Source organism: Osmerus eperlanus, chromosome 5, assembly GCF_963692335.1.
Source record: "Osmerus eperlanus chromosome 5, fOsmEpe2.1, whole genome shotgun sequence".
Taxonomy (NCBI): Eukaryota; Metazoa; Chordata; class Actinopteri; order Osmeriformes; family Osmeridae; genus Osmerus; species Osmerus eperlanus.
The window spans coordinates 5,058,829-5,184,325 of NC_085022.1; the positions used below are offsets into that span (position 1 = coordinate 5,058,829).

At 45.6% G+C, this 125,497-nt stretch overlaps 7 protein-coding genes, 1 long non-coding RNA gene and 1 pseudogene across 13 annotated transcripts; 4 read left to right on the plus strand and 5 right to left on the minus strand.

Annotated features, from left to right (window-relative positions):
- Positions 1-6,634: 6,634 nt before the first annotated feature.
- On the minus strand, positions 6,635-20,312 carry si:dkey-106n21.1 (solute carrier family 23 member 2). Its single transcript, XM_062462869.1, has 12 exons — positions 20,166-20,312; positions 17,548-17,706; positions 16,085-16,242; positions 14,885-15,062; positions 14,484-14,665; positions 12,890-13,007; positions 11,852-12,008; positions 10,245-10,498; positions 9,823-9,987; positions 8,825-8,933; positions 7,537-7,632; positions 6,635-7,407 (listed from the first exon to the last, which is right to left on the minus strand). The coding sequence occupies exons 1-12, from the start codon at positions 20,235-20,237 to the stop codon at positions 7,211-7,213; spliced, it is 1,845 nt and encodes a 614-aa protein (XP_062318853.1). The 5' UTR covers positions 20,238-20,312; the 3' UTR covers positions 6,635-7,210.
- A 2,013-nt stretch (positions 20,313-22,325) lies between these two features.
- rlig1 (RNA 5'-phosphate and 3'-OH ligase 1) lies at positions 22,326-28,079 on the minus strand. The gene is made up of 7 exons (XM_062461333.1): positions 27,818-28,079; positions 26,836-26,953; positions 26,617-26,712; positions 25,309-25,425; positions 25,008-25,205; positions 22,814-22,983; positions 22,326-22,677 (listed from the first exon to the last, which is right to left on the minus strand). Exons 1-7 carry the CDS (start codon positions 27,905-27,907, stop codon positions 22,489-22,491), a joined length of 978 nt encoding a protein of 325 aa, XP_062317317.1. The 5' UTR covers positions 27,908-28,079; the 3' UTR covers positions 22,326-22,488.
- A 575-nt stretch (positions 28,080-28,654) lies between these two features.
- LOC134020616 (alpha-1,3-mannosyl-glycoprotein 4-beta-N-acetylglucosaminyltransferase C-like) lies at positions 28,655-29,493 on the minus strand (annotated as a pseudogene).
- A 1,856-nt stretch (positions 29,494-31,349) lies between these two features.
- Positions 31,350-36,396, minus strand: LOC134020953 (dickkopf-related protein 3-like). The gene is made up of 7 exons (XM_062461334.1): positions 36,131-36,396; positions 35,575-35,691; positions 35,368-35,436; positions 33,978-34,067; positions 33,621-33,765; positions 32,937-33,087; positions 31,350-32,123 (listed from the first exon to the last, which is right to left on the minus strand). Exons 1-7 carry the CDS (start codon positions 36,314-36,316, stop codon positions 32,099-32,101), a joined length of 783 nt encoding a protein of 260 aa, XP_062317318.1. The 5' UTR covers positions 36,317-36,396; the 3' UTR covers positions 31,350-32,098.
- Positions 36,397-39,846: 3,450 nt separating this feature from the next.
- Positions 39,847-75,480, plus strand: mical2b (microtubule associated monooxygenase, calponin and LIM domain containing 2b). 4 transcript variants are annotated; one of them, XM_062461335.1, is made up of 30 exons: positions 39,847-40,049; positions 46,932-47,253; positions 49,633-49,840; positions 50,146-50,262; positions 50,783-50,887; positions 51,615-51,770; positions 52,947-53,047; positions 54,178-54,435; positions 54,616-54,731; positions 55,048-55,174; positions 55,893-55,983; positions 57,085-57,232; positions 58,101-58,300; positions 58,730-58,833; positions 59,018-59,089; positions 59,333-59,470; positions 63,634-63,823; positions 64,062-64,135; positions 64,296-64,347; positions 67,665-67,776; positions 67,945-68,006; positions 68,875-68,928; positions 70,982-71,088; positions 71,327-72,062; positions 72,268-72,338; positions 72,509-72,598; positions 72,736-72,832; positions 74,128-74,227; positions 74,381-74,454; positions 74,647-75,480. In XM_062461335.1, the coding sequence occupies exons 2-30, from the start codon at positions 46,990-46,992 to the stop codon at positions 74,835-74,837; spliced, it is 4,215 nt and encodes a 1,404-aa protein (XP_062317319.1). In that variant the 5' UTR covers positions 39,847-40,049; positions 46,932-46,989; the 3' UTR covers positions 74,838-75,480. The 4 variants fall into 4 exon arrangements, 3 of the variants coding, with proteins under 3 accessions (XP_062317319.1, XP_062317321.1, XP_062317320.1); XM_062461337.1 differs by having other exon boundaries at positions 70,982-71,076; XM_062461336.1 differs by lacking the exon at positions 39,847-40,049 and adding an exon at positions 41,935-42,054.
- A 369-nt stretch (positions 75,481-75,849) lies between these two features.
- Positions 75,850-76,604, minus strand: LOC134020958 (uncharacterized). Its single transcript, XR_009930463.1, has 2 exons — positions 76,236-76,604; positions 75,850-75,979 (listed from the first exon to the last, which is right to left on the minus strand). It is a non-coding gene; the product is annotated as an uncharacterized LOC134020958 (long non-coding RNA).
- LOC134020957 (alpha-parvin-like) lies at positions 75,871-85,249 on the plus strand. The gene is made up of 13 exons (XM_062461341.1): positions 75,871-76,009; positions 79,005-79,094; positions 79,427-79,497; positions 79,673-79,775; positions 80,260-80,400; positions 81,101-81,216; positions 81,463-81,521; positions 82,399-82,418; positions 82,533-82,594; positions 82,857-82,925; positions 83,082-83,183; positions 84,294-84,366; positions 84,531-85,249. Exons 1-13 carry the CDS (start codon positions 75,871-75,873, stop codon positions 84,605-84,607), a joined length of 1,122 nt encoding a protein of 373 aa, XP_062317325.1. The 3' UTR covers positions 84,608-85,249.
- A 2,559-nt stretch (positions 85,250-87,808) lies between these two features.
- On the plus strand, positions 87,809-117,011 carry LOC134020955 (transcriptional enhancer factor TEF-1-like). Of its 3 annotated transcripts, none has more exons than XM_062461340.1 (13): positions 87,809-88,040; positions 88,456-88,562; positions 98,798-99,316; positions 106,815-106,879; positions 107,431-107,493; positions 109,151-109,285; positions 109,948-109,994; positions 110,364-110,425; positions 110,991-111,115; positions 111,860-112,024; positions 113,154-113,294; positions 113,540-113,692; positions 114,202-117,011. In XM_062461340.1, the coding sequence occupies exons 3-13, from the start codon at positions 99,112-99,114 to the stop codon at positions 114,313-114,315; spliced, it is 1,275 nt and encodes a 424-aa protein (XP_062317324.1). In that variant the 5' UTR covers positions 87,809-88,040; positions 88,456-88,562; positions 98,798-99,111; the 3' UTR covers positions 114,316-117,011. The 3 variants fall into 3 exon arrangements, with proteins under 3 accessions (XP_062317324.1, XP_062317323.1, XP_062317322.1); XM_062461339.1 differs by having other exon boundaries at positions 87,811-88,040; positions 88,437-88,562; positions 107,431-107,505; XM_062461338.1 differs by having other exon boundaries at positions 87,811-88,040; positions 107,431-107,505.
- Positions 117,012-118,111: 1,100 nt separating this feature from the next.
- Positions 118,112-120,181, plus strand: LOC134020959 (ras association domain-containing protein 10-like). The gene has a single exon (XM_062461343.1). It carries the CDS (start codon positions 118,371-118,373, stop codon positions 119,766-119,768), a length of 1,398 nt encoding a protein of 465 aa, XP_062317327.1. The 5' UTR covers positions 118,112-118,370; the 3' UTR covers positions 119,769-120,181.
- Positions 120,182-125,497: the final 5,316 nt, after the last annotated feature.

The following is a 125,497-nucleotide window of genomic DNA, read 5'->3' on the forward strand; positions in this document are numbered from 1 at the left end:
ATTTGACCTGTGACCTGTTAAAGGATTTGGTATAACTCTCTCTTCACATCATTTACAAAAATACCCACTTGTTTGAAAAACGGAAGGAAAAGAACTGTGTCACCTTCAAAGCACATGGACCAGCATAAGGGTTGAATTGAGGATGTCAGATGGAATTGATTTTCAAGTGTTTACTATAGCAAACACTCCATTTTTGTCATCCCGCCAAATGTTCAGGCTAATGCACTTTGAAATTATAAGCAGTACCATGTGAGTAGAGGGAAACAAGTGGCCATAAATGATAAACTTGTTTAGGCTTAGAAGTGTCAACAGGTCTTTAGGAATACTGGAGGCAATTGAAAATGCTTGTGACAAGGCAGATATACATGTAAGTGGCAGGATCTGACTTGGTGATGATATGATGTACAGTGCACACAATCCCTGCTGCTTAGGGGATTACAGTTCGTCAGGAGACGTAAACTCACTGGCTTGAATTTGGATGGTTTCCAAAAAAGAGACAAATTGTTCCTGATTGCCTCAAAGCAAATCACTTTTTGTGTGAAGAGAGATCCATGCCAGACCACCATCCAAAAGGGCTCCTGGCCCCTGGCCACTGCACTTGACTTGAGTATGGCTTGTCAATTCTCACAGACATACAGAGGAAAAGTGCAGATAAGAGACAAACACTTAAACATTTGCAAAAATCGCAAACGGAGCACGATGAGTCAGGACAAAACTGTCTGTTTGAAGATGATTAATAATGTTGATCAATGTAACACATCAACTGTGGTTTGTCACATTGCACACTTATTACCTCAAAGTTGTGTTTACGTGTCTGTGAGAAAATCTTGAACTTAGCTTGCCCTCTGACCTACAACAGGTACACTTCAGTCAGCTTGTAGTCTCAAAGTCGGGCGTGATGATATCCAAACTTGGGAGATGTCCCTTTAGTAGCTTCATGAGAGCCACAACATTCTCAAGCACTTCAGCCAGCAAGAGAGGCAAACCATGTGTTGTGGTTGAAGAGACTTTCCCCCATGCAAAACTTTGATTGCTAAATGTTGTTTTAGGAGCCCAGATCAAATGTGACTATAATGCTTGAACTTGAGAGAATACATACCCTCTTAAAGCACAGATGGCCTGTTTGACCGACGCACACACGGACAACTTGATGGTGAAAGTAAATTTCGTCTTGCAAAAAAGTAATCTCACATCATCATGTGACATAAACCACTGCCCAGTTTTGTATTGCTCTTTTATTGCCAGGGACGTTCAGCTGCATGTGCACAAACAACTTGAAGTATTACAACAGCATCACTTTAGAGTGATAGTCTATCAACCCCTGCACTGCTATATCCAATTCTGCACGACTTTCACAAGTCAACTGAACTTACGTTGATTTAAGCCATGCCAGAAGCATCACAACCCAATTCAGTACCAAAATAACAGCTGCCATCCTCCTGGCCCAAAGACTAATTGAGTACGATGTACCTTAAGGTAAAGCTGTAGAAAGAAGCTTAAGATGGCTCAAGAGATGGGCACTGGACACTAGATCAGAATCAGAATCCTGAAGCTTACGTATCTGCAGCAAATTCGGAATTGTGTTCAATCTGATTCTCAAACCACACAGTAGGGAAATGTACAAAGAAACTGTCTTGATTTTTCTGTTTGGAACAGTATATCCCAGTATATCTGTTGACCCCATCACACAATCTGGGTGGGTGTGGTGAACAAAATGCTTGCCATTTTCAATTTCAGGCATACAGCATGAGATTGCATTGACAGAATGGAGAATGCCGCTGTACTAAGTTTTAGGTGTTATACATCGCCTTCCATCCATCGTCAACCACTTATCTAGAGTCGGGTCGCGGGGGGGAGCAGGTCCAGCAGGGGGCCCCAACCTTCTCTATCCCAAGCCACATTGATGAGAGAGAAAACACTGATTTTGAGAGTAGCAATTATGTGACGGATCTTAGAACATATTTAATTGTATGATTCTTAAAGATCCTGTAAAGTGGAATTGGAAACGAGTTTTGAGTTCACCACACCACAGAAGAATGTGTTGTTAACTACCCATCCAAATTCGAATGAAAAAAAAAACACGACAAGTGTTAAATTGGGTTTTGAAATTGTGAGAAAATCAGCAATTTTCTCTGCTTGAGACTGGGGGGGCGTGTCACCTGAAGGAGCTGAACCTCCGCCCCTCGCTGGAAGGCGCCGCCTCTCTCAAGAAGGCTACCTACGACCCAGATAATGGACGCTACGTCAAGCCGAACAAAACAGTATAGAATTAGAATTTATTTGTTCAATGAGTGAAACATACAGATGCATATCAATGAAATGTTCCCCTGAGCTGTAACACAGGAGTAAAAACGGACACCAGAGACAGCAGACAGCTCTCCAACTACTTCTAGCACATTAGCTACCATTTCACCAAAATACCATCATTCTACCCCGAGTAGCCTAATATCAAGTTAGCGGTTTGCACTAACTCATAGCAGAGATACCTCTGGAAAAGTTATCTAGTATAATTATAACAAGCACACAGAACTGAGTGATCAACTGCTGGCGGAGCATCGCCCTCCTGGCTGTTCCTCCTCCGGTTGCACCTGGACCGTAGGAGGAACAGCCGGGAGGGGCGATGCTCGGTACGGCTCCGCGCTGCAAGAGAAGCCGTGTGTTGGTGAACCCCGTCTGTCTCTGGTCCATGTTAAAACTGTCCGCCGTGAAATGGTCAGTGCAGAGGCGGCTGTTGGAGTTTGAAGCTTTCGATGAGCGTGGCTCTTCACAAAATCTATCCACCTATTTTTCCTTTCAACGCAGTTGGAGTTCTTGCATCCAGGGAAGATGCAGTTGCGGGTGGAGGGAGACATCCTGAAGCTAGATAGCTAGCTGATGTAGGCTACAACAACAGTACAGCAGGAGGAGCCATTCAGTGATCTGACGTAGATGGGTCGAAATGACGTAGATAGGTATTTTTTGGCTCCGCCCATTAAAACCTGATCTTAAAATGGAAGAGAAACTGTTCTACGGTCCAACTCCACATTTCAGTGCGACAAAGTTTTAGCGCTTTGCACATTGCTTTCAGGAACTCATTTCACACGTATATAATGTACTTAGAAGCAAAACATGGATTTTGCTTTACAGGATCTTTAAGATTTTTTACAACACTGGCAACACTGGTTAAGCTCTTTTATCTGATCCTGCATGTTACTGCATACCAAAGGAACTTGTAGGGTAACCTGAATCCTAATTATTTGTCCTGGTTATTTGTTTTAGTTCATTCAAACCTGTAGACAACAATGTTGAATGCCTTAACGGTAGATCACAAATAATCTCAGGGATGAAGACTGTAAATATGTCATAGTATAAAGTGGAATAAGAAAGCCAAACAATTAAGATAAGCTTTTTGGACTTGGCTCCAGAAGAATCTTCAAAGCATGTCTAAGGAGTCAGCGAGTATATACCCTTTACACACACTTACACACTCAGAACACACACACACACACACACAATCACCTACAGAGTTATGGTCCTTTTGATGTCTCTGAATGGAGAATCCTAAAACAGCCAGGTATTTACAGGAGCTATAGATAGGGAGATGCCTGTGGTCTGGGAGCAGGGGTTTAGGTTTAACCTCTTAACCCTTGTGCTGCCTTCGGGTCACATGATCCAAAGGTTCATAACGAACCATCGTTGTGTTTAGCCAAATTTACCCAATACAAAAACAAATAAAAATAATTTTCTTTTAACCTTCGCAATGTGGGGGGTCTGAGACAGCCCAACGGTTACAAGAAAATTCTTCACTTTGTTTTTGTATGCGGTAAAGTTGTTGCAATACGACGGTGGGTCACAACAACTGATGGGTCAGAATGACCCGAAGATAACACAAGGGTTAAGAAAAGCTCTGATGGACATTCTTCACATGGGCAGTCTCCAGATCTACAAGAGATTGTCCTACGTGACAAAACAGATATTGTGTATCACTTTGGAGAACAATATCCGCAAGTATTTCATTATACTTGCTTTCTCATCTTTTTTTTCTTTTTTTTACCTATGACAGTGATAATTACGTGATTTTTTGGTACTGTGTACCAGACTGGTGAGATTGGACCTGGCACAGTAAAGACAAGACCTGTAATGATGTAGGGCACAGAGTTGGATGTAATGCAAAGGTTATTTTGTAGTAGTGAAGGCTCAGACAATGGTTTGGAGGAGGCAAAAGGTCAAAACGCGAAACATAGCTGGAGCAGACAACAGACAGGGTGAAAGCCCTGTGATGGCCATCAGTGGGTTCGTTCCACGAGGTAGAGCGTTCGCTCAGCTTGGCGTGAACCAGCTGGAGGAGATGGAAACGGACTGACTCAGGGACATGAGTCCTGGAAGGAGGACTGGAGGCAGGGGAAGGGTCTGACAACTGAGACTGTTATATGGTGTCTTTAGTGGCCCATCTGACAGGTGCCACAAGGCAGGCGTGTGGTAGAATGTGTTCCTCAGTGGTTGAAGACATTGGAGCTACAAACTGGTGGAAGAGGGTGTCTGCTTTGGTGTTCTTCCTTCCTGGTTGATTCTTACTTCAATGTCTTCAGTAACTTATGGCCTCGATATACTCCAGTTTTGTAAGTGGACGCATGTGCAAACACAAGTTCTAGGCAAGCGGCCTTCCTGGGAGACCTGTGTCTGGGCAGAGTCTTCCCGCAGAACCTACTGCCTCCCTACCAGACTAAACCCCTCACCACAACTACGTTTCAATGTTGTTTGCTCAATGCTCAATACTTGTAATTATAACAACTATGGTAACCCATGGTGTGAACTTGTAGCACAAAGATTTTATTATAATTGGTTTAGTATGAAGGGATTTCTCATAACAATTCAATGTATATTTTTGTAAAATAAACACTGACTGTGAAACATTGACTGTCAACAGCTTTTAATTATAAAGGCTGAACATAAATACAGTACCAGTTCTGGGAAAATGTGTCCAAACTTTTGACTGGTACTGTAGGTTACCAAAACGTTTTCAAATAAACAATTTAGAATGTAAAGAAAATACATCTAGGGGGATTTCAGAAGTTCAGATCAATTCAGAAAATTTCAGCATTATATATAGCTAAATACTGAGCCAAAAAATAACATTTAATAATAACGTCAAGTTATAATTTAAAATATCCACAAAGAGTAAAGTATAATGTTCCAAAAGTTATAATGGGCTACAAACATTATTTGCCACTGCTCTACAAATTGTACTGCCCTGACCAATGATGATAAGATACCAATCAAGACTAAAATGTACCCTGTTATATTTCCACAAGTATTACAATTAATTTAACATACAAAACTTTAAAGGGGTTATTGATTGCAGAACCGAATTTACCTTGTCAAAGTTGAATAACCACAGTTCAGTGGGTAAAATGGACATACAGTGAATCCCAAAGTCCATTGACACCTCTTTCCTATGCAAATCTCACAATTAAAAAATGTAGCTGTAAAACGGTATGTTTTGATAAAGTCACCAAACTGACGTCAGTTCGGTGGCTCCACCTTTTTTGGCTCTGTTCTGTACCTTTGTCACGCCCCAAAATTTGCAGCGCGCTGTTCTGTGTACTTCCACAGAATTACAAAGAAGAACGTTTTTCTAGCATATTGAAAATGGACTACGGTGGTAAATGCAGTGTTCCAGGCTGTACAGGGAATGCTGACACTTTTCAGAGTCTTCCTAAGGAACCAAACACTTGACGGGCTGTGATGTTTGTCTATGAGAAGAACCCTGTGCAGTTCGACCCTCAATTACACATTTCCTCTAACTATTTCACAGAGGACAGTTTTGAAAATCTGGGACAATGTAAAGCATGATTTGCTATGAAGCTGTTGCTGAAAAAAGGTCCTGTTCCGACCTTATGTTCATCACAACCGCAAGCTGTAGTATTATGTTGTCGCTAACAGTTATTACCAATGCTAACTTATCCTGCATGTATCTAGCATCGGTACAATGTGTGATGATTTGGTTTATTGGCAATGGGGCTAACGTTATTTCATGTTCCTGACTGTGTTTCATTCAAATAAATAACCTGTGTTGTCATGTAGGGGGGGGTGGGTGTACGTGCTGGTTGAGGGGGTACATCATGCGTCTGGATAGCAGCAAGATAGCTACAGCTAACTGAAGCTAAGTTGAATCACGATAGTTTGTTTGCTAAGCTGTAGCGCTAACGTTACCCACCTAAGTCGATCCTGCTTGCTTAGACAACAGAAGTGGAAACAATTAACGTAATCATTTCAAATGATATCTAGTCAATCTGTTAAAACAGTGTTGTGTAGACACAATAGATTTATTTATACGTTTTTATTTCAAGTGTCCACCTTCTTGTTTCAGTGCTGTTGGCAGTGTCTTGTCTTTACTCCGCAGCTTCACTCGTTGTAAACCAACCAATCAGCACGCAGCTCATCTTTATATTCATGAGCATACCATAAAAGGAGAAAACCTAGCGTTTTTTCGACGGGACAAATTCACTGGAAGCATCAGGGGGCATAGAACAGCACCCTGGCCATTTTCAGCCCAACCAATGTTACATACCCTATTCGGAGACCTTAAGGAAGAGTGTGAAATACCCCCCAAAAAACAGTCAATCACCCCTTTAAAAAAAGAATAACTGCAACATAACTTAAAAATGTTTTTATCTATACATTTTTTGTTTACAAAGTTTGTAAAACAAACACAAAATAATTATAATTTGTTTGTTTATAAGAAGATTAGCAAAAGTTAGCAACACTATTTCCATAAATCTGTAGATGCCATATATTTTCATTCCTTTGATACCTGGAAATATTGCTGACTGTCTTAAACAGTTCCCCTGGAGATGACTCCAGTGTAAAATAACAGTGTTATTTATGATGGAGCCTACATTCTAACACACATTCTAACGCATGAAATACATCTACCAGTTTGGCCCCATGCATGTGAGATTTTAAGTTTACTATTGTTTCTTGAATGAAAGGTAGGCCATGTAACTATTGCATTGTTTTTCTTTTTCTTTCTGTAAAAGGGAAGAAGCTCAGATTGGACCCTCTCCTTGTTCCCATGTGTCACAGTCATGGTGCCCTGGTCATAACTTCACAAGACCTTTCACTTCGATTTAACATGTACAGGTAAACACGTAAAGCAATGTGGCAGATTGACTGATTGTTTAATGGAGGGTTTAAAAGATGATGATTGGTGCTGGTAACAGTAGATGAGTTACTCTGGGATTATTGGCATTGTCTGTTCTGGACAATTATAAGATGGAAGAAAAGGTAGATAGTGAAAGAATTTGAATCGCTTTAGAAAGCCTTGGCAGAATGGAATATCGTAGCATGACTCGTCCATTGTTTGAGTGCTACTGCCTTCCTCTACCTTGTTCCGCCAACTCTTAATGCCCCTCTCTTTTTCTGTTCCTATGGGGACAGGAAGAAAAAGCTGCATGAGAAAAATCTGACCAGAAAAATATTTTGTGATTTGATGAGCACATTCAACAAAATATTTTAAAATACTATAATTGTGCCAGTAGGAAAACAGTTGCATACCTGGAATTGTGTTGTCTAGCACAAATCCAAAGAATCCTCCAATGAACATATGCGTAGTAAAGAGAACAACAATCACCTGATCCAGTTCTTGTGATCCTGTGAGGTGAAGTAAGAAATCATCCAGTAAATCTACTATGAACACAGGCCCCATTTGCACAGTATAATGTACCAGTTCATTTAGGAGCTAATTGATGCTTGCTTTCATAGCTTCCTTCCCAAAAGTAGATTAGGGAAGTTGCTTAAAGTGTAATTAAAGCCTAAACAAAACCTGATCTTAAAACGGGTGAGAAACTGTCTAACTCCACATTTCAGAGAGTTTTAGAGCTTTGCACATGCTTTCAGCAACTCATTTCACACGTATATAATGTACTGAGAAGCAAATCATGGAATTTGCTTTACAGCACCTTTAAGGTGTGGTCACAATCCTGGCATTGTTATAGTACATCAAGGAACAACCACATCAATCTGTATGAGACTCAATGCAGAATAAGCTACACCCCTCATCTACCCAATCCCCAACCCCGTCACAACGGTCAGGAGTTCAAGCAACAGTTAAGCTTTTTAATTCCCATGAGTTGTACTTTGTATGTTTAACTGGATTCAGGATGACGATCACTTTGTTTATCAATGCTACAGACAGGCTACTTTGTTGTAGGAGAAGCACAACCTAAGAAATCAGGGGACGTGGAGGGATCGGGGCAAAGGTGAGAAGCACAGGGCTGAAGATAGGGCAAGGCTTGTTAAAGATAGACGGGGGGCACTTGAGCCAAGCCGAGTCTTACAGCCACATTAGAGCCAGTGACAATGAGACGAGCCAAGAGGATTGGAGAAGTAAGCAGCCTAGACCTAAGGAAGCCAGACAAGTCTTCATCTCCTGGTAACCTCTCCTCTACCCCGTAAGATTACACCTTCTCTTGGATGGTGTCCATATCACATGACTTATCAAGCAGGATCAGGCTGGGAGAGGTTTATGCAATGTTTTAAATTTTTGGATCCTTAGTTTTTTTTTTCAGCTATAGTTATGACTGGTGGAATAATGAGCCATGGATAAATTGATGACCTAATTATTCAACGAAGCATTCAACCTGTTTAACTAAGAAGGAAACAATGAGAATTAGTGCAATTGCTTAGACTTTGGGAGTATTAAAGAAGGCTCTTTTCGACCTCCTAATTGGATATAGAGTGTGTGTGTGAGTGTGTGCGTGCATGTACAAGTGTGCGTGTGTGTACGCACATCTGTGCATGTGCTTGCGTCTGGGTAGAATATATTTCCGCATGTGACAATCACCTGTGTCAATTATGCCTGGGTTGGAGTGAAACCAGGTTGGAAGGACGAGACCACTGAATGTTGAGAAGCCCAAAATGAGCAGGTTCCTTGAGGAGTTGAGATCCACATACTGCGAGAGGTCAGAGAGGAACAGATGATAGAGATGTCAGTCAGGGTGAGCTTCCTCATTCAGCAACTATATGACAATACTTGTAGTGGACAACAATACAGGAATACAAAGGAATCGTCATACACCAACAGTATGGGTTTTGTAACTTATACTGTCAAACCCTAATACCATGTAATTATACATGTGGGCCTTATTATGTAAGGCCCACACTGTGCAGTTACATAGTAAATAATGTGCATAGCACAATGCACACAATTTGCATTACTTTACATACATTTGAGAAAATATAAATCATGTGCCAAAACAGCATACTTTTCTTATTGGTGGCACATTAACTAAGGAACCTTGCTATTAGCCTATGTGGTAAAAGGACACAAAAAAGCTCTTATGGAGAGCAAAAAAACATGGGAATCTAATTTTTTAGTTCTGTGTTCTTAAGACTGAGATGATAATGCTTCAGTTCAGTGGTTGACAGCCTTTCTCAATTGAGGCTTATGTACTATACTGTGACTCATGTTTGCAACACCTTACAAAGAATACATCACCAACACACTTTAAGCCTGTACATGCCTAAAGCATTTCTCTTTGAAAATTCATCTGTGAACCATATTTGGCTCTCAATTGCTCTGGGACCGTATGGAATACATAATAGGCCAAATGATAGCCAGTCATCAAGGGTCTGTTGAAGCAGAAAGATTAATAGTTTGAAGGTCGGGTCCAAAGACAATATCAAATGGCTGCCACATTTGTCTGAACATAAACCAGAACCCATAGGGATCCATTGGAAATCGGGTGTCTTGTTTGCTAGACCATGACATTGGTTAACTTTGAACTTGTAATAGAAATATATGGCTGAGCACAAGGTAAACTGTCAGTTTAGTTTTGTTACCTGAAGGTTGGATATTCCAACAGCTGCAATCATTCCAAACATTACAAGGAACATGCCTCCTATGACTGGGTCTGGGATGGTGATGAAAACAGAGCCAAACTTTCCAAAGAGCCCCAAGAAGATCATCAAGAGTCCTGCTGTTTGGAGTACCAGTCTACTGCCAACCTGCCAGGGTCAAAGCAGAAACACAAGGACACTATTTATCTATAACATTTGGGTGAAGGTTTTATCTTGAGTTGGACTTTTGGGGCTGTAAAACATGACTGTAAACAGTGTTAGTAGGACCAGGTTAGGAGCACTGAGGTCGAAGATCAGCTTGAGAACAGCTCTGATGCTAAATGTTTCGTTAATTGCATCTCGTTTTTGAAAGTAAGTCAGGGAAACTACTAGGGTAACAAGTGAACATTTTATACAATGCGTACTTTGGTAATCCCCAGTGCTGCGATATTCTGGCTGTAGGAGGTAGTACCATTTCCACTACCCCAGAGTGCAGCCAGGATGCAGCCAATGCCCTCCACAGCAATGCCCCTGTTGATGGCATGGGTGGGTGGTGGAGGAGCCCCTGACAGACGAGCACAGGCATAGTAGTCCCCAATGGACTCCATAGTGGAGGCCAACACGCCCGCCATCATGCCCAACACTGATGACACACTCACAGTGGGCACTCCCCACTGGCCTGGGGAAACACAATTATACACAGTATACATTTTTGTTTTATACTGACAGACACACATTCAGCAAATTGCACATCCCCAAAACTGTTGGTATGGTCCAACCTGTGACTAACTATTTAGGACAGGTACAAAATTCCCATAGTGAACTTATGCTTTCCGAGGAAAGAATTTAAGGTTGCCAATATCTTTGTAAGAAATAAGGTCAATTTTTCTTTCACAATTTCCTGCACTGTTTATAATTCAACAAAGGATCTGTTGACAGAGTAATGTTTAGTTTTTTCTCTGCAAAACATTATTATGTTGGAAAGGATACCACGGCATGTGAACTTTGTTAACTTGTTTTTTGGCTCAGAAAAGATAAAAGGAATACCTCCACAAATGAATGACATTCTGAAAACAGCAGCTGATTGATTGCTGCCCACAGATTGTGGCTATGATGATTGAAGAAGCATTAGCCAACCAGGTGCTGAGTGGGCTTTTTAAAGCCAAAAACATCCTATCTGAAATACTGACATGAGACAAGAATATCAATAATGGCAATAACAATTACACGCCAATTATCCTGATACATGCTTTGTGTTCGCTGAAATTTTAATTTTATTGCACTGGCCTGTTTACACTAGCCTGGCTCTGCCCTCCTACGTACTTCCGCTCAATTTTGATTTTGCTTCTGTACTAGGTCTGGGAATTCGGCACATAAGTCGGTTTTCTCAAATCAATTTTTTGCAGGGCCAATCAGCGAACAGCGAGGGAGTGGCTGAGAACGATGACGTTGATGTCGTGTGCTAGTTTGAGTTGTAGTTCAGTAATGGCAGCGGAGAAAGATGCAAGCGAAGCCATTCATTCGGTCAGTTGTGGCAACGCTGCCGAATATCCAAAAGTTAAATCCGGAGCAAAAACAATCTTTGCTAAGTTTTGTTGGTGGCCATGATGTTGTGGCCTTCCTCCCCACGTGGTTCTGGAAAAGTTAGATTTTCCGGCACCTAGCTCCGTTACAGTGGTGGTGAAGGAGTTGGCTAAGGCGAACGCTAGCGATTGGTTATGGCAGATGAGTCTCTGGGCAGATCCAATAGTTTCAACAGAGTACCCGCCTTCAAGGAAGTTAACGCTTGTCAATGGAGCGAACCCAGACCCTCTGTACAAATTAAATGTACTAAGGTCTGGTTAGGACCAGGCTATGTTTACACATCCAATCAACTTTATTTATATAGCACATTAAAAAAAAACACAGGGGAAACCAAAGTGCTTTACATTGAGACATAAAATAAATAAATATATTTATCCAACCAAGTTTGAAATTAAACAAAAGTAAGTGTCAGTGCAAATGACTACTAGGGTTGTGTTCTGTCTTTCACCTGGATATGGAAATTGAAACCAGGGAGCCGTGGACACGGCCTCCAGGTTAATGTTGGTTCTGGCTGTGTAGCCGTACTCGTCCGGCTTAGATGGCAAGGCGTCAAAGACAGTCAGCAAGAAACAGATCAACCAAGCTCCACACATCCCAAACAAAGCCTGTGAGGGAGATATCAAGAAGTACATGTGACAATCATTTTTTTAGAACATGCTCATATAATTGTATTATGCGTAGGACTTCTGGGAACCTCACCTCCCGTGGCTAAGCAAATCCTATGGAGGTTATTTGTTGAATCCTAGCACATGCTTATTTGGCTCCTACTCCCTCCCCCACACTAACATGAAACTTCAACAAAGGGCTTTGACTCTTGGGAATAAAACAGTCTGATTCTGATACTTCTGTAGCTGCCAGGTCTTTCCCTGAACCTCTTTGTGCCTCTGCTGGCAATACACCATGTTCTGGACAAGACAGAAAATGTTCTCAACATGTAGAAGTGTAACACTGCGGTGGAAGTAAACAAGACCACCTCCTCCCTAATTTGTTTAATATGTGAAGAACTGGTCGTCAGTTAATCCCATCTTCTTTCCATACAAAAACTCGCAAGACAGTCCCAACTTCTGTAAAAAATTGTCCCCACCCTACATCAAAATATGTTTACGGTTGTCTCTACCTTACACTATCTACCTTTCTTCCCCATTTCTCTCCCTCACATTTCTTGTATCTCTTTACTGTATCCGTCCCCGTGAACAGATGTTTTTACTATCCACCTCTATCTCTAAATGTTCTGAGAAGCAACAAAATACATTATTCCGTGGAGATCCTTAGGTTCTCTTTTTTCACAATCGTGAGACACAATGAAATGTCTATGGAACCGATTTAATTTGATTTCATACGGCTTCTAGCCACCTTCAGCCTGTATATCTCTAAACAATACTTTGAACAATTTGTAACAGATGTCCAGCAATCAATCTCTAATGCTCATATGAAAAGTATTAGATTGAAAGTATTATCTGAACTTTTTCCATGCAACAGTACTCACTGAGAAGAGCTTGAAGAGAGGGTATTGAAAAACCTTCCATTTCTTGTCCTGGTATGTAATCAAAGGTACGTTGACTTTGCTCAGGTACTGGGAGAATAGCAAGATGAGACACACCGTCCTGTAGGCAAAAATTCAATAAAAACTACATAAAACACTCATACACTGTTTATTAATGTTGCAGTACTAGCCCGTTTTAGTTGATTTTGTTTTGGGATCCTCAAATAAACCCCATCTTAAAGTGAATTAGCTCAAGTAGAAACATTTTTCTGATATATCAACACAGCACCAACCTTTACTCAAGGTTTTAAGAGAATTTTAAGAGAATTATATTAAGTATGTGGCAACAGGAATCAGAATGCACATCAAACATAAGTGTTCAGCTGGGTTTTCAGGGTGACGTGTGAAAATGAATGGAAAATTCTGCATATTAGACCTCCCCCTTAAATAACCACAGATGTTCCATGTTAAATATAACTTTTGTGAAGGGTTTTAAAACAAAGTAGAACAATTCTATGTCAGAGTTAGTCAATGAAAACAAGGAAGCAGATGTTCTGACACTTGTGTTTGTATTGTTGTGACAAACCTTAAAATCGGTCTAAGTGGAGTTTTCTTTAATAGTAAGAAACCCCTGGTAGGTGTGATCACAGGTCCTACCTTCTGGCTTCCAGAAACATGTAACTTTAACAATGACATCTACATTCTCACAGAATCAATCATCTGTTTTTGTAGAGCTCCAGTGTTTGACAGGGGGAATGCTAGAGGGCGTACGCTATGGGCTAAGAGGACGCATTAATAAAGTAGGTACACAGTGTACACAGTATTGTTCTTGATGAACAAATAAACAGATGAACAGGCCAAAAACACAAACGCTGTTAAAAGAACATCATGTTTGAAGTAAAGGATAAAAAAACGTTGAGGACTGACTGTTAAGAAAAGTCTGGAGCCAATTCCATCTTCCAAAGCTTTACAAAAAGCAATTAAATCCAGCCTTCCTTTTGTAAAGCTCTTAAAATCTGACTTCCCTTCTTTGAAAGCTATCAAAATGTCTACATTTCTACCTTCTGATCTGAGCCATTTATAATAGTAGATCAGACACTGGATCAAGGAAGAGAAGGAAGGATGCAACAACTGGTTGTTTTTGCTGTGCTTTCCATCAGATTACAATGGGCAAGCCCGCTGTATAATTTAAATGTATTGTTACACTGTGACCAGTCTTTTCAGAGTAGCCTAAATGTAATTATTATGTTAGGTTGTAAGACCTGCTGTATGGCAGTGGCGGAAAAATTCACAGTAAGATACTAGTGCTCACTCCATACTAAACTACATCTGCTTCATTGGACATTTGAAAACAGTTGAATATTTACAGTACGATAGGAACACTTTTATCAGTGAAGTTTACTTTCATGTTATTCATGTACAATTGAAAGGGTATGGGAGGAACAAGGCAGTATCTTAAAATGGGTAATGAATTCAAACACATCTTTAACTTAAAGCTATTGCAAAGGGACTTAAGACATGATTTTAACTTGACCCTAAAATACTTGAGACTTGACTTGAACTTACAAAAATGACTCGTGAACTCTGTTAAACTCACAATGCTGCTATTCCCCAGTGTGCTCCAGACTTCTTTCCAGCTTCTATGAAGAGTGAGAGGCCAATGAGGTTGATGGTGGGGGCTATGGCCAGTGGGCCAATAAACTTAAGCACCAAGCCCACCATACCCGACAAGCCCAGAACTAGCTGGAGCAGGGAAGACACCAGGATAGCTCCTTGAATCTGTATCAGAAAGGTTTAGTGGGTCTATCATCAGCTATAACCATTACTATAACCACTACTTTGCATAGTTGCGGTAAAACTGTTTACAAAAACACCCTGTCCACCTTTCAATACAGGTATAAAGAACTGATATGTGTGCCAAATGTTGTGTTTTCACAACATAGAGTAATAAAACAACTGTCTTAAAACAACGAAATAAGAAAATGGGGTTAAACATACCTCACGCATCCGGGACTTCCAAACCTCATCAGGGTCCCCCTGCAGGAAGTCAGTAGCATTTTGGAGCTCCATGGACACTGATGGGGCCCCTGGTGCAGGACACTTCCATTTAGGCAGAGCAAGGATCGCCAGAGTGGGGGTGATTAAACTAAAGGTGCCCCCTTGGAGGATTGGAAGCCTGTAAAAAAAAAAAAACTCATTTAAAAAAAAATCTGATCCACAAAAATCTAGTAATCTTTAGATTCCTACAATCTTATAAATATACAGCCCCTAGACATTATCCAATTTCTACACTTTATTTCATTAACTTGACTGAATAGCTCAAACAATGCAACTGCATAGCAACACTTTCCTAAAACCTTAGTGGAGATCTACAATAAATGTGTGTATTGCCAATAATTTATGACTGGGGTGTGAGATACCATGGATTTGTCCAGAGTGATATACTGACTCATCAATGACTAAACAAACTAATCCTGCACCTGGTTTCACTGCTGTAACTCATGTGGGGCTTTTGACTGGAAGCATTTTTAAGCTGTGGTAGGCCCTAACTCTGTGCTTGCAATATGTTGGGGTTTTATCTTAAAACTGTCTGACGCCAGGGCTGGACTGGGACAAAAAAATGGCCCTGGCATTTTTGCTCAGACCGGCCCACCACAATCCGTCGGACACCACTGGAGCCTGTTATGAGATGTGATTGGGCCAGCCCAGTGTCAGTATGGCAAACGAACCAATCGGCCGCTGTCCCTGTTTTATGGGCCAGTCGTTGGCCAATTTTAAGTTTATATAAAAAAAAAATATATATATATGTTAAATATCATATCGGCCCCAAGTGCGTCGGCCCACCGGGTATTTGCCTGGTATGCCAGATTACCAGTCCAGGCCTGTCTGACGCCATCACTTTGAAAGGTGAACACACGGCTCGTCTACATCCATAAACAGGAATCATATTTCCTCCTGGAGGATTAGTGAGGAGGATGCTGGTAGGTGTGTTTGGGTTCAGATGTGAGCATGATTGCACACTTGTCCGTCCGTGCCTGTCTGTATGTGTGTGTGTTTGAGTACTGCAATTGTACATGGTACTGTACACAATATCTTAGGTATACATCTGCACATCGATATCCTGATTTTCTATATTTTTTATCGGGTATTTAACCTTATTTGTAAATGCTTTTCTGTTTGGAAAGACAAAAGGACTACCTGGTTCCAACTGTTGTCTGGAGCAGTGTACACAACCCAGACACAAAGAAGATGGTGGAGATCAACTTGCTCTTGGCTGCATTATTGTCTCCGATGCAGAGAGGCTCCGCCAGGATAAGAGGAATTGCGATGATGCCACCAAATGCCAATATGTAATGCTGCAGAGACAGGGGTGTGGGTGAAACCAACAACATGTCAATAAAACCATACATGCCTGCTAGGATCACCTGACTCTCTAGAACCAAGAGTCCCATGCCACTTTAAACAAGACCAGTCCACCGTTCCATAGGATACTAGGGTCAATCCTTAGTACAATCTGAAAATCTATCTTTTTTTGTGTAATTCACTGTAACAGAAGTTCACTGTACAATTCACTGTACTTTGAAGTACCCTACATTACACTTTACATAAATCACTAGATTAACTATTGAACAACCCGATGATAATGACTTTTTACTTGTGTAAGTGGCACTAGAGGATAAACTGTTAATATTGGTCCCACATGCTGGGCTGACTGGTGAGTGCGAACAGTTGATCCCTGAGTCTGGTTGTAGTCCTGTGCTAGGAATGGGTCTGGGTCGGATTTGACAAGGAAAGATGTTACATGTTCCAGCTGTCAACTGAGAGTATGCAAATAAATATGGACCATTGTCTTTGGATGAGAGAGAGGCCAGGTTTGAGGCTCCAAACTTTTAAAGACTTCTAGGCTGAAAGATGAACAAAATTCAAGACAGATGTTGGCAGTCCACTGTGGATTTATGGCTGTATTTTTCAAAACTACAACTCCCCTAAATCAATGGATAACAGCCTGAGCTGGGGTCAGGGCAGTAACATAGGATGTTGTGAGGATACCTAAGGTACCCAGAATAGCTTCAGTCAGCTGGATACCCATTTCTTTGCATATTTGGCTACATATCGTCAGTTTGCCAGATTTGATCCCAAGTGTACGACAGCTGACAAGTATTCAAGTCACTCATGTGAGACGCTCATTACCTCTAAACCAAAATTATACAGTGCATTCATTCATTGCAAGGCTCTCCCGAGATGACTTGGGGAGTGACGTCACTTCTAATGACATGTTTTGACAGTAATGTGATACAGGAAATAAGTTTATAGTTTAACCGCAAAACCCCTGGTGTTACCATCTAGCCATACTGTGGTCTCTGTATGTATGTAATTTGTTTTATCAAATAAGATCAATCATACAATAAATCTATTCCTCTGACTGGAATACTCAATCAATGCTGTTATTGGTTTAGAGGGCGGTGAGGCACTCTTCCTTCTCTCTTAAACTAGGGCCATGCATTGTTTGAAATGTCGCCTACATTTTCTCCTAATGTGACTAAAAACTGAGTTAACGCTCAATCATTGAGGTCGGATGTCAAAACAGGTCAAAGAAATTAAGCTAATGGAAAAGAATACAATAGAAAACACACAAGGGGCACAATCTGTTTGGTCCTTACTTGGAAACCGAGTAGGATGCAGAGGTACCAGGGAGGCTTGTCGTTAAGGGAGTAGACCAGATCCAAGCCTTTTATCTTGGAGCCAAGTTCTTCTTCCTTGCTCTCTTTATGTGGCCCATCAATGTCAATCCTGTCTGCTCCTCTGTTGCTGTCGGAAGCCTGCAAAGAGAAGCAGCAGTACACTTCTGTTACATGTATAGCTAATTGTACCTGTGTACCGAAGGACTATGATAGATTGTGTTGAAGACAATAATGTGATACAATGGTTGAAGTCTGTCTGTTATTGCTATATGAGAGGGCTTTACTTTGTCACAAATAACAGAAAGAAGAAAAAAACTACAAAAAAAAACGATTTCCTGGCAACACATACGTACATATAAATCAGTCTCAGAATGTACCATTACATATTTTGGAGGACAGTGAGTTTATTGCTTAATGTGTAGCAATTCTGACCATTACATAGTTGTTACCTAGTTCAAAATGTCTAAGAATTCTTTTTTTTTACTGCAATAACTAGGTGTTGGTTTCATTCATAACACAAGAAAAGTATGTAAGAAACAAACTTTGCCTCAAGAGAGAAGTTCTGAAATGTGACAGTACTTCTACTTTCAATAGAATCCTGGTTCTTAACTTGCAATTGTCAAGTCTAATATATGTTAATACTAGTAGACATAAGCCTGCCATCATCATCCATACCTACAAGCAAAACAGTGTCATTAAATGGACTCCAAGTTGTTATTCTAACAGTTTCTAGAACTGGTCACGTTTACCTGATTACAGGGGAAAATAATTGCGTCTAAATGTTACCAATATTGGTACAAATTAAAATAAAATAAAATAGACCTTGAGAATTGACTTGCACTGCCACCATGCAGAAAGAAGATCCTGGTTTTGATTCCCACCTATCGGTGCTCGGGTGGGATATCTCCCTGGCCTTAATGTGTGGAGTTTGCATGTTTTCCCTGTGCTCACATGGGTTCCCTCCACAAAGAACCCCAATATAAAAAACATGCAGAACAGATCACTCTCCAGGTCAGGACATGGGTGAGCGCCTAGACTTGGCCCCCAGGTGCTGTTGATGTGGCTGCTCACTGTTCCTGGCTGCCCAGGGAGGAAGAACAGCAGGGTGGAGAGACTAATGGTGGACGCTTAATCACCACTATTCATTCCACGTAAATTTAAACTCTCAGCACTTACTTGTAAGCATCCTTAACATTATCCTCATAAGTTTAAGACAGCAGTACAAAACTGTGACAATTCTTGTTCAGGAGTAATTTGATGAAGTTAAATGATCACATTGTATATGTATGTATATATTTATATACAAGATTGTACTGTTGGAAAACATTCTGGCAAAAAGAGGAACGTAGATTCAGGAATGAACAGGTAATCAGATCAAGTAAATTATTTCATGTCTGGCTACAGTTAGTCAACTCATTTGCTGCCATCTTCTGGCTTTGTATCTACATAGCATGAATTATGGTAACCAACACACCAGCCTTGTAACAGACATAGGGCCTAGTATAAATACTCTAAAAAGTGCTATTCTGCCCACTCTTCTAAGGAGTTATCTATTGACAACACTAATGAAAGCCAGTGCACTTCTGCCAGACCAGTGTAGGCATTTCACCTGACTTTCCAGATGGTTTGTTACACATAACCGGATAAAGTATGTCTCTGTTAAGACAGCTGTTGTTTTGTGTTTATCTGTTCATGTTCTTTTGTCCAAAACAAAACCTCAGTACAGCTGTGTACACTATAGGGCCCCATCCAATAAAACCTGACATGTCAGAAACCATACTTATCCAGCAGATTCAAAGAAAACTGAAAATGAGCCGAGCAGTACAGCTCTCATACTGACAGGACTGTGAACAGTCATCTGTCAGTTGCATGACCTCAAAATCAAGTAACTTTTCTTGTCTAATTTCTGTTAATGTAGTCGAGTTAATTTCACAAATTTACATTGACCTTTTATTCGTCTTGCTGACACCTTATTCCAAAGCGACATATAACTAAAAAGTGCATACACAAAGTACAGCAGAAAATCAAGGATCATTAGTACATACTCTGAAAATTTTTCAGAAGTTAGTCAAGAAATGGTCTGTATTTTACCAAGCGCAGTGCATAATTACATCACAGCTATCAGTCCTATGCAAATGTTGGTGCAGTCTCTTACAAGACAGTGGAACAGCAGGATATCAAATACAATATGCAGGGAAAGCACAAAAATGCACAAGATGTTATGTGCTGCAATCAATCGATACAATAACTTCCATTCAGCTACCCAGTCTACTGTAGGCCATGCTGCAGGAAAATAACATTCCAGAGTGGGTTACATACAGCTCTAATTTCAGAGGCGATTAGCTGTTTTCTTCGAGCGTAGAAAAGGGGAAAATACCTCAAGGGTCCATTGATACACAAACTACCATAACCAGAAATAAAAAATTCACACCAGGCAGTATACCCAGGATTAAAAGTCAACACACTAACCACCGACAGAGATCTGCCATTTTGCAAGTCCAACCAAATAAATAAAATACAAAAACCACATAATTTTAAGTTGGGGCAAAGCAGTATTAGTCAGCAGTCTTGTTTTCATGTAACAGGATGACACTTACCCCAAAGGCAAGGTTGACCGTGCCTTGTTCTCTGAGTCCTATCTCTACCTTTGGATCTGAAGGGAGATGCATGATGGTGTATGTAGATGTGGAGATGGTTTCGGACAGCCACAGTGTCTCCTGGGGACCTCTTCACTAACACACACACTTACTACAGAAGTTAGATTCACGGTGGGGGGATGACAGGGTGAGAAAGGGAGGGAGAAGGGTAGCGGGGGTTACGTTGTCAGGGAAACAAGAGCTTACTCAGTGATAGCTAACAGTTGTTTACTAAGCTCTCTCCAACCTTTCAAAAAAGAGTTCCGCTTTTATCACCTGACTTACCATCATGTGTCTGCTGTGTTACAATAAGGTATGAATAAGCTGCCTTTGCTGACGGGTGTAATACATTAACTTTACAGTGACATACTGTTGTTTCTCTTAAACAAGAGTCATAGTCAACTTAAATTAAACGTACATTTTGGAAGAGGTTCCATTACTTATGTGAAAATGATTAACCATAAATTTGTCTCCATCTCTGATGTTTTGGAACAGAAGATAGTGATCCTTCCTCATCTACAGATATTTGGGCATCGTGCTTGGCAACTTCAATCACTTTTTGAAATCTATTCGAGAAATAAGGTATCTTGACCTGCAGACCTCAATGTAGCATTCAGTGTATGCCTTTAGAATTTCTCTTCAAGTTTGTATTCTTCAGGTTCTCATTGGTCTAAAAACACACTTTCCCACATGCTCCTGTAACGCATGATCAAGAATCAGATACAGTTTAAGACACAAGACAAAGGTTTTTTTAAACATTAACTTTAGTATGTTCCACATACCAAATGTGAACCCGGTTAATTATAAGCAGGACGTGAAATCAATTTACGAGATGTCTCCATAGATGGGGACTTGCCATGAGAGCAGTGGTCATTGACAAACAGCACTTTAGAGAATTGGAGAGCAGAGATGTCATGTTTTACGTAGCTTAGTGTTGGAAAATGGACATTACATATAGAGGATCATCAAGTTCACATGTTGTGGCTTCTCAGATGTACATAGATAATGTGCAACTAAGCATTGGGAAAACATTTCATGACGAAATAATTAAAGTATTGAACTGAATTGGCCTATTGTGTGCATTGGATCCACTCAAGATAAAAGTATAACAGTATACAGGATAAATAAATATAATACAGGACCCAATAGTGAGGAATATTACATTTGTAAAATATGTACCTCATATTTTAACAAAACAATCACTGTACACTTTAGTTCTTACAAATGAAACCTATTCAACAAAATGTCTGTCATAGATGTAACTTTTACATCTATGATAAAAGCCAGGAACATGTGGAACCAGTTTCAAAAGATGTGGACGGAGCCAAGAAGGAGCCAACTGAAATGCCCTTTTGGTTTGTTTTTCTATTTACTTTATATGTTGCAGACGAATGTGGATATCTGTTTGCCAAACATTGTGTGGAAGTTCCTACTTTAGTATCAGGCAATAGCATCTCCTGGATAAGGATTGGCAAAAGCAGTGAATTGAGACTGCAGATCTGTGACGATACATTTGTTCAATTTGTACTGTGTTTAAACTGCCACATAATTAAATATTTTCAAGCTGTGTTTGAACAGCTATTTGATGGTACTTCAGAATGATCTAACAGGCCACATATCCTCCTAATAGTTATATGTTGCATTTAGTCATTAACTTTTTCCAGTTCAACATACAAACGTATTCATTTATTGTGCCTTTAAGTTTCACTTATGTTTAGTAATATGCACGGTTTTGAGATGGCGAACTCTGAACCTACAAACATCTAACTTCAGAGTGCAACAGTATTTGCAGTCATGGTGTGAGAAGTTGAGGTAAAATTACTCCATGCAAAATGTCTGTTTTGCATAAAGAATGCGTAGAAAAAAAAACTGCCTTCGGGCCATGTATTGTTCACCTTACACATTTAATGTGGCATCATATTTACAATGTTTATGCAATAAGGCTGATGGGTCAGTCAATGCACATTTCTGCAGTTCCCACAAACTCCGGTGACCACCAATCTTGATTGATTAAAATGTTCTATCAAAAATTAGTCACTTTAGTTATCTTCATTAACATGCAAGATTCATCAATAAGATTAGTGCTATTAAATATGAATGTTTGTATTCATATATAAAAAAAAGAATATTAATGGCAACAATAACATTAGCAATGTTATACCGTAGCATTGGTGAAAGTGTCATCTTTATGTAAACAAGATATTGAATTTAAATTTACATTAACTACCATACCCTTTCCAAAGTGTATGAAGAGGCATGTGTCTAGATCACAGCCTGGGTTGATTTAAGAGTCAATCTGAATGTCTTGAAGCCTCTTAAAGCCATGTCCATTTATCTTTCCAAGAGCTATGAACAAGTCCTTCCTTGTGATGTCATACTCCTTCACAGTCCCCTCCACATTCACAACCACAGGCCTGGTGTTAAGAAAGGTCTCTCCATCTGGCCACCTCAGCCCCAGGTGGTGACGATGAAGCTATTGGACAAGAAAACACACAAGCCATCAACAAGAAACTTCCGGTGGAAAGTAAAGTCAAGATGTTCCTTCAAGGGCAAAAGTTCGCATCTCAGGTATTTGCATACCTGAGATTATTGTTCAACATTTAGCATACCTTCACCAGAGTGCCATTGTTACAGTGCCAGACGATGCCCTCCACTCCACCTTCCGGGCTGTCCTGGAACCAGGAACAGAGCTGCTGGTAGCCCACAGGGGGAGGGTTCCGGAAGCGCAGGCTTCCATGTGCCACCAACACGTGGACAGGTTGCTTTTTACTTCCCATCCCTATTATAAACGGTTGCGAAAATGTCAGCACAAAACACAGCCATTACCAACAACGATAAACCTGAAATCACACTTTCTGCTCCCTCATCCTGTATTTCTTGTTTGGACACGTGAGCATATACACCTCATCGTGTAATAAACATAAGTCCACGAAGCAAGAATACCTTAATAACAATAATTAATGTAAGAACTCTGGGTAACACTTTAGAATAATGGTCCGTTGTTAACGAGTAGCTATGCAGGAAGTAATAGGTAGTACTACATTAACACCGAACTTGTTATTCACTTTGAAATAATGGTCCACATCAGTAGTTCCTGTGGGATGACAAGGTAACGTTTGAGTAATTAGTGAGGAGTTAACATGTTTTTCACAAGTAATATATTAAGTCATTTAATTTTATATTTGACACATACTGTACAAACATACATTTCTGTGAGGCACTAGTAATATTATAACAAACATTGTAATCTGGAAGATGTGGTTTTGCGCTTATTGCAAAATAAATGCAGCCAATGTCTTCATTAAGGATGAAAATTGTTTTTGACAAGAGAACATCAATGTGTATATTCATATCCTAAAGAGAAGTCCTCCTCAGGCGGCTACTGTAACATAAAGGTAGGTCTTTGGAGTCTGAGACATATTGAACTGACACTCAATAGATATCATAATAGTTAACTAATCCAATCATGAGTGTGTCGGCATCACTTCCTAATTATTTAGAATTGTAAACAATTTATCATTATTTGTATTATTCTATGTTCAAGTTTGAAATAAACAGAGAACATACGTCCATCCTTTGGTAAGAGTAGTAGTCACAATCTCAACCTGTAGCTAATGTATTTGGGGGGATTAATATTCATAAACTGGTTTCCACAAAGAACCCATTTGAGGCACAAGCTTTTGAAATGTTATGACCATGTAAAGAGTAAAAAACACCACAATTGTTCATTTTTAGACATGTTACTTTAGTGATTAGTAATTAATTGGTTATTCTTTCTTAATTGGTCATAGTTCACAAGTAGTTCTCAATGAGGATATATTTATTTAGTAATAATCAAATACCTACCAAGGAACTACCTTTGTACTAAATTAGCTATTACTTACTGCTTAGTTAATCTTGGTTCCATATTAGTTAATAGTATTAAGTTCAGTGTTAATGTAGTACTACCTATAACTTCCTACATAGCTACTCGTTAACAACGGACCATTATTCTAAAGTGTTACCGAACTCTGTTTACATTAAACAATGTTGGCTGTAACTCAACAATTATTCTCAAATAAAACTGAAAGAGGAAAACTAAATCAAAACAAACGAACAGATTACAAAAATTTGACAGCAATGAGAGCTGTATGATGTCTCGTTCAAGTACATGAACAACAGGGTTTCCCCTACCATTATATTAGGGGGGCACCCCGCCCCCCCAATGGCACCCCCAGCCCCCCCTGGAAGGTCAAGTTAATTAACCCTTGTGCTGCCCCTCGAGTCACATGACCCAAAGGTTCATAACGAACCATCGTTGTGTTTACCCAATTTTACCCAATACAAAAACAAATACAAATTATTTTCTTTTAACCTTCGCAATGTGGGGGGTCTGAGACAGCCCAACGGTTAAAAGAAAATGCTTCACTTTGTTTTTGTATGTGGTAAAGTTGTCGCAATACGACGGTGGGTCACAATGACTGATGGGTCAGAATGACCCGAAGATAAACACAAGGGTTAAAAAATATAAAATAAAAAATATATTTTTTAATTTTTAGTTTTTATATAGCGCCCGATCACAAAATAAGTAATTTAAGGTTACCTTTCCTATAAAACAGGTCTATAGCTTGCTTTTATTAAACAAACTAAATGGCCTTATGTTATTTATCTTATTTACACAAAGGCATGTAATTTCTGTCTCTACATGGTCGGGCGACCATGTCTCTACATGGTCTACAAGGTTACATACATATGTGTTGTATGTGGTCAATATCAGTGTGTATAAGTAAATAGTGGGACCCATTGTGCTGCTTTTATAATCACCATATGGATTCCCGTTGACATTCGTTCCAATGAGCTCCAGGGTTTGTTCTAGAAGATCTACAAGAGGGACCATGGTGATCTCCAGCAGATCTTCATTCTCAGCACTGACCCTGAGAACAAGAGCCACCCCAGCACCATGGTCCACCACAGAGGAGTGCCAGCAGTACTGTTTGTTGTCTTTCTCCACTGGAACCCAACCTAACACAAAATTGATACCATTATGTCTTCTGTAGGATACATGCATTGACAATCAGACAAATGGATAGCTATATGATTGGATCATTGTAACCAAGCTCTTCACCTGGAATGTGTCCATGTTCATCAGGTACTGGTTGGCCAGCTAGGTGTTGGACTTTGTGTGCAGGGATCCAAGCTTCTGGCAATGTCTTGAAATCTTTCTCTACGTTCCAGGTAAAGCCTGATGTACGAAGGGGTTTCATATCAATTACGTTGAGTTTTATTATGATATTGACATCATATTAAAAACAACATCTATTACCTTTATAAAAACAAAGGATGGTAGATAATGATGCTATACCTAAAACAAGTTAATTCTAAATTTGTCCAGAAACTTGTTCAGAAAAAGAAAAAAAATCCCCTTTCTCTCCATAGGTTAACCAATAGAAATCACAGGCTGTTCCAACTTGCGTGAATTTCATCACGGCAACTCATAATGTGACTCAGTAGTAGGGTGTTGTGGAATTTCAGACACAGCACACTATTTTCATGGATACGCGAGGTAAGCGTTTAGGCTCTTACAGCAAATACGGTTCTGTCAAGTAGCCGTTTTAACGTCTGCAGACCTGGAGGGCACAGAAGCTACCAGGGTCTAGATGTGTCACTCAAGAGTAACAATGATTTCAACAGGGTTGTATACACCTCCTTGTAGAGATGTTTCAACAAAAAGGGCCTCAAAGTCTTTAGTCATTCTTACACTGTCATCTTAAACTGTTAAAAGCCCAATAACTCACTGTTCTTCAGATGCAATCAAATGGTTTCCTTGGTGTCGTAACATAATCTCATCAGTGACCACAATGGTCAGTCATGTGTAGACAGAATCAAAGTGCAAAATGGTGACGACATTGATCTGTCCTCAGAGCAATATTTCAGACGGAGACAATTGTACTGGGCATGCTCCTGATGAGACAGTGAATAGCCTCCTGGTATCTCCTCAATGCTCTTGAGACTGAGCAGGGAGACACAGCAAACCTTCTTGTGACGGCACGTTTGAGTGTGACCTCCTAGAGGAGCTGGACTACCTGTGCAACCTGAATGGGCTGTTGGTACTGCCTCATGCTACCAGTCAGTGGTGACAAGGACACTAGCAAAATGCAAAGCTAGAGGAGAATCAGTCAGGAAGGATAAGGAGAGAGCTTGTGGCCACCACACACAAAACCACTTCCCTTTTTGGGGATTGTCTTGCTGTTGCCTCTCCAGTGCACCTGTTTCATTCGCACCAAAAGTTGTGACATTGATTCACAATTGCTTATGCTTCCTAACTGGACAGATTAACATCCCAGAATTTTTATTGACTTGTTATATTGTGATGATTACTTTTTTTACCTTAAAAACATTTTTTGGGGGTGTATATCACACACAGTGCAGATACCTTTGCAGGTTTCGTGGGAATGATGATATTGTTTTAACCTCTTATCTGCTTGCTTGTTAGGCTTCCTATCTAGACGAGCCCAAAGGTGGGGTTGGCCTAGAAAAAAACGAATACACATTATCATTACATATTCTAGAAGCAACATGAGGAACACAACATAAAACTTTATTGCTATTCAAGCTTTTAAACTATACTAAAATCATGTAAATTATGTCTCACCCTTATAAACAGTAACATAGCAGCAGGTGCCATCCAGCTTTTCTGTGGCAAGTGCACATTCAACATTCGATTCAAGTGCAACTGGATTCACAGTTTTGGTTGCTAAAACTCGAAATTGCTGTAGAATAAGAACACTTATAATAATAAATACAGATGATGGGGGGAATCTGACAGAATCATAAACTCGGCGACTGCTGTGAACTCATGTGTGGGAAATCAACGGACATTTTGCTAGATAACTTCCAGAAAGACAAATAGGCCTCTGTCAATAATTATGCAGTTTGTGGCGAGCCAGCTTGGAAGTACTAGTAAACGTTCAGAAGCAGAGATTTCTGTTTCTGAACCAATTTATGTGCCACATAGACAGCAAGAATGCAGACAGATGAGTTCATCAATGTCGATGAACTCATCTGTCTAATGACGTTCAACGCATGAACATTAACAGGTGTTTTACCGAAATCGGTGACCTATCCAAAACTGTGACCAGGGGTCGCTGTTCTAATGGCTTGCCATACTGTACTGTTTAGCAAATGTTCGAGCCCTTACAGTATCCTAACCGTAACCTAATCTTAACATTGGCAAGCCATTGTAACAGTAACCCCTGCAATTTTCGATAAGTCACTGATTTCGGTACAACACCGGAACTTTACCGGAAATGTACTCCCTCCGTAATTATACATAGCCGACCCGCAAACCTGTTCTAAACCCATATAGGTATACTAACAAACACAACAATCACAAAAATATGAAACCAAAATTATGAAAACAATCAAAAACATTAACCTCACATTCCCATAAATCATTACCAGATCAGAAGCTATAGCAACAACAGAACGACCGCATCCCCCGTTAATTCAGATTCAGGGTTTAGAAAAAATGCAAACCAAAACAACGTTCTAACCTAACTATATGAGAACAGCGTATTCAGTTCCAAAGGATCAACTAATTGGCTATCTTAAAACGTTTAAAGCCTCCAACCAACCTGACTCTCGCGTTTTATGGATGGTTCTTCTTTCACCTCCGTCATTAAAACGCATGGTATTTTTTGCTGAACAGCACCAAGACGCCTCATTATTGCAGCCAGGTAGCTGTTGGCAAGTGTTGATTTAAAAAAACACAGCTAACGAGTTCGTAGCTTAAGGAAAAACGCAGTAGCCAAGATATGTTTCGTTGAGCTATCATGTGGATTCTTCCTCAGTGGTGTTTAACGGCGGTTGGCATCCTCCGTTTTTGGTGCTTTACCGCCACCACCTGAGCTGGAGTGTGGGGGCCCAAAGACGATCCTGAGCTACCAGTTCCAACAAGTAGCATATTATGTGCTAAAAGTATTTAACATTAAAAGTCAGTATTGAAAACTGGAAACACAGTTTCAAACTCCACACAATGTTGATGCATACAATGTATTAAACTAATAGCTTACAAACCATTTACATATTTTTTGAGATTGTCAGTCTTTCATTGATTAGTTGTTTGCATTGTCCATAAACCTATTGTTTTGATGATAACCCATTCTTTCTGACTGACAGTAACCACAATATGCACACACTCAATGTCAAAGCCAATTTTGTTATACACATCTTGCACCTCAATGTTACCTTTTTTTAATCTCTTAATGTGGTGTAGGAAGTTCACTGCCTGCTTTTCTTTGTTCCTACTAACTTTTCCCCACCTCTAGAACACATGGTGATGAATGTCATTCAGTCGATCGTCTGATGTGGTCACCTTAATTTTAAAAATCTGCAGATATGTTTGAAACTACTACAAACAGGTCTCCTATTGAAGGAGGCTTTCCCCAGAAGTACTCATCAACAACACTGCTTTAAGCCTTAGTGGCATCATAATTCTCAAATGCATTGATGTTTGTGTGAAGTCTGGCTGGAGGATTTTCAGGCATGTCAATGGAGTTTTCCTCAAAATCATCGTCCTTCAGCTTGTTCTCTGCTACCTTATAGGAGGAGTAGTACCCCATGTGTTGGAACAGGGAGGGTTTGAAATGGATGACGTGTTTTTGGGAGATGAATGAGAAGCCAGTCACAGGGCATCTTCTGGTAGAACATACGAAGGAAGTGGGCCAATTGTGGCAGGTCCTTAGATTGGTAGAGTGTCCCAATGTATCCAAGCTTAGAGAACTCCAGCATCACCCAATAGGAACCTTCTCTTGAGGTGAACACTTTCTTCAAGGCTGTCAGGAAGTTCTTTGAGCAACGCACATCGTCCTCAAGCATCATGTAGAAATGAAAGAGGTTGGTGCAGAAATTTAGGACAAAGACGTAGTCCGTGTTTTGTTTGGAGGGGAATTGGACCCTGTCTTCCGGATCGTTGTAGTTCCTTTCAGCCCCTCCAAGGGTGGGTAGTACTGCTTAGGGGCATGAATCACCAGAAGCCTTCCTGCTATGATGTGATGAGCAAACTTCCTGGAGATTTCCTGAACAAGATTCTCACGACCGCTAAAATGCAGACAGATTCTCACACCAGGTAAGGTCAAAGTCTGCCAGGTGGACTATCACCACAATCTCCTTCAGCTCATCATAGCTGGACTTGTCAAAGATTGATTTGATAGTTTCCAGAAGATAATTCTTTTTTTTTTCTTTTGACTGATGATAACCCAATGGTAAGATATTCTGGAAACAAATTAATAGTATTATTCGTTAATTCCATTTTCAGTGTTTGTCATTTGTTTAAAGGTCTATAAAATTTGAACTACCAAGCACTCACTCTTTTAGGTGAATTGCCAAACCCACTTAATATTTTTTTTTATTGACACTTGCTTCCCAAACCTCTTATTACAAAATCATATTATAGAGTTCCTGTCAGCTTTGCTTCTGTAACTGTCTTCACTCTTCTGGGAATGGGAAGGCTTTCCAGTTTTGATTTAGCAATGCAACGTTTGACACATTTGTCCACATACTTTTGGCCTTAGAGAGAGCAGTGTGCTGGAGAGGAGAGAGCAGTGTGAATGAGAATGTTCTCAAGTTGACAATCAAGCCTCTATTTCTATGAGGAAGATAATTTCATTGTGAGAAACTTGATTCTCATAGCTTGTCCCTCAGTGTACTCCTTCTTTGTTGATGTTAAAAGCCTTAGACACCATTCATGTCTCTTCCCTTACAGAATGTCATGTACGACTTACGACTATACTAATTTATGAAGTCAATGTATCTGTGAGGCAGGAAGCTTAAATAAACCTCCATGTTTCCTTGTTCCCCTTGTATGCACTCTCTCTCATCATGACACCATGTGTAATGACTGATCCCAGTTGTAAGGACAGCTTGTTCACCTCATTATACAGTGAGCAGCCTTGAAAATAAAAAACAAGGAGCTCCGTATGAGGAACCAATGCCAATTACAGTCTTGCCTGATACACTATTGTACCCAATAATTGAATAAACATCAAATCCAACGAAATGAAGTGTAATGTTGTACATGGCCTCAGTGCTGGGGGAGATAAACTGCTGTCCTTGCAACACATATTGCATGTATCTGTCATGCAAATGCTCTCCTTAAATAAAAGGGGAAGAGACTATCATCACAGTAAGTGTATGCTTTAAGTGAAATGTACACAACAGCTGTAAATTAAAGTGCAGTATTCACACAAAAGAGCACCACAAAATCTCAAAATGAAAATGCCAAAAGAAGATGTAAGGTAGTGGATTTGTTGTTAATAGGCAAGCATGAATGCATGTGCACTCACTGCAACAGAAGGCTGAAAAACATAAACAGTTTTGCGTTTGATCTTGCTGAGAGGAACAAACCGCTCTCCCATAGGTCACATTTACATGGAAATGAGAGTATGAATAAATCCACAGCATTCATATTTTACTTGGTATTTTCAATATTTGGCTTTGAGGCATAAACATATGGAGAACAGAAATGTTTGTGTAAAAGTTGAATAAAAAAGGGAGTTGACCTTGGGTGTGTTCCAACTGTTGTCTTGTTCGCTACGACTGTTTTCTCCATGTATTTGAATATGCATGAAGGGAGTCGAGAATATTCATGTTACTTGTTTTCTCGAATCTTTTTGCTAGTCTGGATGAGGTGACAGAGGGTACTTGTAAACAATACTGCCACCCAGTGGACGTACGTAGTCCTTGTCTGTTGTCTGTGTCCTTTGGAAGTGCTGTATATCTTAAAAAAATATAGACATTCATTGAAGTTTGTGTTTCATTTATTTTGTTAAAAAAGTGGAAACAAGCTTTTTTTCCAAGTGAATACAACTCAGGACATGAATTTTCTTGACCTGACCCCAAAACTCACTAAACATGTTTGTGGGTCAAAGTATTTTAACAGGTAGATTGCGGAATCAATACTGGAGACAATGTGGTCACTTAATGGCAGATCACTCACATATTTTGGTTTGTCCCATATTTTTGGCTGATGTTCAAGCTGGCACTAAGAGTAGGCCTATATTAGGACTTGATATTGAGTTAAACATTGTCTATCTCTACCATGTTTACAAGGTAGAGATAGACAATGTTTAACTCAATATCAAGTAAATATCAAACATAGGAACTGGATACCAGAGATAAATGTTTATAAAAAATTCTCATGGTTGCAAGCGAGAAGGCAATTACAAGACGTTGGCTTCTTAGAGTCTCCCACTATGAACCAATTGTCGATATTATAAACAGCATATACGTAGGCTACAGTATGGAGAGTATCACATTCAATTTGAGATTACAGAAAAAATATGGAGAAGATTTCTGGTCAGGTGGCTGAGCGGTTAGGGAAGCGGGCTAGTAATCAGAAGGTTGCCAGTTCGATTCCTGGCCGTGCCAAATGACGTTGTGTCCTTGGGCAAGGCACTTCACCCTACTTGCCTCGGGGGTATGTCCCTGTACTTACTGTAAGTCGCTCTGGATAAGAGCGTCTGCTAAATGACGAAATGTAAATGTAAATGCGATTCACACCTGGCTACAAAGAGTCTGACAACTGAAACTATAGAAAATTAAACTGAACCCCAAAAGTGAATGTGAATAAAACGGTACCATTCTGTAATTAACAACTCCTATGTATATCCTCCAATGTGACTGATTGACCTCATGTTTTTGCATAGTAAAACTAAAAAAAGATGTATAAAAAATATTTTGACAGGCACGAGCAAACTAATTCATCATCATTTCTACTTTCTCATGCCAGTCCATTCTTTTCAGATCATCAGGAAGGTCTAAGGTAGGGGGTAACTGTTGTTTCTGGTCAGAGCAGAACCATCCAGTCTCCTGTCAGACTGTAGATTCAGACCTTCCTCTGTGACGTTGTCTCCCACCTACTTCTCACACAGAGAACCACGCCTGTTAAAATAAATCAGAAGATTTAGTGGTTGGGGGGGTTATTACATTCTAGGTGTTTTAAAGGCAGGGTAGGTAAGTTGCACGAAGCTAGCTATTTTAGCTTATTTTTGACATGATTCAAACCAAAATATCCCACCTCCTCCCTTCAAAGCCACTCCTACAAAACTACAGTAACAAGCATTGAGTGGAGGGGCAGAGTGCACGCAGGTAGGTAGACAGACAGTTAGCCCGTCCAATCAATAGTCAGGGTGCCCCTTAGTGATTGGTCATGTTTATTACAGTATTGCGACGCCCACAGATGTCAGAATGATTTCATATTACTGTCAAAACTTAAGATATATTGGTTGCTATCAAGACGTGAAGTTATTTTCGGCAAATATGACAAAAAGTGCTTCTCAACAACATTGCCTACCCTGCCTTTAATCACCCATCGCCGTTTTGGGATTTTCTTTTGAACACGTCTTCGTGTCAGTATCGTAGCCAGAATTTTGTTTTGGGGGGGTCCCATCTTAAAATGATGGGGCCACACACAAAAAAAACTTCGATGTCAACAACTCCATAATCAAGCAATCAGAAATCTGGAGGGGTCAGACCTGTAAATGAAGTGGCCTGAGCCCCCCCAGGCCCCCTTGTGGCTATGCTACTGCTTTGTGTGCCTTTTTCAAAGTGGATTTTGCGGATTATATATCCAAAGACTTCCTGAAGTGTCAGTAGTGACAAAAACAGAGGTGCCTGTTTCACTCAATCCCACTGGACCCAAGAGAAGTGAACCAAACCCTGCCATGTGGGTTGAGCTGAGCCCTGCCCCCTCACCCCTGCTGCTGGCAGTGAAGGCCGCTGACGCAGGGGCAGTGGTCACGGGGGCCGTCCTGGTCCCAGGCCAGCAGGTCCATCAGCAGGTTGGGGTGGCTGAGACACGGCTCCCCACTGCTGGGCTTGGCTGTGCACACGGGGAACAGCAGCTCTGAGACATGGGGAGGGGGGGGGAGTAGGGAGAGGTGGGGTGGAGGGAGGGAGAAGGGGAGTGAAGGAGGGAAGTGGAAGAGAGGGGGAATGGGGGAGTAAAAGAGAGTAAAGGAGAAGGTGAGAGGAAAGTGGGAGGGGAGGGACGGGGAAGGGGGAGGGGGCGAGGGGAGGGAGGTAAAATAAGTGCAAAGAGACAAAAGGAGATAGGAGAAGGGGGATGAGAGAGAGAATGGGGGGGTGGAGGGGGTGAGAGGGAGGGAGAAGGGGAAAGAGGAAAGGGGAAGTGGAGGGAGGAAGCCAGGGAGGGAGGGGGGAGGGAGGGAGATAGAATGAGACAGGAGAAGAGGGGGAGGAGGAGATGGGTAAGAGACAAGAAGGAGAGAAGAATTTAGGTTTAATTCTGACAAGATTACAGTGTCTAGCAAAGGAAAATGATTAAGTATCCCATGCAAAAGATCCTAATCAAGTAAAAGATACTTAATCAGTGTCTATGACTTTCCTTCTGTAATAGCTGGACATGTTTGACCTTACCTCTCTGGAAGGCACAACAGTGCAATGGTCTGCAGTCACTCTGGTACTGACAGATACTCCCTGCAGCGCCCCTGGTGGCGTTGACTGTGCACTGCCCCCACACACACATGCTGTCAGAGCAACACTCCTCATCTTTATTGCATGTCTAAAACACACACACACATTCACACACAAACACACACACATATATATATACACACACACACACCCACACACAAACACACACACACACACAAGTGAAAGGACAATTAGTTATCATAAATCACATTTATTACAAAAGAACCATGGCTTTATATTACATTTTCTATTGTTTCAGTATTTTTCATACAGTCCATAAATTAATCCTTAACTACCCACCATGTCGACAGCTCTACAAGGTAAACACCTAGAAGCATCTACATCATACAGGCAGTAGCTGAGGGCTCCACAGTCTTCATCCACCATGCACTCCTAGGAGAGAGACAGACCCTGCATCAGAGACCCTCCAGCAAAATGTGTGTGTGTGCGCGTGAATTTAGTAAATACATGTGCATGTTTGTGTGTGCGTACGTGTGTGTGGTTGTTTGTGTGTGTGTGAGTGGTCAAAGTTTCCTTCACAAACCAACTCACATCCATTCCAGGCCACTCCCTGTTCCTGTAGGAGCACATCCCTCTGTGATCCAGGAGTTTGGTACAGGAGGTTTGTGTGTGTGTGGCTCAGAGAGACACTGGTTCACAGAACCCACAACTGTAATTCCGGTAATAAATACCAGATGCTTTTAGCCATTTCGTTAACTCCACATAGTACTTATCTTTATATCGTCATAGAAAAATCTGACGGATTTTCCTCTGAAAATGTTTTCCCTTCTTCAAATAGGTGGTCAAAATAATTTTGAAGAATTATGAAGACAGTGATGCTTACAGCACAGTTTCAGCATAGGAAATATGTTTTCTTGAATGCATGTAAAAATTGTGTCTCTTTCCAGACAAACAGTTAAATAGTTGTAGACCCTAGTCATTCTACAGGCTGTTCCCGAGGCCTGCCTGCCTCCTCCGCATTTTTTCCAAGTCTATTAATGCAGCCACATCTGAAACGCTGCCAGGAAAGTAAAGATTAAAAAAAAACGCTGCAGTAAAAAAATAACCCTAATGGCAAAAAGGTCTGTTGAAATAATTACTTTTATACTAGTGTTCTCCTGCTGCTTAACAATGCAAAGTATAGCCTTCTAAACTTGTTAAAAAATAAATGACCTAATTCGAAACAAAAAGTGCTTCAGTCAGTCCATTCAAAGTGTTCCTTAGCTAGATCGCTTTCCTTTTTCTGCAGAAGCTGACAATTTAGGCATACTCAGACTGTTTCCACCATAACCAATGAAATCCCTTGACAGCGTTTAGTCTGCAACTGGGGCAACAGGATACTGTGTATGTGCCTCAAAACAAACAACCAATTTCCTGTTCTCTTGAATTTGAGCTTCACACAAGGAAACATTGACGGACCATTTAAGGCTTGATAAACTGTGTGTGAAATATAAACGAAGTTATACCATAGAGTAGATTGTATATAAAGACTAAATATACAGGCTATGAGTTATAGCTTACTTGTCAACAGCTATGCGGCCAACATATTGCATGGCGTTAAACTATAGCCTGTTCACTTTTGACAGTAGAAAGAAACTGCTAACGTTATGTAGGTCATAGATGGTTCCTAAACCTATAGGTTAACTATTAGAAAGGTGCTAGCTAATTCATTATGCACATTCAAACTCACGTAATCCAAATCATTCCATCTGCCATTCATCTCCATACTGGAGGTGTCCTCTGTAATACCGTCAGAATCCTACCGTACAGGAGAAAAACAAAAAACACATTTCCGTCAAACAAACTTCCATTCCCAGAATTGCATGACTACAAGAAAATACATCTAAAAGTGACATGTTGTGGTGCCAGTTGCCCATGTTGCTGGCAGAGTGAGTACCTTGCCAAACCTGTCAGTGGTGTGGTTCCCATCCCGAGAAGTGCGTAAGGTATCGTTGAGAAGTGTGCCAAGCTTTCCCAAGTCAGTCAGAGAAGACTTGGCACTCTCACTAGCCATCTATAAAAAAAATCAAAAGTTCACATAGTGACATTTTGAATAGCTTAATGTCAGGATACGTCTACAAACTCACTCCTCTGTGTATCGCAGCTGTAGAACTGCAATAGGCTATATTTGGACATGGACATACACCACTCTACAACGACACATCGTTAGATTTGTACCAATATTATCATTCGAATTAAAAACAAAAAATTCAAGGAATGTACAAAAGAAACAATTTAGTCTGTAAAACTAAAGAAGAGAGAAAAATCTCAACAATCTAAAAATATGAACAATCTACAAATAGGTCTGGTCTATTTCAAATGAACAGATTAGAGTCTCCCAACAGTAGGCTACAGAATATTAGCTTTTAAACTGTGGCAGGAGCTGATAAGTGCCTGCAGAGTTGCAAATGTAGGCCTACAACGTATTCCAAAATCGGTATGGGAATATGGACCTGATCCACGGCTTCCGCTAGAATGAACTGCGTGTCTCCCATTAACATCTCCACCTCGCGGAACATCTCATTCAGACTCGTGTGCCCCCTTTCCAGTGAGTCATCTAAGGCTTCTCCGATAGTAAGCAGGTACTGCCTCGAGCTTCCAAAAAGTAAACAAAAAGAGAGTAGCGACATGAGCTCCATAGTCGTGATCGGGAGGCTGACTGACCAGAGAGATCCAGCTGCAAGCGCTCTGCTCTCACCGTTTGACTGAACACCGGGCAGCACGCCGACATAGCTCGCGCACGCAGCTGCAGTAACTGGATAAGTTTTATTTGGAAAGTCTGACGGGTGAAAAAAAAAAAACAATTTAGACAAATACCGGCATTGTTAGTATGTCCCTACAATTACTTTTCAAATAATGTGTGTAGATCACAAAGCAAGACATTTGCTCTGCAAACTCTCTGCAGACTCTGCATTGTTGTAATTGTATTTTATAACTACACTTTTACACTTATTGTAATTATCATCGACAATAGTACTCTTACATGGGGGGTGCATTTCAGGGCAGGGCCAAACACAGCCCTGCCCTGAAATGCACCCCCAATGTAATTTCTGTTCTGTATAGAATCAGAATTTGGTTTATTCGCCATGTAGGTTTACACAAACACGGAATTTACTGTGGCAGGAAGGTGCAAACAATAAACATATAAAGATCTTAAATTAAGTAAAAAAGTACAATAGTCTAAATAATTCTAAGAACTAAACAATCTAAAATATATAACAATTTAGAGTATAAAATGTATATAGAAACAAAAATATGAATATAATAATATGAATAAGAGTATGAATATAAGAATATGAATGGGCAGCATGAATGGGCAACATAGTGCAAATGAGAATTCAAGGTGGCTTGTGCATAGTGCAATAGGTGTCGGATGGACTTGTAATATTTAAATATCAGTGGTAGTCCTTGGCCTTGTTGAAGAGGCCAGTAGCAGATGGGAAGAAACTGTTCTTATGGCGTAAGGTTTTGGTCCTGATGGACCGCAGCCTTCTGCCGGAGGGGAGTGGCTGAAACAGAGAGTGTCCAGGGTGGGAGGAGTCAGCCACAATCTTCCTCGCACTCCTCAGGGTCCTCGAGGTGTGCAGGTCCTCGAGGTGTGCAGGTCCTCGAGGGTAGGCAGATTGCAGCTGATCACCTTCTAAGCAGTGGACTCAATGAACTCAATGATGGCTGTGTAGAAGTGCACCATCAAGTGCACCATCATTGTCTTTGGCAGGTTGAATTTCTTCAGCTGCCGTAGGAAATACATCCTCTGTTTTGCTTTCTTGGTGAGGGAGCTGATGTTCAGTTCCCACTTGAAGTCCTGGGAGAGGATGGTGCCCAGGAAGCGGAAGGACTCCACAGTGTTGACTGGCACAGGGTGATGGGGGTGAGTGGAGCGGTATTCTTCCTGAAGTCCACAACCATCTCCACCGTCTTAAGAGCATTGACCTCTAAGTTGTTCTGCCTACACCATGTCACCAGGTTGTCAGCTTCCCACCTATAGTCAGACTCGCCAGAGATGAGCCCAATGAGGGTGGTGTCGTCCGCAAACTTCAAGAGTTTGACGGACTGATGACTGGAGGTGCAGCTGTTGGTGTACAGGGATGGAATATATACCAGCATCAAATGATTCTTACCATATATTGAGGGGACTAGTATGAGTAACCAGAGTATGTTTCATGCATGTGACACTTTCTTAGTCAACGTCAGCAGGGGATGCGTTTTGTGGCAAGACGAAATACAGCCCTGACCTGAAATGCATCCCCCATGTAATTTCTGTTCTGTATATCCCAGCATCTAATTATTTTCACAATACATAAAAGGGACTATAGTATGAGTAACCAGAGTAGGTTTCATGCATGTGACACTTTCCTACTCAAAGTTAGCAGGGGGTGTATTGCATTTATCAAATGGGAAACAAGGCCTTCCCTGAAATGCACCCCCCATGTAATGTATGTTCTGTATATCCAAGCATCAAATGATTCTTACTGTACATTGATGGACTAGTATGAGTAACCAGAGTAAGTTTCATGTAGGCATGTGAATCCATTTTCAGGACAGCTGATATTCTGGATCAGAAGGCTGTTGTTTCCGACCTGTCTGAGTAGCCTCCCCGACGCGCAAGCTAACTGCAACTGCATGGCTTTGGAAGAAGAGCCATGTGAAATACTGCTAAACAAAAGACATTTCCTTTGGTAATTATAGCTAGGGTATATTTCCTCCGAATGCGATGTCGTTGGGTAAGAAGGTATTGTTCGCGTTTGTTACTATAGGCTACTTTTTGAATTACTAGTTTTAAGGATTTGTGTTGAGAAGAACATCAGCTATTTACACAAATAACCAATGTTATTCTCTTCTATTCTCTTAACAAAAAATTGCAACTTGAGACAGCTCTCTCCCCCCCCCCCCCTCTCTGTTTGGTTGCGATATCAAGACGAAATCTTTCACTTTTTGATTGGAGTGGTTTGTGCGCGTGCTCCCGTAAGGGGGTGCTTTTCAGGGTGGGAGTGCATCTGGGGTAGCCTGGTCCTAACCAGACTCTCGTACATTGCATTTGTACAGAGAGTCTGGCCTTGCTCCATTGACAAGCGTTGACTTCCTTGTAGTCGGGTACTCTGATCTGCTATAACCAATCGCTAGCGTTCGCCTTAGCCAATTCCTTCACCACTACTGTAACAGAGCTAGGTGCCGTAGCAGGAAAATCAAACTGTTCCCGAACCCCGTGGGGAGGAGGGCCACAACATCATGGCCACCAACAAAACTCAACAAAACTTGTTCTTGCTCCGGCTTTAGCTGTTGGATATTTGGCAGCGTTGCCACAACGGACCGAATGGCTTTGCTCGCATCTTTCTCCGCCGCCATTACGGAACTACAACACAAACTAGCGCACAACATCAACGTCATCGTTCTCAGCCACTCCCTCTGTTCGCTGATTCGCCGGTAGAAAATCAACCTGAAAAATCTGACTTACGTACCTCATGGCCAGACCTATGTACAGAAGCAAAAATAAAATTGAGCGGAAGTACGTAGGAGGGCAGAGCCAGGCTACATCTGGGGCACAACCGAGGTAGAACCACAGATGGTTCTGCATCCTGGTCAGCAGATGGCACTGTTGTCTACGATTCTAGATGCTCAACTATTCAATACTATTCTTACAGTGTGATGAAGAGCCTAAACCTGAAAATCCAAAGTGTGTGTTCACTTGAATTGTGATTCCAGAGTGAAATGCCAAAAACCGCCCCCTCTCTTTGTGAATATAGCTATGGCCTAAAGTTTACGTGGGATTGGCTGAACGGTCAGCGCTTTCTCTCTCTCTCTTTCTCTCTCTCTTTCTTTCTTTCTTTCTTCTCTCTCTCTCTCTCTCTCTCTCTCTCTCTCTCTCTCTCTCTCTCTCTCTCTCTCTTTCTCCTGCTCATTAACACGCCGTTATCAAATCATTGAGGAGCAAACAATTTAATCGTGATAGTTGTTGAAATTATTCTTATGCTCTTTATTGAATCCTGTTCTCCTCTCATTAATAACATGCCTTTCTAATATCTTGATTATAACTTTTAATAGCCAAAAAATGGTTGACAGTAAATCCCTTTCGTCGATTATATATTTATGATGGGGTCATGTTGAGCGTATCGTTTAACTTCCCATTGGACGTCATTAACAAAGCACCGCCTTGTCAGACACCAGCCGCGGCTCCCGTTTGCTTCTATAAGAGAACTGCATCGATCGGTCTTGACGCAAGCATAGCGGTCGCTTGCTAACCATTAACGCAGTTTTAATTGTGCAATTAACAATTTGTAACGTATGCGGAAGACATAAAAAAAACCTGGATTAAACGAAAAAGATACAATTTCGACTGCTGTCATTTTCAGAAGTTACAACTGACACTCAAGTGTAAGTACATTTTGACAGGCTGTTTTTCATTGAGCATGAGTATACGACTGACCGATTAAGTGGAATGTTATATGAGGAACTTAGTTAGTAATGAAGCAAACTGCAGCAAATTCATACTTTTACCCATCATTCATAACTAACCCTCAAATTGCATTGTTCTTTATTGTGTACCAATGAAATAATTATCCAATACTCAGCAGATGATTTCGGGTTAGATACTTTTTCGGTTTCACGCCGTGGTCTTTGTCGTATAGGCTACAGTTTAAAGCGACGTGAGAAAACATCAGAGGCATTTGGCGCAAAGGCAACAGTTGAAAGTTATCCGTGACTGAATTGAAAATGACAGGAAATATCATAGAACACAACAAAAAATAGAATTCGTCAATTTTTCAGTTGAAGACATCTAATGCAAAAACCTAGCAGGCTACGAGTTACCAGTCAATTGGATATAGCCTAGACAGATTGCAATATTAACTATATAGTACTATTACATAGTACATATGATATGACATAGTACCTATAACTCTAAGGTGAAAGTAGTTATCGTACTGATGCTGAATCACTCTTGCTTTTCCTGTTCATGAGGAGAATTTGAGGAAGTAAAAAACTGGTCCTGCATTAGATTCAAAATAAGTGTGATGCTACAGGTGGTTCATTTGTGATTAACCACCTCAAAGGTAAACATAATATGTCAAGAATTTGTGTGTGTGTTCACAAATTATATTTCAAAAGGCCTGATACCGCTGACTGTAAGGAATTTAATTAGGACCTGGATGCTACACAATGACAGTTTAGCAGTTATTTCTGACCGAGTCCCCTGTTGGCACGTTTCACCCCTGGTTTAGGATGGTAATCTTCATGCGGGCTTTTACATTTAATAATAATTTTCTTGTTGCCCTTGTGGCAAGAAACACAGTTACACAAGCTGAGACTTCCTGGAATAAGTCAGTGACTTATAAGGCTGTGCCCTGGCTATCAGCATGCAGCCCTGGGCCTAAAATACACAGGGGGGTGTCACCATCTGACCGGAGGGGCTTCTGTCCGTATCAGAGGAAGCAGACCGGCCAGGCCAGGCCAGGCCAGGGGAGCAGCACTCAGTTGGGCTCTGTTCAGCCCTGTAGCCCCCTGAATCCTCCAGACAAGCTCTTCCCACCTGGAACGGCTTGGATCTGACACAACACTTGACGTGGCAAGACACACCCTGCAACAAGGGAAATGGACACCTCTAGAATCCATCTAAGGAGATGTGTGGTTTCTCTGTTTTGCCAAACGATCTGTTTCAGTATGTGTTAGCCCAACGAACACATGCCTATACCCATACATGCACACTAGAGTAGTCAGTCATACACTGGGTGAGGGACTTTTTTCCTTTTACAGTAACATTCCCCCTCCTTTGATTGCCTTTTGTGAGCAATGTCTAGTCCTCGAAGTCTTACCGACCTTCGGACCTGTTTTCTACAGGTTGCAGACACCCTTTATGTCCTTATTAGTAAACAGCCAGGCAGGTAGGAGATAAGACCTCTGGCTGGAGTAAAAACCCTTTTTTCATCTACCACCTGCAGCTCTGATTGGTTCGTTCTTTAAGACGATTTACTTTAAGTTCCTGCTTATATACTGTGCATGTTTATATTGACAACTGGTCCCACAATCGGACAGGCGCATTCCTGGAGTCAACAGCTTTCCATGTACTACGGTGTGTGTGTGTGATTGATCCAGAGCTGGTGTGTACTGCAGACACCCTTGCTACAATGTATATTATGATTGAAATGGCAGTTTGTTTCATCGTGTGATGAGCTGCTCAGTGCAATAAGATGATTTATCACTCTGTAAGTGACCCGCAGCCTGGTCCTCTTTTTCATGTCCCAGCTGGAGGCGTAGGCTACACAGGCAAGATTGTCGTTACCCAGCTCTCCACATCACACGCTGGGCACCCTGAGGTCATGGACGGCGTTGTCCTTATATTCACCGTTTTCACTGATGAGATAGAGACCCACTTTTAATACCGGTAAACATCCGTTGCTACCATTAACACTTAAGTTTCTGTTTCTTTTGACATTTGTTTCTGTTGGCACAGGGTTCTGTTGGCACAGGGGCATGGAGTTTGATTTGATAGTTGGTTTTGGTGACCTTGAGGTTGGTACGAGTGATTTTCATACATTTGAATTGCATATATGAATGTGTGTGTGTGTGTGTGTGTGTTACTTGGACGTTATTCAACAGGTGAGAGGGCCACACTGTCCTCTTTGCTTCTTCCTCTGTTCTCTGTGACCTGTCTCCACCTTCACTTCCTCTTCCTCCAGTCTACCTTTCACTTCCTCCTCCTCTCCCCTTCCCTTACTTCTGCTCCTTATCACCCTCCTCCTCCTCTCTACCTGGCCGATTCAACAATTGATAGACTTCATCTCTGAAATCTGATCATGTATGTTTTATTTAAGTTTGCATATTACTTCCGAAACAGGCACATAGTTCTCTAGGGCCTGGGTGGGTAAAACAAACACACCTAAGGTAAATTATGCTATCATATGAGTCGACTCTGGTGGGAGTTTACTAGCTGTCGTCTGTCAGGGTCGTATGATTCGTCATCCCTGTCCCCCCTTTTGCTGGAGAGTGGAACATGCCAGGAGGATCGCATGTTCGATCGGCTCTGGAACCTGATACTCGTTTATTCATCTCAGCAGCCTGTCAGTAACCCAAGCTGTTGTCCTGTCCTGGCTCCTCCACATTGTGTCCGCTGAAGGATGGAGCGGAGTGGATTCAGGAGTCCTGGTAGCCTTGTCTGAAACCTTCAGTCTTAAAGCATGGTGTCTGATGGCACAGTAAATGAGGTGACTCGGCAAGCAGGAAATGTTTTCCACATCATAGTAATATCTGAAGACCTGCCTGGCTCCAGAAAGGGATGTCAGGTCACTTATCTTGAAACTCCTTCTTTTGGAGGATGCTTATTGGTGGGTTGTAATTGTCGGGTTGCAGGCCCCTCCCTGCTCTCACCAAATACACTTCCTGTTCCTTCCTGGCGGCCGACTCTCCATTAATCTCTCTGCCCTACTGGTTAATGTGAGGCACTGTCCGAATACTTCCAGAATCCTTCCTCCCTCCCTGGTTCCTTCCTTCCTCTTCTTTTCATGTAATATACTGCACTTCCCTGAGCTCCTACAACGTGCAGGAGTGCATCCTGCACACACACACTCATGTGCACGCACACTCTTTAACGGTTATGTTGGCTGAGCTGGTGTGCTGTAGAATTAATGATGGGTGTGTGTTGGCAGGGTTGATGTCTTCTAAATATTGAATTGAATAACCCTCCAGGGTTTAGACCAAACTCCAGGGACGTTCCAACTGCCTGTGTGGCTGGTGTGTGACCTACATTGGCAGTCATCAAGACCAGCGTTTCAGACTTTGGAGGGTTGGGATGCTGGACATGGACTATGCTCAGTCTTCATGGAGTCATGCCAGACTGTAGCCAGATAGACATCAGTTTATTTGAGTCCATGAGGAATCCTCTAATCATTTAGTCTGTTAATAGCTCACTTTCGGATATGTGTGAGAAAGAGACACACACACAGTCTCTATGTCTCTGGCTCTCTATCTTTCCGGGTCTCTCTCTCTCTCTGAGGCTTTTTCTGTGTGTGGTGTGTGGTGTGCGTGCTAGCAACCAGTCTGCCTGCAAAGTCCATATTTCAGATCTCTGAAATTCCTCTGGTAGATATTTCCTGCTGAAGGGGGAAACCAAACAGAACTGGAGTCAATCAGCCTCACATTTTACTTCCTGTTCCTCACCACACAAACACTCACACACTCTCTCACTCGCCGCAAAACTCGAGTCTGTCGGACTCTGCTCTCCATCTGCAGGAATGTGCTTCGTGCTGCTTCTAGGACTGTGGTAGCTCTCCTAGCTAAAGCCAAAGTTAGCCCTCAGTTCAAAGGCAAACTCAAATTACGTAGTGGGTAACTACTTCTACCCACTCCATGGTTTGAGATAATGTCCCTGGCAGTAGAGGATGTGTGCGTGTGGTGTTTTTGCAATCAATAGGGCTTATTCTTGAGGCTGGTTATAGGTTGGGTGGAGGCTAGGTGGAGACGGGGTTTAAGCAGATGACGCTGTTGTAATGCTGGGTACTGGTTAGAGGCTGATTGGAGGCAGGGTTGAGGCTGATTTGAGGATGATTGGAGGCTGGGTCTTTGAAGTGGTCCTCAGAGGAGATCCTGGCACAGCATCTGTGTTACCAGGCACTGGTCACTCAGCTTTGATCTGGCTCTCACAATCTCTCACTGTATGCACTCCCTCCCTCCCTCTCTCGCTCTGACTCTCCCTCCTGCACTGGTCTTAAAACAGCACAAGCTGACTGATATGTTCTCTTCATCCACTACGTCAATGTTGTCAGAACACTCAGGAGCCAGGATGTAGCCAGCTAGCCGCTTACCACCGCAGACACACATGCACACATACTTACACATACAGTGCATACCAAGACCCAAGACAACAGTTTTTCTTTTTTGAATGGTAGTCTTCTAGTCGTCAAGGAAACCTTTAGACCGGGTGTTTGAACAGCAGGTTCCCGGTTGAGGTAACCCACACCTGCTCTGTCTGTCCCTTAGCTCTGACTTGACTTATCCTCAACGCTCCACATCTCTTTCCATACCTGCCATACACGCCTGGATCAAATCGAATACAACTTTATTTGTATTGCCCTTTTTACAAGCAGTGTCACAAATGTCTTCACATTTACCCACAGTTTGCTTCTCAATAGTGAGAGGTTCAGGTGTTGTGCTTTTTTTAAATGTAGCTTTCATGAGTTGTGTGCAAAGTATTGTAGCCCCAGACCGGCCATGGCACCAGCCTGCTGTGGACGATTCTGGAAGAATTTGAGTTCTAATTATGTAGTTCAGAGCTGTTTTTGAGGTTCTGAAATCTTGGCTTCATCTCTCTACTGCTTGAGGGAGTATTTGGACAACTGTAGGGAAGGACTTAGCTTCAAAGTCTGACTGCTCGCTGTGTGCTGTAATTCTGCTCTCTGCTACAAAACAGGGTTAGAGTGACTGTAGTCACCAGACAGACACAACCTCATACAAGCTAGCATTTAATAGCAGCATGTATGCTAGACTGGAGTGAACCTACAAAACGGTACAGTATCTCCAGGAACAAGCTTGGACAGCCCAGTCTAAGATGCTTGTTTAGAGTAATAGATGGGTATTCCTGTATGCAAGGTGTTCAGTGCAAATACTTGGTCAAACTGTCTTCTGTCTCCATGTCTAGTGTGCGCTCTTGAGCTGAGCTCGTACGACACAGAGAGCTCCAGATTCTGAGTGTGTTATCTTGACAGCCTCTTCCTCTGTGACATTCCCACAATGCACTCTGCTGTTATATATAGCTTAACAGCCATGAACTTTCCCATACCACAAGTGTGTGCGTTTGTTTGTGTGTGTGTGAACTAGTCTTCTAGCCATCAAGGAAACCTTTAGACCGGGTGTTTGAACAGCAGAGTCCCTGTTGAGGTAACCCACACCTGCTCTGTCTGTCCCTTAGCTCTGACTTGACTTATCCTGCGTGGGCTTGTATGTGTATCCATATGTGTAGAAATCCAGTATAGACGTGTGAGAATTGGGGAACCAAGACCAAACCATCACACTGTCACAAATGTCATCTCAGTAACCAAGAAGAACATCGCGTTCCCCGTGCACTGTCTTTGAGATGGGACTGTTGGGATTCCAATTATTGTTTCCAGTTAAAAATGTGCATGATTTGTTTTTTTCCTCACTCGCCAGTTGAACAACAGAAGAAGGACCATCTTAAAACGTCTGCCTGTCTATTTGCCATCAGAGATGTTTGCACTGAAGGAGAGAGGAGGAGAAAACCAAAGAGAGAGGGGAGAGAAGAGTAGCCAGCAGGAGGAAAGCAGGAGAGGAAGAGGGGAGCAAAGAGAGAGAGAGGGGGACAGGAGAAGATGGCGGATGGTAATAAGAGGTGGCAAAGGAGAGGGAAGTGGGTGGAGAGTAGGGAGGGGAGGAAGGATAGGAGGGATGAAAGGAAAGAATGGTGAGAGATATGGGGAGAGGCTCCATAGAAGTGGAGTGTAGAGGGAAAGGGTTGCAGAGGGCAGAGTGTGTGTGGGTGGGGGTGGGGGTGGTGGGGGGACAGTACAGGCAGACCCTTGCCAGTTCTGACACCAGTTCATGTTGCATTCTACTGCACACGGAAGCTGGACACACTGATTCTGACGTGGAAGAAGATCCTGTTCCAGGCCTCATCATGGAAACAGACTAAAACTCCGTCCTGCTGCAGGTGTCTGCTGGGTGACTGACTCTTAACCCTGACTCCCGACTCTGACTGACTCTGACTCCTAACTCTGTGTCTCGACCAGCCCTACTGTACAGCCGGGGTCTCAATCAGCTGTTTTGGCCGGCCCATTCTCCCCCTGATCGCTGCAGACTAAGCTGTTTAAACCATGTTTCCCCGTGACTGCTCTGTGGAAAGTTTTCATGTGCACACTTTGTCATAATCCTATCAAGGCCCCTGTGTGTGTGGGGAATGGAAGGAAGGTGAGGGGAGGTGAGGGGAGGACAAATCTCTCCTCACACAGTCAGTTGACAGTCTGTTCAAGTCTCTCTCTCCCTTTCTTCCTCCTATGCCCCCGTGTGTTTCCTAAAGCCCATGTTATGTGGATGCCACACATTTAGAATGCCATCTCTGTTTTGTTTTGATTTGAATTACATGTTTAGAACATAACACAGCATGCTTCTCTCTCTGTTCTTGCTGCAGAGTCATGGATGTTTATTTGATATACAACAACCAAGCTCATTGTGTGAAATGTCTGAGTTGAAAGAAGTAACAAAGCACATAGTTAGGAAAACTGCTGACTAAACGTACTCCCTTTCACGTTTCAGACCTCCTCAGAGAGAGAGAGAGAGAGAGAGAGAGAGAGAGAGAGACGGGGAAGGAAAGATGGGGGAGACGGAGGAGGAACGCAGCGTGCAGGCCGGACAGCTCTTTGAGAACTTTGTTCAGGCGTCCACCTGCAAGGGCACGCTGCAGGCTTTCAGCATCCTGTGTCGTCTCATGGACCTGGACCCTCTGGAACACGCCACGTTCTACAGCAACCTCAAAGCCACGGTCACTTCCTGGAAGGCCAAGGCTCTCTGGACCAAGCTGGACAAGAGGGCCAGCCAAAAGGAGTACAATCAGTCTAAAGCTTGCCCGGGCACCAAGGTAGGAAGCTTTTAACCTGCTTTGCCGAAGAGACTGTTCTATACAGCAGAGCTAAAGTCTGTCCAGACCTTTAGGTAAGCTAGGCTTGCTCTGGTTCTCCGTCACATATCCTGGAGGAAACTCGTCTTTTTTCTCAGACGTCGACAGTTAGTCGAGTCACACGGAGATTACGTTTAAAGAATGTCTTTGTACGTTATCTTCACAGTTTGGTACCGTAGAAAATGATACTGGACGCTTGTAACATGGAGAGAGATGTACGATGTCGGACATCCCTCTGGAACAATTTTTCAGGTGCAGGAATCTCAGATTCACGGCTGTGGTTGTTGGTGTCTGTCTAGACTCCCCTATCAGTCCCGAACTATGCTGCTTGTCTGTGTTATGTGGAGCGCCCTTAAAGCTATAGTGCGTGTGACAGCTATGCTGTACGTTGTCACATGGTCTGCAGTTTGGAAGTCTGGTCTCCAGGAATGTGAATACCCCTGTGTCAGGTTTCATGGCAGTGACATGGTACACGGGGCACATGGCTGGCGAGTTTGCCCAATCGGCCCTGTCTCTGATCAGGTAACACAGGGAAACATGACGCTGTACCCTGTGGCTGGCACATGGCTTGCATGGTTCTCTCACCAGTTACAACAGTGAGTTTACCCTCTGAGCTAAAGGCTAGGCTTCAAATCGAAGGCACTGGCTTCAGGAATGGTTCACCGAACCACCGCTTTTACTATTTGTTTGAAAGTTTCCAAAGTTTGGACATCTCTGATCCTCTGTCTCCAACACAGAAAGTGAGGATAGACGTGCAGTCTGGTATGAAAGATAAGACAAATGTTTAGTGGAAGGACTCCATTGGCGTGTTTATCATGGTGTCTCAGTGAGTTCATATCTCCCTGAGGAACACTGATAAGAGCCCTGAGAGAAGGAGGGCTGGAGTCACACACTCCAGATAGAGAGATAAAGGGAGTGAGAGAGACCTAAGAGAAATCAAAATCAATCAAAAAGAATAGAGAAAGAGGGAGAGAGAAATCCCATCATTAGACTTGACCAAAGTGTCATGACACCTCTGAGACTGACTAGTGGACTGACCACTACAATGAGTGAACTCATCCAAATGCTCTCCCACATTCTCACCCACAGCTCTCCCAAAGCTCTTCTCCTCATCTCTGAGGAGAAGAGCTGAACTGGGGCACAGTCCAGACTGTGAGGAGGAGAGGCAGGACTTGACAGGGTGGTTCTAGACTGTCAGGAGAACACACATTCTTCAGGAAGCCCTCAGCCCTCATCACCCCCCCCCCCCCCCCCTCCTCAGACAGGCTCTGAGGCGTTGTCGGGGCGCAGCACCAGTGTTTCCTCAGTGCCTACCGGAGCTCTCGCTACAGGATGAAACCTAATCTGATTTGGACTTTCCGGCCCAACCCATGTATGTTGTCTGGCCTGTGATATTTACAGTGATCTGTTGCTCGGATGAATTGCTCCGTGATGAATTCTGAATGTAATGGAGTGGTTGCACATGAACAGGATGCCTCTAAAGGGTGAGACGAGACTTAAGTTGACCATCGTAAATAAGATTCATAATCTTTTCTAGAACATGCCCTATCGTCACCCTCTGTCCTGTCATCCAAGACTAATCTCTTACCCATGCTTCTCTTCAGTCTATAGACTGTAGTCTGAAGTCCCTGATCTCAGACCAGTCCTCCAGTCCCCCCCTGTGTGGTTGTATGGCATTATTTAGCTGTGGTAGTTTAGCTGTGTCCAGAGTCCTTGTACCAGCTGTCTGTGTGATCCCACCTCTGGCATGACATGGATGATGTCACCCCTGTGTCTCTGCAGTAAATGACTGGATCACAATGGGGCTGCAGTGAGTCTCTGTGTGGAGACAGGTTGTGAAACCCCATCAGTGGGTGTGTCAGGGCAGGTTGTGAAACCCCATCAGTGGGTGTGTCAGGGCAGGTTGATGTGGAGGCTCTTCCTCTCTGAGTGGCCTGCCCCTCTCTGCTCTGCCTCTTAGTAGGTCAGGTTGAAACCTGCACCCTTTTCATGTTCCCGCAGTAGAAGCACCATGAAAATGTAAATGTCACACCTATCTTTGTCTTTCCCCTCTGTCTCTTTCTTTCTGTCTCTCTCCGTCTCTTTTTCTCTTTCTGATCCTCTTTGTCTCTCTCTCGTTCTCTCTTTTTTTTTCTCTGAAATGTCACTCCCTATCTTTGTCTTTCCCTCTGTCTCTTTCTTTCTGTCTCTCTCTGTCTCTTTTTCTCTTTCTGATCTTCTTTCTTTCTCTCTCGTTCTCTCTTTTTCCCTCTCTCTCTCTCTTTATTCTTTCTCTCTTTTGCTTTCCCTCTGTCCACCACCACCCCCCTCCCCACACACACATCCCTACTCTTGTCCCAGTGCCTGATCATCGGCGGGGGTCCCTGTGGGCTGCGGACGTCCATTGAGCTGGCCCTGCTGGGGGCCAAGGTGGTGGTGATGGAGAAGAGGGACACGTTCTCCAGGAACAACGTCCTCCACCTTTGGCCCTACACCATCCACGACCTCCGAGGCCTCGGGGCCAAGAAGTTCTACGGAAAGTTCTGCGCTGGAGCCATCGACCACATCAGTGAGCGATGGGTGAATGGATGGATGAGTTCCAAAGGGATTGAAAGGCTTTAGTGTGTGTGTGTGTGTGTGTGTGTGTGCGTGTGTCCGTGATTGACTCTGAGAGCGGACATGACATGCAAACGACACCAGTCAGATACCAGTCACTATAAATGTAAATGCTGTGTGTCTTATCAAACCACTGCAGCTCCCTAAATCTCTCTCTCATCCTCCTCCAAATGTGCGTGCGCATTGTATGTGCGTGTCTGTGACGCTGTGCGTGCGCATTGTATGTGCGTGTCTGTGACACTGCGTGTGCGCGCGCAGGTATCCGTCAGCTGCAGCTGATGCTGATGAAGGTGGCTCTGATCCTGGGGGTGGAGGTCCACGTCAACGTGGAGTTTGTGTCTCTGCTGGAACCCCCGGAGCAGCAGGAGGATGCAGGTAGGAGGTCTCACACCCCACCACACATCTGACACGCCCAAGTGCTTCACTCTTCTAGAGCTTTCAGGTTCACCATTAGAGTCCCCTGCTGACAACTGGCTGTTCAGTCTAAACAAGACTTTGTTATGAAACCGTATAACGAAGTGGGAAAGCTGCAGATCTAGAGGTCGTAGGTAAAAAAACAAAAAAAAACTGTACTGTATATCGGTTGGTGTGTGTGTGTGTGAGGGAGGGTGTGTGAGAGTGAGACAGAGATATGGAGTTGTGAGTTCCCGAGCTGATAAGAAAATGCTGTCCATGTTCCTGACACTCTGCAGTCACTGCAGCCTCCTCCAGCCTCCAGATACAGAACAAAGAGCTAGAGATGTTTCACACATTCCCCTTTTCCTGAAGAATCGGCAAGCTTATCGGCTGCCTGTCTGTCTGACGGCCTGTCTGCATATCTGTCTGTCTGCATGTCTGTCTGTCTGTCTGTCTGTCTGTCTGTCTGTCTGTCTGACGGTCTGTCTCTCTGGCCCAGCCGGACCAGGGTGGAGAGCACAGATCAAACCATCCAACCATCCTGTCTCTGACTTCGACTTCAACGTTGTGATCGGGGCGGACGGACGCAGGAACACGCTAGATGGTGAGACCTCTTGTGGTGATGATGATGATGATGATGATGATGATGTTCAGAGGTTTGACCAATAAGCCAAACTAGATTTTGAGTTTCTCCTCCTTTTTTTCTTTTATTTCCCATCTTTTTTTTCTCATCTGTTTTTCTTTTAACCTTAAGCATGGAGTGTTTACTCAACCCCACAGAGCACTTCACCCTAGTGTATATACGTACCTGTCCATGGCACCTTCTCGTTATCTAAGACTAGTAGAACAAAGTCAACTTTCTGCTCAAGATTGCAGACAAGCATTTCATGGAACAGACTAAACACAAGCCAAACCTCAAAGCACAACTTTCCATATGTTCTTTAATGTTCAGTTAATATTTGAACGATCCAATACCATAGACCAGGTTGATCCCCCGACCAGTGTAGGAGGGTGCATACCTATGGAGGTCTGTGTAAACGAGCACTAGCTTAAACAGAAGAGTGTTGTCGTGTCAGAGAGTCAACTAAAGTGTCTTAGTCACCACATGGTGTCTGCTAGCTGTCTGAACCCAGATTTCTGTCAAACCTTATTGATGGGTTCGCTTTTGATGTTAGTATGAAGAATGTGCGCTTGCAGGAACTTCACTCCTAAGTTTGACTCACTTTTGTATTCAGAATGTTTGTCTTTCCCAGCTGCAGCAGGGAGGAAAGCCCACACTGAATATCCACTTGGTGGGACAACAAAGTCAATCTCAATCTGTTCCCTTCCAGGTTTCAGACGTAAAGAGTTCCGTGGGAAGCTGGCCATCGCCATCACGGCCAATTTTGTGAACAGAAACACGACGGCGGAGGCCAAGGTGGAAGAGATCAGTGGGGTGGCCTTCATCTTCAACCAGAAGTTCTTCCTGGAGCTGAAGGAGGAGACAGGTGTGTGTGCCTGTGCCTGAGATGACTGCCTGTCTGAGGGGTCCTGTGGTGTGTGGGCTGTGCCTGAGATGACTGCCTGTCTGAGGGGTCCTGTGGTGTGTGGGCTGTGCCTGAGATGACTGCCTATCTGAGGGGTCCTGTGGTGTGTGGGCTGTGCCTGAGATGACTGCCTGTCTGAGGGGTCCTGTGGTGTGTGTGTGTGGGCTGTGCCTGAGATGACTGCCTGTCTGAGGGGTCCTGTGATGTGTGTGTGTGTGTGAGCTGTGCCTGAGATGACTGCCTGTCTGAGGGGTCCTGTGGTGTGTGGGCTGTGCCTGAGATGACTGCCTGTCTGAGGGGTCCTGTGGTGTGTGGGCTGTGCCTGAGATGACTGCCTATCTGAGGGGTCCTGTGGTGTGTGGGCTGTGCCTGAGATGACTGCCTGTCTGAGGGGTCCTGTGGTGTGTGTGTGTGGGCTGTGCCTGAGATGACTGCCTGTCTGAGGGGTCCTGTGATGTGTGTGTGTGTGAGCTGTGCCTGAGATGACTGCCTGTCTGAGGGGTCCTGTGGTGTGTGGGCTGTGCCTGAGATGACTGCCTGTCTGAGGGGTCCTGTGGTGTGTGGGCTGTGCCTGAGATGACTGCCTGTCTGAGGGGTCCTGTGGTGTGTGGGCTGTGCCTGAGATGACTGCCTGTCTGAGGGGTCCTGTGGTGTGTGGGCTGTGCCTGAGATGACTGCCTGTCTGAGGGGTCCTGTGGTGTGTGGGCTGTGCCTGAGATGACTGCCTGTCTGAGGGGTCCTGTGGTGTGTGGGCTGTGCCTGAGATGACTGCCTGTCTGAGGGGTCCTGTGGTGTGTGGGCTGTGCCTGAGATGACTGCCTGTCTGAGGGGTCCTGTGGTGTGTGGGCTGTGCCTGAGATGACTGCCTGTCTGAGGGGTCCTGTGGTGTGTGGGCTGTGCCTGAGATGACTGCCTGTCTGAGGGGTCCTGTATCACATGCTTCTACTGGTCACTGTTAGTAGGTGTAGCTGTCCCTGTACTGTTGCATGCAGACAGGTTTTGTCTGAGCCCTTGTCTCTGTGGTTGGCATATTTTCTGCTCCACAATGGGTTGTGGGTTCAGCCCCAGCCTCAGCCTCCCCAGCTCCAGGGTTTCTCAGGCAGGTGTTCAGGGTCTGCTGTGTTCCTCTGACCCCAGGCATCGACCTGGAGAACATTGTGTACTACAAGGACAACACACACTACTTCGTAATGACGGCCAAGAAACAGAGCCTGCTGGACAAAGGGGTCATCATTCATGTGAGTATTGTTGGTTCAGCTCTGTCGTGTGTGTGTGTGTGTGTGTGCGTGTGAGATAGAGAGTGTTGTTGGTTTAGCTCTGGCATGTCTCCTCCCCTGCATATGAACCTCACACTTAGTCACTTAGGCTTTAGAGTCATGCTATTGTGCAGGATCTGGAGGGGGAGTCACCGCCCAGGATGCTGGGCGGTGACTGAGGAGAGAACAACAGATGAGATATACTGCTGTGGAGTGTTTCTGGTGGAGGAGAATTCTTGCTCCCTATGTGGCAGCTCACCAGTCAGCTACTGTGTGTGTGTGTCTGTGTGTGTGTGTGTGTGTGTGTCTGTGTGTGTGTGTGTTTTCCTTGGTGCATGCTAACCCTTACCCCTATTTCATTAGCTTCCTTAAGGGAGGCCCATCACTCACTGTTCCCATGCCCCCCTGTAACACACACACACACTCTAACAAGTGACTTGTAAGGAAGATATGTCCTCTGAGAGGATTGTACAGGATGAGTGAGGTTATTAATAAAGCAGGACACATTGGATCAGGAAGATGGCTATGTACACGCAGACAGACGCATATACACACACACACACACAGTAACACACACACACGCATTAGAGCCACACTTACTGTGATCTCAGAGGGCTAATATTAATCCTACATTCCTTCTTGGTGAGGACAGATTTATCAATGTCCCAGTTCAGACAGACACCAGATGTGTGAGTGTGTGAGAGAATTAGGGTGAGTGGGTGTGTGTGTTATGATGATTGTTTGAGTGGCTGGTCCACGCTCATAAAAGCTTTGAATGTCATAACTGGTCAACAAAGTCAACAAATCTCTTGTAATCCTCAGAGAACATAACGGATCAGTTAAGCAGAGTGTTGATGGAATAAAATAGTCCAATAGCCTGATGCTAAACTCATCCATCCCTCTCTTATTCCCTCCCTTACTCTCTCCCTCCCTCGCTCTCTCCCCCTCTCTCTTTATCTCTCCACCCTTTGCTCGCTTCCTCCCTCTCTCCTTCCCTCCTTTAATCTTTCCCTCACTCTTATACCCCATCCCTCCCTTCACCTCTCTCTCTCTCTCTCTCTCTCTCTCTCTCTCTCTCTCTCTCTCTCTCTTCCCCCCCCCCCTCCCTGCAGGACTACATGGAGACAGAGAAGCTGCTGAGCAGTGGGAATGTGAACCAGGAGGCTCTGCTCTCGTACGCCCGTGAGGCCGCAGACTTCGGCACCAACTACCAGCTGCCGTCGCTGGACTACGCCCTCAACCACTGCGACCAGCCGGACGTGGCCATGTTCGACTTCACCTGCATGTACGCCTCGGAGAACGCCGCGCTGGCGCGCCAGAAACACGGACACCAGCTGCTGGTCGCCCTGGTCGGAGACAGCCTTCTGGAGGTAGGGGAGGCAGCTTGCTGGAGGTGGGGGAGTTGGGGGGGGGGGGGTGATGGGTATGTGGAGAAAAGAAGTGTGTGTGTCTGTGACCATGCTCTCTCTCCCCTCCCTGTGTGACCATGCTCTCTCTCCCCTCCCTGTGTGACCATGCTCTCTCGCTCCTCTCTCTCCACTGGTGCTCAGCCGTTCTGGCCCATGGGGACTGGCTGTGCCCGAGGCTTCCTGGCAGCCTTTGACACGGCCTGGATGGTGAGGGGCTGGGCCCAGGGCAAGACCCCTCTGGAGATACTGGCTGAGAGGTGAGGGGGAGGGAGGGAGGGGAGAGGGGAATAGGGGAAGAGAGGAGGGTAGAACGGGAGACTCAATTTGACCTTTAGCAGAAAAAAAGTTTTCAATGTTTTAACTTAAAGTAGACTAAAATAAGCGCCTGCTTATTTGTTTGGATGGCCGTATTCAAATGTTCAAACACTTGCTCTTTCTACTGACCTTTTCTTTTGTCTTTTTTCTTTATTGCTCTTTTGCACCCAACGTGTAACCTACCGTACGCTTGAATCATCTAGAAGCAGACAAGACTTTCTCTGAAGCCGAGAAAATAATGACTGTTCTTGTTGTCAGGGAGAGTCTCTACCGCTTGTTGCCCCAGACGACCACAGAAAACATCTCAAAGAACTTTGATGGGTACACCGTTGACCCCTCCACTCGCTATCCCAACCTGAACTCCACCTGCGTCCGTCCTCACCAGGTCTGTCTGTCTGCGTGTGTGTCCGTCCTTACCAGGTCTGTCTGGCTGCGTGTGTGTCCGTCCTCACCAGGTCTGTCTGGCTGCGTGTGTGTCCGTCCTCACCAGGTCTGTCTGGCTGCGTGTGTCCGTCCTCACCAGGTCTGTCTGGCTGCGTGTGTCCGTCCTCACCAGGTCTGTCTGGCTGCGTGTGTGTCCGTCCTCACCAGGTCTGTCTGGCTGCGTGTGTCCGTCCTCACCAGGTCCTTCTGGCTGCGTGTGTCCGTCCTCACCAGGTCTGTCTGGCTGCGTGTGTCCGTCCTCACCAGGTCTGTCTGGCTGCGTGTGTGTCCGTCCTCACCAGGTCTGTCTGGCTGCGTGTGTCCGTCCTCACCAGGTCTGTCTGGCTGCGTGTGTGTCCGTCCTCACCAGGTCTGTCTGGCTGCGTGTGTGTCCGTCCTCATCAGGTCTGTCTGGCTGCGTGTGTCCGTCCTCACCAGGTCTGTCTGGCTGCGTGTTTGTCCGTCCTCACCAGGTCTGTCTGGCTGCGTGTGTCCGTCCTCACCAGGTCTGTCTGGCTGCGTGATGGAGAGAGAGACTCTATGGATGTTCCTGTTTCAGACAGTCTGTCTGGTTCAACTGATTTGGAGCGAATCGCCTTTTTTGTCCTTGATGATTGCTTAAAGCATCTTTCGATCTCTCGCTCTCCCTCATTTTTCCTCTCTCTCTCTTTCTCTCCCAGGTGCGTCACCTGTTCATAGACGGACTGCAGGCTCCGGGCCCGCCAGAGAAAGGCGGTCCGACGTGGAGATCTGTCAACCTCTCCAGACCAGGTGAGACACTGTTCCCACCCTCCCTCCCAGCGACCTCCCCCCATGCCTGCACACCCACAGGATTGTTCATTGAAATCTGCTAAATGTATTCGCGGGCTGTGGCGAAATAGGACAGTGAACCTACAATCCTTTAACTGTTAAACAAACATTAACCCCAACCAACCAATATTAGTCTCTTCCATTTGCCCCCCAACCACCCCCTCTCTTTTACAATTGGTTCAGCATCGGTGAGACACATCATTTCACCAGTCAAAGTTTAGCCAGATTACCTCAGCACGATGTGAGCGATGCAACAAAAAAATGCAACCAGAAGCAAACGCCCACCTGCTTAATTCAAACGAATAAAGAAAATGTTGCCTTAGTGTGACTGCAGAGTCTGGCCTCAAATAAACTCTAGTCCCTTTTATACTCTGGTACCTATAAACTATTCTCTTTATACTGTAGTCCCTGTACTCTTTAGTGCTAATAAGAATAATACGATTTTAAAAGTGTTTAAAATATAATTAAGATTTGAAATAAAACATAAAACCTTGTTACATCCATTGCCTCCCATTGGCTGAAGCGGATCTTGCTGACCCTGATGGGTCGGCGCTGCTCTAGAGAGGTATGGGTTTCCGAGTTCTACTGTTTGATTGGCAGACTGAGTAATTGTTGACCTTAGTGATTGGCTGACAGTGTACAGTGGAATCACCGATTTGCTAACTGTGTCATTGTTGACTTGGGTGCATGCCACAACTTTTCTTCTATTCCTTCCTTCCTTTCTGCCTGTGTTCACTGTTCCTCTCCTACCCAGAAACGATGATGGTGGATACTGTAGTGGATGAAATAAGCAGTTGTTGAAATGAGTATTGGGTCAATTTGTCCACGAGAGCATCATATTCATGGAAATTGATGTTGGACTTAGAAAGGAGATCTTAAGGGGAAGTCACTCATAGAAAGGGGCCTTCTTGTATGACTAATGACCGCTCATCCAAGTTATTTGCAGTCTCCAAACCAACCTCAGCCAATAGGATTTCATACTTCTTTCATTCCTAGACGAAGCTCCTGTGTGCTTTGGGCTGGTGGTTTAGGATGTTCAGATGTTGACCTTTGACCCTGCAGACGCGGAGGTGCGGCCGGGCCGCCTGCTGACCTGGTGCCAGCGGCAAACAGAGGGCTACCGGGGCGTGGCCGTCACCAACCTCACGTCCTCCTGGAGGAACGGGCTGGCCCTCTGCGCCCTCATACACCACCTCCGGCCCGAGCTCATGTGAGACGATGAGCGCGCGCGCGTGCACACACACACACACTGACACTCATACAGAAAGATACACACACACACACCCAGCACCATGTTGCCATCAGCACCATCATAGGACCCTTTCATGGTAGCTGTGAGAGTTCAGTCCTGAGGCCTGTGTCACACGCTGCTGCTGAGAGTGAAAGAAAACGTTGATTCCTCTCTGGACTGTGCTATTCTGCTACCCAAGGCCTGTTCTGCTGTTCTGCTACCTAAGGCCTGTTCTGCTACCCAAGGCCAGTTCTGTACTCTGCCCAGTGTGCTCACAGCTACAGGGGAAGTCACTCACAGAAAGGGAACTGCTTGTATGACTGTAATGACCGCTCATCCAAGTTATTTTCAGTCTCCAGACCAACCTCAAAAACATATGGTCCAGTAACTATTATGGGATGGTTCCTTCATTGTTAACACATTATGTTCCTGCTGACAAATGTGTCATGGAGATTTTCATGTCACTGCCCCTTGTCTGGTCTGTGTTCAGCATCCTTGTTACAGGTTTGTGTGTGCAGAAGTTTTGGTCAGAATGATCTCATTCCCTCTTTGGCACCTATGTGCTCTATACACAGACACACACACGCTTTGTAGAGGGTAGATGTAGCCAAGCAAGTATTTTAGTCTGACTCACAGCCCTTCGCAGCATTCTGACACTATTAATATGGTTCATTGCTGTGGTTCGTTATTATGGTTTGTTGTGGTCCACTGTTTTGTGCTTTATCTAATACCCCCTTTATATCTACACCTCTCTTTCTCCCTCTCTTTATATTTGTATCTCTCTCCCTCCATCTCTATATATCACCTTCTCCACCTCCCCCCCCCCCCCACACACACACACACACAGTGATTTTGACTCTCTGAACGAGGAGGACTGTGCCCAGAACAACCAGCTGGCCTTCGACCTAGCGGAGCGCGAGCTGGGCATCCAGGCCGTCACCACGGGGAAGGAGATGGCCCTGGAGCAGGACCCGGACAAGCTGCTCATGGTCCTGTACCTCAGCCGCTTCTATGACAAGTTCCGGAACTCCCCCGGGGCCGTGAACGGTAGGCTGGGGGACGGTGTGTGTGTGTGTGTGTGGGGAGGGGCTGGAGGGGCTGGAGGGGGGGGTGAGGATCGGGGCCCTGACTGACTGAGGCCAGAGTGTTTCCTCTGCTGTGGGGAGATAAAGAGTTGCACGTTGCACAACCCTGGCCTGCTGGGAAGGTGTGTGTGCTGTGTGCCTTGCGTGTGTGGAGTGGGTGGGGGGTTGTGTGTGTGTGTGGGTGGGAGGGGGGGGGGGTGTAGTGGGTGGTGTAAGTGTGTGTGGAGTGGGTGTGGTGTATGTTTGTATGGAGGGTGGCATGTGAGAAATGCTTGTAGGTTTCAATTCATGTTATGCCACAGTGCTTGTACCACAGCCCTGTAGACCTAACTCTGCTACTGTAATGTGTATCTTTAGTGGACTTAATGTGTGTGTGTGTGATCTGTCGCAGGTACCAGGGAAACAGATGAGAACAATGAGCAGTATTCATCAGAGACGGCAAACTCGGCTTACAGCTTAATGAACCAAACCCAGCCCAGGAAGAGAGTCCCTAAGGTATCAACCCACCGTCCGCACCAAACCTTCACCCTCCTCGATCCTCTCTCTTAATCTTCCTCTTTCTCTCCATCCTCTTTCTCTGTTCCCCTCTCTTTCTCTTTCCCCTTTTAATCTTCATCGGCCTGTTGACTGTATGTGAGTTTAAAGCTCTGATGGGCAGTGTTTGTGCCGGACTCTCCAGGAGGATAAGAAGCTGGAGGAGAGTGACCCCACCAACAAGCGACGGAGGAAGGGCAACAGCTACCTGGATGAGGTGGGTCGCCAACTGTCTACCTGTCCATGACTGGTACCTGTCTACTTGTCTGTGGTCAGCATCTGTCTGTGGCTGTTATGGGCAGACTATGGGGTGAAAAATGACCAAACATTGATTCATATTTGTACATTTTAATAAAGAAATAAAAATAATGTTTTAGTTATATTTTATCCCCACATTTAGAAAAGTAACAATAATTTCTCTGTGTGCCTCCTCCTCTTCCTCTCTGTGGTGGCATGACAGCTGCAGCTCTCCTGTCAGAGTGCGCCCCCTGCAGGAGAGGACGGGGAACAGCGGGAGAACAAGGTGCGCTCCATGGCCACCCAGCTCCTGGCCAAGTTTGAGGAGCGGAACACCTCCAGCGCTAGCCTCCGCAGCAAGGCGAGTCAGCACAGAGACAGAGCTCCACCCTGGAAGGTCCAGGAAGGGATTCATGAAGCAGGAATTCCCTTTTATCTGAGGCGACGAACGGGGGGGGGGATTTGAACCTGCGACCTCTTGACCTGCTGTCCTGTTTTCTACCACTGTGATGCATCTGCCAGGGATCCTGCGTGCACAGTGCGCCCACTCTGCTGTGTAGATACACACACACCAGTTTATTATCGTCAGGTCTGAAACAGACTACGACTTAAGTGCTCTCTGTCCAACTTTAATAATAATAAAGTATTTTATTTAGGAGACGTCTTTTATCCAAAGCGACATTCAGTGGAGCTAAGTTCCGTAACTCGGTGTGTGCTGCCATGGAGACAGCCGAGAGGAAACGTGGTGGTGGAGTGTCTTTCTCCACACAGCTCTTATAGAAAGAGACTGGAAAAGAGACTGTTAACCATGTTGGGTGTTAGATGGATGCCGGCAGGCTGGCAGACTCCTCTAAAATCCTGTGTGAATGCAGGTCTTTGTGTTGTTAAGACCTTGGGATGTCACAAATCCTCCTCCTCTCCACCACTCTCCACCACTGTTACAGCATGAATGTTCAGATCAAGCTAATTTTGCCTGTCTTTTCGTCTTTTAACTGCTTCCTATGGTCTAATGTAGACCTTCCTAATCTTTTTCGTCCTCTGATGCCTTACTTAGCCTGTCTTTCTGTTCTCTCTCTTGTCTCTGTCACCTTTGACCTGTCCTCTGATTGGTCAGTCTGAGTTTGACCCCCTGGACCCTGCGACCCCGCCCTCACCAGACAAGGTTGAGAACCCTCGCTTCGCCAAGCCAAAGGACACGCCCCCTCCCCCGGCCCCGCCCCCTCAGCCTAAGTGGCAGGTAGTGTTGATTTGTCAGCTCCTCTGGAGGAGGAGCTAGCACAAAAGGGGGTGCTAGGGGAACGAAATGCGTTTCTGTCCTTAGAGGCTTCATCGTCACCTTTTATCTTTCTGCTTCCTGCTTCCTCCTTCCTGCTTCCAGCCGTCTATCTATTTACGCCTATTGGAGGATCCTACAGTTCGGCCAATCAGTCTACAGTACACTCCCAAGACCCCTCCCCTTGAGCTTGTCCCCCTCCGCTCTGTGTCACCGCTCTCAGAGAGCCCAGAGTGTCCTGGTGACGCCGATTACCCAGAATACACCTCTCCCAGCCATCTCAGTTTAAGGAGGGTGTCTGAATCTGGGGCTCAAACCCCAGGGGACAACATTACCCAGGTGAACTGGTGTCTGTTTGTCTGTCTGTCTCTGTCTGTGTGTTTGTCTGCCTGTATACTGAAGACACCTTGTTGTCTAACTGCTTTGTGGTAGTTCACACCCGTGTGTCAGAGGTTAGAGGTTGTGACTAGGGGCGTACAGTAGGATAGCCACTTCACCAAGGCAAAAGACAGAGTCTGACACCCACAATACAGCAGACCGCCTCATACGGCTCAGATCACAATACACACATACACACACACACAAGCGCACACACATACACAGAGCAGACAGCCCATTTAATCCAGCCACATCTCAGTACTGGAGTCTAAGCCCTGCGTTACCTAGGCTGGCCTTAACCTTCCATAACAAACAACAACAAGAACCTGAGAAGGGCTCCATTGTTCTAAAGTGACAGATTATCATTCAGTTTAAATGTGGATTACCGTCATTGGATTACAACACAATATTTCTCAGTATCGCCCTGTTAATTCAGTGTATTTGTCTGCGCAGTAATGCTGTCCTCAAAACAACATCCCAAGTATGGATGAATGTGTGCATCCTGTTTTGAAATTGACTAAAAGGATCTAAATGAGTCATTCCACCGTGTTCATGCCCTGCTGCATTGGTCTTTCTGTTTCTCGCCTCCTCCTGTCGTCTCTGTGTGGGTGTTCAGAGGAAGGACAGAGGCTCCGCTAGGGAGTTCTGCAGAAAGAGCATCAGCGAGAGAGCTGTTCTGCTGTCCTCCATGTTTCCTGATTCCAGTATCCCTCATCTGAAGGTTGAGTTCTGCCTGTTTGCCTGTCTGCCTGCCTGTCTGTGTCTGCCTGTCTATCCTATACTCTTACATGTGCACACATGTCTAGGTTCTAACAGGTGTGTTATCATTACTCTTGCTTTGCCTTGCTAGTGATAACATTAGTCTGGTCTTTGTTGAGAGCAGTGCATGCGTCAAATTTGAAAACAAACTGACAACAGCAGTTGGGGCTATTTGGTCCAGCCATGTACTGCCACTCGAGGTCAGCTCTAATCACTACTGGAAAATTCTGTTTGTTTAGACGAGACTTCCTCTCAAAGGGCAAACTAATTAGACTTCTATTTACTTTGTCGCAAGTTCCGCAAATCCCTTTGTTTCCTTTTTCTCCTTCTCTTTCTCCCTCTCTCGTGACCTCTGTCCTTGACACGCCTTGAATCCTCTTTCTTTCTTTTCCTCCCCCCGCCCCCTCCCTCTCTCTCTGCATCTCTCGCTCTAGATTGCATGGTTTGGTGAAGACTAGAATAGGGATCATCATGTCCATATCATTGTTTCTACTTCTCTCTCTCTCTCTCTCTCTCTCTCTCTCTCTCTCTCTCTCTCTCTCTCTCTCTCTCTCTCTCTCTCTCTCTCTCTCTCTCTCTCTCTCTCTCTCTCTCTCTCTCTCTCTCTCTCTCTCTCTCTCTCTCTCTCTCTCTGTGTGACACCTTCTCATCTGCAGACTGTCCACTCCACTTTCCCTCTGCACACGGACTTCTCCCCCTCCTCTTCTCCTCCTCCCCCCTCCGTTCCTAAAAGCCCTGTGGTCCATCCGGTCCCAGAACCTGCTGCTGTCTGTGGCTTCACCCCCTCCTCCTCCTCTTCCTCCCCCTCCCTCTTGCCTCGCTCTCTTCAGGGCCCAGAAAAGGGCCAGAAGTTAAAAGAGAGGGGTCACGAGCAGAGTGTCAAGGACGAAGTCCATATCAAGGTCAAAGAGAAGGTGACGGACAAGGTCGGGGCCGAGGTCCGTAAGGTCGTTGAGGACGTGGCTCTTGAGAAGGTACTGTGGGAGCAGCAGAACCTACTTGACTCGCATGCCATGGAAGCTTCTAGATGGATAGTTCAGAGGTGTGTAGCACAGTTATAGCTGCATTGTCCAGGATTTGTTGTGATTCTTGCGTTGTTGGGTTTTATAGCGCAGTGGGAACGCGGCCTCCAGTAAAATGATTGGAAAGACGATAGTTCGCTCTGAGAGTTGCCCAGCTGTAGCAGTTCAGTCCAACAAACAGGTACCAGTCCACTACCTCAACATGGACGAGCTGTCAGTCATTCCTGGTCTAAATGCCCTTTTCCAAAATAGATTGAGATATATTGTTATGGAGCTTTTTTCCTCTCAATTCTTTCCCTCGTCCCTTTTGTCTGTCCTTGTCTACACCTCTGTTTCTCTTTCACCCTCCATCTTCTGCCTGTGGTGTGTGTAGCGGACAGTGGGGAGAGTGTCGTCAGTAATAGGGGCCAAGGCTGAGACTCTGGCTATCCTGTATGAGACAGACCACAGACCCAACTCCTCGCCGGTAAGCAGGGTTAGCCCGGACCTGGCTCTGTGTGTGTGTGACCGGGGGTGGTTGGGGTTGGGTAGCTTCTGTTGGTTCTGGTACCAGGAAGGTTCTGTCTGGGTCTGCTACCAGAAAGGTTCTGTTGGTTCTGCTACCAGGAAGCTTCTGTTGGTTCTGGTACCAGGAAGGTTCTGTCAGTTACACCTATGGCTGCCTGTGACCCCATCACCATGGAGACATAATACTAAATATTAGTAAATCAATAAATAATCTATAATTGGTTTTCAACCCAGCTGTGGGTTGATGTTGGATGGTCTGTGATGGGGAGTTTGACATTTTTATACTCACAATCTCCATACTGCCTCCTAACCCTGCCCCCTAATTCTGACCTCTGACCCTGCCCCCTAACCCTGCCCCTAACTCTGACCCCTTCACCCTAACCCTGCACCCTCTACCCCCTAACCCGGCCCTCTAACCCCAGCCCTTCACCCTGTTCCCTTCATCCTAACCTTGCCCCCTAGCCCATATCCCCTGCCTCAAACCCCTTTCCCAAGCCCCCTACCCCTAGCAGTACCCCCTTCTTATGCCCCCTACCCTCCGCCTCTGTTGAAGCCCCTGACTGTGGCCTGGTGTCTCCCCTGCAGTGTGTGGGCCGGCGAGGGGAGTTCCCCCAGACCCTGGGCGGCAGCGACACGTGTCACTTCTGCAGGAAGCGTGTGTACGTGATGGAGCGCCTGGGCGCAGAGGGGCTCTTCTTCCACCGGGAGTGCTTCCGCTGTGACGTGTGCAGCTGCACGCTGCGCCTGGGGGGGCACGCCTTCGACTCCCAGCAGGGTAGGCCTGGCATCCAGTCTCTCATCCACTCACTTATACACTCACTCATCTTACTTATACAGTCATTAATTCATTCATTCTGGACCTAATTTCCTCACTTCACCTCACGTCAGTCACAATCCTTAATTCACTCACTCACCCAGTTGCTGTAGTCTGTCATTCATTTATCAATTCATTCATAATGCTACCCATCAGAATCTAGTTTTAAACACTGTGTGTGTGTGTGTGTGTACCCCAGGGAAGTTCTACTGCAAGATGCACTATTCCCAGCGTAGACCCAGCACTGCTCAGGTCAATTTCCGGAAGAGAGCGGTAAGTCTACTGTCAAGATGGACACAGATACACATGCATGAAACGCACAACTACATGCACGTCTTCAATCTCTCACTACTAAACATACACACACACGAATCAGCAGGAACTCCCCCCCCCCAAACATTCAGGCATCTCTCATCCCTCCTGTGTCCCTCAGGATGACCAGGGGCATGTGACGACCTCGGGCGACAAGACAGACCAGTCCACAGGTACCCTGACTTCCTTCCTCAGGTGTGGCCTGCGCTGGCCGCTGGCGGCGGGGCGGGCGGTGTGTGGGACCCCCGGCCGCCTGACGAGCTGGGCGGCCGGGGCGGTCGGGGAGGCGGGGCTTGGCGTGTGGAGCCGCTGGGAGGACTTCCTCTTCCTGTACGAGCTCCTCAGCCTGGGCCTGCCTCTGCTCTGCATGCTGCTTGAGGTTCTGGCCCAGATCTACTTGGAGGCCCCGCCCCACAGCCAGGCCTGGGCCCAGCCCTAGCCCCAGGACTTCTGCTAGGGCCCTGAGGCCTCAGGCTCGCCTGGAGGGGGATGGCCCGAAAGAGGGATCCTTAGCTGGGGTCCTGGTGAGGGAAAGCCTGGGGCTTGGCCAACTAAATGCAGTTGTACTGTAGCTCAAGCACTTGCTTCTAAAACGTAAATCTAGTCTGTACTTTGTCTGGTACTTTACATATCTTGATACAGACTCAAAATATGACTGCAATTTCAATAATTCCGTGTCATTTAGCCCTCTGCATGTTCCAAGAAGTGCAAAAATGCTTCCTGATTGCACTAATCTAGAGAGTACTTGAAAATATGAGAGAATTGTTCCTCTCCTCTGAAATTGACCTTTTGAAGGATAATTATGATGATTAGCTGACGAGCAGCTAAGGATTGACTAAAAGCACTTTACTGGACCTGGAGGGATTGCAGGAGTATGCACTGCCTGGTGTGCCTGTGTTGTGTGGAGAGTGAAAAACGAACCGTGTTGCTACAGTATGTTAGCTATAAACTGCTTGCTCGTTAACTGATCTGTACTGAAACCCATGGGCTAGCCTGCTAGTCTGTCTGAATTCATTGCACTAGAGAGATTTGAAAAGCCAAACAGTATTTTTTTCTCAGTTCTTTTCAAGAGGTTGTTTTCTAATGTAAAAGTGAAGATTTAGTTCAGTTTGCTTTTCTTAAAAAAAAAAAAAATTTGTTTACTAAATGTTGTCATTTGCTGATATATTTACGTTATGTTTGGGGGGGGAAACATGGCCGACCAAAATCTGCCAAAGAAAGAACATTTGTAGGAACTTGACTAATGCACATATTCTGTGCTGTGAATGCTTACAAAACAGATACAATCTACAAGATCAACCTGTGTACCTGGGCTTGGATTGACATTGTTGACTGTTGTTAATGCACTATGACTGTCAGTATTACTCAGAATTCAGTTCAAAGTTCACTTCAAACTTGTTGTCATCTAAAGACTAAACAGCTGCAACATGAGAACTTTACTGTGTTGTATTTCCCAGACACTTTTCTTCATTTTCCATCCCTCCTACTATTTCATTTGTGTTCTTTACATCTTTACATTGTAGTCTATTTCCAACGCTGTACCCTCTGATTGGCTGAGCAGTGAAGGCCGCAAGGTGATTAGTTTGCTGCTTGGGTCATGTGATCAGCTGCATTTCTTGACATTGGCTGCCTCCGTAGCTCCTTAACCCCTATTAACCAACCAGGTGCGAGCGTGTCCTGGTTGCACACGCACACCGACCTGCTCAGTAGCGTAGTCGTTCCACCGTGCGCCTCCGGGCGCCCCCTCTCACCTCGCCCCCCTCCTCACCCACTAACTACCGGCCTTGCTGCGCTGCACCAGGCTAGCCTGCCCCCCAGTGTCCGTGCATGCGTCTTGCAGCCCCCGCGTCGTCGTGATCAGCCCGCAAGTAACGGCCATCCCTCCCCGTCTCTCTGTCTCTGTCCGTCTGTCGTCTCTCTCTCTGTGGTTTCTGTGTTGCAGACAGAGACCAGCCGGCTGGGGCCCCTCACAGCCTCTCCAGAGCACTCTCTTGCTCGTCCTAGTCGCCCCCCCCCTCTTCCTCCTCCATCCTCCCCCCCCCCCCTTCCACCGGCCTCATTCCCCCTCACCACCACCCCGGCCTCTGCCATCCTCTCTCTCTCTGCCCGCACCTCCACCCCTCCCAGTCTACGTGCAGGAGGAATTCCCTCTTTGTTCGCACAAATCCACTTTTTTATGTCCATTTGAAGTTGTTGTCTGTGATCCTTTCGCCTGCAGAACACGTGTTTTTTTTTTTTCTCTCCCACATGCAGTGAAATAAACTGTTGCTTAATATATGCTATTTAAAGCTGTAAGTATAAATAAATTGATTTGATTACATAAATAAACCGGCTTCCTCCTCCTTTTAAAAAAAAACAAGAAAGAAAAATAAATTTACAAATTTGACAAATTTGCCAGTCGAGAGATCTTAGATCTTAGACACGAGCTGCGTCAGGGTCGATCCACGACGATCACGGCATCAGACACAACTCTCACAGTTTTCACATTTAACCTCCTAAGGGCCTCAGCGGCTTTGTAAAAACCTCCCAGGCACCAAATCACCTTCACGGGAACCTCCCCAGTTTAACCCATCACGAGCCTAACCGCCGTCCACGCTGAGCAGACGCGCACACAGCGGGATGGGCCCTCCACTTCATCACTAAACACGGTAACGACACCTGCGGACCCGACGCAGCATCTCAACCCTTACTGCTGTCGCGTTTTGCTCCATCTCAGGCCTGTTGTCTTTCTGCAGTCCGTCTGGGATCCTCTTCCTCCCTCTCCCTCTCTCTCTCTCTCTCTCTTCCTCCTTCTCCTCCCCCGTTTCTCGGACCTGTCCTCTGGTCTGTGTTGTCCTTCAGTCAGTGCATTGGAACACTCGGGTCAGTCAGCCCCCAGTTAGCATCACACGTGGCGTGTTGGCATGTTCATATTCATGGGACTGAATCGTCAAGTAACTCCTAGTTTACAGAAATGGTTTAAAAAACAAAGGTGTCATTGCCAACAGGTGTCAATGTCTCTATATATGACTGACATTTATATTGTTTAATTAAGGGCACTCACCCATTTAAGTGGAGACATTAGGGTTCAAAATGCCCATAGTTATGTTGATTAATGGACTAAGCTATGTTATTCCTCAATAATAATAATAACCATGTATACCCGTGGTGCCTGTCACCCAATGGCACGGTAGAAGTCTCTGTATGAAACTGCGTATGTGTGTGTACCCCAGGGAAGTTTTACTGACTGAATACTGACTGTGCCAGCATGTGACCCATGAGAAACCCATGTGATAGTATGACAACTGTAGCCAGGGACAGATACAGGTACACAACATGAACAGAGATCACAGCTCAGCAGACGTTTTCGATCCAATTTTCGATTTCTGACGCATCTTACAAGTTCAGAGTAGGGCGGAATGTACCATCATGCATACAGACATATTCCAAACGCCCCCAAGCGTGTGTGCGTGTGTGGACTCCCAGGGGGTAATGTGAGTGTTGTTTCCAGGGGGGCAGGCCAGGGCCCGAGCCCAGCCAGGACGGGGAGTTGGGACCCCGAGGAAGGGCCTGGTTCCACATGTGGTGGAGGAGACTCTGGAAACAGCTGATGGCCTCACAGGGTACGTAAACGCCCACACACACATGCATACGCATACATACATACACACACACGCACACGCATAAACACACTCACAAGCATATGCACACACACATACAACTAGCTACACACCCCTGCATGAGCAGACACACACCACTAATAATTGCTGCAATTCTATGACACTTTTCAGAGCTGACTCAAGAAAGAATGAAAACTCTGTTGACATGAAAGTGAAAGCACAGGATCAGAAAGGTGAGAATATAGTGTGTGTGTGTGTGTGTGTGAGAGAGAGAGAGAGAAAGAGATATGTGTGGAGCAAACTTGTCCACCCTATCTGGCTGTTTATCTTCGAAGCTGAGCTCCGAGTTGTTGGACGGAATACAACTTTCTCCAGTCAAATCACACAGGACGTACCAGACATCACAAACCCTCCTAACCACAAACAGCTCCTCCACTGTACTGGGCCTCGCCCCCTCTCCTCTCTTGTACTGTGCCTCGCCTCGCCTGGCCTCCTCTACTGTACTGTGCCTCTCTCCTCTCCTGTACTGTGCCTCGCCTCCTCTCCTGTACTGTGCCTCACCTCCTCTCCTGTACTGTGCCTCACCTCCTCTCCTGTACTGTGCCTCGCCTCACCTCCTCTACTGTACTGTGCCTCTCTCCTCTCCTGTACTGTGCCTCGCCTCCTCTCCTGTACTGTGCCTCGCCTCGCCTGGCCTCCTCTACTGTACTGTGCCTCTCTCCTCTCCTGTACTGTGCCTCGCCTCCTCTCCTGTACTGTGCCTCGCCTCCTCTCCTGTACTGTGCCTCACCTCCTCTCCTGTACTGTGCCTCGCCTCGCCTCACCTCCTCTACTGTACTTTGCCTCGCCTCCTGTCCTGTACTGCCCCACTCCTCTCCCCTGCTCTGCCTTGCCTTCATCTCTACTCTAATGTTTGAAGAGTGCTGTCCCCTCATGGATGGAATAAAAAGTACCATATCTATGAACAGTCCCCACTGATCTCCTATATGCGCAGTTGTATGTGTGTTAAACAGATATACAACCCTTATGTGTGATCAGTGCTTAAATCCTGCTGTCCGTAATTGCCATCCTGCTGCCCCTCACCCTGTCCCTGCCTTCTAGATGTCTCTAAGTCTGCAGACAGGAGCAGTCGATGGAAGAGAAGGATCCGTGCAAGTGAGTGTGTGTGTGTGTGTGTGTGTGTGTGTGTGTGTGTGTGTGTGTGTGTGAGACTGTATGTATGTATGTATATAACTTTATTTTGCAGATTCAAGGTCCAGATAGAAAAGTACACATAACATATTACAAGAGGGGTACACACAAACACACAAACATAAATACATACAGACATACTGACTACCACATATTACATAAAGGGAACATACAAAACATACATACATACATACATACCAACATACATATAGCTCATACATATGCACAATAATTAAAACAAATATAGATGCATTTTCCAGTGTTTCCAAAGTTGGGAGGTATATCTGGTATCACTAAGTGCAGGGTTGGTTAAGGCGGTTAAAATTGTATTCTTTGACTGTTAATCGGCACATAAATCTAAATTCCTCAGCACAGCATGGAAAATGGGAACATCATTAGCACTGGTCCATCTTGGACCCTTCAACAGAATTCAAAGTGCATCATTGTATGCCACTTTTATCTTATGTATCTTTGCTTTACTGTAGCTGCACCATAGGTGAGCTGTATACAGTGGAGTACAGTATGCTCTAAAAAGAGATGTTTTAACTTCGTCATTACACATATGAAATTTGCGTGCCAGCATATTTTCTTGTCCATATCATTTACAGCATTGGCGCTGTATGTCTTCATCATCCCAAAAATCATCCCTGATGATGTGGCCCAGGTATTTTGCTTTAGCAACTACATTCAGCTCTTGCCCTGACAAGAAAAAAGAGGGAAAGCATAGCTTCCTGTCCCCTTTAGTTCTGGCAATCATTACATGTGTATGTATGTATGTATGTATGTATGAAGCCCAGCTGGTGTATGTATGTGTGTTTGAGAAAGTCAGCCAATGTGTGATTGTGACTGACAATCCCATAGTGAGACAAGCACTTAGGCTCTCTCGTAGTTATCTATTTATAACACCCTGCTAAACTGGACTAATCACCGGCCTGCTGAATTCATCACTCATCTTTGGACTCGTATTGTGTACGACTCCACAGCCTGGCTGATAAAATCAATGAATGAGTATAAGGTGGGGGAGAAGCAGAGAGACCTGGAAGAGAGAGGGGTCTCCATAGAGAAGCTCCTGGGCCACAGCCTGGCTGATAAAATAAATGAATAAGTACTATCCCTCTAATCAGAATATCTAATACTTTCCGTTCATGCCTTAAAGTGTTTCGTAAACCCAAGTTCTTTGTAAAGTATAGCAGTCAAGAAGTTGATGCGACAGAAATGTAGGATGTGGGTATCATTTACATTTAGTCATTCGCTCTTATCCAGGGCGACATACAGTAAGTACAGGGACATTCCCCCGAGGCAAGTAGACTGAAGTGCCTTGCCCAAGGACACAACGTCATTTTGCATGGCCAGAAATCAAACCAGCAACCTTCTGATTAATAGCCCGATTCCCTAACCGCTTAGCCATCTGACCCCCAGTCAGATTTAGCAGTATCACTGCTCTGTCACTAGGCGGTGATGTTTACTCTCAGAAAGAATCTCGTGATTTTGGTCTGTAATTCTCAACACGAGTGTGTGTGTGTGCTTGTGTGTGTGTATGAGTGAGTGTGTCTTTCTTTTCACTGTAGTCCAACCATAGTCATTTTCCACAGCAAGGGTTCCTAAACGACTCTCTGCTTTCCCACGCTACTCAGTGATGCGTGATGGGCCTCAACCTATATAAAGCACAATGGTTATTATGACATACATATGTGTGTGTATGAAATGTTATGTGGTCCGTGTGTGTGTCTGCGTGTGTGTGTGTGTCTGCGTGTGTGTGTGTGTCTGCATGTGTGTGTGTCTGCGTGTGTGTGTGTCTGCGTGTGTGTGTGTCTGCGTGTGTGTGTGTCTGTGTGTGTCTGCGTGTGTGTGTGTGTCTGCGTGTGTGTGTGTCTGCGTGTGTGTGTGTGTGTGTCTGCGTGTGTGTGTGTCTGCGTGTGTGTGTGTCTGCGTGTGTGTGTGTCTGCGTGTGTCTGCGTGTGTCTGTGTGTGTGTGTCTGCATGTGTGTGTCTGCGTGTGTGTGTCCTCCTCCTGCAGCCCTGCCTCTCATCCTGGTCAGAACTTTCCAGAAGGGAAGAGCTTCAGACAAGGAGTCCACCCCCATCCCAGAGGCGGACTCTGACTACAAGGAGGTCGTCCTTCCTGTAAAACATGCTAACACACTCTTAAATATACCCTAACACTCTTACATATACTGTACAAGGAGGTTATCTTTCCTGTAAAACATGCTAACACACTCGTACACACACCTGATTAAATTATGGAAATGTGTTGAATTGTTTGAGTTCCCATATCATTTGACCAAACAATCTGAAACCTGCAAAAAAAAACAGGCTTCTGTAATTATATCTTAGTTTAACATAGTTGTTCTGTTTTGTTCAGATTTCCCACAATGCTGCTGAAAGGCCTCCTACTACCCAGAATGCTTTGCCAGGCTCAGAGGAGTGTCCGGTTCCCGGAAAGGACGTCACAGGCTCGTCCAGCCCCAAGAAGAAACTGATCATTTCTGTGTCTGAGAAAGAGAAGCTTCTAGACTGGAACCTGGGCACTCTGGAGGAGCCCTCAGGGTTACCAGGGGCACTGGGTGAACAGACAACCAGTAACCCAGTGTCCCAGAGCCAGCCGCCCCAGCCAGACCCAGGGCCAGACCCAGACCCTGAGCTAAGCCCAGCGCCAACCCACCCAGACCCCAGCCAGGGACCTCCGCCGACGGCCTTCCAGCAGCTGGCTAATGCCCTCAGGAAGTCCCTGGGAATGTCTGCGTCCGCTTCAACCACGGCGGTCACCAGGCGGTCACCAGGCCCCCGCGGACAGAGGCCCCTGTCGGAAGGAGCCTTCAACTACAGCTCCATGTTTGGGTCCGGGCCTCCAGGGCAGGAGGAGAGGATGCGCGAGCAGCGGAGGCCAACAGGGGGCGACCTCACCACCCTGTTGGAGCAGGTGTCCCTGGGCCGAGGACAGCCAGGGGGCGAAGCTTTCACGGACGACATGGCCTCCCTGCCCCCCAGGAGGGTGAACTTCTTCTCCTCGCTGCGTCTGAAGAAGAGGGAGGGGAGAGGGAGAGAGGCGGGGGAGGGACAGCACATCCGCACCATCCTGTCCAACATCCGGAACAAAGGTCAGGGAACATTGTTGCTGTGTGTGATTTGTGCATCCAACATCAAGTGTGGATAGTTAATTATATACGGTCTAATAAGGGTAACGAGTAGGAGATTTATTACATGATTTAAACCCATTTTATAGGTGGAAAGTAGATATTTTGGGGTATCCGGGGACTCATCCGACCCCATCAGACCTAATTTTCCTTGTGTCTTGGTCCACAGCCTCCAGCCAAGAGCAGCTGGACGCGTCCTGCTCCTCTAGTGACGACGATAACAGCCTGGCCACTCAGACGGTCAGTACAGCGCCTTCGCGCCAAGCATGCTGGGAGATGTACTCGCATATGTTTGACCTGGATGTTTGGGCAGTTCTATCCTGTCATGGGATAGGTGTGGTGTTATTTGGGATGTGAATGGTCACGTCAGTGTGTATGCCCCCCCCCCCATCACACACACACACCCTCAGGATTGTCCTGACAAGCTGAAGAGGAGGCAGGAGAGGATGGTGGCCCAGCAGGCTAAAACAGAACAGCTCAAGAGACTCCATAGAGCTCAGGTACCTCAAACCACTCAATCAATAAGTCGGTATAAAGTAACCAGCCAGTACATTAATCCATCAATCTATCCCAGCACCAGAGGAGCGAGATGTTCCACAGGCGAGACGCAGGCTGACTGGCGGGTTTCTCTTCCCAGGTCATTCAGCGTCAGCTGGAGGAGGTGGGGGAGAAGCAGAGAGACCTGGAGGAGAGTGGGGTCTCCATAGAGAAGCTCCTGAGAGGGGAGGAGACTGGTGAGTAAGGGGAAGGGGGGGACAGGGGAGGGAGGGAGCGAGGGAGGGAGGGGGGTCGGATGAGTGGGACGGTCAAACCCGTCTGCCTGAGCAAATAAACCATGCGCTGGGAGATTGGTCTTGTTCCTAGGCTACCTCTGGACAAGATGGCAACATTAGCTGTAGTTTGATTAGAATGGGCTGTAGTGGGAATTGCCTCTGCAAATGACAGTGAATGAGCCAACTGACGAAGACAGTCTCCATCTCATTACACCGCTGAATGCTAATAACGCAGTATTATTCTTGTCAATAAAGTCAAGATTGGAGGAACAGGTCCGCCCAGCCAAGCTTGTTACAGACCACATTGGGTGTCATCATTTGTTGCTGACAGAAATTGTGTTTGTCTAAGCTGAAAATTACATTTTCACACATCCTGACGGCATGCTTGTTAGGAGCTCCTGAACCCCTGCAGATCCTCATCGCAAGGCCCCTTCTTAAACAGAAGCGAGAATTACAGGAACAAAAAAAAAGAAATATACACCTTTTTTTTTTATCGAACAGTTCGTGAAGTATATGTTGTTCTTTCATTTGCAGCAGATGAAAGAAAAGTAATACCTTTGTTTGGTCCAGTTTCTGTCCTTGTAAGATGGAACTAGAAGAACTGAGGGGGCTCACATCTGTAGCTTTTTTTATTGTATTTTATACACACAGATTGCTGAATACAACAAATGGCCTTGCACTATTCCACCAATCCATTGCTACCGAAAAAGTTGTGTGCGTGTGTTCGATCCATATGTTGTGTGTGCGTGTGTGTTCGATCCATATGTTGTGTGTGCATGTGTGTTCGATCCATATGTTGTGTGTGCGTGTGCGTGTTTGTGTGCGTGTGCCCGTGTTTGTGAATGTTCTACCGAATGTTATACCGATGTACAGAATGCACTCAACTGAATTGTTCATTTGAGTGTTGGAGAGTGTGTCGGAGGCTTGGCTTTGGGATTATTGTATTAGGGCTTGAGAGAGGAGGACTCTGTCTATGAATAGAGTCTTTGTTCAAACTCAGACCCACACTCCTACACTATCTACCCACTCCAAGAGTAGCAGGCAGATAGACAATACCCAGCGATAGTGTGCTTTTAGAGATACACAGATTGAAATTAAATAAACCGTTGGAACGATACTGTGTCTGGCCTTATATGCAAGTTAACTTTTTGGTCTAACAGTTTGACAACTAATGGAATGTTCGTCATTGTAAAGATGTTGAAAGGGTAGATCTGTTTTTTGTTGTTGCAAGAAACTGTTATATCTCCTCCATACAGATGACAGCCTGTCAGATGAGGGCGTTCTCTATCAGTCCTGGTTCACTCTGGTTTTGGAGAAGAACAGACTGGAGCGATACGAGGCAGAACTCATGATTTTGTAAGCACCGAACCGCAAACACTGAAGTGAACCGACAACATTTAACAGTAAAAAAAAAAAAAAGCCTCATCATTCAGTCCAACCAAACTGCTAGGTTTTTCCTGTTCATTCCGTGTGTGTGTGTATATATGTTATGGTGGTGGCGCTGCTCAGCGCTCAGGAGCTGGATCTGGAGGACACACAGAGCCGGCTGCAGCAGGAACTACGACGCAGAATGGCCGTCGACGGTAGGGGTTACACGTGCACACACGCGTTATAGCACACAGAAATGTATTTTGGGGTGATGAGTGATGACACACATGTCTGGACGCACACATGCATTCATGGGTGATCACACAAACACACACAGATAAACACACACCGACTAGACGGCGGAAAACACCTCATGAATGCTATCTAACGGATGCGACCTGTTGCAGACACCAGTAAGAGTGCCAGTGAGCTTGTGGCAGAGCAGCGGATCCTGGAGGAGATGATGGGCGTGGTGGAGAGGAGGGACACCCTGGTCAGCGAGCTGGAACAGCAGAGGCTGAGGGAGCGGGCCGAGGACAGGGACCTGGAGAGCTTGGTGCTGTCCAAGGGATACCAGTTCCACTGGGCCTCCGAGTGAGGAGAAGCATGGGACTAGAGTTTGTGCCTGGGGCAAAGTCTGGGGTCTAGGGAGGGGTGGCTGGGCGGTTGGGACATGAGGCAATAATAAACTTGGGCTTGTAGTTGTTGAAAGTTCAACAGACTACATTTTGTCCACTTATTTACAGGGTGACTGGTGTGAATCTGCTATGTACACCCATGGTGTAACACGACCTAACCAAAACCACCTCAGTGTGCCTGTGGCCTTATGACAGGAAGGACTGAAGTAGGAGGGATCGTTTAGAGCACTGTTGGATCCACTGGAAAGCATGTTTAAACCGTACTGGTATATACTAGCCCAAAGGTCCTCTCATGGATTGATTAAATAGGATTTTCCTTTGTGAAATGATCTGTGATTCTGGATTTGTTTGTTTTGTATTGTGTATTTGTTGTGACACTTTGTAAATGATTCCCCTTGTATGCATTCAGATTGTCAGGGGTGTAAGAGTTGAGAATAATTGACTTCCTTTTCCGTTTGTACACCTACCCAAAATGTCAACATGATTTTCAATCTAAATTTTACGAAAAAATATATAACTGAACGTTTATTTTGCACAGCACATACGAAATCGGTCTATATTTATGTGGTAAAAAATGAGTTATTTAATAAAATGTTTAATTGCGAACTGTATTGCGAATTTATTTGCCATTATTTCGGCCGATATAAGGCGTTTGTCAGCCCTCCTCAACAGACGCAAGTGGTCAGTGATGGTAAAATATAAGACTACACCTGTAATTATCTCACAATTGTATTTAAACGGGATTTCACAGCGCTTACAGTAGCCTACTCAACTTATTCACGTAGCCTAACCATTTCGCACTTGTCAGAACTTGGTTGTAGTTTGTGGAGGGGAGGAACCATGGAATCGGGGCGTTCTGGGCAAATGATTGGAATTCCGCTTCCGCTATTGGGAGTAAACCTATGTATGGTTTTGTAGGCTGGGATCGTAATTATTTTCAATTCCAGATTCGTAACTTTTTCTCCATACAAGTGAACCGGATACGAAGGACCAATGGCTTCACCGTCCTCTCCTAAATCGCCGTCCTCTCCCAAATCTCCAACTCCGAAATCCCCTTCTTCTCGAAAGAAAGATGATTCGTTCCTGGGAAAACTTGGTGGAACTTTGGTGAGAAGGAAAAAAGCCAAAGAAGGTAAACAGATTATACCTAAACAATACTGCTTTGGAACCTCACCTTAAACGTATTTAATCGCATCAATAGCAAATACATCTTAGACACAATGACAATATTTGAACTTTGCAGCTAAATGTAGTCGTCTATATGGATACTTTTCGCCCGAGCAACACTATCGTACAACAGTTTCAAATTATACTGATCGAACAATTGTAACAATGTCAAAGTGATCACGACTTCTCACCGTCTTTGTAGTCTGATTTACAAAGCCTGCGGGTTCCTGGGACGCCTCGTAGTCAGTAGCTGCAGGCTATCTGCCTGCAGGCTGTGTTCGTAGTGCTGTAATACTCAGGAATGAAGTATGAGCAAGCAGGTCCGCCGGCAACTACACTGCCAGTGCAAGCATGTAAAATCTGCCCTCCTTAGCTAAACATATTGCTCAATATCAAACCCAACATTTGCCTCAACTCCATAGGCCTACCTCCAAGTGAGAGATTTTCTCATTTTTCCTCAAATATTTATCAGATGGATGCAACACAAGCTGCGTTTCAATATGTTGTCGCCTCTCTTTTCTTTATGTTGGAGTGTGAATCACCTCACAAAATGTTCTCCTTCTCAGTGTCCTTCTCTTTCTGGTCTCTCTCTTCTCTAAGTGTTGTTTTGATTGATTGTTCAGGGCCACAGCAGTGCCTGGAAGCTTTCAGTGACACGCACGCACACACACACACACATCCAGAACACAACTCATGCACATACACACACACACACAGAACACAACTTACGCACACACACATATACAGGACACCAAGGCCGCAGCCATGGAGTCAACATTGGGGGAGACAATTTTTTTTTTTAATGATCATTTCGGTAAGTTCGATAAGTTGCCTGTCGTAGCGTAGCACATTTATATTTTTATATCAATATATTGGGGGGGACATTTTGACCAGATTTGAATATTGGGGGGGATGTGTCCCCCCAATATGTATTATGATTACGGCCTTGCAGGACACAACTCACGCACACACACATATACAGACAACAACACACACACATACACAACACAACTCATGTACACACACACACACAACACAACTCATGCACACACACACATACAGAACACAACACGTCTATTACACGTACAGAAACAACACGTGTATCACACACACTCAGACCAGAATGTCCGCAGTGATTTGCTGAAAAGCCTGCTGGAGTCCCATGTGGCAGATTTCACGTGAAGCTCTCTGACGTTTCCGTCATGGACGACTTCCGTACAGGAGAGCCGGGCGCGGCCTTCAACGAGACTGCTGATTGGACGCCGAGAGAGAGAGAGTGAGCGAGGGACCCCTAAAAAACGGGGAGGGGATGGGAGAGAAGAGGCGGGCTTGTTCAGGCACCCAGGCCAGTGTGGAGCAGGCCTGGCAGGAGACCACTGGGGGAGGAAGCAGGAGGAGCATGGGAGCCCTGGGAGAGGTGCTGCCTGGATATGTGGCTCTCAGACATGGGGTGTGCCCAGGTAGAATCCCCTGGCTAGTGTCTGCTCCAGATGAGGGGAGGTGGGGGGTGTAGGGGGGTGAGGGGAGGCAGGGGGGTACATCATCTGTTTGTCTCAGCAGGACCAGCGGCTGCTACATTCGCTCAGCCAATTATCTGAGAGGAGAGGCAAAGGCATCTGTCACACTGTCAGGTTATTCTCATACATCTCTGCGTGATGGTAACAAGGGGAGCAGAAGCTGGCTGGATGTGTGTGTGTGTGTGCATGTGTGTGTATGTGTCAGTTCCGAGGTGTGTGTTTGTGTGTGTGTGGGGCTGCCTGTGATGGTGTTGATTAAGAGGATGTAGTCTTTGCTTGGGGGTGGAGAGAGCCAGAACTGGGTGTTCACGCCTCCTCTGGTGTCTCAACGGCGACACAGCTGCATGGTGAGCTGCATGGTGAACTGCATGCTGGGACAAAACAGAGGTTTCTGGAAAACAGGAAGGAACCTAGTTGTTATATATCAAGAATATTTGGTTCTATATCACCTCCCCTTTCTAAAAGAAAGAAAGAATGCAAAGATGACGAGAGATGGAAGGATTTAAGGAAACAAAGTAATAGAATGTTTATTTTGAAATATTGACCACATTTAGTATTTTTTCAAGTGGTAGAGGTTGAAGATGGTTTTGACATTTTGACTCTAGAAAAGAGCTCTGACATTTTAAATTGTGGTGCGGTTATCCTCTTCTTTAGCATGAAGAAAGACAGGCTGACTTTTGGCCAATGTTTTAGGGGGTCCCTACTGTTCTACCTCTATACTAAGACCATGGAATCTTTATAAAAGGACAGCAAGCACAGGGGTAATGGTGAAGGCTCTGGTTGTCGAGCAAAGATCCATCTCCATTCAGAAGCCTGGCCTTGTGTCTCTTCGGAAAAGCCATTTTGCGTAAAAACTTAGAGAAAGCTTCGTTTTTTTCTTTCGTGTGTGTGGGGGGGTTAAAGATGCAAAAGATGCACCCCTTAAAAGGCCTGCCATCACAACCAACCACTCCACAGCTCAGTATATTATTATCCATGAGAAGCCTAACTGTGGTTTTCTTATACCAAGTAAGAGCCGTTATTTGGGCCTGTTGGTTGGGAAGTGTTTTAAGACATCCCCAGGGCTGTTGTATTTGCGGGATGATTGGGCCCTTATGGAATGGGGAACTGTGATTTAGACGATCCCAGCCTGGTTTGCTCCTCTGACCCTGTGTGTTTACCAAGTGGCATAGGCCGAAAATGGTTTTTGTAGTGGGCTTATGAGTCCAGTAGTTATTTTGGAGTGGCACATCTGACAACATTCTTTTTACTGTGCAAAGTGTGTTCAACTGCTGAATGGAAAAAAACTGTATTTGTCAATCACTGTGGTGGGGGAAGGGGGCAGTGGTGCTTACTGAGGAGAGACAAAACCAAACATTTGGTTCTAGGAAGGCACATCACCAAGTCTTGACGGCTTTTCTTGTGTGTAAGCACGACATTTGATGCAGTTTCTGCCCATGCCAGTATCTGAGCTCCAGGAAGAAGGGATCAACGCGATCAACCTGCCTCTGAGCCCGTCCCAGTATGAACTGGACCCAGAGGACACCATGCTGGGTCAGTACTGACATCACTGGATATACATCCCACTGCACTCACTTTACACACACACGCGCCCTCTCTCTCTCTGTCTTTCTCCTTCTCTCCCCACTTACACACACCCACTCAAACTCACAGTATCCCACCTTGCTAGTTAGCTGTATAGTATTGTGTGTGTGTGTATATGTTTAAACAGGACTGTGTGTGTATATATGTTAAGATGGTGTAAATGTGTTTACAGGATTGTGTTGACATGTACATTTAGGATTGCATGTAAATGTGTATCCAGCATTCTGTGTGCATGTGTGTATATAGGATTGTGTATGATTCAGGTCTCTGTCTCTCCACAGAGGAGAACGAGGCCAGGACCATGGTGGACCCAAACTCAAAGAATGACCCAAAGCTTCAAGAGCTGATGAAGGTTGGATATGGGAACATCTTTTGGAATATCCATCCACCCTTCCATTGACACCCACATAATTTGAACCAGTGCGATGCAACACACACTACTTCAGCTTCTGACCCAGATAATTGGTTATTATCACCTTATTGATCAGTGTTGTGTTGAAACGTGAATCTTGTTCTGTAATCTCCAGGTCCTGATCGACTGGATCAATGATGTACTGGTGGGAGAGAGGATCATTGTGAAAGACTTGGCAGAGGACCTGTACGACGGCCAAATCCTGCAGAAACTCTTTGGTGAGGGACAGAGAGATACCATTTCCTGCTTCTTGTATGGCAGACACAACTTCCTGTTGTATTTCGTTCAAGTATTCTAATGCTAACCTTACCTACAAACAGTTGATAGATACATTGATTGATTTGTATTTCTTCACATCTTACTAAAGAGCAGTGTAAAGCCAAGCATTAACCCTTGTGTTATCTTCGGGTCATTCTGACCCATCAGTCATTGTGACCCACCGTCGTATTGCGACAAATTTACCTCATACAAAAAAAAAGTGAAGCATTTTCTTTTAACTGTCGGGCTGTCTCAGACCCCCCACATTGGAATGGTTAAAAGAAAATTATTTGTATTTGTTTTTGTATTGGGTAAAATTGAGTAAACACAACGATGGTTCGTTATGAACCTTTGGGTCATGTGACCCGAAGGCAGCACGAGGGTTAACATAGCAGTGTATTCAATGGGATTGTGATTGGCTCTCTGACTGTTTTTTCCGGGTAGAGAACCTGGAGGGGGAGAAGCTGAACGTTGCCGAGGTAACGCAGTCCGAGATCGCCCAGAAGCAGAAGCTGCAGACCGTTCTAGAACGCATCAACGAAACCCTGAAACTGTCCTCCCGGAGCATCCGCTGGAACGTGGACTGTGAGAACGCCTCCACGCCGTACATCGCTCTGTACTGCTACTGCTACAACCACGTAGCTCTGCGGCCTCCACCCACTAACCAGACACATGCTACATGTGCTGGAACCTTTCGAGAAAATTAACCACTTAAAATGTAGAGGGATATAGAGTGGGTCGTTGTGACCCGGTTTTATCCTGCTTAATAACTAGGGGGTAAGGGTTAGGGAGGAGAGGGTAAGGAAGGGTGGGGGTGGGCACTTTAGGGAGTTGACGTCATTCCCAGCATGCAAAGGGGATCAAACAGACATTTAAAAGATGCTTTTAGTTGACTTCTTGTAGCTGTTCTGTTGGCCCGTGTGAAAGAAAAAAAGGTTTCTCTAGTGAATTGATTTTTTTTTCTGCTTTAACCGTTGCCCTACTTTTTCAAAGCTAATGTGATTCTCCCTGGCATTTACCTCAGGTGCCGGACTGTTCTAGAAATGTCACTCACTCAGTCCCCGTTTCGCCATCTGTCCTTTCTCACACAATGACTTCAGGATGGCGTACCTACTCCGCTTTCGAACACAATGTGAAAGATTTTCTTAGACGTAGACGAGAGTCACCTTGATTACGTAACACAAGAGTTTTTAAATCCATCTCTGTCGCATGCTAGTCATGCTGAAGTGAAAATGTACCTCAACAATCGTGTTTTTTTACATGCTGTTTCCTGTCTGAACCGTAGCTGTTCATGCTAAAAGCATCGTGGCCATCCTCCACCTGTTGGTGGCGCTGGCGCAGCATTTCCGAGCCCCGATCCGACTGCCCGATCATGTCTCCATCCAGGTGGTGGTGGTTCAGGTAGGTTCTCTGTTCTACAGTGTTCAGGTAGGTTCTCTGTTCTCTAGTGTTCAGGTAGGTTCTATGTTCTTTAGTGTTCAGGTAGGTTCTTTGTTCTCTAGTCTAGTGTTCAGTCAGGTTCTCTAGTGTTCAGGTAGGTTCTCTAGTGTTCAGTCAGGTTCTCTAGTGTTCAGGTAGGTTCTCTGCTCTCTAGCTCTCTGGAGTTCAGGTATGTTCTCTAGAACTGTGCTATTCTTCCTCCTGCAGAAACGCGAAGGGATCCTGCAGTCTCACCAGATCCAGGAGGAGATCACCGGGAACACTGAGTATGTCATATCACCGGGAACACTGAGTATGTCTGCCTGCAGTGGGGCTAGTGTGGGATTCAGTGTTTGTGTGCATTTGGCATTGGTGGTGTAGTTTGTAGTTGGGTGGGAGGGGGCTTGTGTGTGTGGTGGGGGGCCAGCGTTTCCCCTCAGCTCCGCCCCAGCTGATGGAGCCCAGTCCAGCAGGCTGACAGCAGCTGTAGAGATAAAGCGGTCGGAGTTCACATGGTCACGGTTGCAACATGGTTATAACAGGAGCAGAAGCTCTGCCCAGACCTGCCACTGTCACAGGAGATTACACCGTGAAGACGGGTGTGTGTGTGTGTGTGTTTGAGAGAGAGAAGAGAGGGGCAACGTGAGACTGACAGAGAGAAGCATGCCCACATTAGTGTCCTTTTAACCCTTGTGCTGCCTTCGGGTCACATGACCCAAAGGTTCACAACTAACCATCGTTGTGTTTACCCAATTTTACCCAATACAAAAACAAATAAAAAGCATTTTCTTTTAACCTTCGCAATGTGGGGGGTCTGCGACAGCCCAACGGTTAAAAGAAAATGCTTCACTTTGTTTTTATATGCGGTAAAGTTGCCGCAATACGACGGTGGGACAAAATGACTGATAGGTCAGAATGACCCGAAGACAACACAAGGGTTAATTAATCTCTAGGTCGCCTGTATATGGATGAATATTGTGTGTATTCTTGCAGTATTTGTATATGCTTTATTTATATGTGAAGGCACCCTATCATACTGCAGTTAACACCAGACGCATTTCTTTTCAACAGAGAAAGTTGATAATATGGCCTTGCGGACAATTATTTAATAACCAGTCTTTTTGACCTGCTGTATTGATTTTTTTCTTTCTTTTTCATCCTCAGAGCTCTTTCAGGGAGACATGGTATGTGTACGGATATATCAAAAAAAGTCTGTATTGAATCGAAGTTCTGAAAGGACAGAAGGACGCTTGTTTTGGATGTCACTGAGTAAGTCACCGTTTCTGTCATCTGCACAGAAAGAGACGCTTTTGACACACTCTTCGACCATGCTCCTGACAAGCTCAGTGTTGTGAAGAAGGTAATGTCTACTTCTAAACTGTAGGACTGTGTGTGGCTGCATGTGTGTGTGGCTGCATGTGTGTGTGGCTGCATGTGTGTGTGGCTGCATGTGTGTGAGGGTGTGTATGTGTGTGTGCGGTGTATGTGTGTGTGAGGGTGTGCGGTGTATGTGAGGGTGAGTGAGTGTGTGAGTGTGTGTGGTGTATGTGTGTGTGAGTGTGTGTGTGTCGGGATGTGCGTGTGTCTCCAAACCTTAATGGAGATGTTTTGTATTCCTTCAGACTCTCATCACCTTTGTGAACAAACACTTGAACAAGCTCAACCTGGAGGTATCTGAACTAGACACTCAGGTGAGACACACCTCTGACAATCAGCTTTGGGCTGTTCCGCTGTCAATATAGCATGTATGCTATTTTCAACCTTAGGTTGACATTAATGATCTGGTGTAAAATATTGTTGTTACACAGGATTTCATACTGTGAAAGTTTTTTGTTTGTTGACTGTAGTTTGCAGATGGAGTCTACCTGGTGCTGTTGATGGGGTTACTGGAGGGGTATTTTGTTCCTTTGTACAACTTTTTCCTCACGCCAGAGAACTTTGACCAAAAGGTACATTTCCCAGTTTTTTGTATTATGAATACATGAATGAATACATACATGTTGTATTGTCCCAATTTGGCCAAGAGATCTAATCAAATCAGACCTTATTTATATCAAACATTTCATACCAGGATGCAACACATGCGCTTCACACAGGGAAAAGGAGGGGGGGGGACAAACACTTAAGTTTGACACTAATTATCCAGAGGGAAGCAAGAATTCAGTTCACTCAGACAAGTCGGAAGTATTGTTTTGGGCCCCGTTCCTAACCTACAAAAAAAAATAAAAAAAATAAACACAGTGTACTGTCCATAATGTGCATCATTACAGTTACATTTAAATGGGATAATCCCTTTTAAGTTCTTCCATGTTTATTTGATACTGGTATTCATGTATGCAGATTAGTCTTCAGAGTCAGCCTGGCCCCAGTCTGCTGCCTGCTGGTGTCATTCTGAGCAGGCAGTCAGAAGGGACGCCATGTCAGCCCTGGGCTTGGGTCCTGGCCAGGGTCCAGTGCCAAGCCGAGTGGGCACATGCCCACTAGCATCTGTAATCTGCTCCAGCCCAGCGCACTAAGAAGTGGCACGGGGATTAGCTCTTACACAGGGGGGAGGGGGAGGGACAACCGATGGAGAGAAGGGGAGAGAGAAAAGAGAGAGAGAGCGGGAGAAGGTAGGAAAAGCGTAGGAAATTTAGGCTAAGGATAGTCAGTTGTTGTTTAGCTTCAGGGTAGCTCCCCCGGTTTGGTCTGTGCTTCATTCTTGGTGTTTTTCAACACCTCGACCCTCCCCTCCCCGCCCTACTCCTAGCCTCACTCCTCACCTTCCCTCAACCACACACACACAGAACCTTTCCCCCGGCCCCTCCCCCAGCATGTGGTGGGTTAGCGGTGTTTACCCAGCTGGGACAAGCTTACTGCTGCACTGAACTGCTGGCTGTCTGCCCTGCTTAGGACAAGGGCTGGAGAAACTCTTAATGACACATGAATAGAGCAAATTGTTAAGGTGTTATTATTGCTGAGCAGTTCCCTTATCACTGCCTGTGTGTGTGTGTGTGAGAGTGAGAGTGAAAGGGACTGTTCTGAAAAGTAGTGTGACTGATTGTGAGTCTCTTGTTCAGGTACATAACGTGTCCTTCTCTTTCGAACTGATGCAAGATGGCGGTCTGGAGAAACCTAAGCCCAGACCGGAAGGTGCCAACCTTGATATCTTCATATCACCATTTATATATTAAATAATGGTTTACACAGATTAATTCTAAGCCATTGGATCGAGAATAGAGCCACATTTTCTTGCTTTCCCATTTGGAAATGTATAAAGCATAGATAACGAGTTTGTGTTTGTTTTCCACTTGCAGATATAGTGAACTGTGATCTGAAGTCGACACTGAGGGTTCTCTACAACCTCTTTACCCGATACAGAAATGTCGACTGAGCGGGGGGAGGGGACACATTTAGAGAGACAGACCACTTCCTGTTATCCAATGTCTTTATTTCACTAATGTATGTTTGAGAGGAGTTGATACGGCTTGTTTTGTCATGTGAACAATTGCATGTAAAAGAACAGAAAATCGTATTCAGATATGCAGTATCATTGATTGTAAACATTTTGTGATATAGAATGTTTAATCAATAATCTATTCAGTCTTTTTTTATATATATCTCATAACAAAAATTAGATTTTTTTTTTACATAAAATAAATAAATGTCTTAATGGATACACATCTAAACCTAAAAATATAGTCCTAAAATAAATGAAAAATGTGACCATAAATAGACTATGACAACATATTGTATATGTTCATTACAACAACAAATGTTGTACTTAAAGACACTTCTGCATTCCCTTTGACATTCCCAGACCAGATTTCTTACATCATGTTATATGGAAGTGTCTTTATTTGTGTGGATAAGGTCAGTGTTTGATGAGATCTCTTAAGCTATTTCTTTCAAACTCGACTACCATGGTTTATATCCACTTAAATGACACCTACGCTATTCTAAATGAGATACTTCAGGAAATCTTTTTTTATGATAATTCTTACCAAATCTTTGAACAATAAAGCATTCCAACTGACCCTCCTCTGACTTAATCTGTGTCACATGAGGTCTTGGTGGCTCAGCAGACTGTGAACAACTCATTCATTACAACTGGCCAACTGGCTAGCACCCTGCTTAACTGGCTAGCACCCTGCTTAACTGTACAGACCACACAGAAACTTCATCAGTTGAACAAGACGCCATGTTCTATGGCCCCCAGATCGCTAGTTAGGCTGCATGCCTAACAGAGGACACTACATAGTTTCATCCTGTGTTTTACAGCTGAGCTGCCATTAAGCTTATTTAAATCCCCTTTTCTAGAATGGCCCTTTAAATCATGGTTGGGTTTCTCATAAAATCCTTGGCAGTGTTATGGTCTTTCATTGCATGGAGGAAGGGAGGGAAGGGGAGAGACGGTAGGAAAGGAGACAGAGAAGGGAAAGAAAAGGAAGGATGGAGAAAGAGAGGGAAGGAGAGAAGGATGGGGACCCCTAGGCTGTAGTCTACTGGCACTGTGAGGCGGTTGTTACACTGGTGTCAGGTTACAACTAGTGTGTGTGTGTGTAGTTGATACCCTGTATATAACACTGCATCATCACCATTAGACATTAAGTCTCTCCAGCTCTCTTTCTCCCTCTTTCCCCCATCTCACACGTTTTCTCTCATTATCCGTCTCTTTCTCTCTCAGAAATGTTTCTTCTTTCTTTGTATCTCTCTTCATTCATTACCTGTCCTCGTGCCACCAGTGCATTGATAGTGAATGTGTCAGACCACGGTCTCGTGTTTGCAAATGAGCAAGTACAAGCAAGCACCAGATGTACCACACTCCAAATATTTCAAACAAAGGGTGCTGGATTCAGCCACAACGACGGCAATAACATAGTTTGACGCATGGTTTAACCAAGAAGGTTTCAAATGTCATCCAAGCACAGCCCCCCCCCCCCCCACCTATTACTGTCTCTGTCCCTCTATCTTAGTCTCTGGCTTTCTCCTGTCTCTCTCCCTCACTTGGACCTGGGAGGCCCTAGTGAACATCAAAGCTGGGGGCAGTCACCCGGAACATCAAAGCCACCTCCTCAGGCATGTGGCCTATCTGAATGACCTTAGCAATGTGAGCATGGCAACAACTGCTTCTCTTAAACAACAAGAAGAAGAAAGAAAAACTCTGCAATTTGATATGTATGTGTGTCGGTTGTATACGTGACAGAAAGTCCCTTTTTAGTTCATTCTGCTTCACGCTGAGGAGCTGTAGTGGAACTGTCACACTGAGCAGAAACATGCCGATTCCCTTTGGTTGACACAATAATAACACTAGCATCAACAGGCCCGTAACCAAATTACTGCTTTGGAGACATAATTGTCAATCAGAGTCGGCAGAAAATCTCATTTCAGGTCCTTGAGGCCCACTTGCCAACGAGCTGAAAGCATTTCGCTGTTGAAGCTCAGGCCGCTATCCTTCCTGTCCCTGTGCTCTCCCAGTCAACACTGCTCTACCCCGACCACAAGATGGCGTCGGTTCATATGCTCTGATCTAATTTACGGTCGGTTGCTGGTCTGAATACTGTACTTTGGGATGCCTGGAAGGAATTAAAGTGTTGCCTGTGTGTGTATTCTTGCCTGAGTGTGCTTTATTTCCCTGTGTGTGTGTGTGTGATTGTAACTGTACCTTGAGAAACCTGAGACCACCCTAGCAATCTTATCATCAAGCTGGTGTGGATAAGAAGAGGGATAGGAGGGGTGGGAAGCAGTTTAGGGTCAGGGTGTCCTGGTGTCAGGTTAGGACTTATGTGTGTGTGTACTCTCAGGTCATGACCCAGAGATAGCTGTGTTTGTTCTCAGTCGCTGGCCTCCACTTGGAGAGCTCTAATAGGGGGTTAGGGAGGGAAAACTGAAAGGAGCTGGGGTTTTAGGCAACCACTTCTTCTCTGTGATTCGTTTCTTAAAAAGCATGTTTGAGGAGATCTGAGCCTGTATCTTGGCCTTGTGGACAAAAACACTGCTTCCGTGCAACCTACACCTCATCTGCACAGACAAAACTTTTATGTTTTTAGTTTGACCATGTTTCATCAAGGGTCACAGCATTTTGGTATCCTTCATAATTTTATCAGGTTAAACAGTTAATTTCCGTTTTACAAGAATGGCCCGTGACACAGGGAATGAAATCAGCTATGTGTTGAAAATGTATTTGTTTTATCATTAGTAAAGGAATTGTAGGCCTACCAACTATTAAGTCAAATCACCGCATCCCCGACTGTTTTGGAAAATGTCACTCCATTTAGACACAGACAAAAACGATGATAACTTTCAGCAAATTCCACGAAATGTAGGTCCTTTTCAGTTACAGATAGCCTACTAAGGCTAGTCACATGCGTGTATTGTGTCATGTCATTCTCATGCTGGAAATTTGACATGAGTCATTATGTTTCTCCAAACTATTGTTTTGACATGAACCACCGTCACAGATACGGCTTGTCCTCTGAATCGGAGTTTAGGCCTTGGTTTGGGCGGACTACTGCTCCTCGGTATAAAGTAGAGCTACGAGGCTACGTTCCTCCCTGTGGCCCTCCTCTCCCGCTTCTGTCTCCGTGGCTGCGGAGCTCTGGATGACGCCATTCACGCTCCGCCCTCCAATCTCAACCTTTGCGTTCATTTCATTCTTGCTCTCATTCCGCGCATATTTCGCATCCCTGCAGATACGAAACGAATTACGCACACAGCCGGTCGACAAAAAAAAAATCTACTTGGCAGTTTACAAAGAAATTCCATACCTTATTACAAAGTAAACAAGAATAACTTTTGCAGCAGTTGATTATTTAATACGTTTTAAGGTAAGTTAGTTACTTGTTACTTGAGTTTGTCTTTAGCCTACTGCTTGGGCTACTTTGGTTTAATCTTTTTAAACGTAGATGGCAAGCAATGTAGCCTATTATATTGTAATATTGTATTATTTATCCAAATATTGCAATTGTGAACGTTAGTGTTGGCTTCGGAGCGGTACTGTCGCTTTTACGAAAAGGTACCTATTCCACGTTCGACATAGCTTGAAAATCTTTGACATTTTTTAAATTTTTCCGGCGAAGCTTTGGGATAGCCTGCCGGTTTGTCGGCGTTCACTTAACACTGGCTTATTTATTTATCGTATGGCAACTACAAAAAACTTGTGATCAATTTTACTAAATGGAGAGTTGATGGTAAGATACTCTTATAACGGTTAAATGTTTCAGTTTCCCCCTATACTTACAGGCAGGGAGTTGCCGTCAGGAGTATTCCCCGTCTCCTGTCGAGCTCAACAAAGCCCGTTGTCAAAGGACTTGTTGCATCAGGAGGCTTTTCTGTCGATAAACCTATCTGTAAGTACTATTTTATCTACCTAATCTAAACTTGTGAACGTTATAGACCATAACCCTTCCAGCAAACCTAATATTTAATCTTGTCTCATGATAGCCGAGTCTTAGTTCATGTGGGTCTATATTTCGTTGCTCAACAGCATGCCCCCCCTATAGGAGATCTCTCAATAGTTGATAAAAGGACATGGCCTAGCTAGTGTACAAGTGATTTGCCTAACGTAGACCGAGAGTAAAGAAGTACGGAAGACATGTTTTTATTGTTTTGTTTGAGTAATGATTTATAAATGATTTATTTAATAGACTTGTGTAATAACTAGGATATGAAAGGGCAGTAGGATAACTACTGAGATTGTTCATGAGGATCACACGAGCTTGGCTATTCCCCGAAAGAGAACTTTCAAACTTTGTAAATGTCTTCTTTTTTCTTTTTGTTTTCTCTTTTTTCTCTTTCTCTTTCTCTCTTTTTTTTTTTTTTTTTTTTTTTACTTTAAAACGGATATTCAGCATAAGGGATTACAATCCATACAAACAACAATTTGTTCAACTAAAAGGCAATTATTTTAAGAAACAAATTGAGACATTAAAACGTGTTCATTGTGTAATTATTCTTCGGCAAATTACATTTAGGTTGGTTTACCTGGAACCGAATATTAGAGTATAAGCAGTTGATTGTTATTCATATTGAATTTTGCACTGTACAGAAAAAAATGTGTAACAGTCCTAATTTTATATTCATATTTACTGTATTACCCATTGACACCTACACATAGTTTTGTTCATGAACCAAACCTTTTTCCTTTTTCACCTGTTATTTTACATATGTATAGGCTACATCCGTTCTGGATGATTTAGAAACCCCAGCCTTTCTTGATCTTAGGAAAGTGGAGGGAAAAAAAGAAAGCTCAGCAGATAGTTTTACTTCCAGATGAGTGGAGGATTTTTTTTTGGGGGGGGGTGTAAAAGAGGAGGGGGTCGAGGGAGAGTGTGTGTGTGTGTACGTGTGTGTGTGTGTGTACGTGCGCATAGGGAGCAAACAGCCCACTTCTCCCGCTCTCCCCCGTCAGTTGGCATCTGTTCGGGGACTCGTAGCACCTGTAGAGGAAGGAAACCCATGCAGATCCAGTCGTTTGCTCAGGGCTTGGATACTGTGGAAAGCCTGCCTTCTGACCCGGCAACTAACATACGGCCATGTGTTGGCCCGCCAGCCTGTGTGTGTGTGTGTCCAGACCTCTCTATTGTCACTGCAGCAACAGTCGGTGGTGGCGGAGGCACCATATGGCCTGTGTGTGCATTGCTCACATCTAGCTAACTGCTCGCCCTGCTTATCAATGCCATTACAACATGGCAGTTTTCAGTTGCTGCCCGTATGCTCTCTCCCCCCCCCCCTCTCCTCTCTCTCCCTAACTGTCTCTCGCTCTTTCTCTCTCTGTTTACTCTGCGCGTGAGAGAAATGGAGGAAGAGTAGGCCGTCCACTCAAGAGAGCTGAGACGTAATCATTCTTTCTAGTGAAGGAGAGGCATACGGTATTGTGATTACAGATGATTCAGTCCGTGTGGCAACGACAGACTGGTGAGGTGAAACAGTCGTTGATCTCACTCACTTGTAATCAAATGTCCCTGCTTTGGTTCACTGCTAATCAGTGGTGGTACAAAGTTGTTATTTGTGTAAAAAATATCTATATTTTGAAGAGGTGACAGTGCTAAAGTCAGTGTTACGTTGCTATGGTTTAGGTTGCTAAGATGGAGACACCGTCTTCTGGATGAAAATGATCGTCTGACAGCACGAGATAGAGAGATATAAAGGAAAAGGATAGATTTTGCTCTGAGAAAGATTGTGTTTCATGAAGTCAATTCAGCAGAGAGCCAATGGAGTGTGTGATAGAAGAAAGAGAACTCACATGTAATGACATTTCGGAGCCGGTTTGTTAGGCCAACAATAGGGCAGTGGAGCTGGTGTGTGTGTGTGTGTGGGGGCGTAGCTAGGGGGTGGTGGTGGGGGGGGGCAGGCTTTGTTTGGGGAACAGGGAAACAATGGATGTCCTCCTGGGGGGGTGGGAGGGATGTGTGTGTGTGGGGGGGGGTGTTGCTGGCTGCAGAAGGCCTGGTCTGGTCTGTGCCCCCTCCACCGCCCCCCCATGCCCACCCACCCATGGCCTAAGGTAGACCTGACGTCACAAAAGCGTTGCGGTGCTGGGTGTTTGAGCTGGCCTCGCCTCCCAGACCAGGCCAGTCCTGGCTGGAGCAGGCTGGCCCCTCACGCAGTGCGGGACACCGTTTGCACCGCGCTGGGGCGTGTCTACCTGTGGACGTGTGTAACCAAATCCCTCACAGTACATGATAGCACTATCCAATCCCTCTGTGATTTTGTGAGTAAGATCCCGAAACAAAAGCTCACTCCTGAATTCTGTGCGATGGCTGGTAGCAGGATGTGTTGTCATCAACGACTTCCTGTCCCTCTTGAACAGAGTGCAGTGGTGCCCACACTGATGGTGAGATGACCGCAGCAAGGGGGTGCTGGGAAAGTTTCATATTGCTTAATGTCTCCAATCATTCGTGAGAGGGAAAAAAACTCATTTCAGCTGTGAGGTTTCTGTGTTTCCTGCCTGATGTTTTTTTCAACAAAAGATAAAGTTGAGTAAAAGTAGTCAGGATATAAACACACGAGAGGCCCTGGTTGCAACAGCTCGGTCGTGGGTCTGGAATGGAAAAGCGTTGAAAGAGTTTCAACGCGAGCGGAGGTAAAACACAATCAGAGAGGTTATTCTGTTGGCTTCTGGGGGGGGGGGGGGGGGTGGAGGGGGGGTTGAGAGAGGGAGGGTCACCATCCCTCATTCAGACTGTACACTGGAACTCTGGTGACGGGGGTCAAAGATGCTTTGAACACACTCCGAATCACAAAAGTCTCCCTTGCCCTCCCTCTCTCCTCTCTCTCTCTCTCTCTCTCTCTCTCTCTCTCTCTCGCCCTCACTCTGAAAGCTCCCATTGGCTGGGAAGGTCAGGGGTGGAGTTTTTCATTTTGCTTTTTGAATAAAGGCGAGGCGAGGAGTGAAGACGAGAGAGGGAAGTGGAAAAGAAAGAAGATTTCTATTCTTCCCTCCATCCCCTCTCCTTGCTGGGCGTCGAGACGGGATCACACACACTCACTCGACAGACTGATCCTGGGTTCACACTTATTAGAGTGTGTTGATGTGACTCTGACCCCCCCTGGCCTCCATTTCCTGGTTTCGTGGTGTTGTTTCCTGGGGGTGGGGTGGGGGGTACCGTATCGGGAGAACAGCCAATACTGGTCTGACTCAGCTGTATGTTCCACTACCGGGGGACAGCACAGTAGACTGGACACATACACTGCCAGGAAACCTGACAGGTGACATGAGACACCACAGTCCAGATGTACTTGGACCAGGCGATGAATGGAGCTGTATTGACTTTTTCGTTACAGTAAACTGACACCTCTGGAGAAATCTCGCGGCATGTCTAGGATGAAGAATCTCCCACGTGAAGCTTTAGGTCACCTGATTCATGAAGGAATTATGTTGCGATTGTGTTTCAGTTTCGTGTAAGACTGTCAACATTCTAAACATGGCATGAGAGTCCGATTAGTGCTGTATCCACCTGATTGTTGAATCTCCAACCAGGCCTGAGTGCTTTATTTTAGCTTAATTATTATCGAACATTATTTCGGCTTACGGGACATAAATAACCCACCGTAAATAAAAGCTGTTGCTTAGAAACCCTCACAAGATTTTTTGCTTTCATGCACTCAAAATTGATTTCCCATTTAGGCGTGTGTGTGTGAGTGTACGTTCCGGGGTTTGGCTGGGAAGGAAATGTGTTTATATTATATTAAGTTTTAATATTCACCATCCACATGCTCAGTTGCTACTACGTGAGGCTGCAAAGCCACAAGTCAGCCTGTGAAGATACACACTTCACAAGCCCTTCCTTCTTGTTCTTCCAATTACTACACAGCGTGACAAAGACTCGCGTCGAAGCCAGACGCAGAGCTGCGGTCGGTAAATAGACGAGTGGACATGCAGACAGGCGAGTAACTCAGCGAGCCTTTCTCTCAGAGAGAGAGAGAGAGAGAGAGAGAGAGGGAAGAGAAAGGGGGGAGAAGGAGAGAGGGGGGGAGAAGGACAGAGGGTAAAGTGAAAAAAAGAGACATAGAAACAGAGGAATAAAGGAGAGAGAGAGGGGGGGGGGAGGCACAGTGTCAGGCTGCCAGGACTCTGAGATACAGAGAAACAGAAGTCCCTGTTCGCTAGCTTATGACCTGTTATTTAGATGCTAACAAATCTCTCAGAACAGTCTGAAAGGGCTTGTCAGCCTGGGCCTAATTGAATTCTCCCCTTTATGAGGAATGACAAAAAACAGACAGATAAAGGAACAAGAGTGTGAATAGCAAGGTCTGAAAGCATGTGACCTCCTTTAATATCCAGGTACTCTTCAGAGGGAGAGACTTGTTTATTCTGTTGTTGATAATCAGGCTGGATCTGGATCAGGTGTATGGACCAGACTGGTTTTATATTGGAAGGAAAAAGTGGCTATGGTTGATTTCTACAGGGAGGGAGAGAGATTGAAATGGTGTCATCGATCTGTCGCTAACTGTGGCCGTCATTTCATTTCATAGAAGTGGTTTTTAAGTCATCCTGTCGAGCCATCAGAACACCAAATCCACAATGTTGGAGGTGAAGTGAAATAAGCTTGTTTCTGTGCAGTCTTTTTTGACTGTGACAAAGTCGGCTTTAGAGAAGGCCCTTGGTTAAACCAGGGGGTGTGTGTGTGTGTTGTTGGACCCACTATAAACAACCTCCATCCTGGAGAGAGAACAAGAGTTGACAGTGTACCAGCGCTTACATGATATGTGTGTGTGTGTGTGTGGCCACCAACAGGACCCCCTGGTGATGCTTCCTCACACACACACACAAACATCATTACATTTCATTACAACACACACGGCTGTTCTGGCATACTCTTCTGTTTTTGCTGGTGCTTATACCCCTATGTGCCTGGAGACTCTTTTACACCCGCATACACACACACACACACATACACACACTCTGGGGGAGGGAGGCCCCACAGGCTGGCATCAGGAATCAGGATAGGGTAGAAAGAAAAAGACTGTGTGTGTGTGTTAGACAGCTGCTTGCTGTGGATGGTATGCTCCACTCCCCCTTCCTCCCCCCCTTTCCTCCCTGTGTATGGATCCCTTCCCATCCCAGTATTTGTGTTTGTTTGGCCGTCTGTCCCCTCACTGGAGGGAGGACAGGAGGGAGAGAGTAGCCAGGAGAGATGGAGGACTGCAGGGAGAGAGGAGAGGAGAGAGGGGGTCAGGCAGGCAGAGGGTTGAGGCAGGCAGAGATAGCAACAAGGAGGAGGGAGAAGACTCAAGCCTGTAATAGCTGTGAAGGGGGGGAGGGGGCAGGACTAAAAACAAGGAGAGAGAGATGTGAACTAGGGTGGGCAAGCAGAGAGAGAGAGAAGCCAGGAGGGAGGGGAAGGAGGGGTAGAAGCAGATGAAGTCGCCAGTAACCACAGAAGAGTGTTGCATGACTAATCTCTCTCTCCCATCTGCCACCAGGGGACCTCTCAACCCCCCCCCCCCCCCCCCCCCCCCCACACACACAGCCCCGTCCAGCACCTAGCCCCACTGACATACTGCCCCAATCACGGCAGTCTACTGCCACTTTGCTCCTTCTTACCCCCTGCCACCTCCCTCCCCACCCCATCTACCCCCTCTGACCACTCCCTTACCTCTCCTCTCCCCCCACCCCCTCCCTCTCCACCCCCAATACCCCCCTCCCCAGCATGTTAGACCTGAAGCAGTGGGGCAGAACAGGTTGCCAAGCGACAAGACATTGTCTTGCATTGTGGGGTCGGAGGATAGGTCTTGTACTCCGGGGAAGGGGGGGACGGGGGGACGGACGACACACATTGTGTGCAGGCGTGCAACACCCCAGACCTGATGGTGATGGGTTCATCCACTACATACTGACAGACAGGCTGTCTGCCTGTCTGTCTGTGGTGATCCATCTAAGTGTTGAGTGCTGACTGTAGGAGTTGGGCGTCTGTACAGATGACATGTTTTCTGAAGTTTGTGGAAATGCTGGGATGTGTCCGTGGTTGAGAGATATGAGGGTGTTCTGGTGATGATCTGAGGAAGAGTAAATGACACGGCTCTTTCTCTCTCTCTCTCTCTCTCTCTCTCTCTCTCTCTCTCTCTCTCTCTCTCTCTCTCTCTCTCTCGCACTCTCTCTCTCTCGCACTCTCTCTCTCTCTCTCTCTCTCTCGCACTCTCTCTCTCTCTCTCTCTCGCTCTCTCTCGCTCTCTCTCGCTCTCTCTGTCTCTTTCTCACTTTCTCTCTCTTTCTCTCTCTCTCGCTCTCTCACTCTCTCTGTCTCTTTCTCTTTTTCTCTCTTTCTCACTCTCTTTTTCTTCTCTCTCTCTTTCTTTACCTCACTCTCTCTCTCTATCTACATTCAGTGGCGGCTGGGAAGCCCCCGCAGCCCCCGCAAGGCGGGGGGCCCCAAGTGCCCCGCCCTGCATAGCAAAAAACAGACTAGGCCTATATAAAAAATATATATATATTTTCAGGTGGCTGAGCGGTTAGGGAAGCGGGCTTGTAATCAGAAGGTTGCCAGTTCGATTCCCGGCCGTTCCAGATGACGTTGTGTCCTTGGGCAAGGCACTTCACCCTACTTGCCTCAGGGAGAATGTCCCTGTACTTACTGTAAGTCGCTCTGGATAAGAGCGTCTGCTAAATGACTAAATGTAAATGTAAATATATATTAAAAAAGTAAAAAACTTTGAGGACGCTCATTGAGAGTTGAAGTTTCAACTACCGGTTAAAGGAATCCCATAATGTAGGCAACGTAACAGATCTTCATCCACTTCCATGGGCTAAATAGTCTCAAAATCCCAGAATCTGGCAACAATGGCTTTTGCGTATTGAACGCGCACATTTCAAAAATGCTAATCTTTACGTTTTTCTAGATGACGGTAGAGACATAGCCTAAGTAAAAGAAAATATGCAAGCGTTGCTCAAAAGCGCAGCAATGAACTGTTGTCTGAACAAGCTCGAGCAAAATACCCAAAGATTACACACTTTAGACCAGCCAGAGAGGAAGCTATCATCAGCATCTCCACAGACGAAACACTACCGCAGCAGCAGGTAGATAGCAGCACCACGTCTTCACCAGCAACCAATATACTTGCTTACTTATTGTCAAGAATTAATGTTTTCCTTTCCCTCCATTGATTGTGTTATTTCAGTGGCGGTGCTGAACTATCAAAAGGCTGTCTTTGGTTTTGAACAATGACAAATAGGCTGCTGTTGTGCTGCCGCAATTGTGCTTTTGTTATTTTTAAACTTTTTTTTATTTCTCTCTCACATTGCTGAATATATTGCTAAAGGTAGACAGCAATCAGTCTATTGGCAGTTGTATAAGATTATAGATGGAGATACATTTTGAGTGGATTTAGGGGAGGGGCCTCGAGCTCTGACTTTGCGGGGAGGCCTCTGCAAAGTCCCAGCCGCCACTGTCTACATTTCTTTCTTTCGTACTTTCTTACTAACAGTACTGTGTGTGTGTGCGTGTGTGAGACAGTGCGGGTGTGTGCATCTCTAACTCCTCAACTCATCTTCTGGTAATCCGTAAGGATTAACTCTTAATCTGTTCTGTGATACTAACAACATCCAGCATGTGAAAACACACAGTGTGACGACCTTATGCTAGGAACATAAAGCTCCTATCAGAGATGTTCAGAAATAGCCCAGTAAACACCATTTGACATACGATCCAAATAACAGTTTGTGTAATTGTATTTCTTGTAATTAGCAGCTGCTGAATAGCTGTGTATTGGGATACAACCATAAATCCAAACACGGTTTTATCTGGAAAGAGGTTGAGCTCCATCCGCCCCCTCCACCTCGGCTCCGCAGCCCCAGAGAGGGCAGCCGGGCCTGGGGAGCAGAGGGAGACACGAGGCCCTTATGGAGGCGCGGAGTGGAGCTAGGTGTGTGGCGAGAGTGAGGGTCAGCTGTGAGAAGTCTTTATCCTGCTGCTGGAAACCACTACCCACACCAGCCCTGTGACTCTCTCCGGTCGAGTGAGCGTGCCAAAAAACAGAGTCATTTAGTGGTTAGAATGGAATCCGCACACACACACATGCACAGAAATGCGAACACACACAGATGCAAACATAGACACACGCACCGCTGGGACCACGAGTTAGTTGTGCATGGTCAGAGTTGCTAGCACACAAAACCAAAGTTAGTCAGAGCTATGCAGACACTGTGGGTGATTCTTTACTAGCAGCCCCTACCCCCAACCACACACACACACAATTGCTCACACACACACACAATTGCTCACACACACACACAATTGCTCACATACACACACTTAAACACCCATGCACACACACACACTTTAAACATATATACATTCACAAACACACACACACACACACACTTTGAACACACACTCTTAAACACACACTTAAAAACACACACTAGAGGAAGCATATGCTGAGAGCAGCGCTGTACAACAAAGTGTGCTGGGATGAATAGAGTCTTGTCTTAGGAGAGGGCTGCTGCTTGGTGGGGGGCGGGGGGCAGCTGTGGATTTCCACAAAGCCACAGAGGGGTTAGGTAATTATAACTTGTCATGCACTTATATAGGAAAATAGACGTTTTTTTCGTTATTGTTGATGGAAATTAAGTTATGAGTGATTTGTTATACAGTCACTTTGTTCATAGTACAATAGTTGCCATCTGACGATTCAGTCAGAACACAGCTCTCTGTTTGCGTGTGTGTGTGTGTGTGTGTGTGTGCGTGTTGTCCAACGAGGGAGCAGCTGGGGTGGATTAGCTGTTCATCAAGCCTTCACACAATCCCTCAGCCCTTTGCTTTTGTGCTCTCTCTCTCCCTCTCTCTTTAACTCTATCTACCTCTCTCCCTCTAACTCCTCTACCGCTCTCTCTCTACCTCTCTAACTCTCTCTACCTCTCTTTACCACTCACTCCCTCTCTACCCCTCTCTCCCTCTCTAACTCCTCTACCTCTCTCTCCCTCTCTAACTCCTCTACCTCTCTCTCTCTACCTCTCACTCCCTTTCTACCTCTCACTCCCTCTCTACCTCTCTCTCTTCTCTAACTCCTCTGCCTCTCTCTCTACCTCTCTAACTCGCTCTACCTCTCTTTACCTTTCTTTACCTCTCTTTACCTCTCACTCCCTCTCTCTCTCTAACTCTCTCCCCCTCTCTCTTTCCTCTCTCTGTCTGTCACGTCCCTTCTTTGTGCTTGCGCTTTGTGTTTTACTGGATAACATACTCTCTCCCCAGGTGTAAGGAAGTGGCAGGAACAATCCCATCCCATCGCACACAGACACACACACACACGCACACACAGACACACTCATACATGCACACATACAAACTCATGCACGCACAGACACATGCACACACACTCAGATACAGTCATGTTAAGCGGGAGAGAAATGTGGACTTGCAGCTAGCAGCTAACTAATCTCCATGTCTAAAGCCTGGCCCCCTGTTCTCCTGTTGTTAAACTTAGAGCTGCTGTAGAAGTGACAAGCAGCCAGCGCCAGCCAGCCAGCTCCCCGGCCAAGAACACATGATTCTCTCTCTCTCTCTCTCTCTCTCTCTCTCTCTCTCTCTCTCTCTCTCTCTCTCTCTCTCTCTCTCTCTCTCTCTCTCTCTCTCTCTCTCTCTCTGCTTTTCTCTTTCTGCCTCTCCCTCTCTCTCCTTCTCCCTGTCTCCTCTTTCTCACTCCCTCCCTGCTCTGGTTTGTCCACAGTAAGCCAGATCAGGCTAGCATTGCCATACAGCCTGTACTACAGTATGTGGCAATGCTGCAGACAGCTGCTGTTCTCTCTCTCTAACTAACTGTGTGTGTGTGTGTGGTGTTCCTCTCCAAGTCTGGTCTGCTCCAGGTGCCTGGTTAGTTCCAGGTCTTCATACTGCCTCCAACTAGCAGTCTGGACTTTAGTTCTGGTTCTGCTCCTGGTGTGGATGGTTCGGCTCCATCCTCTCTGCTTCCATCCTATAGCGGAGGGTGTGTGTGTGTGTGTGTTGGGTCCTGTTTCCAAATGAGTCCTCAGCGCCAGAGCTAGGCCTGGGGCTGAAGCATAAACAATAGCTGCTCTCCTTTCTGGGCTCCTTGTGCCTACAGCAACTAACCAGCCTACTCTCTGTGTGGTTTCCTCTTTCTCCAGGTCCTCCTTCTCCTCCTTCCCTGCTCCAGGCCGGGGTCTTGGACCAGCCACCATTGTTAGCCTCATTACTTGGGTTAGCATTGCTACTGTGGTTAGCATTTGCTACTCTGGTCAAGCACCCATCGCCTTGCTAGCATTAGCTTTGTTAGCATTAGGCTGTGTTAGCATTAGTCTAGTTAATGTTAGCCTTCTTAGCATCAACCCAGTTCGCATTGGCCTAGTTGCATTATCCTTCTTAGCATTAGCCTAGTTCGCATTACCCCAGTTAGCATCAACCCTGTTAGCGTTAGCCTCAGCAACCCAGAGAGGTCACCATGGACCACCACAGCAGCTGGAGTGGCAGCGAGAGTACTGGGGAGGACATGGAGCATCTGAGTGAATCCGGGGACAAGGGCGTGGACGGGGACCCGGAGGGCGTGTGGAGCCCGGACATCGAGCAGAGCTTCCAGGAGGCACTGGCCATCTACCCTCCTTGCGGCCGGAGGAAGATCATCCTCTCTGACGAAGGCAAGATGTACGGTGAGTACAAGAGCTGGGGCAGGACAGCTGGGGGATGTGTGTGTTTTGTTTCTCCATCTCTCTCTCAGCGTGTCTCTCTCCATCTCTCTCTGTCTGTCTCTCTCTCTCTCTCTGTCTTTCTCCATCTCTCTCTCTCTGTCTCTCTCCATCTCTCTCTGTCTCTCTCCATCTCTATCTGTCTCTCTCCATCTCTCTCTGTCACTCCATCTTTCTGTCTCAATCCCATCTCTCTCTCCATCTCTCTGTCTCTCTGTCTCTGCCTCCCTCTCTCTCTTTCTCTGTGTCTCTCTGTCTCTCCCTTTCTCTGACCGGTTCTGTTTGGTCAGACACACAGCAGACAGCCAGGGAGATTGTGTGTAATTCCGTAGAAGTGACAGACCCCCAGACTTCCATAAGGAGATGTGTAGTCTCTTCAGCACTCTGTCAGCTGGACGTTGCTAGCGTAGGATCCTGTCAGGTGGTTTATGAACAACACCAAACTAGACCGAGAGCCAAGCCTCTGAACCCCATCACCCTTTGAGTTTTATCGATCGGACAAATGGATAGGTGTGAGAACATTGGTGTGTCCAGTTTGGTCGGTTTAGGTGCTGTTCTTTGGGCACATGTGAAGCCCTCTGTGGCATTGCTTGTAAAAAGGGCACATAAGACTTGTACAGCTGACAAGTCCTGTCATCTGTGGTACAGAGTGTGAATGATTAGCAGCTATGTGACAGTATTAGATATAAACCAATATCCAGTCCTGTGACATGATTGGATATACTGTAGGCCAATAACTCCCTTGACTGTAGATCAAGGGGTCACAAGTTTGAATCCACTCTATTGTATCCGCTTTGGATCAAATCTCTGCTAAATGAAAATATAATTTTCTATTATTGCCATGCTGTCAGTGTTCATAGAGGTGCATGTAGTGAAGAGTTAGGGTGTGTTTGTTCTTGCTAAAGTCAGGTTTACTGGTCTGTTGCCTGTGTTTACCTTTATAAACACATTCTCTGTCGACTGGAACATGGAGCCGCACAGTCAAAGTAGAACACCTTTTGTGGTAGAACAGGCAGACTTGTCTTTTTGTTGCCATAACAACGTGACTTGGCCTAAACGTTGACATTTCTATTTATACATGTTTTAATTTAAGGTGGTGTTAGCGTTTGGCACAAAAAAAGCACCCAGATTTCTCTGCGAGCGCCGAACAACTTTTTATCATTTTTGGGCTGTCCCGGTTAGTGAGGCAGGCCGTGGGGTGGTTAGTGAGGCAGTGAGGCAGGCCGTGGGGTGGTTAGTGAGGCAGTGAGGCAGGCCGTGGGGTGGTTAGTGAGGCAGTGAGGCAGGCCGTGGGGTGGTTACAGAGGGCTGCGGTGAGGAGCAGCGTCTCCCTCAGTCGTCTCACCGCCCAGGAGCAGGAATAGAGGTGCTTCACTCTGATGAAGAACGTGCTTGAGTCTGATGAAGAGAGATGACTGGCTGAGATAACTACAAAGGTTTGCATTTGTTAGTCAGAGAGAAAGAGAGAGAGAGGGACATTTGAGAGAGGGAGAGAGAAAGAAAGAAAGAAAAAAGAAAGAAAGAGAGAGAGAGGTGGGGGTGGGAGAGAGACAGAGAGAAATAAGACTGAGATAAAGAGAAAGGGGGAGCTGGCACCAAAGACAGCCTGGATTCAATAACAACTTAATTTGATGTCCGCCCGGCTGCATCGAGATTAGGACACAGAGGCTGTGTTCTCACGACACGTTTGTTGGCAGGAGGGAGGGAGGGAAAATAGGAGGGGAGACGGAGGGAGAGAAAGATGGATAGAGTAGGTTGGGAATCAGAGATGAATCTGGTTACTAGGGACGACAGAGCGAGGGATGGATCAACAGTGGGAGCGTACCAGGAACGATGGGGGGAGCGAACGGGGCATAAAGGGAAGATGGAGGTGAGGAAAGGAGGGATGGTAAGGAGGGAGGCAGGGGAGGAATTACAGGGAGTAAAGGCATGGAGGATGGAGGGACCGGAGGAGCGACTGGAGTGCTCCCCCGGCCCTCATCTCCCTCCTCTCAATGCCGCTAATTGCAACTGTCACCATGGCGACGGCCTACAGCTTGTAAACAATGTCTGTTTTCCTCCTTAGTGAAGCAGAGCTTGTCTCTCTCACTCCCTCTCTCTCGCTCTCTATCTCTGCCTCTCTGTGTCTCTCACTCTCTCTGCTTCTCCCTCTCTCTCGCTCTCGCTCTCTCTCTCCCTCTGGTATCCTCTGTGTTTGAGTGTAACTGAAACAGAGGACTAACAGAGTGATGGATATTTGAGGCATGCTGTGTCTGTTAGAGACGGCCTGCTATCATTACCCTCCGGGCTGTCTCAAAGCATGCTGGGAAGGGAACAGGGGTCGGAGGTCGGAGTCATTCTGGGGTTTCCCTGAGGCTAGCAAGCACCACGACACACATTCGACTCACCAACCCTTCCTCGAGTCCACGTCCTCACAGTACGACGTACGTGCAAATGGGTATAGCTCAGCGGCTAGAGTGTTTGACTGCTGATCAAGAGGTTGCAGGTTCAAAATCCCCCTGTACTGTTTGTTTGGGGTCTTAAAGGGTCTGTTGAATGAATGTGTTACACCCACCAGAGTTTACTAGGAAAGGTCATACATGCTAGTGCAACAAAGATACAAGTTCTCTCACACACGGCACTGGTTGTCTTCCCTCCCGCCATGTGTTTACCTTTACCGAGAGGAAGTCTCGTCACTCAGAACAGGAAGTTCCCCTCTGTCTGTGTCAGGATGGTGGACAAAGGGTTCTTTTCATACTTGCTGTTTAGGATACACGCTTGCTAAAGACAGCTGAGTTTTGGGGGGGGGACCGCCGGTTTACTCTGCTTCCTGTGAAAGGACAGTTGCTCCTCAGGCCCTGTGTTGTCCGACAGCAGACGCAGGTGACGGAGAAGAGTCTGGAAGCAGCCTAGGAGTTTACTGGGGGAAAGAGAGTTTGAGAGTTTACTGGGGGAAAGAGAGTTTGACGGTTGGTTCAGAGGGTGGATTCTGAGAGGAGCAGGGACGTAGATAGAGAGAGCGACGCTGGCAGATATCTTAGCTCCCTCCTAGCCGAGCTTCTGAAGGTTGTTGAAGGTTGTCGGGACTGTAGGAAGCCTGGAAGAGCTCCTCTCTGAAGAGGGCAGGAAACACTTTGTGTGGATGATTATCACATAGACAACTCGGCTTACGCCATGCTTTAAAATGGAAGGAGAGAGAAGGGAGGGGGGAATTGGGAGAGAGAGAGAAGGGGAGACTTAGGGGAGAGACAGAGAGGAGGAGGAGAGAATTGGGGGAGAGAGGTAGAGAGAGAATGAGGGGAGAGAAAGGGAAACCTCCTGTGGGTTAGGTGTTTGAGCAGGGCATGCCTGTGCTTGCTGTCACACACAACGTCACTGCTAGTGAAAGGCCACTAAACATTTCTGCATCGTGTATATCTATATTAATACAGTATATGTTGATGAGATGTGAGAATCCTGTCAGCTTCTGCCAAGTCTAAGCCCCAAGGGGAAACACACAGGTCACTTTCTAAGGGTGGGTCAGGGAGACTAAAGGCTGAGGGTGGCCAATGGGGAGTAGGGAGGTTGTGAAGGTAACGACCTGGATGTAGAGACCCCACATACTGACCTCGAAGAGGCTGAGAAGGAAGGCTTTAAAGGCTGTGGGGGCTCAGCCTCTAAAACAGGAGGCAGAAGGGAAATATATCAAACCGGAGGTTTTAGAGGCTGTGAGGCTGTGGAGACAGAGTACTGTGGGGCTACAGAGGCATGAGGCTGTAGAGGCTGTGAGGCCGGAGAGACGGGAGACTGGAGAGGCTGTGAGGCTATGATTAAGCTGTAGCTGCAGTCACCTGAGGTTGTTTCCCATGTGTGAACTCCAGCATGTCACTGTGATGTTTCCAGCCCCTGTGCTTCGCACACACACAGACTTACACACAGACTTACACACAGACTTACACACACACACAGACTTACACACACAGACTTACACATACACACACACACACTTATTAGGAAGCATAGCTAATAAGGGTGCCGATTTACAATATGGGCAGCTGTAAAATGTTCTGTGACATTAGTTGTAAAAAGAGCAAAAAAAAATACAAATGGATTTCATTTCATTTATTCTTATTGAAATACAAACACTACAGGATTGCCAGGCTACACCAAGGTTTGGCTTCTAAACCCATGTGGTCTGGAATGGTGAACCGGCACTGTAGTGGCCTTGTGCAGTTTACAAACATCTGAAAGCCATTGCATGTAATAATCACATGCTTTAGGATCTGGATGTTTGACTTTCTTCCAGATCGCCATTCTCCAGATGTCAGATATTAAAAGAGGGAGAGAGGGAAAAGGAGAACGAGAGGGAAAGAGAGAAACAGAGAAAGTGAGAGAGAAATGGAGTGAGAAAAAGGGAGAGAGAGAAACAAAATGAGAGAGAGAAAGAGAGAGAGGGGGACAAAGAGAGAGAGAGAGAGACATACAGAGGGTAGAGAGAGGGAGAGAAAGACAGAGAAGAACAGAGAGTGAGAGAGAGAGAGAGCAGCTTGCTGTGTCTGGATTGGCTGCTAGACGAGGAAGTACTCCCGTGTTTTTCCATTGGTCCGTTGATAAGAAGGGGAGCTCTCGTCACGTCATGGTTTCTGGCCATCTGACTTTGGCCTTGAGGTCTCTCTCTGGGCCTTTTCATGGGCCTGGGGGCAGGGGGGTGAGGGGGCTGGGGAGATGAGGGGGGATGTCATAATGTACCGTTAAGCCTCCTAGAATGGCCAGCTGGTCGACTGCAGTCAGATGTCAGCCTCCATAGCCAAGTGTGTGTGTGTGTGTGTGTGTGTGTGTGTGTGTGTGTGTGTGTGTGTGTGTGTGTGTGTGTGTGTGAATGGCTGTCTTTGGAGGAGTGATGAAGGCTGAACTCAGTGCCTGCATAGAGCAGGCGATCATATCACTATAAGCCCTGTATCTCCCTGCCGTGGGATTGGTCAGCCAGCACCATCTGGTCGGACACACACGCACACGCACGCACACACACACACACACACACACACACACAGGGGCAATTAAATCTCTGTGCTGTCACAGGGGTTTAGAGAAGGTCTACAGCAGGTTGAGAACACCAGTGGTACTTTACACCACAGTGTTCAGCATACTGTACACACACACACACACACACAGCATATGAATGTGCTCTAACCTTGGCCAGAGGAGGTAACAGTGCATTGATAATGGTTAACTACTGTAGTTGGTCCGTTTGTAGGGCCTGAGAGTGTGTTGTCATTAGAACAGTATTTCTATCATATGTTAAGCACCTCTGTGCGAGTGTGTGTGGGTGTGTGTAGATGCGTGTGTGTGTGTGTGGCAGAATGTAACATTGTAGTTCAAGTGTGATGTGTGTATGTACTAGCATGCAGGTTTGTGTGTGGGCTTGTGTTGGCTTGCTCACGTGTGTGTGTGTGTGTGTGGAGGAGGAAAGACCCTGATCCTCTGGACAATAGGCTGGCTGTCCCTGCAGCCATGATGGAGGACTGCAGGGTCCCAGGCTCACATTAGCATCACAAAGACCCTGGACACAATATGGAGCCTTTCACTGGGAGGAGGGCCCTGGCTGCACACACACACGCTCGCTCTCTCTCTCTCGCTCTGTCTCTCTCTCATTCTCTCTCTCACACACACACACTTCCCTCTCTCTCTCTCTCTCTCTCTCTCTCTCTCTCTCTCTCTCTCGTCTCTCTCTCTCAGGTCAGGTCTCTCTCTCTCAGGTCTCTCTCTCTCTCTCTCTCTCTCTCTCTCTCTCTCTCTCTCTCTCTCTCTCTCTCTCTCTCTCTCTCTCTCTCTCTCTCTCTCTCTCTCCCTCTCTCTCTCCCTCTCTCTCTCCCTCTCCCTCCTATAAGGCTAGCCTAAGGCCCGGTATATTGTGTCCTGGGTGGAGAGGAGCGTGGAGGATTAATGTGAACATGCTGGTCAGAGATACAGAGATAGAGGGATAAGAGACGGTGGCATATAGAATGATGGACGGAGGGATGGAAAGATAGAGGGACCGAGGGGCTCTCCAGGTGGGACATAAACTGTACCATCTATTCAACTCATTCTTCGTCACTGTCGAATCTGTATGAAGACGAGTGGTTAACGACGGGCCTGTCCCTCCGTCTCCGCAGGTCATGACCGGTTATAACTGGTGCAGAACAGGTCGTAACCGGTTCTGACGGGTTCTAAACAGGTCACAGTGGATCAGTGCGCTGGGCCTTCTCCATGCCCCTCAGTCTGTCAAACAGCACTGCCGCAGATGAAAAACCGACAGATACCGGATAAGGGGCAGAATATTCAATCTAGCTCAGAAAACCCTCCTCGACACACCAACTTCTAAATGCCACTCCCAATCCCTCCACTGTCCAGAACCAGAGGTCCCTGTTCCTCTCTAACCGTTGTAGCATGTCTGTGAGAGCAGAACAACAGGTCAAAGTGCATCTTTGCGTATGCCAGTTCGCAGCATAGTTGGAGGTGTGTGTTTGTGTGTGAAGGTGTGTTAGGCGTTCAGAGGGTGGTGCGACGTGGGGACTGGTGGATTGCTAAATTGTCTGTTAAGTTAATAATTTTAATTACATTTAAATTAAAACTTGAAAAATTACATTTAAATTAAAACGTAATTTAAATTAATAATTTAACAACAACCCCTCTTTTCTTTTCCGCTTTACTTTCTCTCTCTTTCTTCCTCCCTCTCTCGCTCTCTCTCTGTCTTCCCCCTCAATATCTTTATCGCTCACTCCATTCATCCCACTCTCTCACTCGCTCTCCCTCTCTCCTTCCCTCTCCCTCTCTCTCCGTCTCTCCCTCCCTCCTTCCCTCTCTCCCTCTCTCCTTCCCTCTCCCTCTTTCTCCGTCTTTCCTCCCTCCTTCCCTCTCTCCCTCTCTCCTTCCCTCTCCATCTCCCTCCCTCCCTTCTCCCTCCCTCTCTCTTGTTCAACACGCCTGCCAAGTCCTGCTGAGCGTGTTTTCAATCTGGTGAAATGAATGAATAATTCAGCAGTAAGCACATGCTTACAGCTGGTAGTCTGTGGGCCTTTGATCAGGCAGAGAGGCGTCTGCCTGAATGCCTGTATTGTGGTGTGAGGTGTACACAGTGTGTGAGTGACTGGGAGCGGGGAGGAGAGGGGGCGGGAGGCCCGCAGATTACAGTGCAGGCCGGGGGCTGGAGAGAGCGGCTGGGGGGGTCGCGGGGGTCAGTGGTGTCACAAGGCTCTAGAACCCAGATGCTGTTCCTCAGACGAGGTCAGAGGGTGTTCAGACACCACTTAACAAAATGGCACCCTGTAAATGAAAGGCACACGCACACTCTCACACACACACACACTCACACGCACTCACACAAACCTGTTTCAACCAAAAAGAACATTCCATGTCTGTATGCTAATGTTTGCATATTTATGCCGGAAATTACGCAATTGTAACTATCGTGAACATTGAATCATTCACATGTTATAACAGTCATCCACTGTTTCTTCTCTTGCAGGTCGCAACGAGTTAATAGCAAGATACATTAAGCTCCGAACAGGAAAGACCAGGACGAGGAAGCAGGTGAGGCAGAGTTGCTGTTGAGGCAGTAACCCCTAACCCCTTTAACACAGAGATCCTGGAGTTTAGGAGAGATCAAGGAGAGATCTAGGAGTGATCCAGTAGGGATCTAGGAGTTATCTTGGAGGGATCTAGGAGTCATGGCAGTGCTACTATGTCTCCACACTGCAGGTGCTCTCTCTCTATTCCCTAGTTTATATAGCCAGTAAGAGAAGTGGATATTCAAGGGATTTGTGTGTAGTGTGTGTATGTGTGTGTGTGTGTGCGTTTTGTTTGTTTGCCACCGTTAAGGGGAGTCTTTTCATCGTCATGGTTACAGACTGTTTGTTTCCCTCTCCCCCCTCTCCTCCTCTGCTCCTCTCTCTCTCTCTCTCTCTCTCTCTCTCTCTCTCTCTCTCTCTCTCTCTCTCTCTTCTCTCTCTCTCTCTCTCTCTCTCTCTCTCTCTCTCTCTCTCTCTCTCTCTCTCTCTCTCTCTCTCTCTCTCTCTCTCTCTCTCTCTCTCTCTCTCTCTCTCTCTCTCTCTCTCTCGTCTTCCCTCCCCCCTCTCCAACAGGTCTCCAGTCATATCCAGGTTTTAGCCCGGAGGAAATCCAGAGAGTTCCACTCCAAACTGAAGGTGAGACTGCGTGTGCAGTAACACAGCCCTACAGTAACACAGCCCTACAGTAACACAGCCCTGCAGTAACACAGCCCTGCAGTAACACAGCCCTACAGTAACACAGCCCTGCAGTAACACAGCCCTGCAGTAACACAGCCCTACAGTAACACAGCCCTACAGTAAACACAGCCCTACAGTAACACAGCCCCTATAGTAACACAGCCCTACAGTAACACAACCCTGCAGTAACACAGTCCTACAGTAACACAGCCCTACAGTAACACAGCCAGGGGCTCCGTCGAGCCCACCTACAGTAGAAGCATGAACAGTAGGGGACAGTTGGATTATGGGTAAAGACTGCCCAGACTGTGTGTACCCGCGCCTTCCTGGTTAGGGTTGCCGTGGTGACGGACAGGATGCCTGACGCAGTGACTCCTGTATCCAGGGCTCCTAATTACCAACATCCGAGGGTTCTTATTGGCTCGGTCCGCTCAGCCCCCCACCCTCCCCCCTCCAGGCATAATTACTTCCTGTAACTAACAAAAGAGTGCCCACTCTCCCAGTCCGAGGAATGCTAATTGACTGGCAGGGTCTCTCTCTGTGTTTATCTCTATTGTGGTCCTATGTGTTCTACTGGGGTCTTATAGCTGCACCCTCCTCTCTCTCTCTCTGTGTGTGTGTGCAGGTCACCAGGATGGTGAGTAGTTACCCTGACCTCATTTAACCCCCCCACCCTCCCTAGGCTTCTGCCCTGTCTGTCTGCCTATTTACCTGTCTGTCTACCTGTGTGTCTGCTTGCTTACCTGTCAGTCCGTCTATTGTTCCGTGTGTCAGTTCACCTATCTGCCTGCCTGTGTGTCTGCCTGTCTGTGTGTCAGACAGGAAGGTTTTCCTTCTGCAGTTGCAGCCTTCACTGACCTCAGCCCCCGCCCTGCTTCATCCGCCACAGAGCCTGTTCATTCATCTTGACTCTCCTCATTAACATATTAGAATCGACATGGATGCCCTGCTGGGATTGGTTATGGTTGAGATGGTTGTCATGTTGTCTTCGGGAGTCGTGCTTGGTCATGCCCCTGTTTCACTTCCTGCTTCCTGTTCCCGGCGTGACAGTACTTCCTCCTGCTCTTCTGGAAGGAAATGTCCTGTGTTCTTATAGAAACCAACCTGTTCTCTCCCACCCTCAAAAGGGCAGAGAGCAGTGGCAAGGTTCGCCACTGAAGTATCCTCGGATCATAGCAGAGGCAGAGGTCGTGGTTTCCGAGCACAAGCAGCGTGTGAGCCCAGTTTGTGTACAAAACGGACCCACTCTCTCAGTGGACCGTCCTCCAACCTGTGTTGTTTTTGGAGGGCTGCTAACAATCAATAACATGGGTTTTGCAACCTGCTCGTAGGTCATTTAGTCATTTAGCAGACGCTCTTATCCAGAGCGACTTACAGTAAGTACAGGGACATTCCCCCGAGGCAAGTAGGGTGAAGTGCCTTGCCCAAGGACACAACGTCATTTTGGGTTAGAACTGGCAACCTTCAGATTACTAGCCCGATTCCCCAACCCCTCAGCCACCTGACACCTGCTTGTAGGTCTGTGAGTGCGTGGGACTGCGACCTGCCGCAGAAGCGTGTGCTCGTTTGCCTGCGGCTCGTTGTTGTTGACGCTGATGTTGTTGTGGTTGTCCAGGACCAGAACGTGAAGGACAAGGCCCTCCAGAGCATGGCCTCCATGTCCTCGGCCCAGATCGTCTCGGCCACGGCCATCCACAGCAAGCTGGGCCTTCCTGGGCTACCCAGACCCAGCTTCCCTGGGGCAGCAGGGGTGAGACACACACACACACACAGACCCACAGATACAGACACACACACACACAGATACACCGACAGACACACACACAGACAGATACACTTGGAGACATACACACTCACACAAATTGATACACACACACTCATAATAAGTTCCAGCAAAAAGATCAAGGATCAGAAGTGCATAGTTCTAACAGTGTTTCTGTGATCAGACAGAGTCACGGAACAGTCTGGATTTACCAGGCACAGTGCCAAGTAACCACATCTTACCAACCAGGCATGATGAACAACAATAATATTGCAACTACAGTCCAACAAAAACGTCTCAAATACAATATTGCATAGTTGCAGGATTAACAGATGATAGCATAATCAGAAGAGCGATATCAAACCATTTTGTGGGTGCAGTCTGTTGTGAGACAGTTCAACAGGATATTAAACACAACATGCAGAGAAAAGACAGATTTGCAGGACTGATGAGCAGACATGTACTGCTAAATGCTCACGACTGAAGAGCTCGTCCAAGCTTATTTCTACTCATGTCGAAATGAACCTTTGAAACCACCACATAGGATAGACAGCTCGAAACAGCCAATAGGAGCAGGAACAACAATTCCAATGTATTTGTACTTTAACAAACCTGTACAAACGGAACTCTTCTGTTGCCTCTGTGTTTAGTTCTGGCAGGGTATGATGTCTGCCGGACAGCCGGGATCCTCACAAGAGTAAGTCCTTCTCTCTCTCCTGCCTCGCACCTCATCTCCTCCACCATCGCCTTCCTGGCCAAATTACCTCACCCAACAAGACAGCACGTTCCCACTGTAACCCACTGTTAACACAGCGAGTCCCTGTCGTCTGATTGACCTGGCCTCCCCCCCTGTGGAGGCCAGAGAAGCACTCTCCATGACCTCCCCCTGAGCAGTGAGCAGAAGGGAACAGAGCCCCCTGATCATACAGGAGGGCTGTCGGCGACCAGCGCCAATCGCGGCGCGCCTCGCGCAACGACGTCTCATTAAACTGGGCACGCCGAGCCATTGCTGCGTCCGGTCTGACCTGGTCACGATGCTGATCACCTGTGTGTGTTCTCTGTTCAGCATCAAGCCCTTCACCCAGCAGGCCTACCCCATCCAGACCGCGGTGACCACCACCATCTCAGGTAAGCGTGTGCCTGCAGGCCCCTGCTGCGCAGCCTTTCAGTGCAGATACAGGGACGCCGGTTGGCTGATGGCTCTAATGATCTGGCATTAGGGACCTGGGGATTTCATTAGTTCGAAAACGGTTTTGAATTTACAGCTCTTTTTTTTTTGTGGGTGTGTGTGGAATACATATTAAGCTTTGACAGTAATATGAAATTAATCCGATATCTGTGGGTGTCGCAAGACTGTAATAAACAAACCAATCATTAAGCCGTACCGTGAGTAATGATTGGACAGGCTACCTGTCCGTCTGCCTAATTGCGCGCACTCTGCCCCTGCACTCAATGTGCGTTTCTATAGATTTGTGGGAGTCACTTTGAAGGGAGGGGGTGGGATATTATGGTTTGAAACATTTGGAATTGAAGCAAAAATAGCTCGCTTTCGCACAACTTGCCTACACAACCTTTAATACGTGTGTGTGTTAATATATGTGTGTGCGTGTTAATGTGTGTGCATTAATGTGTGTGTGTTCATGTGTGTGTGTGTATTTGTGTGTGTGTGTATTAATGTGTGTGTGTTCCCCAGCGTACGAGCCCCCCCCCGCCCCCTCGCCCAGCGCCCCCGCCTGGCAGGGCCGCTCTGTGGGCACCACCAAGCTGAGGCTGGTCGAGTTCTCCTCCTTCCTGGAGCAGCAGAGGGGCCCTGACGACGTGAGCAGCACACACACACACACATTAACACAGACATGGACACACAGGTGTGCGCACACACACACATAGGTAAGCACGTACCTACACACACACGGAGACACACACATCGCATACTGAAACAGAGATGCGCACGCACACAGGTACACGTATGTGATTGACACACAGATACAATACATATGGTTATGCACACACACACGCTCACATTCACCTAAACATTCACACACGCACACACACACACACGAGAGAGAGAATGGAGCACAAACAACAGTGACGGCTATTTGGCTGTTCTCCAGAGACACTGACTTCTGTATACATGTGCTGCTAGTCCACACAAGCAATCTGTCATTCTGCCACTGTTTGTAAGCTATCATTTTTCTTTATATATGTTTAAGACAGCAAACATTTATCTTACCATATCTTTCATACTTGGACAGTGGGTGTTATTCTTAGTGTAGGCACCAGTGACTTTGAAACAACCCTGTAGTCTTCAAACAAGGTGTCTGATAAAAAATGTAATACTAGAATGGCCAGATGTCATCCACACATTGTTGGACCATATATTCTACTAAAATCCAACACAAATATGGAGCGTGCATTTAATATCTCCCTCTTCATCTTTGTCTCTCTCTCTTCTCTTTCCTCCTCTCTTTTTCATTTTCTCCATCCCTCTCGCTCTTTTTCGTCCTTTTCCCTCCTCTCTATCGATGCTCTCCATCCCTCCCTCTCTTCTCCCTCCCCCCTCAGCACCTGTTTGTGCACATAGGCCAGACCAGCTACACATACAGCGACCCCCTGCTGGAGGCTGTGGACATAAGGCAGATCTACGACAAGTTCCCCGAGAAGAAGGGAGGCCTCAAGGAGCTGTTTGGGAAAGGCCCTCACAACTCTTTCTTCCTCATCAAGTTCTGGGTGAGTTTCGGTGTGTGTGCGCGTGTAGTGCGTTTGTGAGGTTTGCGTGATAATGGGGGTGTGTTTGTGAGTGTGTGAGAGACTGAGGGTGTGTGTGTGTGACTGTGTGTGGGGGTGGGAGTGACTGTGTGTCTGTGAGTGAGGGAGTGAGTGTGTGTGTGTTTGTGACTGACGGTGTGTGTGTGTGTGTGTGCGCGTGAGGTGTGTGTGTGTCTGTTGGGGACGATGGTGCCTTTGTTTGAACACCTGCCCTTCGACAGGTGAGTGAGATTATGGGAAACCACTGTAGCTTTATCTCTCCCTCCCTCTATCTCCCTGTTCTGTTTCTCTTTCCACCTCTCTCTTTTTCTTTGTGTGTCTCTCTCACACACACTTTCTATCACTACTCTTCTCTCTCTCTCTTTGTCTCACAAACACGTTCGTTCTATTCTTCGCTCCCTCTCTCTAATATTTACTACATGTCTCAGGGGCTCTGTGCCTAGGGCTTCTGTGAAACAGCAGATGTTGCTCACAAAAGAGGATCTGTTTGATAGCCAGAGCCAGCGGAACAGCTTCAGTTAACGCTGTCTTAAAGGCTTTTATCAACCTCTCCTTCACACTCCGCGACCGGGTCAGGAAGCACATGTATACATGCTCAGAACTAGATACAACAGAAGATATATAACCTTATTACCGAACAACAACGGGGTGACTGCTCTCTCTATGAATACTACACACTCAGCCTTGAAGTGTCTAGTATTCTCCTCTCTCCCGTGCTTTTTCACATGGACGTGACCTGCGTGCGTGTACTGACCTTGATGTCCGAGAAGCTTTTGGTTCTGTGACAGAACATTGCATTAGACAAGTGTTGAGGTTTCTATTTACGATTCTATCTATTTAGTTACAGGTATGATTCATTTGGTGGCAATTTTTTTTATTCCTTGACTCGTCCTGAATAGTATTACATGTTATAAAAACATTTCACAGAATGTTTGACATTTCTCTGAATGTCAAGCTAGAGTACCTGTCCTGGCCACCTGGAGGCAGCCTTGTCCTAGGACTTTTCTTTTTTTTATCGATTTTTTTTAACATACTGTCCCTTTTAAGTGCTGTCGGTGCCCTGACCCCTGACCTGTGTTTGACCCCCCAGGCGGACCTGAACTGCAACGTGCAGGATGACTCTGGGGCGTTCTACGGCGTGACGAGCCAGTACGAGAGCTCCGAGAACATGACAATCACCTGCTCCACCAAGGTGTGCTCCTTTGGCAAGCAGGTGGTGGAGAAGGTGGAGGTAAGAAGATGCTCTGGGCTCGGTCATGAGGAGGGCAGACCAGGAGAGGAGCCACGGCATTGTGGTTCACCTGCCTGCGTGCAGACTAGGAAGGTGAAGCGGAAGGACGGCCATTTATCTCTCCTTCCTTCCCTCCCTCCTTCTCTCTCCCTCCCCCGTTTTCTGCCGTTTCCCCCTCCTTCTTTCTCTTCCCTTCTCCGCCCCCCTCCTTCTTTCTCTTCCTCCTTCCCCCCCCCCCCTCCTAGACGGAGTACGCCAGGTTTGAGAACGGACGTTTCGTGTACCGCCTCAACCGTTCCCCCATGTGCGAGTACATGATTAACTTCATCCACAAGCTCAAGCACCTGCCAGAGAAGTACATGATGAACAGCGTGCTGGAGAACTTCACCATCCTGCTGGTGAGTCGACCCTGGAGGGCCAGGGTCCTGACATCAGTGTGCACTCCAGACATACACAGACAGATAGACTGACTGAGACATAGACAGAGAGACAGACAGACAGACAGACAGAGACGCAGACAGACAGACAGAGAGAGAGACAGACTGAGACACACACAGACAGACACACAGACAGACACACAGACAGACAGACTGAGAAACAGACAGACAGAGAGAGAGAGAGACAGACAGAGACACAGACAGACAGACAGACAGACTGACTGAGACACAGACAGACAGACAGACAGACAGAGAGACAGACTGAGACACAGACAGACACACAGACACACTGACTGAGACACAGACAGACAGAGAGAGAGACAGTCTGAGACACAGACAGACACACAGACAGACAGACAGACTGAGACACAGACAGACACACAGACAGACTGAGACACAGACAGACACACAGACAGACAGACTGTCTGGTAGCATGTAGCAGCGTTCATGCCTGCCTCTCTGTGTTGCAGGTGGTGACCAACAGAGACACCCAGGAGACGCTGCTGTGCATGGCCTGCGTGTTCGAGGTGTCGAACAACGAGCACGGGGCCCAGCACCACATCTATAGGCTAGTCAAAGATTAACACACACACACACTCACAGAGTGGGATTAAACACTCTCTCTGTGTAATAAACACTACATATGAACGTTCACATCTACCAGCTGGCCATGGAATAATAACACACACACACAATCCAGACCGAATGATTGACTGAGAGGTACTTCTCTGCCCAAGGGAGTCTTCTCTGCTCTGTATGTGATCATAAAGAGGCCTGGTGGACAGAATGACCCTGTGTATAGCTGCTGTTGTTCGTGCTTGTGGGCTAGACATGAATCAACCTCTTGAAGAATTGGATCTAGACTACAGAAAGACTGGAAACCTTGTGTCAACAGGCTGTGCCTCCACTACAGACTACTACCATACCCTCTGTGGGTACATAGGGGTGAAATCTATTATGGACAATAATATAATTATTATTTTATTTTGTTGTCTTTTTAATGTATACGTGTATGAGTGCAGCTGTAAATTTGTGGTTGTGACAGTTATGTTTAGATTCTTTATTTACATAATTAGGTTGCTACCAGTAGACCCAGCCTAGAATGTGACCTAGCACACATTCAAGGACTGAGAACAGGAATTTAGAACATGGAATACAATTGTATGAGGTGATTGGAAGGCCTTCTATATGGAACCAGGTCTGGTATAATGCCAAGATCACTGCTAGAAGCTGATAGCATTTAAAGAAGCCTTGCTTGAAGAGGTAAACACAACACTAGTCAAGGCCTCTGGCCTTTGTCACACCCCTATGTGACAACAAAAATATCCCAAAGACAATAGATGCTTGACATTTTATTACTAGTCCAGACATCCACTTCTGTAAAACTTGTACATAATATGAGACTGTGACTGATGCTGGTAATTGTTTCTGCGACTCCAGTGACAATAACAGACCGAAAAAATGAATGACACAGCAAATTCAGGTGGTCCATTCAGCAGTTCTCTCTGGGTAAGGCAGAGAGGAGGCCCTGGGAGGATCGCCCGGTCAGAGTCATGAACTGTACACACTCAGCAGAAGCACTGGAACACATAGCACTGCCAGCGCAAGCCAGAGATCTCTAACCATCTCTGTTCTGAGCTGCTAAAAGTCCCACTAACTCAAAATCACAGAACTTTATTGGGTTGAGGCAACTTAACAGCGGACATCATGATGCATCCCCACACGTGCACATACAGTACTGCGGAGGAGTCCTAAAGCACTTAGATGGTTCCTCTCTATGGTAGTGTAGAATGACGGTGATTAGCTGAGTTTTGGAAGCATCACTGCCACACCCCTGGTCACCCCCCACCCATACCCTCTCAGCTCCGCAAAAACAACTCAGTCTGGAGTCGATGGATGCCTCCACACCTGCTGATGAAAGGGACCCACCTGTGACCGACAGTGCTTGAGCCTCTCCAGCCTTACTCCGCTTGCTGCCTCTCTGCCCGTGGGTCACACAGGACTTCAAGCCTTAAAAGGGACAACTGTGATGAGTTACGACTAGAGAAGACGATTACCCAATTCACAGGAGTTTTTCTTTTCTGGATAACGTACACAACAGAAATACTTTTGCCTTGCCTATCAAAAACCAAAAATCCAGAAACAAGCAGGCGTCGGTGTGGTTCAGGTCTGCAGAGTAGCAGGATGTGCCTTGGGTCAGGACACTTCACATTCGGGAGAAAAGACACGAGGACGGAAAAACCAAATATAGAATTAAATACCGACATGAAAGGAAGAGATCACCAGAATGCCTTCTCCTGTGCCGTCACAGTAAAACAATTCAGGCTTCTTAATTGTCAGTCATTGTCTTAATTGTCATCACGTCAGTAGAACTGTATTCTAGTATAGCTACATCTTGAGTTCAATTGGTTTTGAAGGAGCGTAAGTGTCGACAACCACAAACAATCTCAACCGTTGAGTTGTTTTATTTCATAATGTTGCGGACGTTGGGCTTGAACCCCAATTGCAGATTCCTAATGTGGCTGTTTTATGCCGTCACTATATGAATGTCACAGAGGTAGATGAGAGGAGGCTTTACTTGGCCTGAATTGCTAGAATGTCACTACTGGGGAAAATGACTTATGTCACAATCATATGTACGCATTATATGAACCTATCACCCCACGCTAAGACCCAACAGCCAATCAGAACAGTCCTGGACCTGATTTATTCTAAGTATACTTGTCTGTCCTTGTGTTTCTGAAAATGTTGAGTGAGTTGGTTCCATAGCTGTGAGGTATTTCCCTGTGACAGACACTAACTCTGTAAGATTTATTGATGAACACAGTAACAGCAGGTTCTGTTTGATTGTGCTCCATGTGTACATCTCAAGACAGACCTGAGTCAAATATGTGTTCCACATATAAGACTTAGCTAAGCTATGCTTGGCTCTGGCATGTGAGGGAGAACTTTTCAAGTGCACCTCAAAGTAAATATTTTGAGTTTTGACCCTTGGTCTGCCTCTGAACGGTATATTTTGTGTGCAGAAGATTTTAAAAAGGTGCTTTGTATAAATAAGATAATGTATTCAGAGTTTGGTACAAATGTTTCATATCTCTAATATTCTTAAGGATTGAAAGTGGGAATTTTGAGGATAATAATTGTGTGTTGTCACTGCACAGGGTCCGCTCTTGGCTTTGTAACTTTTTCCTCATTGCTAAAATGTTAGTTATTTTATAGGTTTCTAGAAACTTTGTATGCATATAATAGCCAATTGAAATAAACAGGCAGTTCTGATCTATTTCCTTTTTTACATTTATTTATAATTGTTTTCTATTTCTATTCCCACAACAAATGCGCAAAACTCGTTTAAAACAGCAGGTGGCGTCTTTGTACCAAAGAACTTGAGGAACGATATAATACGAAAAAGTCATCTTATGAATAAAAACAATGGTGGCCTATGAAGATGTGAGGCAGGTTAATTGTTTTTGTTATGAAATTGCTGTTTCTGTTTCACAGAAATCTTGTTCTATGTTGAGGTATCACGAATATCACCCTTATCATACGTTCCGAAGTTTCCTGGGTGAGCTGTAAAATCCTGTCAACCAGTTAGGCCCACACATTAAATTTAACGCTGTGCTCACGTCCAGAATATAGTTGTTAGGAATTAATTTGATTCATTCATATCCTATCCTATTTTGTCAATCCTCTTTGTTTAAATCTCCTGGTTTGACGTAGGAGACAGAGAATACACTGGTGTGATTACCTTTAACCAGGGGATATAGTCGTATTTCATCAACAAACTTGACATCCCGACCTCCTGCCAGGTCAGCGGAGGGTAAGCCCCCCGGCACGGGTATTTAATATGTACACATGGCCTACACTGGGACAACAATCCTGCTCTATAATCGCCGGCGGGGAAAAACAAACAAGAAAAACGTTTTTGTGGTTTATTTTTATGCATATATTCTCGACCTTAAAATATTTTGAAATAGCCTGACTTAAAAAGTCAAAGGTCAATCATGGTTAACACATGAGTGCTATAGAAAACAGGAGATCCAGACAATTGTGTATATTCCCCTTTTAATGCCATACTGTTCCTATTTCATTTTTACAAATCTAGTTATGCTGTTTGTATTAGCATAGCCTATTGTGAACTACTGCCTACAGTTTAAAATGGTATGCCCATATATTTCGGCAGCAGAGCAGAAAAAAAACCTTACGACTAGTTGTTGTGTCATGTGATCAAGAGAGAGAGAGAGCGTGGAGAGATTGGGCAGGAGAGAAAGAGCGAGAGAGCGCGCTTGGAGAGCTTGGGGAGGAGAGAGTCCCGTTGCGCGCAGAGGGCGTTCCCTACTCGAGTGCGGCTCCAAACTTCTCGCCTCAGAATAGAACTGCGTCTCCAAGGCGAGGAAGGACGCTCTTCTCACCGCTCACGGCTGGGATTGGAAAATGGGGGGATGTTCCCATCAATAAAGTATCGGATGGCGCCCTGCCTTCCTCGGAAATCAATGTAGGACTAAGAGGATTGGGAAGGATATGCTTCTTTGAAAAAATTGTGAACTGTTTTCCTCCTGGCATGGAAAGTGGGACCACGAGTTTATAGGCAAGAGGGAAAAAATTAAGTATTTATTGAACACGTCTCTTTCCTGGACCAGGTATGGATCCAGACGAATGCAAAATCTCGGTTTGGGTGTGCCGAGAGGAGAAGCTGGTCTCCGGGCTATCCAAACGCACCACCAGCGCCGATGTTGTGAAAGTTCTCCTGGAAGATCAGAACTTGCAGCAAGGTGCGTCCGCGGGGATGCTGTCCGGCGCGCCACATTCCTACTGCATAGTAGAGAAATGGAGAGGGTTCGAGAGGATCTTACCCAACAAAACGAAAATCCTCCGTCTCTGGAGCGCATGGGGGGATGAGCAGGAAAACGTGAGGTTTGTGCTGGTGAAAACGGACGCGTCGTTACCGAACAACGGACCAAGGAGTGCTGAGGCGCGCGTCGTTCAGAGCAAGGACAGCCCGTGCGTTTTCAAAGGAGCGCCGCGGGTCACTATGGCTATCACCCAGGAAAAGCAACGGCGAATTGTCAGAAAAGCTTTTCGAAAGTTGGACAAAATCAACAAAAAGAAAGAAGAGTCTGTGACCAAGGACAAGTCCTCTGTGGAGAAAATGGAGACCCTGGTGCACTTGGTGATATCTCAGGACCACACCATTCGCCAGCAGATCCAGAGGGTCACAGAACTAGACAGAGAGATCGACAGGTACGAGGCTAAAGTACACTTTGACCGAATTAAAAGACATGGCGTAAACTATGTGCAGGACACATACATGGTGGACTCGAGTTCGGAAACTGTCTCGAAAGCACAGAAGGACATCCCGTGCACAGCGGAGGCCATCGCTCAATTTGAGGAGTACGCGCGCAGATGCGAAGAGGTCATTCGGCTTCAGGAGGAGCTGACTGAGCGCGAGGCGCTCATGGAGAGCATCACAGGTGAGATCCAAGAAGAACTCAACCAAAGGTGGATGAAACGACGACGGGATGAGCTCTCGGGCAAAGATACAGACAGTTTAGCCGACTCTGTGGACTTGAGTACGGCAGCTGCTGCAGCTCCGTCCGCTGGCGCAACCTCCGGGCCCGCGGAGACAGATGTTGACAGTTTATCGGAGAACGACTTGGTAGTGGAGGAGGAGAGAATCAAAACACAGCTAGACACGAGTTTATACATCGGTCTCCGTTTGAACACGGATTTAGAGGCTATTAGGGGTGATTTGGACTTAAGCCAGGAGTTATGGGACGCGAAAGAAAAAGAGCTAACGGCTTTGATGGCCAAAGTAGACGCAATGGATTTAATGGAGGAGAAACTTACCGAGGTTGTTGAAGAGGAGTCCGTTGTTACCGAGGCTGACATTTTGCCCTCCCTGGAAAAGAGCGGGTGGGTGGAGCAGGCTCGGGGTCTATCCAAGACCTGCAACACAAACGACGAGGACTCGGACACCGGCCTAAGCTCAATGCATAGTCAAGACTCAGACAATCCCCCCGTGTGCGAGTCACTGGTTTAACTTGGATGGAGAACTTAAATAACTTTAAAGTGTATGCAAACAACCTACAAACTCAGGGGCAGTGTGATTCTCCAAGAATAATAAACTACTGTAAATCAGCATGGACACACAGTATAGTAGCAAGTCTGTACCCATTGCCAATGCACAAAAAAAAGCTATGAGGAATTGTGTATATTGAAGTACCACCGATACCTAGTTTGGCTATAGATTGACCCAGCTAATATTTAAGATAATTGAAAAATTGATGCTAAAATGGTGACACGTGTGGAAAGCTATAGCTATTGACTCACACAAGTATTATTTATATAAACAATGTCTAGACTAGGGATTTTACGCCGGCACTGATACATAACACAGCGGTAGCGCCATTCAGCGTATAGCCATGAACTTAATTATGGAATTAAAGTGTAAAAACATGCTCAATTTGTGTTGTTCAGTTCTGTGCGTGAAAGGTAACTATAATCAAGTTTACTTGTGAGAATGTTCGACAGAAGTTGACCAGCATTCCTGGCGTGCAAGCGCCCACGCCTCGGCAGTTTGCTGTGTTCTGGTCGATGTGTTTGTCATGCACGGTTGTAGTTAATTGGATTTTCAGAACCAGTGACGCGTAAACTACTGCATTAATTATGACAAGTGGAAATGCATACCTGTCACAGGTCTGGTATAGCTAATGCCGACGGAACTTTCCAAAGGAACCTCTGTTCTACAGCGGAATGCTGTAAGAATATCTTATCTGCAGTGCACATGTGTGTGGTGGCGACGACGATTGTTCACAAACCAACCGTGCGAATTCCAGACTATTACGGTAGCAAAAACTGTTAAATAACAGTTTCCACGCCAGACAGCGAGAACGCAGCGGCTTTTCTAAGTGCTTTATAATTAGCATTGCCACATTGACCAACACTCCTCCTCTCAGCTGTACGCACTGCAGGGGCAGTGATCGGTCGAGTCAGAGGCATTGAGGCACTGTAGTTCAAACCATCGTCTGTTGCAATATGGAGTTAAAATATGTAGGTTGTGACCGAACGGGGGCAGGGGGTTTTCAGAGGGATAGAGAGGTAGCCTAAAGATAAGCAAGAGTGCCTGAAAGTAAAGTTTAATGGCAGGATACTTAGCTAAGATCATTTCATGCTAATGTTGTCAGACTAGCCCTGTCACCTGACCTAGCTTGTTTAATTCATCCATGTAGTTGATACTGACTTTCCCTCCAGTTTCTTGCCAATCATCAACTGTAGTCTGGTTCAGTTACAGTCGAGAGGACCTGGCGCAGGGCCTGGACCTGGACCACAGAGTCAAATATGTTTTTGTGGTTCGGTTGGTTTCTGAGCAAGTCAAATTAGGATCCTGACTAGAAATAGGATTTCATCTTTATCTGTTTGTTAATCACCAAGTCTGCTTTTGTGTCCGGGCATTGGTTGTGTGTGTGCATGTGTATTTGTGTGTGTGTGTGTGTGTTTGAATGAGTATCAGATTAAATGTGTCTGTGTGTGTGTCTGTTGTGGTGACCCCCTGGTGATCTGCCAGGCACGAGAGGCAGGGCTTTACACTCTAAGGCTTACATAACTGCTTGTGAGAGCCGTGTGAGAGTGTGTGTGTTTGTGTGTGTGAGACAAAGGCATCACAGCAAGGGGCTTATGTGTGAACGTCAGCTGTTTGACAACAGACAGAAATACAGTATGTCCTGTATAACATTAGTCTGCTCCCGGATACCCTTTAGTGACACTTTAGTCTGGTTTTACATCTATAATCCACATCTTGTATTTTATTTCGGATTAGGCCGTCAAAGCGTCTCCTGCACTCAGATATAACCAGGATGCCATAACCAGTCGTCACGGAGATCGCTGTCTCTCCGTGACTGAAACTGATAGTAAACAACGGTTGATTTTCGATCCCGTAGATAAGATCTGGCTGTTGAAGCATGTGATCTAGTCCTGTAGCGTCCCCAGTCTCTCACAGAGCACACACAGTCCCATCTCTCAGGTTTCTGTGCTTGGGTAATCCTGTACTAAGCAGGATGTTATGAAAACGTTTCGAACAAGAAACAAACAAACAACCCCATAAACTCAGGGTGTATTAGACCAGGCAGACAGCAACATCTGTCCAACAAGTGTGTGTGTGTGTGTGTGTGTGTGTGCGCTTGTGTGTAATTGTATGTAAACAGGGATGCTCATAGAGATAGACACCGGCCAGTCAAATAGTGGCACCGTATGTGTCGTTTAAACCTTATTCTTAAAATCATGTGAGGGTCCGCAAACTCTGTGTTGTGTGTTAGGTTGATAAGGCAGCCATCTCCTGGCAACGACCGGGCTAGTATAAGATAAGCCCGAAACTCTAGCTGGTACCTGGATGCTTGTCCTCGCATGGCCTCATCGCATGAACCGAGGAAAACTCTCTCTCCCTCCCTCTTTCCTCTCTCTCTCTCTCTCTCTCTCATCTCTCTCTCTCTCTCTCTCTCTCTCTCTCTCTCTCTCTCTCTCTCTCTCTCTCTCTCTCTCTCTCTCTCTCATCTCTCTCTCTCTCTCTCTCTCTCTCTCTCTCTCTCTCTCTCTCTCTCTCTCTCTCTCTCTCTCTCTCTCTCTCTCTCTCTCTCTCTCTCTCTCTCTCTCTCTCTCTCCTCTCTCTCCCTCCTCCCTCCCTCCCTCCCTCCCTCCCTCCCTCCCTCTCCTCCCTCCCTCCCTCTCCCCTCCCTATCTTCCCTCCTCCGTTCCCAAGATATTAATGAAAATGATTCATCACAACCCAATCACAAAATGAATGAAGTTTTTTTGTGTAGTGTAAAAGCGTAGCGAGGAGATCCTAGCTCGGTTCTGCAGCTCATCGGGCTGAACCGAGAGTCACATTCTGGGTGCAGAGGAGAGAGAGAACTGGGAACTTATAATGAGATATTACACCTTCATTTAACCTCCCGCTCCCTGATATCCCTTCGCTCCCTATCTGTTGACACCCTGTTCTCCATTCTCTCCGGAATAAAAATCTCTCTTCGGCTTCAGCGATTCCCTCCAGGCCCCTGAACTTCCTTTCAATCATAACCCCAGCCAGACAACACACCCCCCCCCCCCCGACCCCCACCCCATGGGAGACATCCAGCACATGAATAAGTAAGGCCAGCCTGCTATAGGCCCTGAGTCATTCTTACTCTATGCCAAGCCGCATTAGATCCCTGCACGATAACTTCATCAACCACAGCACACCAGTTTTTACACATCCAGCCTCACCAAAATAGGTTTGTAGAATATTAGTTTAGGGTGTGATAGATTGTTAGGTGTGCCTCCAAAGATAGAGGGATTGGAGAGGGTTAGCGAGAAGAAAACAGGCGTGTAGTAAAAGAGGATATGGATAAAACAGAGAGATAAGGAAAGGGTAGACCGCGTAGGGTTGTGTGTGTGTGTGTGTGTACAACCTGACAAGCCAGTTCTGTTCCATCTGTCAGTGTGGATGCTCGCAGACGAGGGTGGAGCCTGATAAATGTTTGATGACAACAACTCAGCCAGGCACTGTGGAGCCACCTGACAGTAATAACATGCACACACCCACACGCCACACACACACACACGCCACACACACGCCACACACACACACACGCCACACCACCTCTCTTCTATTGTACTCTACAAAGACTACAGTCAATCAATATCAATCAATAGCAAATGACAATTGTGAGACAAAAAGCATATCAACTTTATAATATAACAGCTTTCCATGCCAAATCAGAAGTTGGCTAAGTCCACTCTACTTTGCACAAACAATTTATATTCTGGCAAATCAAACCAACAACCAATATTTGTTTACATTGATTTATCTGGGCTGAAAAATCGGAGAAAAAATACAGTATGTAGGAGGTAGTGTATGTGGAGGTCATGTATGAAGGAAGGCAGTGTATGTAGGAGGTAGTGTATGTAGGAGGCAGTGTATGTAGGAGGTCGTGTATGTAGGAGGTCATGTATGCAGGAGGCAGTGTATGTAGGAGGCAGTGTATGTAGGAGGTAGTGTATGTAGGAGGTAGTGTATGTAGGAGGTAGTGTATGTAGGAGGTCATGTATGCAGGAGGCAGTGTATGTAGGAGGCAGTGTATGTAGGAGGTAGTGTATGTAGGAGGTAGTGTATGTAGGAGGTAGTGTATGTAGGAGGTCATGTATGCAGGAGGCAGTGTATGTAGGAGGCAGTGTATGTAGGAGGTAGTGTATGTAGGAGGTCATGTATGCAGGAGGCAGTGTATGTAGGAGGCAGTGTATGTAGGAGGTCATGTATGCAGGAGGCAGTGTATGTAGGAGGCAGTGTATGTAGGAGGCAGTGTATGTAGGAGGTAGTGTATGTAGGAGGTAGTGTATGTAGGAGGTAGTGTATGTAGGATGTAGTGTATGTAGGAGGTAGTGTATGTAGGAGGTAGTGTATGTAGGAGGTTGTGTATGTAGGAGGTAGTGTATGTAGGAGGTCATGTATGCAGGAGGCAGTGTATGTAGGAGGCAGTGTATGTAGGAGGTAGTGTATGTAGGAGGTAGTGTATGTAGGAGGTAGTGTATGTAGGAGGTAGTGTATGTAGGAGGTTGTGTATGTAGGAGGTAGTGTATGTAGGAGGTAGTGTATGTAGGAGGTCATGTATGTAGGAGGTCGTGTATGTAAGAGGTCATGTATGAAGGGAGGTATTCTCTGCAGAAATGTTCTCTCAGGGACGGTAAACGCTGGTCAGGATTAAACATTTACCAGAGTAAACACAGCCTGCCAAGCCTCCTTGACCTCACGCTCTGCACTCCTGTCAAACACTAATAAACATACCTGTGTGTGTGTGTGTGTGTGTGTGTGTGGCGAAACAGCTCAGGACACAGTGTTCTCCTACATACCAATGTGTGTGTGACGGTGTGTGTGTACGGTAGAGAGAAAAAGTTGGCACACTAATTTGTTCCCACACATATAAACCCATACAAAAAAAAGCTGGTGTCATGCATGGAATTCAGTCATGCATAGTTAAATGCACCACAAACGAACTGAAGAAGATTAAGTCATTATTTTAATCACCCAATAAATATAAAACAACCCCACATGTAATTTTTCTAACAAGTGAGGCAGACAGGTTGGGGTGGGCGCGTGTGAGTACAAGTCTGCTTTCCTCACCGAGAATATTACTCACGATGCAATATGAAGAGATGTGAGCTTGTTGTGTATAATATTTGGATCTACCATGTTACTGGATAACTAGTCAGTCCCTCATTGATAAATACGACAATTCTTTAGGGGGTTTCACACTCTACTCCACACCAAGAGAAGTCCCAGTGTGTGTTCCCATGTGTACACACATTCCCCCCCCCCCCCCCCCACACCCTGATGTCAGGTGGACACAGTCTCCAAAACCTTTTTAAGATTACTGGATGAGCTAATGACATGATGAAATCATTAATTATTCAGTTGATGGAGTTGATGAAACAGGAAGAATGGGAGGTTTCAAGACCTCAGGGCCACACCCTGACTCCACCCCACCCCCACACTCCAGGCCCACACATCATGACAAATATGACACTTTAAAGTAACAATACGTCTCAGTACCCCCCCCCCCCCACCACCATTTGCACACACTCACATAGAATATTGGAAAAAATAATGTTTAGATGAGATACAAGGAGGAGAGACTTGTCTGTGTAAACAAAGCATGTGAACAACATGTTGAGTTGTCCCCTCTTAATACATATGAGTTCTGCTTTTACAGATGAGTTTACAGCTACAACATCTGGGCTGCC

Bases quoted from the DNA above. Each gene is read 5' to 3' on its own strand.
- mical2b (XM_062461335.1), top strand. From the start codon at position 46,990: ATGGGGGAGACGGAGGAGGAACGCAGCGTGCAGGCCGGACAGCTCTTT. The intron at 64,136-64,295 runs GTAAGTCTACTG...TGTGTCCCTCAG, and splicing joins TCAATTTCCGGAAGAGAGCG to GATGACCAGGGGCATGTGAC. The intron at 64,348-67,664 runs GTACCCTGACTT...TGTTGTTTCCAG, and splicing joins CAAGACAGACCAGTCCACAG to GGGGGCAGGCCAGGGCCCGA.
- LOC134020953 (XM_062461334.1), bottom strand. From the start codon at position 36,316: ATGGAGCTCATGTCGCTACTCTCTTTTTGTTTACTTTTTGGAAGCTCG. The intron at 33,766-33,977 runs GTGGGTAGTTAA...TGTGTGTTTTAG, and splicing joins CTTGTAGAGCTGTCGACATG to ACATGCAATAAAGATGAGGA. The intron at 33,088-33,620 runs GTAAGGTCAAAC...CCCATGTCTCAG, and splicing joins CTGTTGTGCCTTCCAGAGAG to AGCTGCTGTTCCCCGTGTGC.
- rlig1 (XM_062461333.1), bottom strand. From the start codon at position 27,907: ATGAGGCGTCTTGGTGCTGTTCAGCAAAAAATACCATGCGTTTTAATG. The intron at 26,713-26,835 runs GTGAGACATAAT...GTTTTTTTCTAG, and splicing joins CTATGTTACTGTTTATAAGG to GCCAACCCCACCTTTGGGCT. The intron at 22,984-25,007 runs GTGATTATAAAA...CGTTTATAATAG, and splicing joins TGTCAACGGGAATCCATATG to GGATGGGAAGTAAAAAGCAA.
- LOC134020955 (XM_062461339.1), top strand. From the start codon at position 99,112: ATGGACCACCACAGCAGCTGGAGTGGCAGCGAGAGTACTGGGGAGGAC. The intron at 107,506-109,150 runs GTGCAGTAACAC...GTGGTTGTCCAG, and splicing joins AACTGAAGGTGAGACTGCGT to GACCAGAACGTGAAGGACAA. The intron at 109,286-109,947 runs GTGAGACACACA...CTCTGTGTTTAG, and splicing joins GCTTCCCTGGGGCAGCAGGG to TTCTGGCAGGGTATGATGTC.
- si:dkey-106n21.1 (XM_062462869.1), bottom strand. From the start codon at position 20,237: ATGCATCTCCCTTCAGATCCAAAGGTAGAGATAGGACTCAGAGAACAA. The intron at 13,008-14,483 runs GTGAGTTTAACA...TTTTGCCTACAG, and splicing joins CACTGGGGAATAGCAGCATT to GACGGTGTGTCTCATCTTGC. The intron at 9,988-10,244 runs GTACGCATTGTA...TGACCCTGGCAG, and splicing joins CAGCACTGGGGATTACCAAA to GTTGGCAGTAGACTGGTACT.
- LOC134020959 (XM_062461343.1), top strand. From the start codon at position 118,371: ATGGATCCAGACGAATGCAAAATCTCGGTTTGGGTGTGCCGAGAGGAG.
- LOC134020957 (XM_062461341.1), top strand. From the start codon at position 75,871: ATGGCTTCACCGTCCTCTCCTAAATCGCCGTCCTCTCCCAAATCTCCA. The intron at 79,095-79,426 runs GTCAGTACTGAC...GTCTCTCCACAG, and splicing joins CCCAGAGGACACCATGCTGG to AGGAGAACGAGGCCAGGACC. The intron at 84,367-84,530 runs GTGCCAACCTTG...TTCCACTTGCAG, and splicing joins ACCTAAGCCCAGACCGGAAG to ATATAGTGAACTGTGATCTG.